Source organism: Schistocerca piceifrons, chromosome 3, assembly GCF_021461385.2.
Source record: "Schistocerca piceifrons isolate TAMUIC-IGC-003096 chromosome 3, iqSchPice1.1, whole genome shotgun sequence".
NCBI lineage: Eukaryota > Metazoa > Arthropoda > Insecta > Orthoptera > Acrididae > Schistocerca > Schistocerca piceifrons.
The window spans coordinates 656968401-657112579 of NC_060140.1; the positions used below are offsets into that span (position 1 = coordinate 656968401).

Below are 144179 nucleotides of genomic sequence, written 5' to 3' on the forward strand. Positions count from 1 at the left end.
CTGTATGTATTTTCTCATGCTACCTAACTTTGAGTTGTACATGGTAGGATTGAACATGTCTTGTCTAAGATGTTCTTGGGTCAAAGTTCTCCAGAATTTTGCTAAGAAAGTTTTCTTGAATTTTTGGAGTGTCTGACAGCTGTCCACAGTCTATTGTCCGCAGTGCACCTTCACCTATAATATGTGAAGTCACAAACTGTATGTTTTGTGTCACTCCATCCAAACCTTGTGCAGAACATATCTAAAAGTTTAATGAAAATGATCAGATGCATGGTCATTTTCTCTGCAGAAAATGTTTGAAAGAGCCTTTGTTTTATTAGGCTTTCTTGCAGTTTAATTTCAGCATAGCTCAGCTTTTGTTCATCAACTGCTGCTGGTATCCTGCCTGGAGCAAGGTTGTAAACATTTTGTTCAGGGAAAGTTGTTGATTGCTGACGACTTTTGTTTCCATAAAGCCTACAATTTTGAATCATATTTCGCTTGGTATCTTGCACACTAGACTCACTACGTTCCAGCAGTGCAATTCTGTCCTTTATTTCTCTTTGCCATTGTGAAAGTTCCTCTGCTAAGGTGTGCTGTATCTGGCTTAGTTTGTTTTGCAATTCATTTGCGGATTCACCACTATCTAATGCAGCTTCATTTGTGACTTCTTGTACCACATTTTGTAACTCAGTGCACATGTTCCTTAATCTCTACATCCTTTTGCTCCAACCACTGAGTTATTTCAGTTTCAGTCTTTTCCAAATGAGCCTTGAAGGACTCTTTGACCTGATCAGTTAATTCTAAAGAGAGTTGGTCTAATTTGTTTGTCACTTCTGTTACTTTAGTGTCCAGGGCATTTTGTGCATCCCAGCACTTCTTAACATCATTAATAACCTTAGATACTGCTTCAAGTAAGCCTCTATATATTTCCCTCACAGCGGTGATTTCGGTTTTAATAGACCCTAGCTGCTCGTCTAGATTTGTTAACAGAGCTTTGTCATGCTTTGTTAGAATTTCATTTAACTGACAGGTGATGTTCTCATCCCATACTTTCTCTGTGCTTCTTGCCTCTCTTAAAGTTCTAGTCTCTCCTCCCGTTCTTTCTCTTTGAGAGCTAACTGTTCTTCATGTTATCTTTCTTTTCGAGCTAACTGTTACTCGCATTCTCTTTCGTTGGTCTCAAGTACTTCATTAAACTGTTTGAGCATACCTTTATCTCTTTCTTTCTCTTTTTCTTGTAATCTCCCAAAGAAAATTGCAAAAAAAAAAAAAAAAAAAAAAATAATCACCAGGCGTTCCTGTCAGTGATAGTTTCATTACTGTAGCATTTGACCTTGCATCTGCAGAGGTCGATGTTGCCGATTTATTACCGTCAACCATGATATTCACATTGGATTCACTGTGTATCAGCCTCTCTGATTCTGATCCTATCATAGTTTATTATGATGGGGGTTCAGTTAACTCACTACTTTCACCTGGTAGTTCTTGTATTATATTATCCAGAGATTCAGAACTGGAGTATTCTGATTCCTTTCTTGATTGCTGTCTAGTTCTAGCACAATGGTTGGTTGGTTGGTTGGTTGGTTTGTGAGATTGAAGGGACCAGATTGCGATGATCATTGGTCCCTTTTTCCAGAACTGCAAACACCCACACTGAATAAAAACGAAGAATGGAGATGACAACAGACGACACATGACAAGAAAGACGCAGACAGAGATCAGACAAAACGAATTAAAATCACACAGTGTGTGACAGTGGTTGGCCAACCATACAGACACACACTAAAACTCAGTCTAAAATTGTAGGCCAAAGGTCAGACTAAAAAAAACAACAACAACAACTCAGATTAAGTGATAAAAAACTCCTGCCCGAGTAAAACACAAAACTAAGCCTGCCATAGCAGTGTCATCTTTTAAAAGGACAGGGAGCGTATCAGGCAGCGCAAACGTCTGCCTGAGCACAGTTAAAAGTGGACAGGCCAACAAAATGAGGACCACTGTCAAAGCCGACCCGCAGCGACAGAGGTATGTCAAACACAGTCTTTTTCTTGCTAGGTATGGCTGGCAACTCAACAGCCAACTGTTGTGTCAGCTGTTATTTCAGCTGAGAGTATTACTTGCTACTAAATGTAATAAAATCTTAACTAAATCTTCACACAAATACAGCCTCTTGCTGTAATATACACAATACATATACAAAATTACCTAACTCACAATAAGAAAATGTATCATGGGGTATCAAAGTACTTTCCTGATCCATCAGCACAGAAAACCAAAGGAAGCACATTATGTAACCTTATCCAGGAATATAATTCCTTGTTGTTACAATTTTCTCTCAATGCAAGGAAGATTTTGGGATTTTAATTATTCAGTTAATCACAAGTGATCAACATGTGGAAAGAAACATTCATCAATTAATTACAAATACAATAAAAATGGAAATCAATACAATAAAATAATGGTTTCTATTAAATTTTGTATTTTGCTTAGAACTGAGCCCCTATAACAGCAGGCACTGCTTATATTCTCTCTCTCCCTCTCTCTTCTTTGGTATTAGAGTGTTTTGATTTTAATTTCAGATATGGTTCGGATTGTTTGGAAAAAGGTAAAAATATTTAATACACTGTTGGCGTCGCGTATATTCTGTGCGCTTGTACATGTGGCTTACATATATGCCAACAATAATCAAAGTTGCCATGCAGGCAAAAAAAAAAAATTAGTAAAACGGGTACAGTTTTGCCTGTAATGTTTTAATTACATTGTCCAAACTCATGGCTACTCCAAATATAGTCAGAAGTAGTATTAAACTATTACTGTTATTGCCCGATAAATTAATTTCTACAAGAGAGAGATGATGTAACCGCCTACGTAGTGTAAGGATTTGTACTCATGACAAATAATTTCATTTATCTCACACTGGTTTCAGTTTGGTTAGGCATTTACTTGACAGAAATAAATTTAATTGCAAACGCACAGATATTGTAAGGCAAACCTAAGCCTTGTTGATATTGCAGTTAAATTTATCTATGCAATTCTGTAAAAATTCTGATAAAATGAGCTTTGCAAATATTAATGTTTGAACATTATCATCAATATTCAAAATATTTGTTATGTTAACTTGAGAGTGAAGCTCAATATTTAATATTTTAATTACATGCCACATAATGGCCGCCTGTGCACCATTATGACAAAAGAAAGCCAGATGAGCAATCTTCGACAAAACTCACTCTAAATAATTATTTTCGCTTAAATATTTCCATAGGGATGGAGAGGTTTTGAATAAGAACAGGAAAATTTCACTTTTCACCATATATTGTAACAGAAAATACTTAGTGTGTCACAACAGCTAAGTGACTTAATTCTTCAACACCAGAGGCAAAAGTAGGGTTAGATATTTGAACAATCTTTTTAACATTAATGAGATACAAACTCAATGGTTACAAAAAATGTCTTTACATTGTATACTTATTTTCTGATACGAAAATATATATTTTATTAACATTTTTAACACAAAAATATCGTATTAACAAGTTGTAGGTTTTAAAATGATCTGTCGTATTAGCTATGGTTTTTATTGACAGAAATACACTCAATTTTGTAATTTCTTTACAATTCACATCATTTCACTAATGTAGTTATGATAGGAAAGGAACTAGAAGCTATAGAGAGATACCCTCATGTATGTTTTTAGACAACACTGAAATCCACTTTTAATTGTAAAATGAATGCTTTGTTGTATAAAATTGGTGAGAAATTGTAAATTGTTTACTTGATTTAATTGTCCCATTCATTACCAACATAACATGGCTGTAAGAGACATTCTCACATGATAATTAAAGAAATTTAATTTTTTTTCCTTGTGTATTAGTCCCCCAACTCATTTTCAACCTTCGGCTCTGTTTTTATGCTAACATGATTCACTGAAATGGATCAACTCGGCACCAGTGGATGACCAGTTTACAAACAGACCTATTCTTACAGTCCATCAGAGGAGAAAATAATGGGCATATTACACAGCTTCATGGAGAATGATATGTATAAATGTTTTGAGCAGTGGAAGAAATGAATGTAGACACATGTAGACTCAAAATACATCCTACTTTGTAGGTGAGCACCTCTAATCGAACATATTTGGTATGTTCACAATTTTGCAGCATAATTCTTGTTTCTTTTACATAACATTTTTCTGGTAGGACATATGACATTTCTGTAGTAAATAGCTCATTTTCTGACAGCATGCTGATCACTTTTGATGAAACTTTCCACAACATAAGGACACAGTTTAAGGCTGAAAATCATTGTCACAGCAGACAGATCTTTAGTAATGCAAGTAGTCTTAATTCTTTTGTATGGAGGTAATACATGGTATTCGTTTATAGTATAACTTTCTCAACATAATAGTGATGAAAAATGCTGCAGCAAAACAATATGACTTACAGGTCTGATGAGCAAATATGTAGAACAAGATGGTTCTCATTTTTCAAGTTTGATTTTTTTCCCATGTGCTACCTCTTTCAAGAAACCTCTTGAGTGCAAGGTCACAAAAGGTCAATGACGTTATGGAATTTGATGTCCCACATACTGTCCATGATACAACCACAATATTGGCTGCTAATGGCAACAGGGGGCAGGACTGAAGACACCCAATAGTGAACACAGCATGAAGCTATGGAGCATAGTTTAACTGTTTATTTGACGAGTAACTCCCAACAATGCTACAGTGCCAGTGGCGCTCATACAAAGCAGAGCAACGGCAATCATAAACGAAGCAAACATTGTGACTTCTGAAATTTTCCCGGCGTATTTCTTCTTCTAATAATTTCCGGGTATGCAGCCGGATCCCATCGACATTCTGCCACGATATTTCGGCCCAGAGACGTCCGGCCATCATCAGGTGAGTACACAACTACTGAAGAGCCCAGGTGCAGTCGCGGTATTTATGCCGAATCTCGCGCATGTGAAATGTACTGGCATCCTACAGCGCATGCGTCAGGTGTTGACATGCGCAGCATAGCCGAGTTGTACGTGCTGCCTTCGGTGGTGGAAATAAAGGTTCATCTAGTCATTGAGTATCGAATGACACTGTCGGTTCCGCTGTGATTGTATAATTTTAATAACAGGATTCCAATTTTTATCCAGCTGAAAGCCATTGTCACGATTTATAAGATTATTGGCAAGACGTATTTCCACTGATTCCTTGATTACGGAATCCCAAAAACCGGAAACCGGGGATAAAATTTTTGTTACATTGTATTCCATTGAATGTCCCAAAGAAATACAGTGCTCTGCTACTGCCGATTTTGACGGTTGCCGCAGACGGGTGTATCTTTCATGTTCTATACATCGTTCATGGACAGTTCTTGTCGTCTGGCCAATATATGCAGAGCCACATTCACAGGGAATTTTGTAGATGCCTGCCTTCTTCAGTTGTAAATCGTCTTTAACGGATCCAACCAGGGCCCGGTTCTTTGCTGGTGGACGGAAGATAACCTTGATTTTATTTTTCTTCAGTAATCGGCCTATTTTCGACGACACATTCCCGGCGTATGGAAGGAACGCAGTTGATTTAAAGTCATCATCTGTGTCCTCAGTGCGTTGCTTCTTGTTATGATAGTTGCGCATGGCCTTCCTTATTTGGCGAGAAGTGTAGCCATTCTCTTTGAAAACCTTCTCCAAGTGTTCTAATTCTGCGTGGAGGTTTTCATCATCCGATATTATATGCGCTCGATGTATTAAGGTACTGAGAACACCGGCTGTTTGTGCTGGGTGATGGCAGCTTGACGCCTGGAGATACAGATCTGTGTGAGTCGCTTTCCTGTACACAGAATGTCCTAATGACCCATCATTTTTACAGCCTACTAGCACGTCTAGAAATGGTAAAGTGCCCTCTTTTTCAATCTCCATCGTAAATTTGATGTTCTCATGTAATGAGTTTAAGTGATGAAGGAATTTCTCCAGTTCCTGTCTGCCATGAGGCCATACAGCAAAAGTATCATCTACGTACGGCCAGAAGACCGTAGGCTTTAAAACAGCAGACTCAAGTGCTTTCTCCTCAAAGTCCTCCATAAAGAGATTAGCTACCACAGGCGACAAAGGGTTCCCCATGGCGACGCCGTCTGTTTGTTCAAAGAATTCGTCATTGAATAAAAAGTACGTTGAGGAGAGTATATGTTCAAACAAGGCCGTCATTTCTGCACTGAATAAGTTACCAATAAGATGTAATGATTCCATTAAAGGCACTTTGGTAAAAAGTGAGACCACATCAAAGCTGACTAATAAATTCAAGCTGCTAAGCTTAACTACCTTCAAGCGACTGACAAAATCCTCGGAATTACGTATATGGTGGCAACACTTACCCACATACGGCTTTAGTAATGAGGCCAGATATTTTGCTGTAGAATAGGTCGCAGCACCAATATTACTCACTATTAATCGTAGTGGGGCACCATCCTTGTGTATCTTCGGAAGACCATAGAGTCTTGGTGGTACTGCATTGTGTGGTCTCAATCTCTTGATAACTTCTTCAGGTAGAGAACAGTCGTTCAAAAGGGTAGTAGTTTTCCTTGATATTCGGCTTGTTGAGTCCTTTTCAATTCTACGGTACGTAGAATCATTTAGCTGACAATACATCTTCTCGTTGTAGGCTTCTCTTGTCAGAAGAACTGTGGCGTTACCCTTATCCGCAGGCAGTACGACTGTGCTAGTATCTTCTCTCAGGCTGCGGAGAGCAGCTCTTTCAGCTGGCGAGATGTTACTCCGTTGTGGCGCACATTTCAACAACGTTCGGCAAGATTCACGTCGAATTTCGTCTGCAGAATCCACAGGGAGACGTCTAATGGCTTCCTCAATGGAACTGATGAAAACCATTAAAGGCAGTGAGGCAGGTGTTGGAGCGAAGTTTAAACCTTTCGCAAGCACTGACATCATCGCATCGTCAAAAGATTTCTCTGTGAGGTTCACCATGGATCGTCCAGAGATAGCTTCTTGCGGTTTTCGTGTTACGAGTTGGCTAAACTTCGCACTTTGCCTGTTCGTACTGTCCCTGTGAGCCCAGTCTGCCTTGGCCCAGGATACGCCGTCAATCCAGTCCAAACTAAGGGAAGAACATCTTGCTGAAATCTTCAGATGTAAATAATATAAATTCCTGGCGACAGCGTCTAACTCACAACGCGTAAAACGGTTTCGTTCTCTTACTAAAGCCAGACTCGCCTTGCGTTTTATATTGTTGGCGGCCACACTATTAATAAAATGAACAACTCTGGCGACAGTTGGAATCAAGTTATTGTCTCTACATTTCAGTAAAAAATTTAGTGAACACAGCAACCTGGCTCTTTTCTCACGTAATTTATTCAATACGTGGATATCCTGAACCATCTTCTCCCCGTAAAGGTATTTGATGTGACTTCTGAAATTTTCCCGGTGTATTTCTTCTTCTAATAATTTCCGGGTATGCAGCCGGATCCCGTCGCCATGGGGAGCCCTTTGCCGCCTGTGGTAGCTAATCTCTTTATGGAGGACTTTGAGGAGAAAGCACTTGAGTCTGCTGTTTTAAAGCCTACGGTCTTCTGGCGGTACGTAGATGATACTTTTGCTGTATGGCCTCGTGGCAGACAGGAACTGGAGAAATTCCTTCATCACTTAAACTCATTACATGAGAACATCAAATTTACGATGGAGATTGAAAAAGAGGGCACTTTACCATTTCTAGACGTGCTAGTACGCCATAAAAATGATGAGTCATTAGGACATTCTGTGTACAGGAAAGCGACTCACACAGATCTGTATATCCAGGCGTCAAGCTGCCATCACCCAGCACAAACAGCCGGTGTTCTCAGTACCTTAATACATCGAGCGCATATAATATCGGATGATGAAAACCTCCACGCAGAATTAGAACACTTGGAGAAGGTTTTCAAAGAGAATGGCTACACTTCTCGCCAAATAAGGAAGGCCATGCGCAACTATCATAACAAGAAGCAACGCACTGAGGACACAGATGATGACTTTAAATCAACTGCGTTCCTTCCATACGCCGGGAATGTGTCGTCGAAAATAGGCCGATTACTGAAGAAAAATAAAATCAAGGTTATCTTCCGTCCACCAGCAAAGAACCGGGCCCTGGTTGGATCCGTTAAAGACGATTTACAACTGAAGAAGGCAGGCGTCTACAAAATTCCCTGTGAATGTGGCTCTGCATATATTGGCCAGACGACAAGAACTGTCCATGAACGATGTATAGAACATGAAAGATACACCCGTCTGCGGCAACCGTCAAAATCGGCAGTAGCAGAGCACTGTATTTCTTTGGGACATTCAATGGAATACAAAGTAACAAAAATTTTATCCTCGGTTTCCGGTTTTTGGGATTCCGTAATCAAGGAATCAGTGGAAATACTTCTTGCCAATAATCTTATAAATCATGACAATGGCTTTCAGCTGGATAAAAATTGGAATCCTGTTATTAAAATTATACAATCACAGCGGAACCGACAGTGTCATTCGATACTCAATGACTAGATGAACCTTTATTTCCACCACCGAGGGCAGCACGTACAACTCGGCTATGCTGTGCATGTCAACACCTGACGCATGCGCTGTAGGATGCCAGTACATTTCACATGCGCGAGATTCGGCATAAATACCGCGACTGCACCTGGGCTCTTCAGTAGTTGTGTACTCACCTGATGATGGCCGGACGTCTCTGGGCCGAAATATCGTGGCAGAATGTCGACGGGATCCGGCTGCATACCCGGAAATTATTAGAAGAAGCAAACATTGCAGTATATCTGTAGCAACAGTTGCCAAAGATGACATTTCGTCAGGAGAGAACCCTGCACAGTTTGCAAGTCCCAAGAAGTTCATCTTCGTCTTGATGGTGTGAACCTTTGTGCTCACTGTATCATGCCATATTTTCATTCAGTGTTCATGGTACAAGTTAATGGTTTGTTTTAAACATTTCTTGAATGTCAACCATGTCCATTTTGTGAAGTGTAATACATACATCTGATAGAAGATTGATCTCTGCACCTCCTGGACATTTATTTACTGTCACACTCCTAATGCACATGGTGAGTCATTAGCAGCTAATATTTTCCCTGTCATAATAATTAACACAACACTTTAAAATGAGCCGTATTGTAACAGTTGTGTCACTAAATGTAACACTTCTGCTACTAAATGTAACTGAGTTTTCTCTTTTTATGCTAGTCAGTTGACAGGATGAGCATTACTGCAATGGGCATTTAATTCTAAAGCATTATGTCAGGGTGAAAATCCTAAAATTACTTTTTCTCTCTTAACAACATGTGGGCAGGGTGGGTTCTTCCTTGGCTCGGGTATGAGGTAGAATGAAACAGCATTTTTACATAAGATAACTTTTATTGAAGATTTGTACAACTGTTTCCTTACTCGATGTTCTGGCTCGGAGAGCGGCAGCTGTGTCGTTTGCGAAGCCTTCTGCTGCGGCAGCGTCTGATTACGCGTGGCAGTGTGTATCTCGTGTCACCGTCTCGCCCAGCTGACTGGAGACGCGCAGCGCAAGGTGGCCCGTTTAATTATTGCGAGCGAAGTCATGCATCGGATAGTGATACCTTAGATGTGGCGTCCCAGTGTTTCCCTTCTCTAAGCGGCCGCATGTGTTGTGCATTGGCCAGCGGAGCAGTGCGGCGGGGGAAGGCCAGTGTCCCGGACTTGAACAATGGACTCCCGCTTGCCAGTCTTCGGCTGTCAGATCTTCATCTCAGCTCACAGGTGACTGCTGATGTGAGGCCGTCTCCTTCCCATCCTCACGAGTCACCTGGGTACGTAAAAATCAGACTTCAAATACCTTTTAACATCTGTCTTCTGGCGCCGAGGCTGTTGCTTGCGATTCCATTACAGCGGCGGACTTGGTGCGTCTGTGTATGATGTAGTCTCTTCTTGCATGACGGTCTTCAGCACCAAAACTGACTGAAAACAACTGCTACTCTTCTCTTCTTCCTTCGTCTCTCGGACCCACTGCATCTTGCGTATTTATTCACTTCAGTTTACTGGTGGAGGTGAACAACTTCACGGTCATTGCCTCTTCTGTCACGTTGAAAAGCTTCTCGAAGAATCTTCTTAACGTCGGTCATTGGCTCTTGGAATGTAGGCGAGGGCCTTTGCTCACATGTGACAACTAAGAATCACGTGAGCCGGTCGGGCGATGCCCTGACGGTTGAATCGACAGCGTCCGCTTATGTGGAACTTGATGACTTCATGGTCATTGTCTCTTCTGCTCTGCTGTTCTGCCCGCTGTTTGCCAGTGTGTAATTCTAAACTAAACTAAGTTTTTCATTTATAATCTAATTTCTACTTCACTTTGATTTCACTAATTTATTTACTTAAGTACCACTCAACATTCCTCCACCCTTCGGAGAAATTCACCCTCGAATTTACCACTCAACATTCCTCCACTCTTCACATGGCAAAAGCACTAACACAAGCAATGAAAACTCTCGACTTGGACGATTACACGCGCTTCATATTAAGTATGTTGAAAATACTTTATCACTTTACTAAAGCACTGTACGCTCATGAATCACATAGTTCACACATAAATGGTTATAATAAGTGTAACAAATCTTGATGACAATGAATAAACAAAAATAGGTTTTTCACTTAGAAAATTACATAGCAACACCTGTTTAACCTACCCTATATTAATGCAAGAACATCTATTCTACAGTATTGTTTATTGTAACATGAGACTGTTTAATAAGGACTGAAGTACATAAACAAAATTAATACACTAATGCTCAAAAGTAACCACTGAAGGACACCAGTTAAGAGTGTGGTATCCAGGTAACAGGGATGGCTTATTTTTTCATCTTAAATAAAAGAAAACTGTACAAAGCAGAAACACCAACACAAAGGTTCCAGATATACCTGTTCCTAGCATTATAATTTCAGTTGTGTGTTCACTTTTTAATTTTAAGACATGTTGCATCATAACATTGGCATCAATTTTGCCTTGCTGCGAGTTTATGAACATATCTAATGACTTCAGAAGGGCACTGCCAAGAGAGTCATTGAGGTAGGATAGGTTTTGTGTAGGAAATACTTGCACGGCGTTTTCTGAAAAGAGCAAACAACATGGTTATGAACCTACCAACCTAGTAAAAACAAAAATAATGAAAAGAAGGAATACATTGTTAACTACAAGATCTACCTGTTTCTATGTTCACTTGTTTTCTTAAAAAAAAATAAACCATTATCATTTATTAATTATTTACATTTGTACATTATCCACAGTCTACTAAGATTCAACTAGGAGATTCGCACTCTTGGTCAAAGATTGTATGGTGCCATGTCTGTATGTTGTGCTGGCGTGGCCACTCTTTTTCCTTTTCAGGTACTTCCTCCACCCTTCGGAAAAGCAGACACTATTGTTGAAGGAATTACATCTGGAGCGCCCTTAAAAGGTTTTAAATGACTTGCATGGACAATAGTAGTTCGGGTGGGCAGTTGCAGTTTAACGTTGACTGGTGACGTGATCTCAATAATTTGATAAGGACCTCTGTAGTTTGTTACAAATTTCTTCGTTTTTCCTTTCACAATGTATGGGTTTGACAGCATCACCCACTGACCGATTTTGTAATTTGGATATTTAGCTTGGGCATTACCTTACCTTTCCTGTCGTTCCAAAGCCTTTGTATTAGATTTTTGAACCTTTTTCCATACATCTTTCATCATTCGACTGAAATCTCTTACTGTTTCTCCGACTTTTCCGTTTTTCTGCCTGATTACATCAAAAGGGGGCGGCATTTTTCTCCCATAGACCACTTCATAAGGTGACATGCCAGTTGCTTCATACGTTTTGGCGTTGTATACCAACACGATTATTGGTAAATACATATCCCAATTAGAATGTTGTTTGTTAATATAATAACTAAGCATCTTGCCAATTGTCCGATGAACTCTTTCTGTGCGCTCGTTGCACTGAGGGTATAACGGAGTTGTGCGTAATTTACGTATTTTTAGTAAGTGGCATAGCTGTTTCATTAATTCAGACATAAAATTAGATCCCTGATCTGTGATAATAGCTTCAGGTACGCCAAATTTAAGTATCCAGTTGTTAACTAAAGCTTGGGAAACTGTATTTGCTTGCTGATCTGGGAGACTCACCATAGCTAGATAGCTTGAAAAGTGATCTATAATCGTAAGAACATACTTATTACCAGCAGGTGTTTTATGAAATTGCCCGTAGAGATCCAGTCCACAGATTTGAAATGGACATGAAGCCTCGGGGAGCCTCTGTAAGAGTATTTTTAAACGAGAAAGTTCAGCTCGTTGTGTGCACGCAATGCAATTACGAACGTACTGCACAACATCCTGCTTTCTGGTTTGCCACCAAAATCGCTCTGCTACGCGTCTTTCCGTTGTCCGCTGTCCACCGTGTCCTGCAAGTATATGATCGTGGGCCTTTGCCATTATTTCTTGTCTAAGGTGTTGGGGAACAACAATTCGTGGTCCAAGTTTTGTTTTATGGCATAATACACCATCTTCAAAGCAAAATTGTTTTTGAGTTGCGTATTTTTTGCATTCTGTATCCTCATCTTGTGCCTTTCTCCAGTTCTCAATATCTCGGCCTGTTGCTTCCAAAAGTGCTATTTTCCGACTTAGACAATCTGCATTCGTGTGTTTTTTGCCTGGTTTATGGATAACTTCGAAATCCATTTCGGAAAGACATAGGGCCCAACGGGTGAGACGACTAGATGGATCCTTTAACCCAAGCAACCATTTTAAAGCTGCGTGGTCTGTAATAATCTCGAATTTTCTACCATACAAGTAGCATTTAAAGTATTTGATGCCATAAATAACACTTAACAATTCTTTCTCCGTTGTGGAATAATTTCTTTCTGCCGCTGTTAGTTGTCTCGAAGCGTGAACTATGGGGTGTTCCGCGCCATTAATATTCTGACTCAAAACAACTCCTACTGAATGACCACTTGCGTCACAGGATAAAATAAATTCTTTATTATAATCTGGGTAGGCTAATACTGGACTGTGTGTTAACTTATCTTTAAGGGTTTGAAATGCTGATTCACAATCTTCAGACCAATTAAATTTTGCACCCTTTTTCAATAAATTGGGATAAGGGTCGGGCAATTTCAGCAAAATTTTGAACATATTTTCGGTAATACGATGAGAGACCAATGAAACTTGGTACCACTTTAACGCGTTGTGGTGTTGGGAAGTCCTTAACTGCCGAAATTAATCGAGGATCTGTTTTAATTCCTTTTTCACTAATGACGTGCCCTAGGTATGTAACCTCTGTCAATGCAAAACTACATTTTTCCACATTTAATGTTAATTTAGCTTTTCTAAGTCTCTGAAAAACATTACTCAGATGCACAGCATGTTCATTAATGTCTTTGGAGAATATAATAATATTGTCTAGATATACACAACATTGCTGAGTTTTGAGTCCTCGCAATACTCCGTCGAGTAGTCTTTGAAAAGTTGCTGGTGCATTTTTCAAACCGAAAGGCATTCTTTTAAATTGCCAGTGGCCTCCAGGGGTAGAAAATGCTGTTTTATGCCTATCTTCAGGTGCAACTTCCAATTGACGATATCCGCTACGTAAATCGATTGTTGAAAAGTATTTACTGTTACCCAAACTGTCAATGATATCTGTAATGTTTGGAAAAGGATAAACATCTGAGATAGTTTGTTTGTTAAGGTGTCTGTAGTCACAACAGAATCTATATCGTTTCGTACCGTCGGGAGACTTCTTTGGAATAATTACAATATTTGAATTATAAGGCGAATCAGAATATTCTATAATTCCATCTTTTAGATGCTGTTCTAAAAATTCATCCAGTACTGGCTGTAAGTTATGCGGAACTCTATAAGGCTTCCTATAAACTGGGGGGCTATTTCCTGTTGGGATCCTATGCTGTGTGATATCTGTTGCTGGCAGTGGACCTTCTGCATTAAATAAATCTTGGAACTCAACTAAAACTGCTTCTATCATGTCCCTCTCATTTCCTTTCAAATGCTCAATCTTCTGGCGTAATGCGGTTTTATAGGCATCTGATCTCTGACCATCATCAATATCTGACCAAATGAAATCTTCTTCTTCAAACGTATTGACTGTAGCTACTAATATTCCCTTATGCAACTCTTTGTCCTCCACTCTGAAGTTGTCAATATGTACTGGTACTTTTCTTTCTCCCTCAAAGTCTTGAACCCGTACAACACTTCTACGTACAAAACAATGTGATACATCTAATACCTCATTTTCCTCTAGGGGCTCTATTAGACACACTGTATCTGTAGGTACTTCGGAGTCAACGGTCATCCAGAAAAGTTTTCCTGAGCCAAATGGTATCTTATCCCGCGAATCAACCTTCAAGGACATTGCACGCAGTGTAGTTGATTTCGCCTTCCGGTTAGGGAAATCTTGCAGCAGCGGGCCCTTTCAGCGATGTCACCTAGCTGAAACACTACTCCGCTAAGTTCTACAATTTGCTGTCTGAGGTCGATTTTAGCGTGATGTTTATTCAGGAAATCCAATCCTAGGATCGCGTCGTACCCATCAGTTACCTTTGTTACCACTACTACATCTCCTTGAAATTGTACACCATGAATATAGAAAATCAATGATGTACATCCTAATGACTTCACTCTACCTCCTCCTACTCCACTCAATCTTTACCTTGGAGGGTCATATTTCTTTTCTCCAATACATTCATTACTCACTATTGATACGTTTGCGCCTGTATCCACCAGTATCCTTGCCTCTTTATCCTGTATGGTTGCAGATAACCAGCATTCCGCCTTCACATTTGCCTTAATGGCACGAAATTTTATTGGGAATGCCTGGCGGCGGCTCCGACATTCCCGTTTGAGTTTAACTGATTTCTATTTCCAAAAACTTTCTTAGACCTGCATTCCTTGAATGTATGACCTATTCTTTGACAATTAGTGCATCGAGGTTGTCTGCAGTTTTTTGCTATATGTCCCTGTCGATCGCACCTAAAACATCGTACTCCTGCTGAAAATACATTTCGCTTTTCCTTGTATCTGGTGGCAATGTCTATTGCTTCTAAAGCCGTCGCCACAGATACAGCTTCCGCTAAATTTTTAGGAAACTCTGCTCTGACACGACGGGACTTTTCAGGAAGTAACCCACGTAAAAATGTATCCAGAGCTCTATTTTCTGCCTCTTATAAAATAACTTGATTTGCTTCATCACTAGTTGTCAACTGATAGGTGTTAATATTAACTTTTCTAATCCTATCTACAAAACTTTCTAACAACTCGTTTTGCCTCTGAGTGATAGTGTTTAACTGTTCCCTATAAAATCTACAGCTGTTCTGTTTTTGAAAACGTTTTAAGTAATCCTTTCTTCAATTCCTCAAATGTTGTAGCATTCCGTAATTTTTCATGATATAATACGTGTGCTTTAGCCTCTCCTAGCAATCTTAACTTTGTCATTTGTAAGAGCTGTTCATCTGACCATGATCCTAACTTTGCAGCTGCTACTAAATCATCAAAAAAGGCTGTTATGTCTTCTCCAGGTTTACCTGAAATAGGAGTTACAAAGGCTGCTGCTGAGGAATCTAGGGTGGGAGGGATTGAACTGGTTTGCCTAACCTCACTCAACTGTTTAAATAATGCATTATTATCACTTCTAAGCTGAGCTATCTGATTAACTAAGCTCTGAATAGCTTCCTCAGTAGAAACCACTTGTGGTGCTGACTCTGACTTTGTACGATTTCATGTCATCAATTTACAAACTGTTAGTTACACAATCTTACTACACTGAATGAAAAAGATGTTTAAATATTTTTGACAAACTCTTAAAATCATGAGAGAAAATACACTTCTAAATAAAGAAAATATTACGACTGCTATGCAAACCTCTATCCTTTCACACATTAAACAATACTAACTGTGGACCTCTGGTGACTGTCATTCACACCTCACATTGAGCCAAGGGTTTTTTCTCTGCCACCAAATATAACAATTCTGATACTAATTGTAACTGAGTTTTCTCTTTTGATGCTAGTCAGTTGTCAGGATGAGCATTACTGCAATGGGCATTTAATTCTAAAGCATTATGTCAGGGTGAAAATCCTAAAATTACTTTTTCTCTCTTAACAACATGTGGGCAGGGTGGGTTCTTCCTTGGCTCGGGTATGAGGTAGAATGAAACAGCATTTTTACATAAGATAACTTTTATTGAAGATTTGTACAACTGTTTCCTTACTCGATGTTCTGGTTTGGAGAGCGGCAGCTGTGTCGTTTGCGAAGCCTTCTGCTGCGGCAGCGGCGGCGTCTGATTACGCGTGGCAGTGTGTATCTCGTGTCACCGTCTCGCCCAGTTGACTGGAGACGCGCAGCGCAAGGTGGCCCGTTTAATTATTGCGAGCGAAGTCATGCATCGGATAGTGATACCTTAGATGTGGCGTCCCAGTGTTTCCCTTCTCTAAGCGGCCGCATGTGTTGTGCGTTGGCCAGCGGAGCGGTGCGGCGGGGGAAGGCCAGTGTCCCGGACTTGAACAATGGACTCCCGCTTGCCAGTCTTCGGCTGTCAGATCTTCATCTCAGCTCACAGGTGACTGCTGATGTCAGGCCGTCTCCTTCCCGTCCTCACGAGTCACCCGGGTACGTAAAAATCAGACTTCAAATACCTTTTAACATCTGTCTTCTGGCGCCGAGGCTGTTGCTTGCGATTCCATTACAGCGGCGGATTTGGTGCGTCTGTGTATGATGTAGTCTCTTCTTGCATGACGGTCTTCAGCACCGAAACTGACTGAAAACAACTGCTACTCTTCTCTTCTTCCTTCGTCTCTCGGGCCCACTGCATCTTGTGTATTTATTCACTTCAGTTTACTGGAGGTGAACGACTTCACGGTCATTGCCTCTTCTGTCACGTTGAAAAGCTTCTCGAAGAATCTTCTTAACGTCGGTCATTGGCTCTTGGAATGCAGGCGAGGGCCTTTGCTCACATGTGACAACTAAAAAACATGTGAGCCAGTCGGGCGATGCCCTGACGGCTGAATCGACAGTGTCCACTTATGTAGAACTTGCTGACTTCATGGTCATTGTCCCTTCTGCTCTGCTGTTCTGCCCACTGTTTGCCAGTGTGTAATTCTTCTAAACTAAACTAAGTTTTTCATTTATATTCTAATTTCTACTTCACTTTGATTTCACTAATTTATTTACTTACGTACCACTCAACAGTATTAAAGATCAAACTTAAGACTTCAAACTCAATGGATTTCTTGTTAGTTTGGTTCCACTGAACAAAAAAAACTATTTGTAAGTATATTTGCTCCATGGGGAAGGGGGAGGGGCTACCCTAGGCCCTTACACTTGAAACAGAAATGAAAAATCACAGTAAAATCTTACTCAACTTTTAAAAAAAATTCTAAACCTACTGCTTAGAATTAGTTGATTACCCAGTAACTTTATGACTTTAAATTTAATAATAAAAGTTACTGTTTTAACAATACAATCAACAAAGCTACAATGTACAATATTACGAAAAGGATAGACTGCTACTCACCGTATTTTATATATGAGATGCTGAGTCACAGACAGGCGCAATGAAAAGACTTATAACATTTTTGTGTTTGGGCAAAAGGCTGGCTACCTTCACTGGTAGGTTGATTTTGGGGGAGGGGGCCGAACAGTGAGGTTATCGGTCCCATTGGATTAGGGAAGGATAGTGAAGGAAGTCGGCCATGCCCTTTTGAAGGAACCATCCCAGCATTTGCATGAGGTGATTTAGGGAAAAACACACACACACACACACACACACACACACACACACACACACACACACCTGGTCACTGTCTCTGGCCACTGTGGGCAGACAGGGCCATAACTGCACCTGATGGGAGTAGCAGTCTGGTGGTGGGGTTAAGGAGGTGGCATGGGGCAGGTAGGGGATAGCAGGGTAGCATGGGGTAAGGTTAGTGCTTCTTGTGGGAGCATGCAGTGATGTGGTGGGGACGAGGTAGGACTGCTAGGAGCTGTTGGAAGGTTTCACAGGGGCGGGGCGTAGGAGCTGAAAGAGTGAGAAGTGCAGAAGGGAAAGAGGACTAGTGGGTGCTTTGGTGGAATAGAAGGCTGTGTTGTGCAGGAGTGGGAGCAGGCAAGGAGATAGATAAGTGGAGGACAGAGACTAGTAAAGACTGAGGTGGGGGTGGGGGTGGGGAGGGGGGAGAGGGGGGGGGGGGGTCTGGGGGAATGTAAGATATACTGCAGGGAGAGTTTCCAGCTGTGCAATTCAGAAAAACTGGTGTTAGTAGGCAGGATCCTGATGGTTCAAGTTGTGAAGCAGTCACTGCAGTGAAGCATATTGTTTTTAGTAGCAAGTTCAGCAACTGTGTGATCCAGCTGCTTCTTGGTCAGAGTTTGCCACTGCCCATTCATGTGACAAGAGAGATCGTTACCCCACGTAGAAAGCAGCTCAGTGGGCAAAGATTACTCTGTAGATCACAACTGATGTCACAGGTAGCCCTGCCTTTGAAAGAATAGGAGATGTCAGTAACTGGAATGGAGTACGTGGTGGTGGGAGGACGTATGAAACAGGTCTTGCATCTGGGTCTACTGCAGAGATACAAGTGTGAGGTTTGGGGGCATGGGTGGAGTAGGGATGAACAAGGATATTGCATGGGTTTGTTGGGTGGTGGAATACCAACATGGGAGGGTTGGGAAGAGTATTTTCTTTCTGAGTCATTAGTCTTCCCACTGGTTTGATGTGTCGACCTTTCCATCTGAGAGTAGCACAAATTACATCCTTAGTTATTTGCTGGACATATTCCAATCCCTGTTTTTATCCTCTCTTGCTTCCTCTAGTGCAGGATGTCTTAACAGATGTCCTACCATCCTGTCCCTTCTTCTTGTCAATGTATTCCATATATTCCTTTCCTCACCGAGTTCCAGAGAACTTCCTCATTCTTTACCTTGTAAGACCACCTAATTTTCAACATTCTTCTGTAGCGCCACACCTCAAATCCTTTGATTTTCTTCTTTTCTGGTTTTCCCACAGTCCTTGCTTACTATCATGTAATGTTGTGCTCCAAATATAAATTCTCAGAAATTTCTCCCTCAAATTAATGCCTATGTTTGATACTAGTAGACATCTCTTGGCCAGGAATGCACTTTTTGCCAATGCTAGTCTGCTTTTTATGTCCTCCTTGCTAAATCCTTCATGGGAGTTTTTTGCTGCTTAGGTACGAAAATTCCTTAATTTTGTCTATTTCAGTTTTTCAAACCTGATGTTAAGTGTGAGATCCCGCCCACTCATCTATTATGGGCTGCCTAGGAAGCTGTTTTCTCAGACAGATAGACAACATACACGCAAATCACATTAATGGATTTTATTATAGTAATTGAACTGACAATACTTGTGTTTCTACAATGAAGTGTCAGAAGCAATTGTCAACGTGTAATAATCAATGTCCTTTGTTATATAAAATTTCCATTCAAGCAATTAATATAAGGCACAAGTCTAGGCTAAACAGTTAGGATGATGGCTCATCTTCTAGTGCAGCTTTTCTAGTGTGCCATGGGTATGCAGCATGTCACTTTTCTTCTGTGCATGTAGGGGCCACTCCTGCTGTGGTGACGCCATAGTCAGTATGATATTGGGTGACGTCTCACAGCCCTCTCTGCTGTATCGTTCTTGATCTTCATGCCTGCACTTGTCGTTACACTGGAACATTAGGTTTTTCACTGTTCTCATTTCTGTTACTTCTCAGTACTTTCACCTATCTTCAGTTTACTCTCAATCCATATCCTGAACTAATTAGACTGTTCATTCCATTCACCAGATCCTGTAATTCTTTTTCAGTTTCACTGAGGATACCAATGCCATCAGTGAATTTATGATTGATATCCTTTCACCTTGAATTTTAATTCCATTCTTGAACCTTTCTTTTATTCTGCCACTGCCTGTTCGATGTATAGATTAAACATTAGGTGCAAAAGATTACATCCCTAAAGTGCATCCTTTTTAATACAAGCACTTTTAATACAAGAACAAGCACTGTTGTTGGTCTTCCACTCACATTGCTCCCTCTTGGTTTTTGTACTTATTGTATATTACTCATCTTTCCCTAAGCTTAACACTATTTTTCTCATAATTTTCAACATTTTGCCCCATTTCGCATTGTCGAACACTTTTTAGTCTTGCTTCCATTATCAACCACAATGTCGGAATTGCCTCTCTAGTGCCTCTACTTTTCCTAATTTCAAACTGATCATCATCTAACACGTTCCCAATTTTGTTTTCCATTCTTCTGTACATTATTCTTGACAGAAACTTGGATGCATAAACTATTAAGCTGATCGTGTGATAATTCTTGCACTTGCCAGTTATTGCAATCTTCAGGCTTGTGTGAATGATGTTTTTCCAAAAGTCAGATGGTATTCTATATTCCAACATGAATAGTCATTTTGTTGCCACTTTCCCCAATGCTTTTAGAAATTCTGATGGAATGTTATCTCTCTCTTCTATCTTAAGTCTTATAAAGCTCTTTTAAATTCTGATACTAATACTAGATGCCTTATCTGTTCTATACTGGCTCCTGTCTCTTCTTCTATAATGTCACCAGACAGGTCTCCCCATAATAGAGGCCTTCAATGTACTCTTTCCACTTATCCACTCTCACCTATGCATTTAACAGTGGAATCCCGCTGTACTCTTAATTTCACCCAAGGTTTTTGACTTTTCCGTATACTGAGTCAGTCTTTCTCACAATAATTTCTTTTTCAGTTTCTTAACATTTTTCCTGCAGCCATTTTTCCTTAGCTTCCTATTTATTTTCTTCCTAAGTCACTTGTATTTCTATATTCCTGAATTTCCTAAGTCCTCAATATTTGTTGGCCTGTTGTCGTGCACTTTCGATTTCTGAATAAATCAGGTGAACAGGATGGTCAGTGGGAAACAAGATACTCTGGAACCACAACAACTTACCGATCTGATGTTATAGTGGCAGTCGGTCTTAATCATTCTCAAGAAGGTACGGCCCAATAACACTTCATGTGTCACTCCATGAGCAACTTTTGAGCTATGATGTGGTCTTTTACACATTTGATGAGGATTGGTCAGCATCTAATACAAATTTTGTTTGTTTATATAGCCCTACAAAAGGAAATGGGCCTTGTCAGATGTCATGAAATTGTTAAGAAGATTTGGTTGACTGTTGATCATCTTCAGACACTGTATACAGAATGTGGGACATTTATTTTTATTTATCGCACACAGCTAGTTCCGCATGGCCAAATTGAATAGTGAAACCTCCAATGTCATGGAATATGTCAGTACATGAAATAACAACAAAAAAGTAACAACATATAAAATACAATGTTTATGAACCCAAAAAAAGACAAGCTATAAGTTTATGTAAATCCAAATCAATCAACAATATAACAGAGGAATCAGCTTAATCTTCCAAGGGACCCCTCTACAGAATAGGAGTGACCCATGAGAAAACATTAGTTTTGATATGAAAGCACATTGATTACTGCTAAGATCTTTGAATTCTTGTGGTAGCTTATTGGAAATGGATGCAGTAGTATACTGCACACCTTTCTGCATGAGAGTCAAGGAGGTGTGATCCAAATCCAGATTGGATTTTCGCCTCGTATTAAGTGAGTCAAAGCTGCTAATTCTTGGGAATAAGCTGTTATTGTTAACATGGACTTTCCATGACAGCTTACTATCTATCTGAACACCTAGAAATTTGAACAGTTCAGTTTCACTAGACATATGCTCACTCTGTGAAATTAAAACATCAGGTTCTGTTGAATTGTGTGTTAAAAACTAAAAACTCAGTCTTACTATGATTAGCATTAGTTTATTCTCTACAAGCGATGAACTTATGTCATGAACTGCACAGTTTGAAACAGTGCCAGTGTTGCACACAACCTTTACTACCAACCTAGTATCATCAGCAAACAGAAATATTTTAGAATCACCTATAATACTAGAGGGCCTGTCATTTATATAAGTAAGGAACAGGAGTGGCCCCAGCACTGATCCCTGGGACACCCCCCATTTGACTGTGCCCCACATCATAGCCATTTTCAACACCTTTTGCTGTCTGCTGTTAAAGTAAGATGTGAGCTACTTCCCGTATTCCATGACGGTCCAGCTTCTGGAACAATATTATGTGATCAACACTATCAAAAGTTATTGTGATCATTTCTTAGCTTTAGTTGCTGAAATAACTTGACACTAGTGCCTACGAGTTTAATTTGTACACCACAGCACTGAAGATGATCACTATGTGATCGAAAATCGATTTTGCTGTCAATAAGCCGTCAATATTACAGCCAACACTGACCTTCCTTCTAATCTACTATCAAAAGCCTTAGTTAAATAAAAAAATATGCCTAGCATTTGAAACCTTTTGTTTAATACATCCAGTACTTCACAGAGAATTTTCAGTTGTTAAACCACTTCTAAAACTGAACTGTGCATTTGACAGCAAATTATTTGAAATAAAATGACCAATTATCCTTACAGACACAGCCTTTTCAAGAACTTCAGCAAATTCTGATGGCATAGAAATAGGTGGAGGACATTAGTGTTCAACGTCCCATCAACAACAAGGTCATTAGAGACGGAGTGCAACCTTGGATTAGGGAAGGAAATCAGCCGTGCCCTTTCAAAGAAACCATCCCGGCATTAGCCTGAAGCAATTTAGGGAAACCATGGAAAACCTAAATCAGGATGGCCAGACACAGGTTTGAGGCATCGTCCTTTCAAATGCGAGTCCAGTGTGCTAACCAATGCGCCATATTGCTTGATTCTAGAAATAGGTCTACAATTGTCTGTGTTATCCCCTTCTTCCTTTTTATAAAGTCACTTTACTACTGAGTACTTTAATTGTTCAGGAAACTGACCCTTCTTAAAGGAAAAATTACAAATATGGCAAAATACAGGGATAAAATGTGCAGTGCAGTACTTTAATGTTCTGCTAGGCACTCCATCATATCCACGAGTCCTTATTTCTCAGTGATTTAATTATTGACTCAATCTCTCCCTTGTCAGTATCAGAGGAGTATTTCAGACATCAATCTCGGAAAGGCATTTTCCAAGACAATTGTACGATTCCCTGTAGAAAGTAAGTTTTTATTTAATTCACCAGCAATGCTCAGAAAGTGATTGTTACATACTGTACATATATCTGACTTATCAGTATCAAAAATGTTTTTATGACGAACTGACTTTATATTGTCGACCCTGTGCTAAGTCCCTAATGGACTTCCTTTTCAACTGACCATACAGTTTTAATTTTATCCAGTGAATTGGTTATTCTATTTGTGTACTGCATACTCTTTGCCTTCCTAACAACATCGTCAAGCACCTTAAAATACTATTTGTAATGGACTATTGTAGCTTGATTGTGACTACTTCTAATATTTTGATATAATGCCCACTTTGTCCTACATTATATCCTTATCCCAATATCAGCCACCCAGGCTGCCTTTTACTGCTAGTGCCCTGTTTAGAATGTTCTAATCGAAAGCAGCTTTCAAAAAGCATGAGAAATGTGTGAAGGAAAGCATTATATTTGTCATCTGTGTTATCGGCAGCGTAAACATCCTGCCACTCGTTCTTTAACGAGATTTAAAGAACACACTATTGCCATTGGTTTAGCTTTTCTACTTAGTCTGTAATTATATGGAACATTTGTTTGAGAAAAAAAACTTTTACAGTTAAAATTTGTGCAGCATGGTCTGAAAGTCCATTCACACTTTTACAAATGGAATGCCCATCTAGTAATGAAGAATGAATAAAAATATTGTCTATGGCTGTGCTACTGTTCACCTGCAACCTGACTGGAAAAAAAACACAATCTGAATCACATCATATGAATTTAGGAAATCTTCCAACATCCTGTTTCTTGCACAATCACATACAAAATTAATATTGAAGTCACCATATATAACTAATTTTTGGTACTTCCTATAAAGTGAACCAAGAACCCTCTCTAGCTTGGGGCAGAAATTCTCTAAGTCAGAGTTAGGGGACCTTTATACAACAATTAGAAGTTTAGTTTGGTTACACACAAAGTACAATTGTCTGAATATCTCTTCCTCCTAGCTGTCTTCTTACAACTGCCACTTCCCATTCCCCAGTGCCCTTCACACATCTCGACCTATCTAGTTCCTCCTGTGTGTCTTGTAACTGCACCTGAAGGGCGAAGATCTTACACCCTGCTCCTCTATCAACTTATTTCTGCTACAAATTCTGCATTTGCAGGATAGGATCTCACTGGAATGCCCACTGGCTCCCCCCCCCCCCTCCCCCCCAATGAAAACACTTCGAACAAATCTCACACCATTAACTTGCTACTCACAAACCTGATCTATGGGCACTGGAACTTTATGATTGTGACCTGTGTCAAAATGTTGCTGAAATAAATACCGTGTTGATACAACACTATCAACGTATTTGAAAAATGTTTCAACTGGGAAAGCACGATGTTCATTTGACCAATGACTCTTACTGACTGATGATGTTTGAACCACACTATGCACTGATACCAACATCAACTTTCTGAGAAGCCTTATTCAGCAATGGCGCACAATTTGAAACAGGCCATTGTCTCTGAAACATCCTGTACAAAAGAGTTCTTTCGAAAATGTTTTCAGACAAAACACACACACTCTAAAAGTGTTTGTATTTGATGCTGGTGTGTCAAAAACTAATGTTTTAACTTAGGGCTGAAAATCCCAATCAGCAAGAGTTTCTTAGCCAACTTTTGCCTTCTCTTTTCTGTGCCTAAGATTATCAATATTTAATGTGTAGTTAATTTTAATTTTCCATTTTTTTTTCAAATATATTTATGTGTAAAATTTGTATCATAAGTACCTAAATTACTGCATTGTTGAATTTCATCACATAGTCACTTTACTCTTACCTCTTCATAGCTGTCTCTGCTCACTCTCACACAGTTCAAGGGGCCTTTGATGCACAGTTAATTTACATACTCACAAACTGTAGAAAGAAACCACTGACAGTGCTCTGACAAATAGCTGTTTAATTTCAGTCACTTCACTTACGTAACATCGAAATAAATATACTGCCTCCTGCAAACAAATTTTAGACTAAAATATTGTACATTACAACTGCTACCTTCCTTCAAAAATGAAAGTCTACAGCAGTAGACTCCACTGGGCCATAAAATGGAAAGGCATGGTTCACTCTTCCCTTCACCTACAAATCTCGGGTTAACTGATTTTTAATGTCATTCAGCCAATGAGGACACTTTCAGATAAGGACAATGAAGTAAGCAAGTAACCGACACTAAGTAATGAATCTACTTAGTGTAGAAGTGATATTTCTTGAAGTTGATGGTTATCTTTTTTTCTGGATTTTCAATTTTGATGACCTAGGGGCATTCTTTCGCCTTGTCCTACAGAGCCCAAATTTCACAAGGCTCATTTTTACACAGGGTGGAATGAAACGGGCATGGAAGGAGATGGTGGTGGTGGCAGTGATGGTGGTGCAGTCCAGAAAAACCGTAAAAAGTGTCTTATAAAAGCAACCCCAATGTACAAAACACCTTACATATTACTTCTGTATTATTATATGGAAGGACAAAGGCTCCAGGTATTTTGTGGTTTTCTTACACCAATTTCATCAATACACATGATGCACATTTCCAAAAAAGTGCAACTAATAACTGAAGATTTTACTATAAATTTTACTTCACTGACTGAAGCTTTTCATTTACAAATCTAAGTTCTACAAAACGATCCAATAAGATTCAACAGTTACAGTCAATACAATCATCAAGAAAACGTCATTTTTACAATATATCTGGTATAAAAATGGTGTCATTATTTTTAGTCTTGCAAGTGAAATTCTGACTCAAATAAACAAGTCTACGTCTCTTAAAAATACAGTATTGCTTTGTTTTTGTGTTGTACAAAAACTAACAAAGTCAGAAGTTCTAATTACTTATTTTACCTTATCTATAGGTATTTCCCACAAAATTAGGTACACCTTAAAAAAACTATGTTGTTTCTTATTGAAGGTGTGTACATTACTTAATAATGAGAAATACCAAACTGTCTCTTCATGTGAGATAACTATTCGATATATACCTAAGAGTCCTTTTGAAGTAAATAAATAAATTATCAAAAGAAACCACTAGGCACTTGTATGAAGTTTTCTTCTATTGGGTAATGGAATCTCACATGAAAAGAAAGTGTTATACACAGGTTTACAAACAAAAATACAATGCAATTAACTATAGAAAAATGATAAAATAATTTCAATAAATAAGGTATAATACATTCAACCAATAATTGGGCTGTGTCATAGTTGAAAGAAATAGGAATGTGAAATTCTTTCCATGTGTCTCAACATTCTTAACAGTATTTACTTAATTCTCATGTGTACTCTTGTTCATAAGCTTTTCAGAGACATGTTAGATCACAACTTTCATTAAGAACTATGAATAAAAGTGTTTGTCCTTTAACAAGTGCATATAACTCAGAATAATTTAGAATTTCTGTTGCCAGTAAACACTCGCAATGTTACATGGGAAATTTATCATGGTTTTTCACAAGTTGTGTAATCTAACCATCTTTGTTAATTAATGTAATGAAAAATTATTTGTTCTTTATTCAATGGCAGATGAAATTTTGGTTGATAATAAAAGATTCATGCTTAACTATGGTGTTGACTGTGAATGCTTGTAATTCTTAACAACACGTTGGCCCCACCAAGCCTCCAGATCAAAAGGTTCAAAATCTGAAACAATAAAAACAACTTTTATGCAAGAATGGAAAGCATCAGATTTTTTTTACCTTTAAAAAAGGATCAACTAATAAAAATACATCTCAAGGTTTACTACATGATAGTTTGATCGCAATGTTGTTCACAGCAGCGAAGGTGGTGGTGATTAGTGTTTATCATCACACCGACAGCAAGGTCATTAGACACAGAGCACAAGTTCAGATTAGGGAAGGACAGAGAAGGAAAGCAGTCATGCCCTTTCAAATGAACCATCCTGGAATTTGTCTTAAGGAACTGACAGAAATCACGGAAAACCTAGATCAGGATGGCCAGAAGCGGGTTTGAACTGCTGTCGTCTTGAATAAAGCAGTGAAGGAATACTGAGTATACTATGCACAAGTATTATGTAACATTACCAAGATACACTTGGAACATATTATTCAGAAATGTTTGAAACTAAAGAGAGGAGTGTGGGTTGGTGGTAGGAGGATAGAATGTATTTGATTTGCAGATAATATGGTGTTATTTGGCAGACAGTGAAAGAACTACACTTCAATGTTAAAAGAATTAAATAAGAACTGTGAGGAATAACAGGAATTCAGAATGAGAATTAATAAGAAAAAGACAAAAGTAGGACCAACAATAAAGTTACAACAGGAAGATACAGAACACATTAGTGCTTTAAATGGGAAGCATAATTACACAAGACATGAGATGCAATAAAGATGATGAAAATGCTTATAGCAATTGCCAAAGAGGCATTTAATGAGAGGTGGCATTTCTATGTGGGTGCATGGACAGATACCTGAGGAAGAGGCTGGCAATGTGCTTTATAAGGAGTGGGGCGTTGTACAGAGCTGAGATGTGAACAATTAGGAAAGACAACGAAAGAAGAATCGGAGATGTGAATTTGGAGGAGGATGGTAGGTATAAATAAGTAGACAAACTGAGGAAATGTGAGAAGAATGAGGGAAAGAGAGAGATAATTTTTAAAGCAAGTCAGGAAGAGGAAACACTATTGGCTTGGACATTGGATAAGAAGAAATTGTTTGCCGATGGATGCTATGGAAGGAATGGTGAATGGAAGAAGGAGGAGAGAATGCAGAAGATACCAGATGGTGGATAGTATAGGAATAGAAAACAATTATGAGAAAATGAAGAGGGAAGCAAATGAGAGGACTGCATGGAGAGCTGCATGTGAAGACCTGCTCTAGGACAGAACACTGATGATAATGACCAAGATTTCACTTAATTCAAAAGGGCTGCATTCTATGTCTCCACGAGGATGGGTAGTCGAGGTCGTAACATTCTATTACATCTACTGAGCATTCCAGTGTCATACAATTCAGTGTTGAACACATTAGATACATGAAGTTATGCTCCCTAAAGTCACAAAGACTGACGTCAACTACACCAGAAGAGTGGTAATGGAGGATGATTGTACTGTTTACCACCAAGTATGTAACTTACACCTTTGTTTTGTAACAGGAAGCAACTATTCCACAATATAACTACAAAGTCTTCCAAGATTTGTTGTTAAAATGTCCTCGATAAACATGTTGCATCAAACTGGTACAATATTTAAAGCTATTGACAATAGCTTCCCTTGTCTTTATGAGGAAAGTAACTGGCTGTCAAAGAAATCATAGGAATCTGCAGATTTAAATGATGTGCAGTAGAAATCATGATATGTCATATGTAATGTCATCTTCCCCTTCACAAGGTAGCTTTCGTGACACAACTCTGAACTACTTTGGTATCAAGTTCTCACTTCAATTAACTGCTGAGTGCATGGCCCATATCTCTATTAAAGTAGTTCGTAATGACAATATTATCAAAATGATATTTGCTAGTCACCATACAGCAGAGATGCTGAGTCACAGATAGGCCTGTTTGGCTGAAAGGTTTGCTTGACAGCCTTTCTGCTGTGCCTGTCTGTGACTCAGCATACCCACTATATGGTGAGTAGCAACTTTTCATAATATTATCACTATTCCATCCTGGATTTTCCAAAGTAGTCAGTACACATTCTAACTTCCATGACCTGTTTGGTGGTTGAGTCTTAGTAATTTGTAGTGTCACATAGAATCTGCATCTGCTCAAACAAGATCTTGTGGTTACTGACACGTTCTGCCATGTTGATTTTCAGTTTAATACTGGGAAACTAAACAATGTGACCCAATACTGCTACTATCACATTCCCAAGGAATAGTAAATATATGTGAAACTTCCAAATCATCTTTATTGAGTACAGCATCTCTGATATTTTCTTAGGCATCTGAAAAATGAATGAATTTCTTGCCTGTTTAAAATTCACTCAGTTTTACTCACCATTCTTTCAAAGAATGGAAGAAATGTAATACACTGATCCTTTTCTGCTAATTAAGTGGCTGTGCATCTTCATTTTCCAAAGGATGTTGACCTGAGCATGTCTTGTGACTGTTGTCTGAATGTACCACATTAAATGGTTATTTTGGCACCAAAGCTCTATGTTGTAGGATGGAAGTGTCCTAAACTTCATGTAGTTATTTCATCCCAGATTTTCCACTGTTTGATTCTGTCCAGTTCCTTCTCTTCCATCCTACAACTCAGAGTTATTTCCCATTACATTACTCAGTACCCACATTTGTCTCTCTCTCTCTCTCTCTCTCTTTCTCTCTCTCCCCCCCCCCCCCCCTTTTTCCTTCCCCTCCTGCTCACCTTCAGAAGGCTTTCCACCTTGAGATGTGCAGTATCATGTCATCTCACTGTGCAAACTTATTTCAGAATTAGTAAGTTTGTGGATTAAAATAATGATTAAGAGAAGGAACTGCCAAAACTACACGTAAGAGGTACCATAAACCTCTACAGGCAGCAGAATGTGTCCTGAAAGTGGGGAAAGAAATTTCTCGAGAGACATCCAGAATAACTAAAAGGCAGAAGTCTGTCTCCCACACACTACGATGTATATGCAGAAGTGACTGGATATGTGGCGTAGAAAATCATAGGCATGGGGATTGAAGTAGGGAATCAGTGTATGTAGACACTTTCTATGCTGATGAGCAGGTCATTGCAACAAACGATGAAGATATATTTTACAAGCTTAGGAAGCTGTTGGTGGAGTATAACAAGTGGGGTTTGAAAATTAATTCCTAGAAGATGGAATATCTATGTTGCAGAGTGAAGTAACATCGACACTGATGGACATCTTATTAAAGTGTGTAAAGAGTTTAAGTATCTTGATAGTATCCTATCATGTGATGGAACATGTGAGAGGTATCCAAAACAAATCAGACAGGAAAGGGCTGCTATCTCAAAACGAGTTCAAAGGTTAAAATTCATTTATACAAATCCAGTGTGGAACCAACAACAAGCTATGGCAGTGAATGCTGAGAACGCTCAGAAAGAAATAAAAAGAGGCTTAGAGCTTTGGAAATGAACCACCCAAGAAGAGCTCATAAAATTTCCCAACTTGACCATGTAAGAAATGAGGAAATAAGAGAAAGTACACAGAGTCACTATAGTATGGATAAAAAAAAAAAGAAGAAAGCCATTGAAGATGGTCTGGGCCTATTGAAAGAATGGACGAAGACAGATGGCCCAAGAGAGTACTTTCATGGCAACCTCCTCAAAGGAAAAGAATAGGAATACCATGGAACATGTGGCTAAGTGGTATCCAACAAGTGATGGATAGAAGAGGAATGGAAAAGAATGAGAAAGATGAGGCATTTGGTGACAGAAGTCTGGGATGCGGTGACAACTGTAGGACCACCGCAACAAGGAAGAAATGAGAAGGAAGCAGATGAAAACCTGCGTAGAATTATGTGAGTTTCTATTATAGTGAGACTTGTGAAAACCACATCATGTTTTGAGCTTCGGATCAGAAGATATTTGAATTTCAGTTGTGCTGAATTGGCATTACATGGGAACAGCTACACGAAGCCATTGTTATGCAGGAAGGAAAAGGCACACACAAAAAGCAGAAGTCATTGTGGTGGGAGTTCAGAGTGCAGCATTGGGAAGTCCAGAATGCTGGAGTAAGAATACCAACAGGGCTAAAAATTAAATATACAGGATTGGACACTCCCCTCAGTTACAACCGGGTGGAACAGTCCAACACGGAAAGGAAAGGATAAATAGTTCATCATATCACTGCATGTTTTCAGAGTTAGGAGTAATTATTTCATGTATCATTCCAAGAATGACTCCTCTGGAGCCAACGAGTTAGGCCATTATATTATGAGGAGGATGAATATTCCCAAAGAGGACTGTCCGACATCACAGCGGCCGAGAAATATTAGCAGTGGGGAGGACAAGTCATCGTTCAAGGAGGAGGCACCAGGTGCTGGAAGAGCCAGCCATGCAATGAATGGCAGCTCCACCTCTATGGCACAATAAGCTTTGTTTTTGCTCATGCCAAGGTAGCAACGCACAATCAAGTACAGTCATGTATACAGCGAATTTGATTGGATTGATAAAGTAAATTTTGATTTCTGACAATCTACTAAGATATAGATGACTACAGATGATGAACAAAGCTTACACCATGCTAAATGCCATCAAACCAATTCTTGTCAGTAAGTGGGACAATGTGGGCTAACACATTTTTTACAGTCTCTGTGTTGTGACTATATATTTGTTGATGACCTCTTGGTCTTGATGGCAAGTTTAGATTATTTTTGTGTCTTGGAGAATATCGTGTATCTTATTGCCAGCAGATCCTAAACTATCCTGGCATTGTGGTCTTAAGTCCCATGTGGCAGGCAGCATAAATCATATGTCACATTGTATAGCGGTGTTGTAGCAGCTTAGACTGTAAATTCAAATGTGAGAAACTGTTGCGTTCAGGACAGTAATGTCCTGTTAGTCGGAAGTAGTTAGTAATAGTCGTGCGAGTTTCATGAATTCTGATAAATGCATTTCTAACTTGCACAACTGATGTAACAAATCTACACCTACCAAAATGGAGGATACTTGGCCTCAACAACATACTAAAATTTTACCAGATTTCTTTGCTCTTCATTTACCAATGTACCGACTTACCCCAGGATGTTGCTGTGTTACAGTAATTCATCATCACAGTTCACCTGCTGGAATGCAGTGTGCTAGCAACTGCACTGCAAGTAAGGGCAGATAAATTTGACACATTAAGGATGTGCAGGTGCACTTTGGAGATGCAGTAGCAGTAGGTAGGTGGGCACTGCACTACACTTTTTGGTACAGGCTGGTTGTCCCACAGCGTGTTGTTGGTTAGGGTTTGGGCAGTTACTTTCTCTCAATGTCAATCAAATCATTTTGTTGCAATTAGCACTAAAAATGCTAAACCCAATTAATTTATAATATGAGGGGAGTAAATGATGTCAGAAAATGGTGCTCCATAGAGCCAGGAAACAGCATGGTATATTGAAATGTAATTAATAACAGTTGGTCAAATATTCTCCAGAGTACGTTTCAGGTTTTCAAACAACACTGAACAGTACTGGCTGGATGTTGAACAGCATCCTGCTTCCAGCAGAGAGTGTGTTGTAATGGGCCCAACACTTTGGTGGACACTAATAACATTGCCCAAGTCAGTCGTAAAGTGAGTCATAATGAGGTTCTACGGTAGCCAGCAGGAGATGGACTGGTGCCAGAAGCACACAGGGTCAAATAGAGAGATGGCCATTCACCTCAATAGCAGTGGCAGCTGAAGTAGTAACAAACAACATGCTGCAGAATTCTTCAAAAGCCAAGTTCTCAAATTCTTTATCAGCTTTTGTAACACCAAACCAGAACAGTTGATAGTGACAAAGATCCAGAAGATTCCACTTCAAGAGTGAAGAACTGGGTGCAACTGACGTGGATAGAAATGAGTGGCAACTGAGCAGTACTGAAGTTTTCAGTCCTGACACGTAATCCACGTGAGTATTGTATGGAGATTAGGATCTCCCAGTATTGTGTCAACTGAACACATGAATGCTAAACCACTGGTCATCAATATGAGCAATTCAACCACATTAGTATTGATGACACTCAAGCAATGATAGATTCACTAAACTTTACATCATTAGGGAATTTTTGTGTACGCAGCATGCCAAAGATAAAGATTGTTGTGAGATGTCTGTATAAGTGCATAGTGCTCAGAGTATTTTGTTCTGCACCCTTTCTTTAATCGGTGATTTCTGGGGAGAAGAATGGAAAGAAATGGCTTCTACTGTTAGATTAGTTATGATTAAGTTGCATTAGAAACTCTATTTAGACAACTGACTGAAATGGTGTGCATCTGCACTGAAGGGAGCATTGGCCAGTCTCGCTTAATTATAAATCTGGTGTCTGTTCTTTTGGAAATGTCTGAATGAACAGACACCACATATATAAATAAGGTGAGACTAGCCAATGACCCCTTCAGTGAAAATGCACACCACACTTGAACACTTATTGGAATCAGCGAAATGCCGCAATGGCTTAGCAGTCAGAGCATCGTAGCAAGCAAGAGACCCAAGTTTGAGTCTGGTCAGGCACAAATTTTCAACTTTCCCAATGATGTAAATCGATGACCACTACTCAGCTAAATGTCATTCATTCTTTTGCGTCTTGACTGGAAATAGTTGCAAGACAATGAAATGTTGTCCAGATTGTGGACTAGTCTTTGAGTTAATTACTAAAGTGATGCATGACAGTAACAATTGTATTTCTAAGGAAATAAAAGGTCAAGGTGAGCTAAAACTTACAATGAATCTTTGCAAGATTTTTTTCATCCTTACTGAAAAGAATACCTACCTCACAGTTCAGAAGAATTGTTTCTAAGTGGTCTGGCAACTTAAGAGCCTGCACTTGAGATCCTGGTTTGGGGAAATTCTCTTTCAATTCAAATTACAATATGATGGTTGCAGACATTAGCCATTGCCTTGTACTATGTGTGTTGTCCTTCCAAGCCATAATTACATAATATCTGTGCACAGACGTCTGAGTTCAATATTCATACAGACTCTCAGTTTGACAGAATTATTTGACTGATTTACAAATCAAAAAATTCAGTCCACGGAATAGCACTTTAGATATTGTATGCCGAACTTAACTCAGTATCGCAAAAGAAAGTAAAGCAACATTACATACAGTCATCTTAATCTCAATAATAATTTTAACAGTATGTAGTAATCGTAGAGAGGTTCAACAATAATAGTCAGATTACTATATAATATATAGCATCGAAATTATTACTTTTCAACTTTTTTACAGTACAGAGAGTAGAGAAACAATCTCAAGGGGTCAAGTCAAAGTGGTAAAATGTTTTACTGTTGTTGCTAATTGCAACATTAGGTAATCTCAGTTTGGAATTAACAACCTGCAACAAACCACAATCAGACAAAACTGATAGAATGAATCATATGATCCCAGTTTCATGCTCGATTTCAAGTGACAAACACAATACATGAAGCTGAATTTAAATTTAAGTAAATTTCATGTTTGTTTATAAAGTTTGACAACCAAATATAACATCACAAGATGATAACCATCCTATTAACTATACATTAAAGTAGTTCAAGAACATAATTTTAAAGAACATTAACATGGCAAAAACATGTATTTAAATTTCAGTTTAATATTGTTTCATTTTCATAGAAAACCAGGTGTAATTACAAATTTCCAAATCTGCTCCATTAAGTATCCAACAATACTTTATTATTCACTACTTAACAGTTGATTACCTGGCCGTAAAAATGTGTATTAACTTCACTCAAAATTTTGTCACATGCATAAAAAATGCAGTTTTGTAAAGCATTAACAACTTTTCCAAGTCAAATATTGTGGACACTTTTGTTGTTATTCTAGTGTTATTTAAACTTTTTATCTCCAAGCTTCAAGACTTTGCAACTAAAATTCTAAGAAGCCGGCCTTGCCGAGGGATAGTGAACATTCCACCAGATATGGTGAACAGCTGTAAATACAGAATAAGCATGATGATGATGATGATGATGATGATTTGGGTTGAGGGGGTGCTCGACATCATGGTCATCAGCGCCCTGACAAAAAGGCAACACGAAATCTCATGGGTGGGGACGAAGACTGTCCCGACATGTTGAGCTGTTTATAATGTAGTAAAGTCTGCTGCCCTTCTCCACCAGTTTAGGGATGAGGCCTGACAGTTCACAAAATTTCACTGCTCTGTGAACACTGGTATTGGTATCTGCGAGGATGGTGGGCAGATCTCCAGCGAGACCGAGGGCTGCCTAATATCACTATACAAGACACACTTAACCACAATATACTGAACTGAAAGCATCATGCCACAAACTGCACAGAATGGTGGATCCTCCTGCCGGAGGAGGAAGCCATGTGTGAAAGGGCTACACCCAATGCGCAGTCTGGTAAGCAAAACCTCCTTCCAGCGACGAGGCTGACACGAAGTCCGCCAAGCCTTTGTGGTCGATTTGAGTGACCACAGTCTGTTGTCTGACACCTGCAACCATTTAGTCTCCCACTAACGGCCAACATGCTTCCTTGGCAGCTTTGTCAGCCTTGTCGTTACCCTGTATCCCAAAGTGGCCAGGTACCCAGCAAAAGATCACCTCCTTGCCACGGCGTTGGAGTCGCTGTAAGGAGTCATGGACGAGCTCAGTCAGCGGGTCTACTGGATAAATTTGGTAAAGTGCTTGTAGTGCATAAAGAGAGTCGGAACAGACAAGAAAATTCGTACAGTGATGTCTGTGAACCCTTTCCAGTGCCATCAGAATGCCATATAACACCGCATCATAATTTGTAAATTTTTCTGCAAGACGCACTTTAAAAATCCTATCAGGGAAAACCACAGAAAAACCGAGAGGTTTCTCCTGCAGGGATCCATCTGTATAAAATAACGATAAAACTATGGTACATAATTAAAATAGACAAAAACAAAGTTGTAAAAACCATATCTGGAATACAGCTTTTCGTGTACTGTGTCAAGCTTAAAATCACTTTGGGCCTCTGAAGACACCAAGGCGGCAGTGAGTTCCATCCCTGTGTGTGTATTTTGATGCCCGAGAGATTCAGATCCTTGAGACAGTCTGTAGCACATATACCAAATGGCTGGGTCGCTTGGGGCCGATTCCTGAACAGTCATTCGAAGGTGGGTTGGATCACTGAACTAAATGCCAATGACTGAGGTGACACTGAGATTTTCAGCACCTGTCGACCCAAAAGGATATGTCGTCGAATCTGGAATGGTGGCTCACCAGCCTCTGCACAGACTCTGAACTGGGCTGGTCCGAAAGGCTCCAGTCGATATCCGAATGCCCTCATGGTGGACAGCATCTAACATCTGGAGGTAGGAAGGATGAGCCGATCCATAGACAATGCTCCAATAGTCTAAGTGTGATTGAACAAATGCCCTATAAAACTACAGGAGTCAGGACCTGTCAGCTCCCCATGTTCCTCCGCCACGGCATTTCAAAGTTTTCAACGACCGGAAGCCCTCTGTTTGTATGTCTTTCAAGTGTGGAAGCCATGTTAATTTTGAGTCAAATAATAAACCCAAAAAGATCACAGTGTCTTGAAAACATAAAATACAGTCCCCCATTGTAAGCTCTGGTTGGTTAAAACTCTGACGAGCACGATTAAAATTGACACACATCATCTTCTCAGGTGAGTACCGAAAACCAGTTGTCTGGGCCCAGGTTTCCAGCCTCCTAATGGTCAGCTGTAGCCTCGTCGTCATCGTAAAATCAGAGGAAGAGTAGAAGATTGCAAAGTCATCCACAAACAAAGAGCATTTGACAGGGCTCCTGACTGCGGAGGAAATGCCGTTGATAGCGATGGCAAACAATGCGACACTGACGACACTGCCCTGGTGCACACCATCCTCCTGAACAAACCAATAAGACATGGCATCGCCAATGCGATAACAAAAATGCCAGTCCTCGAGAAAGGATTGGATCAGAAGCGGCAGACGTCCACGTTGTTCCCATTCAAGACGTCGGCAAAAAATATTGTACCTCCACGTAGTGTCATATGCTTTTTTGAGGTCAAAAACACACAAACTAAATGGTTTCGACATAAGAAGGGCTCCTGTATTGCCCTCTCCAGTGGAATTAAGTTGTCAAGAGTGGAACGGTAGTGCCTGAATCCACACTGGGAGCGGCTCAGGTGACCTCAGGACTCGAGCAGCCAGACAAGGTGGCGGTTGACCATGCGTTCAAGAGTCTTACCTATACAACTGGTAAGGGTGACACTGATAAGCTGACCTGTCGTTTCAGGGCACAGATGACGAAGCATGGTATAATGGATCTCATCAGGTCCTGGAGCAGTGTCTCTGGCTGCAGATAAAGTTGATTCCAGTTCCCACATGGAGAATGGAAGGTTACAGACTTCATCAGTATGCGAGAAGAAATTGAGCTTCCTCATCTCTGCAGTCCGACAAAATACCTGAACAGCAGGTTCATTCTGGAAACATCCCCCAGGCTGTGGCTAAGCCATGTCTCCGCAATATCCTTTCTTTCAGGAGTGCTAGTTCTGCAAGGTTCGCAGGAGAGCTTCCGTAAAGTTTGGAAAGTAGGAGGCGAGGTACTGGCAGAAGTAAAGCTGTGAGGATGGGGCGTGAGTCGTTCTTGGGTAGCTCAGTTGGTAGAGCACTTGCCCGCGAAAGGCAAAGGTCCTGAGTTCAAGTCTCGGTCCGGCACACAGTTTTAATCTGCCAGGAAGTTTCATATCAGCGCACACTCCGCTGCAGAGTGAAAATCTCATTCTGGAAGCAGGACTTAGTAACAGTACAGAAGTGTTCAGCTAAAACGTGAGCCATGTCTTCTGGTGTGTCCACCAAGACCCCATTATTTGACAATGCCGTAAGGGGATGTGGACTACCCTAGCCTGAGATCCGTCTTATTGATTCCCAAACATGCGCAGCGGAAGTGGACCAATTAATGGAAGTCGTGTGAATTCCCTCCAGGAAGCCCTCTTCCGTTCTTTGATCACTCGCCTTGCATGTGCTCTCGCAAAACCTGAAGACATGAAGATTGTCTGTAGTTGGACACTGTTTGAAGTCATCTGAGGTGGTTACTAGACCTGGGATGGACTCTGCTGCAGCCCTTTGGATCTCATGAGTGATATGGTCCACCATCTCCTGTGCACAATCCTTTCGTTCAAAAATAGCCTGTCGACTGTACTGTAACCAATTTGCCCTTTGTATCAGCCACCTGCGTGGTCTCCTGCTGGCAGATGAATCCACACTGGAAAGTCATCACTAGAATGTATATCTAGAGCCACTTTCCACTGAACTGAGTCTGCAATAGCTGGGGAACAAAAACAAAGATCAATAGCTGAAAAAGACCCTGCAGCTGTGGAAAAGTGAGTCATCTGACCCGTATTCAGAAGACAGAAATTCTCAGAATGGACGAGTTGCTCAATCATCTGATCCCTGAAGCAAGTAGTAGTCAAACACCACAGCACATTGTGGGCATTGAAGTCCCCCACAAGGAGGAAAGGACGTGGGAGTGCCTGGAAGAGGTCTGCCAGTGCGTCTGCATCCAAAGCGTCATTGGGGGCCAGGTACAAAGAACACACTGTGATAGTAAAGGGTGCAAGAACTTTCACAGCAATTGCTTGCATGGTCGTGGTAAGAGGGACAGGAGAGGAGTGGCATCTGTCATCAAGGAAAATAGCCACTCCACCTTTAGCCCTGTCTCCAGCAGTATCCTCCTCCTTGTATATGTGGTAGCCCCGTAATGCAGGTGTGTCTGTGGCTTCAAGATGCGTATCTTGTAAGTAGATGCAGAAAGGTTTATCCTGGACCAGCAGCTGCAATTCTTCCAAATGTGAGTGATATCCATTCAAATTCCACTGCAACACAGAAGTCCCTGTGGAAGCCAGTGGTTAGCGATGGTGGTTCTTTTCTTTCTCCCTCGGAGGCGGCGATTTACCGGGGAGGTCAGGGGGAATGTTAGCCGGTTCCGTGCTCTCTGGTTCCTCCGATTGGAAGTCCATGTCCTCAAGAGCATAGTCACCATCATAAAGTGAGAGGGCTCGTCGATCTGAAGGTTTACCTACAGCATTCTTGGACTTAGAACTGCTTTTCGAAGGACGTTTTTCTTTACTGACAGGAGGCGGCGGCTGCCTGGGTTGCGGGGATGGCTTAGTTGGCTTCTGATGTTGGAGAGTGGTATGTGGCTTAGGTGGTAAGCCTACTGCTGATAGCTTCCAAACGACATCAGTTGCAAGTGGAGTGTTTCCCCCACAGGTACACTGCCAAGTGTGTGTGCTCGTACTGGAATTTGTGGTCTGAGTTTGTGTGGAGGCATCACACTTAGCTATTGGTGTCTTAAGGGTTGATGCAAAAGAAGTAGCAAAGACTGGTGGTTGCATGGCTTTGTAGGCCTTTTTAGCTTCACCATCTTGTATGCGTGTCTCTACTTTCAACTCTTGAATTTTCTTTTCCTTGTTGTAAACCCCACACTTTCTGCTCCACACTGGGTGATCCCCAGAGCAGTTAACACATTTCGGAGGAAGTGTACAAGAAGTCCCCAACTCGTGAGCGGAGTCTCCACAAGTGCCACACATAGCCTTCCCGTTACATCCCATAGTGGTCTTGCCAAATCTTTGACATTTATAGTATTGCATGGGGTTAGGAACAAACGGGCGAACCTTGAGGTGGATATAGCTTGGAAGGATATGTTCCAGTAGCTCAGGAGTACTAAACATTAGAATAAACGTTGCCGATTTTTCCAATTTGCATTGACTCTCCTCATATAATTCTGCACCTCCTTGACACCCACATTCTCCCACTCTTCTCATAACTCTGTGGGGTCCACCTCCATTATATCGGAGTAGGTAACCATGCCCTTACTATAGTTAAGGGTGTTTTGCAATTCAGCCTCAACTGGGTAGTCACCTAAGGCCTTACATCCCAGAAGCTTAGGTATTTGGTTGGAAGTAGCAGTTTCAACTAAAAGCGTTCCATTACGAAGTCGTTTGACACTTTTCAGAGACCCAGCAATACCTTTCAATGCCTTGTGAATATAGAAAGGGGATATCTTCTCACAGCTTCCCCCATTTTGCTGGATTACAATGAAATTGTTATGGCACACTAATGTCCTGTTACTATTACTCTGAGGCTCATTTTTGAGAGGACTGACCAACCGAGCTCTCTTTGAGGAGTGGGTGTACGTGCTGCCTGACGGTACACCCATCCCGTCAGTACAAGTAGTTTCATGAGACAGTTCCACAGGGATCCCACGAGACACTAGGGAAACAACCGTGGACCCAGGCAGAGTCCTGCATGCCTGAGCAAGCCTGATACAACTGGGGGGCGGCAGGTGCCCCAGAGGTTGCCCACTAAAGACTGTTTTACCTCAACAGCCGTTCACCTCCTCAGCACGTAGCACACCTTGAGGTTGAGGTTTTTTTTTTTTATTAAGGTGTGTACCTTCGTTGTGGTCCAGGCGGTGAAGCTAAGACCCCCATTCTCCGAAACGCACAACATTCCACCGCTGCGCCGCATGGTGGTTGTTGAAGTATGACCAGAGCTTACGGTGACAAGAGGACTGATTGTGCTTACCAGTCCCCAGCTCAGAAACACCGGGATCGCCAAGCCTGTACTCAGCAAATGAATGCTGAGCCCCTAAGGGGCAGAATAAGCAATCCCGGACTAAGGTAAAATAAAACCAAATCCACTTTGCATCTGTCTTGTAGCAAGTGGCAAAGTGGCCAGTGTCTGTTCACCAGTGGTGCAGCTGAAATTTATATTCTGGAACCAACCCATCCAGTCTTAACACTCCGAATTCACTCAATGAGTTACTCAACCCCACCTGATTCCACATACAATCATCAAGGAGCATTTTGATAATCACAATATTACCCCAGGTGGTCAACCCACCGCCAGTATTACTGGCACAGCTGGTCTTTCGGATTCTGGGGTGGCCAGGTTAAAATTAAGTGTGATTCAACAGAGAAAGTCTGAGTCCTCTGGCCAACTTAAAACCAAAACAAATACATTTTTTGCAACAGTCAACATACAAACACTTTTACAACCAGGTAAACTTCATAAATAGGGAGATACATTAAAACAACAGAAGATTCTAATTTTGGCGCTTCAAGAAACACAAATGATGGACAATAACACCATGGATTTCAGTAGTTATTGTCTTTTTAAAAGAAAAATTGATAAATGAATACTTAACAATACACCACATCTGGGAGTTGTTTTTGCAGTCTCCAAAAATATTTAAAATTCAATAACAGAGGTAAAACAAATCAATAATAGACTAATGACAATTTCTCTTAAATGCGCAAATAAGACATACACTTTAATTAATGCTCATATGCCAGTCAAAGAGGATAACCATAAAAAAATGAGGAAGTTAATGAAGCTTGGGAAATATTAGAAAGCATCATCTTGAAAATTCCCTCGAACCTTGTTAAAATGTTAACGGATGATTTTAATGTTCAGTTAGATAAAGAGAAAAAATATAAGCAAATGTTGGGTGGATTTACTGTGCACAAATGGACAAACCAAAATGGCCAGAAACTTGTTGAAACATGCAAAAATTTTAACCTTAAAATTGATGTTAACACGTTTTTAAAAGAACCCTTCTAAACAAAATACTTGGTGGGCACCCAATACATTTATGGGGAATGTCAAATCGATCATGTAGCAATTTCATATCCTAACTATAAAGAAATTTTAAATTTCTACATTAGGAAAGGGGCTAATATGGATTCTGACCATTATTTAATTCAAAAATAAAAGTAAAACTTGAACCTCAAAAACTCTTCCAAACAAAAAAATGTTATCCCAAAATCTGACATTGCTAAAATATCTCCAACAAGCAAACTTGACAAAAACAATCCAACAATTGGCAAAGCCTAAAAGAAACATTCATCACAACAGCACAAAATTTAATTCTGCTTCAAAAGAAACAAAAACACCCCTGGTGGAAAGTGGATTGTGAAACAGGAATTAAGTCCACGCACGAGTCATTCAAAAATTGGAATAGTAACGAAACTGAAAATACACACAACACCTTTCTAACTGTATCAAAAGAAACGTCTAAATTAATTTGACAGACTAAAAGAAACTACGAAAATGCCCAAGTTTTAGAAATTGAAAAAGACTTCCAAAACAACAATACAAGATATGTTTATAAAACATTCAAAACGAAAATAACTGGTCATTGCTTAAAAAATGACAATAGCTGCTTGGCTCTTAACAATCAGGAAAATTGTAAGGCACTTGATAATTATTTTGAAAAACTGTTAAATTGTCGAGAATCAGCAACCTAATAACACCAACCCTGACAAAAATTGAAAGAATTAAACAAATTAAGAGGCTAAAAACAATAAAGCATCTAGAGAAGCTGGTGTGATTGCAGAACTACTAAAAGCAGCTGGCCCTAACTTTGTAAAAGGGATCACTCAACTAATAGGACATATCTGGCAAACTGAGAAAATACCTGAGGACTGGAAAACTGCCCTAATTCATCAATTGCATAAAAAAGGGGATAGAACTGATGTTAATAATTTACGAGGACTCTCTCTTCTTCCGGTCACATACAAAATTCTTTAACATTCAGAATGAGATTTTCACTCTGCAGCAGAGTGTGCACTGTTATGAAACTTCCTGGCAGATTGAAACTGTGTGCCATGTCTCCGCAATATCCTTTCTTCCAGGAGCGCTAGTTCTGCATGGTTCGCAGAAGAGCTCCTGTGAAGTTTGGAAGGTAGGAGACAAGGTACTGGCAGAATAGAAGCTGTGAGGGCGGGTCGTGAGTCGTGCTTGGGTAGCTCAGATGGTAGAGCACTTGCTCGTGAAAGGCAAAGGTCTCAAGTTCAAGCCTCGGTCCGGCACACAGTTGGCACACAGTTTTAATCTGCCAGGGAGTTTCTCTCACATTGTTTGCTTGATCGAGCCCAAGAACAGTTAGAACCTAAAATTGGTGAATACCAAGCAGTTTTTAGACCAAATTCTTAATTTAAAACTAATCTTTAGGCACCAAAGAATTTCTGGTAACAATATTGTATGTACATAGGTGGATTTTAAAAAAGTCTACGACTCAGTTGATCGTGAATCTCTTTTCCAAATTTTAAAGGAGCAAGGGCTAGATAATAAAACTCTAACAATGATTAAGGTAACATTAACTGACACTTGCTCTAAAATTAAATTCATGGGAGAAATTTCTGAACCATTTGAGATAAATACTGGTGTTTGACAGGGAGACGGACTCTCCCCATTACTGTTCAATTGTCTCTTGGAAAAGGTGATTACAGAATGGCAAGAGCTAAGTTGAGTCAAAATTCAGATGAATCAGTCAAGTTAGGCAGAAGTAATATTAGAGTAGATTGCCTTGCCTTTGCCGATGATCTGCAAATTTTAACTACAGATATTTCCACAGCTCAAAAACAAATTGAATTTCTTAAAGGAGTTGCAGAAAAAGTAGGACTACAAATAATAATAATAATAATAATAATAATAACATAAAAAAACAAAAAACAAAATATATAATTTGAAATGAACGAGTAGCAAAGTTTTTGAACACAAAATATGCAAAAACAAAAGATTTTCTCACTTTAAATACTTGGGGTAAATCATATGAGAAAACAGTCTGGAAAAAGGTGCAAATGAAGATCGCTGTCAAAAGATAGCAGCTGCATTCAGATTAACATAAAATAGAATGAGACTTTCACTCTGCAGTGGAGTGTGCGCTGATATGAAACTTCCTGGCAGGTTAAAACTGTGTGCCGGGCCAAGACTCGAACTCGGGACCTTTGCCTTTCGTGGGCAAGTGCTCTACCATCTGAGCTACCCAAGCATGACTCACGACCCATCCTCACAGCATCAGTTCTGCCATACCTTGGTCTGCTACCTTCCAAACTTCACAGAAGCTCTTCTGCAAAATGTTGTTTAATCTGCCAGGAAGTTTTATTTAACACAAAATATTTATTATGAACAATCACTTTCTAAATTCAGTAAACTTAGGCTTTACAGCACTGCAATCAAACCTGAATGTCTTTATGGAGCACAAACTTTAATTTTAAGTAGAAAGAGGGATACTGAGGAAATTCAAAAGAAAGAAAGATTATTAGGAAAATATTAGGCCCCAAAATTACTGATGGTGTAACTTACAGGCTAAGAAGTAATAAGGAAATAGAAGAATACACAGACACACATGGTGACATGTTGAGAAAGATAGCTGTAGAGCAGAAACTTGAGTGGACTGTAGCAGTAATGAGGAAGGAGGTGACATCACAGAGACGTGGCGCATAGCAGTAAGTTTCAGTACCATAACTATTGTTAGATCTCAATTAAGATAATCAGATTCACTCCCCCGTTGTATTCGCAGTCACCATCTTAACACTAGTGTGTGAAGCCATGTGGCAAAGCAGGGAGTGAAGTGTTATATAGTATGAAAGAGTATCATGCATACCACATAAAAAGTGTGTCTTAATGTAACTTGTGAGTTAGAATTAAGTTTGTGGTTTAGATCTAGTACTGATAATTATAAGTTGATGTTATTCTTGCAATCAGTAGCATTAAATATTGATGTAACTTACCAGAAACTGGTAGTGCATATAAAGGTAATGAACCAGCATGAATCAAGAGCTATGAACTACAGAAAAATTCTAAGTTAGGCGAAATCGTTTAAGTAATAACAAAAAACAGTGTGTAGGATACAGTTACTCAAAACTTCTGGAAGTTTTAAATCAATGGGGCAGGGTGAGATGTGGCGATGTTACATCATCTCATTGTACACACTTCTTTCAGAGTTTATAAGTTTGTAGATTAAAATATTGATTAAGAGAAGGAAGCAGATGGAAACATATGTAGAAGGATGTGAATATTTACTGCACTGAGATGGTGACAACCACATTGTGATTCAAGTTTGTGATAATGAGATATTTGAATTTTGCTTGAGGCTAATAGTCAGAATTGCTGGTAGCTATGTGAAGCCATTGTAGTGCAGGAGAAAGAAAACGCACACAATAAGTGTGAGTTCTCATGGTGAAAATCCAGAATACAGCATCATTAAGTCTGGTTTAAGAATAACAGAATAATTAGGTATTATCAGAGTTGTGGGACATTATTTAATATATCATTCTGAGAGTGTCTTCCCAGGAGCCATCAAGTTAAGCCTTCTTCAATGAGATGTTTCTCTCCTTGCAAAGAACAGTGGTTGCTGCACGATCTGAAAAGACCTGCTACACCTCATGAAATGTCCTCCTCTTTGTGATTTGTAACCACAGTGCTCTCCAGCTCTGGTGCACTATTCTCAGAGTTTGTTTGGAAAAATGGTTCAAAATGGTTCAAATGGCTCTGAGCACTATGGGACTTAACATCTGTGGTCATCAGTCCCCTATAACTTAGAACCAATTAAACCTAACTAAACTAAGGACATCACACACATCCATGCCCGAGGCAGGATTCGAACCTGCAACCGTAGCAGTTGGAAAAATGGATGCATAAAATAGTTGCTTTAACTCCAATAGTGACTGTGGAAAATGGCAGAGAAAATCACAAAGAAGGTTCTGGACTCATGAATGGTATGAACAGTGCATTGTTGGTAGAGGAACGCTATCAGGTGAAGAAGTATGAAACCGGAATTTCCCTGTAGATGGTACTAGCCATCAGTGTAGGGACCATGAAACACCATCTGCGGCATCATCTGCTTCCTGTAACGGCTGATGACGAATGTCAACACACAGTAACCCACGTTCCATACATCGGTATCTGTTTCAAACCCATAAACATTCTAAGTTTTGTGCCTATGAACTATAATTTGCGGACAGCATTGGTTTTCTGTATCATTTGAAAAACACTGCTGCAGAATCGCATCAAATGCTTGTCAAAGCTTTCAGTGAACATGCTCTTGCGAAAACGCAGTGTTTTGGGTGGTTAAAAAATTCGAAAGTGATGATTTTGATGTGAGAAACGATCAGCGCGGCAAACCACCGAAGAAGTTCGAAGAGAACAAATTGCAGGCCTTATTGAATGAAGATAATACTCAAGCTCAACAGAAACTCGTGGAATAATTTAATGTGATGCAGAAAGCCATTTCTCTACAGTTGAAAACTATGGGGAAGGTGCAGAAAATGGGAAAATGGGTTCTATGTGAACTGAATGAATAACAATATGCAATCTAAAGAGCACTTGTGAAATACAGCTAGCCAGATCCAAAAGAAAGTTGTTTTTCCATCAAGTAGTGGCAGGTGATGAAAAATGGACATATTTTGAGAATCCTATACATCGTAAATCATGGGTGAATCCAGGTAAACCATCAAAATCCACTGCAAGACGAAATCGCTTTGGAAAAGAGACAATGCTCTGTGTTTGGTGGTATCAGAAGGGTGACAGCTGCTGTGAGCTGCTAAAATCTGTTGTTTGAAAGTGATAAACAATAATTTGAGCCATTTTCATATGTTTTCATATGAATTAAAGCATTGTTCAGACATGTATTATTGCAACCAAATTCAGGTTTCATACTTCTACACCTGGTACATATGCTGCACAACATTCTGAAATATGTATAAGTAGATTTTATTTGTTAACTCAATTTGACACACTGTCACATTTTTGGGTTTAAAACTGAAAATGGTTTAAGTATACTGATGTCTATTGTCAGTTTCCACATGCATAATAAGCACATTATCGATGTTTTATTGACTATTACTCTGAAGTCAGGCACTTAATCAAGCTCGAGATTCATATCATAATTTCATTTAAATGGAAGAGGAGATTTTTCTGAAGCTACTAATCATCATTTCATAAGATATTTACTGGCAAGATACAAATGTGTGTCAGTCCATAAAACCTAGAGATAAGTATATACCTTCTACACAAAGTTTCATTATAGCAAAAACTTGATGTGTGTAACTTGCATTTACTTTCTGACAGACTGGCAGGCACCTTAAGATTTTTGGCCACTGGGGTAACATTCTAGTAGTTGGTGTATGCAACAAGAATTGTTGCAAATACATTATCTGTAATAAATAACATTGAGTATTGCAGATGACTCTTCTATTAAATTAATGAGAAAGTCCTAGAAGCTTTCAGAAAATGTAAGTAAAGAAAAAAAAGTTGCTGGAATGAAGACCAAATCTCCTACCCCACTCTTCATAGTTCATGGAGCTACCATTTATGCTACGGCATCACCGTGACAGCAGTATTTTTCCAAATTTCTAATGGCTGTAACCACAGATGTCATTATTTGATATTAAACTGTAACAAACTGTATAGAAAATGATGCGCTTCTGATTAATCATCAATGCGCTGTAGCACTAAAATAACATACTGCCACAGCATGCAAGTTATGATACAAAAAACATCAAATATCAGGAGCTTTAACTACCAATATGTAATTTCCGTCATTTTATTATAAAAAATTGTACCAAAAAATGCAATTTTGAGAAAGTCTCAATATGCTGTTGGTTTGAAGTGATTGATATTAATACCGAATACAATACAAAAACCACCAAATATGGAATACAAAGCCATTTGACTTAATATCTTATCGTTTCTCCTAAGTTCTGCCTGTGATGTAAAACTGACGCTGCACCATGTTCCTCTCCACAAGGCAGATTTTCCCTTTAACACTACACAATGTAGTGGAATGTGGAATTTTACGCTGTGACATCACCAGCTCCTTGTTCATTAACACTTTCATGTCCCGTAAGAGGACTCCTTTATGTCATTATATTATATGGACGACGAATATTGCTAAGGTGTATTTTCTGACATCACTGCTGCCCAGAAATGTTATTGTGGTGGTGGTGGTGGTGGTGGTGGTGGTGGTGGTGGTGGTGGTGGTGGTGGGAGGGGGGGGGAATGCAAGCTATCAGACACCGTTCAGGGAGAATGTGACGGGTGTTGGAAGACATCAGACATGGGACCAATGGCAGCTCCACCTCTATGGCATAATGAGCTCCGTTTTTGCCCATGTCAAGTTAACAACATATAATCAAGTGCAGATGCACACACAGTGTCTTTCATTGCTGTCAATAAAGTAAATTTTCATTTGTCACAATCCATACAAACTTAGATGACAGACAGTGAGCACACCAACACTTCAATGCAGGTCAGAGTGGGACAATGTGGCCAACTAGTTGTTTACCGTTTCAGTGGCTTTGCTGACAACCTCTTGGGTGTGAAGGCAGGTTTAAATTATTTTTGTGTCTTGGAGAATAACATGCTACTTACTGCCGACAGATCTACATCTACATCTACATTGATACTCCGCAAGCCACCCAACGGTGTGTGGCGGAGGGCACTTTACGTGCCACTGTCATTACCTCCCTTTCCTGTTCCAGTCGCGTATGGTTCGCGGGAAGAACGACTGTCTGAAAGCCTCCGTGCGCGCTCTAATCTCTCTAATTTTACATTCGTGATCTCCTCGGGAGGTATAAGTAGGGGGAAGCAATATATTCGACACCTCATCCACAAACGCACCCTCTCGAAACCTGGCAAGCAAGCTACACCGCGATGCAGAGCGCCTCTCTTGCAGAGTCTGCCACTTGAGTTTATTAAACATCTCCGTAACGCTATCACGGTTACCAAATAACCCTGTGACGAAACGCGCCGCTCTTCTTTGGATCTTCTCTATCTCCTCCGTCAGACCGATCTGGTACGGATCCCACACTGATGAGCAATACTCAAGTATAGGTCGAACGAGTGTTTTGTAAGCCACCTCCTTTGTTGATGGACTACATTTTCTAAGCACTCTCCCAATGAATCTCAACCTGGTACCCGCCTTACCAACAATTAATTTTATATGATCATTCCACTTCAAATCGTTCCGCACGCATACTCCCAGATATTTTACGGAAGTAACTGCTACCAGTGTTTGTTCCGCTATCATATAATCATACAATAAAGGATCCTTCTTTCTATGTATTCGCAATACATTACATTTGTCTATGTTAAGGGTCAGTTGCCACTCCCTGCACCAAGTGCCTATCCGCTGCAGATCTTCCTGCATTTCGCTACAATTTTCTAATGCTGCAACTTCTCTGTATATTACAGCATCATCCGCGAAAAGCCGCATGGAACTTCCGACATTATCTACTAGGTCATTTATATATATTGTGAAAAGCAATGGTCCCATAACACTCCCCTGTGGCACGCCAGAGGTTACTTTAACGTCTGTAGACGTCTCTCCATTGATAACAACATGCTGTGTTCTGTTTGCTAAAAACTCTTCAATCCAGCCACACAGCTGGTCTGATATTCCGTAGGCTCTTACTTTGTTTATCAGGCGACAGTGCGGAACTGTATCGAACGCCTTCCGGAAGTCAAGAAAAATAGCATCTACCTGGGAGCCTGTATCTAATATTTTCTGGGTCTCATGAACAAATAAAACGAGTTGGGTCTCACACGATTGCTGTTTCCGGAATCCATGTTGATTCCTACATAGTAGATTCTGGGTTTCCAGAAATGACATGATACGCGAGCAAAAAACATGTTCTAAAATTCTACAAGAGATCGACGTCAGAGATATAGGTCTATAGTTTTGCGCATCTGCTCGACGACCCTTCTTGAAGACTGGGACTATCTGTGCTCTTTTCCAATCATTTGGAACCCTCCGTTCCTCTAGAGACTTGCGGTACACGGCTGTTAGAAGGGGGGCAAGTTCTTTCACGTACTCTGTGTAGAATCGAATTGGTATCCCATCAGGTCCAGTGGACTTTCCTCTATTGAGTGATTCCAGTTGCTTTTCTATTCCTTGGACACTTATTTCGATGTCAGCCATTTTTTCGTTTGTGCGAGGATTTAGAGAAGGAACTGCAGTGCAGTCTTCCTCTGTGAAACAGCTTTGGAAAAAGGTGTTTAGTATTTCAGCTTTACGCGTGTCATCCTCTGTTTCAATGCCATCATCATCCCGTAGTGTCTGGATATGCTGTTTCGAGCCACTTACTGATTTAACGTAAGACCAGAACTTCCTAGGATTTTCTGTCAAGTCGGTACATAGAATTTCACTTTCGAATTCAATGAACGCTTCACGCATAGCCCTCCTTACGCTAACTTTGACATCGTTTAGCTTCTGTTTGTCTGAGAGGTTTTGGCTGCGTTTAAACTTGGAGTGGAGCTAAACTATCCTGACAAGGTCATACATTCCAAACAGTGACAGCATATGTCATGTGCCACATAGTATAGCAGGTTGTGGCAGCTCAAAACTGTAAATACAAATGTAAGAAAATGTTTCGCGCAGGGTAGTAGTGCTGTATTGATCACAAGTAGTCAGTCATAGTCACATGAGTTCCAAGAATTATGATACTCACACTAAATAACTTTTACAATTGATGTAACAAATGTACACCTACGAAACTTGAGGACACTGGGCCTCAATAATATATTAAAATTTTACTGTATTTGTTTGTGCTTCATTTACCAGTGTATCAGCTTCTTCCAGAGTGTTTTGTTACACTAACTCATCAGAGTTCATATAATGGAGTTGCATGTAATGGCAACAGCACTGCAGGGATGTTTAATAGGCCAAGGATGTGCATATGGACTTCAGAGATGCAGCAGCAATAGTTAGGTTTGCATTGCAACCAAATTACACACCCCTATTAGGCTTCTGCTTCCTGGTGCAGGCAGTATGCCCCAGAGTGCATTATTGGTTAGGGTTTGGGCAGTTACTTTCTCTCAATGTAAGACAATGCATTTTGTTACAATTAGCACCGAGAAAGCTAAATCCAATTAATTTCCAATTCAAGAGGACTTAACAATGTTTCAACCTGCTTACCACGCACCTTGTGATGTGCCAACTTCCCTGCCACCCTTTAACAACTGTGTCACCACATACAATACACAGTAACAATAGTTTGTTAATAAATATCTGGAATTAGAAAAGGCAAGGATCATTCAATAAAAACTAACAGTGGACACTGGCAGCTGGACGTTTCTGTTCCGTTTTTACTTTCTGTACCGAAGAGAGAAGTGACACATTTTAATCATTAGCTGAAAAAAAAAAAAAAAAGGACATATGCACCAAACAACTCTTACTAGAGAGTTTTGAACAACTTTTCGCTTGTTCGAATACAGTATAGTTTCAAATCTCTCACTACTTGAACATTTTACTAAAACTGTTGATGGTGACAAATTACAGTTTCTCCTGCTGGACCTTAAAACAGTGTCATGAGTGACGAACTTTCCATTGAACGGACAAACACAATGGTGGGGGCACATATCTAAAAGTGGTGATCAGATATATGCCTCTTTCATGGTTCTGCTGCACGAAGGAAGATGCCAATGACAGTCATGAGTAAGACAAGGAGCAGCAAAACTGCAACCTGCATTTACCCAATTGGAGATATTACGAGAAGTGAAACTGAAGTATTCACAGAACCAATATGCACACAATCGTCCTGTCCTGTCCTGTCCTTTTGCCTCCATTGTTAATTAACTTGAGAACATGGTAAAACTACCAGAGAATAGAATGGCCGAGCAGTACTTACATTCCGATGGAAAAATTCCAGATACAGCCAAGACATATTAAAAAATAAATTACCTAACTTTCTGAATCATTAGTACCTTCATAAACGAGGTAAGATAGATAGATTGGGATAGGTAGGAAAAAAGTGCAAGTTAACTCAGACCCCAATTTGAGTGGTGCCTCCAACCTTTGTGAGGGTAATGAGAGAAAAGGATGAAGGACAAAACTGTTAGGATTTGTGTCACCACTTGTTGACACACTGGCTGTTGGATTTTGTCTCCAGCTCTTCAGCCAACATCTGTTTCACAATTTTTCTGACATTTTGCCAGTACCAGTGGCTGGCACTGACAAAGCTTCACCTCCATTTCACAGTGTGCCACATGTAATGGATGGTGCAGCTTTGACAATGCCAGCCCCTCACGCAGAATGTAGGCCGAACAATCTGAGACAAAAGCCAATAGGCAATTTGTAAAGGATGAAGGAGGTAGCACATTGGCCACAATCTACCATATAATATACAACAAGCAAAATTAGTTCTTTCTGCAGATGACACTAATATTGTAATCAATCCAACCACACATACAACGGAAGAAGTGGTACACAATGTTCTTAAAAGTATCACTGAACCCATTGATATGTGTAACAAACGGCTTGGAAATAGCAAATAGGTTGGAGACTTCAAATTTCTTACATGTCCATACTGATAAGAATTTAAAGTGGGAAAAACACATTTTGAAACTCCTAAAACAACTGAGTTCAGCTTGTTTTGCACTTAGAATCTTTGGAAATCTTAGGAAGAGACAAATCAATCAGTTGATGTATTCTGCACATGTTCATTCATGAATTTTGTATGGAGTAACAGTCTGGGGTAACTTATCTTTAAGAAAGAAAGTCTTTATTGTCAAAAACATGCTGTAAGAACAACATATGGTGCTCATTCACAATCATCTTGTGCACATCTGTTTCAGGAGGTAGGCATTTTGACTGCAGCTCCCCATTATGTTTATGCCCTCTTGAAGTTTGTTGGAAATAATCCACTGCAGTTCAATGGGAACAATGTTGTACCTAATTACAATATCAGAAGAAAAAATGGCATTCATTACTCCACATTAAGGTTGTCTTTAGCACAAAATGTGGTGCACAATACTGCAACCAAAATTTTTGATCTGTCTGACAGACAGCAACATAAAATTTGAAAAAGAAACTGAAAAAGTTCCTCCTTGACAACTCCTATTCTGTAAAAGAATTTCTATTACTGTAATCTGTAAAAGCTGGTAGTTGGGAATTACTAACTCACATCGGCACATTAAAAAAAGCTTACATATGGTCAGAATGTAGTCATTTTTACACAATAATTTGTGATGTGAATATAAAATGACGTGTTCCACATCATTACAATTTATCATGCAAATGTTCCGCAGAACATGAGACTAACAAACTAATCCAAATACAGTTTTACCTCATACACTAAGGCCTATTGGCAATACTCGGAATTTCACTTTTTGAATGTAAATACCAGCCATCCATTATGTCTCCCTGTCACATGACACCATTCTCATAAATACATTAGACGGTTCTACATCAGCCAATTTCTCATTTTGCTGTATTTCTAGCCACACATATATCTCAGATCTACAGACCTTCCTTAACAGTCCTTGCTGAAAAAGTCACAAATACTTTTCACCCCTCTTAATTTTATCCTGTGTTTCTTTCCAGTGCAAACTTATGACACTGTTAAAGTTACACGTGTCCATGGTACGACTTTACCTCTTAATGTAGAGGATACCATTTCAACCCATAATATGTCTTAGCCTCCATGCTGAGTGACCACTCTGCATGACTGCCATGTAGAGGTCAGTTCTCAGTGTTGCCAGGGATTGGAACAGGAAGCATTCAGCATTGTGAGGCCAACTGAGGACTACTTTCCCATCTCTAAAAGAATTACCACGTAATTAACAAACTTCACAGTTTTTATTTCTGCTCTCTGAACTCGATTCCCTTTCCAAATTTTTCTTTGGTGTCCTTTATGTCCACTCTATGTAAAGGTCACATAATATCTGAGATATGCTACAACTGCCCTTCAATCCCTTCTGAGCTATTGCTTCCCTTTCATGTCCTTTGACAGCTGTAACTGCAGTCTGGTTTCTGTACAAATCGCAGATAACTTTTCACTTCCTGTATTCTATCTCTTCTACCTTCAAAATTTCAAAGAGTGTATTTCAGTCAACACTGTAAAAAAGTATTTCAAAATATTCTTGTTCCATGTTTCTTTTCTTTGCTTTCTATTACCATCCATTCATCCCTATAACTAATGACTATTTCTTAATTTGTATAGGAATTGTTCATTTTCTTCAGATCTGTCTGGAGTCATTTCTCCAACAACAAATTGCATAACAAACAACAAATTTCCTGGCATTCCCCAAGATAGCCATTCAGTCTTTTTGTATATATTTTGATGATTAGGCTAGTCTTATTCACCTGTGTTGAAACTGATGACATCCACCAGATGGTGAAACTGATGGCACCAAGTGTGTAGTCTGGATGTTAACAGGATCATGAAGTATTGCTGATTATGTGCTGCAGAAGCAGTCTCTTTTAATCCTTGGGTGCCTCTTCCTTCTTGGCAGTAGACCTGGCACTCTGTCCTACGTTTGTGTCCCATTACCATGCTTGGCTCACAGTTCTCTGTCCAGGAAATCCACTTTTCCTATGGCCATGTTACTGCTTGTTCATTGGTTTTCTATTCTTTTATTATGGTCTATATCTTTGCTGTTTTTAATCAGACAGAGGATGCGACCTCACGCTTCATTGAGGCAGTACCCTAGGACACGATTTACAAGGATTTCAATATACTGATATTTTGTGCAACATTATTCCATGGTTCAGAATATTTTACCTTGTGCTGAATCTGGTAAACTTCCAGCTTGCAGAGGAGAAAATCGTCTTTCAATTGGGCCAGAAGTGATCTAATTTTGGGAGGTGGGCAGAATATGCATTGCACTGAGACTTCTCCATAATGTGGTTGACCCTTCTTGACAGTGCACCAAGGCAGTCTTTCTCAACTTCTCTGGCTCTCCCAGGTCTTGTTCCAACAACTGAACAGGACAGAGTAGAGAATTTGCACAGCTGCTGTTCAGTATAATCACAGCTGCAGAATTTTGTTGTCAGATGTTCTAGTCCAGTTGTTAAGCTTTCAGTGACATTCACTAATGTCCTTCTTCAGGGCTCCAAAAATATGGAGATCACATGGGGAGAGATCAGGAGCATGAAAGGGCTTTCCAGCAAATCTTCTGCAGCCCATTCAAAGTAACTTTGGCAACATGTGGGCCCTTACACATACTCCATACAGTCCCAATATCTCCCCATGTGATTTCCATATTTATGCAGCAATGAAGAAAGACATTCATAACCTTTGATTTACTTTGCATGAAGAGGTGCATGTCTGGGTACAATCATAGTTCCAGATGCAACTGCAGAAATTTTTCCACAAAGGCACTGAATGTCTTGTCTCTCAGTGGGATACATGTATTGACAGTTATGGGAATTACTTTTGAAATAATAAACAGTTTAATTACCTTTTTCCTTCTGTCTAAGTTTCATTTGATTGCCCCCTTATAGGTTAGTAACAACAGAGGAGATAGTGGCTTCCCATGGCTGCCCCCCTTTTCAGCTCACAATAGTCACTACCAAACAGAAACTACATAGAGGTGGGTGTTCATTCTCTTCCATGAAGTCTCCTTCTAATAGCAATATGGTTGCATTGCCTTTGCTGAAAGGATTATGGTGTTCTAATCTTCCCTCAGATGCCACAAGGCTGACCTTCCTTTTCTTGATTTTCTATTTCTGCAGTCAGGCACATGTGATGAAACCACATGTCTCATCTGATGTCCTCAGGCACTTCAGAAAAGAAACATAGCAGCAGCTTGTTACACTGCATTTATGAAACAGCAGATGGTCATTGCATTCAATACAACGGCAAAACTGAGACCGTTTTTTAAGACTTACTGAATAGAGATCTGTCACTCTCAAGTGGCAAAGTTCAGCATTTTACTCCTCCGTTTCCTTAACTATATGATCTCCAGTAATCGAGATAATGTTACTGCGGCCTCCTTATTGGTTACTCAGCTTTGAATAATGTGATGCTGTCCCATCAATTCCCACGAGATAGGACTGACTCTACTGGCCAGGTAAAGATGCATTTTGAGCAGTTCCCTGAATTTCCCTCTCTACCCAATGCCAATTTCACTCCAAGCTTAATCCCCATTGCTGCTGGTGTGCTGTTTTTTCAAAGGTCACCACAACTTGTTCATTATGATAGTAACTGTGAATCACAATAGACAAAACTATTTTTGTGTAGACTTTGCCCCCTTGTATAGGGTTCAGAGTGGAGCTGTGTATTTCGGTGCAAAGCATTCATGTTGTGGATATGAACAGATATTAGTAAAAGGGAGTTATCAGGAGAAAGAAAACTAGCATTCTATGGATCGGAGTGTGGAATGTCAGATCCCTTAATCGGGCAGGTAGGTTAGAAAATTTAAAAAGGGAGTTAGATAGGTTAAAGTTAGATATAGTGGGAATTAGTGAAGTTCGGTGGCAGGAAGAGCAAGACTTTTGGTCATGTGAATACAGGGTTATAAATATAAAATCAAATAGGGGTAATGCAGGAGTAGGTTTAATAATGAATAAAAAAATAGGAGTGCGGGTAAGTTACTACGAACAGCATAGTGAACACATTATTGTGGCCAAGATAGACACGAAGCCCATGCCTACTTTCATAGTACAGTTTATATGCCAACTAGCTCTGCAGAAGATGAAGAAATTGATGAAATGTATGATGAGATAAAAGAAATTACTCAGGTAGTGAAGGGAGACGAAAATTTAATAGTCATGGGTGACTGGAATTCGAGAGTAGGAAAAGGGAGAGAAGGAAACATAGTAGGTAAATATGGATTGGGGGTAAGAAATGAAAGAGGAAGCCGTTGGTAGAATTTTGCACAGAGAATAACTTAATCATAGCTAACACTTGGTTCAAGAATCATAAAAGAAGGCTGTATACATGGAAGAGTCCTGGAGATACTAGAAGATATAAGATAGATTATATAATGGTAAGACAGAGAGTTAGGAACCAGGTTTTAAATTGTAAGACATTTCAAGGGGCAGATGTGGACTCTGACCACAATCTATTGGTTATGAAATGTAGATTAGAACTGAAGAAACTGCAAAAAGGTGGGAATTTAAGGAGATGGGACCTGGATAAACTGACTAAACCAGAGGTTGTACAGAGTTTCAGGGAGAGCATAAGGGAACAATTGTCACAAATGGGGGAAAGAAATACAGTAGAAGAAGAATGGGTAGCTCTGAGTGATGAAGTAGTGAAGGCAGCAGAGGATCAAGTAGGTAAAAAGACGAGGGCTAGTAGAAATCCTTGGGTAACAGAAGAAATACTGAATTTAACTGATGAAAGGAGAAAATATAAAAATGCAGTAAATGAAGCAGGCAAAAAGGAATACAAATGTCTCAAAAATGAGATCAACAGGAAGTCCAAAATGGCTAAGCAGGGATGGCTAGAGGACAAATGTAAAGATGTAGAGGCTTATCTCACTAGGAGTAAGATAGATACTGCCTACAGGAAAATTAAAGAGACCTTGGAGAAAAGAGAACCACTTGTATGAATATCCAGAGCTCAGATGGAAATCCAGTTCTAAGCAAAGAAGGGAAAGCAGAAAGGTGGAAGGAGTATATAGAGGGACTATACAAGGGTGAAGTTCTTGAGGACAGTATTACAGAAATGGAAGAGAATGACGATTTAATAGGAGATATGACACTGCGTGAAGAGTATGACAGAGCACTGAAAGACCTAAGTCGAAACAAGGCCCCGAGAGTAGACAACATTCCTTTAGAACTACTGACAGCCTTGGGAGAGCTAGGCCTAACAAAACTACCATCTAGTGAGCACAATGTATGACACAGGTGAAATACCCTCAGACTTGAGAAGAATATAATAATTCCAATCCCAAATAAGTCTGGTGTTGACAGATGTGAAAATTACCGAACAATCAGTTTAATAAGCCATGGCTGCAAAATACTAATGCGAATTCTTACAGACGAATGGAAAAACTTGTAGAAGCCGACCTAGGGGAAGATCAGTTTGGATTCCATGGAAATATTGGAACACGTGAGGCAATACTGAGTCTATGACTTATCTTAGAAGAAAGATTAAGGAAAGGCAAACCTACGTTTCTAGCATTTGTACACTTAGAGAAAGCTTTTGACAATGTTGACTGGAATACTCTCTTTCAAATTCTGAAGGTGGCAGGGGTAAAATACAGGGAGCGAAAGGCTATTTACAATTTGTATAGAAACCACATGGCAGTTAGAAGAGTTGAGGGACATGAAAGGGAAGCAGGGGTTGGGAAGGGAGTGAGACAGGGCTGTAGCCTCTCCCCGATGTTATTCAATCTGTATATTGAGCAAGCAGTAAAGGGAACAAAAGAAAAATTCAGAGTAGGTATTAAAATCCATGGAGAAGAAACAAAAACTTTGAGGTTCGCTGATGACATTGTAATTCTGTCAGAGACAGCAAAGGACTTGGAAGAGCAGTTGAATGGAATGGACAGTGTCTTGAAAGGAGGATATAAGATGAACATCAACAAAAGCAAAATGAGGGTAATGGAATGTAGTCGAATTAAGTCGGGTGATGCTGAGGGAATTAGATTAGGAAATGAGACACTTAAAGTAGTAAAGGGGTTTTGCTCTTTTGGGAGCAAAATAACTGATGATGGTCGAAGTAGAGAGGATATAAAATGTAGACTGGCAATGCCAAGGAGAGCGTTTCTGAAGAAGAGAAGTTTGTTAACATTGAGTATAGATTTAAGTGTCAGGAAGTCGTTTCTGAAAGTATTTGTATGGAGTGTAGTCATGTATGGAAGTGAAACATGGACGATAAACAGTTTGGACAAGATGAGAATAGAAGCTTTCAAAATGTGGTTCTACAGAAGAATGCTGACGATTAGATGGGTAGATCACATAACTAATAAGGAGGTATTGAATAGAATTGGGGAGAAGAGGGGTTTGTGGCACAACTTGACAAGAAGAAGGGACTGGTTGGTAGGACATGTTCTGAGGCATCAAGGGATCACAAATTTAGCATTGGAGGGCAGCGTGGAGGGTAAAAATCGTAGAGGGAGACCAAGAGATGAATACACTAAGCAGATTCAGAAGGATGTAGGTTGCAGTAAGTACTGGGAGATGAAGAAGCTTGCACAGGATAGAGTAGCATGGAGAGCTGCATCAAACCAGTCTCAGGCCTAAAGACCACAACAACAACAACAACAACAACAGTAGAAAGGATGGGAACTGCACAATAGCATTCCCAAAATTTACTGGATTGCAACACACAAAAAAGGAACCCTTACCAAATCCAAAAAAAATTATGAACATACATCATTAGACACCCATGAAAGTCATCTACTTATCTAGATTCAAGGATAAAATTTCTCTTGGCACCATCAAAGTAGGAATGAGCATTGTAAAGGTGTGTGACAAAAACTAGTGTACTGGGGAGAGGTTTCTGCTGTTACAGATGTAGGTATCTGCTAACAATACACAATGAAGCACCAAAGAAACTGGTATACGCATGGATATTCAAATACAGAGATATGTAAACAGACAGAATACAGTTCAAACAAATTTCGGGCTTGCAGCCAGTCGTCGTTCAATACTTCACACGATATTTCAACTTGGCACCTGAAGATGACTGGCAGGTGCCCAGTTGAAATATTGTGCGAAGTATTGAACGACGACCGGCTGCAAGCCCAAAATTTGTTTGAACAGTCAATTCGCCGGGAAAATTTTAAAATTCACATCAGACAGAATACAGCACTGCAGTTGGCAACACCTATATAAGACAAGTGTCTGGTGCAGTTGTTAGATTGGTTACTGCTTCTACAATGGCAGGTTATCAAGATTTAAGTGAGTTTGAACATTGTGTTATAGTTTGCACACGAGCTATGGGACACAGCATCTCCAAGGTAGCGATGAAGCGGGGATTTTCTCATATGACCATTTCACAAATGTACTGTGAAAATCAGGAATCTGCTAAAATATCAAATTTCTGACACTGATGTGGTCAAAAAAATATCCTGCAAGAACGGGACTAATGATGACTGAAGAGAATCTTTCAGTGTGACACAAGGGCAACCCTTCCGCAAATTGCTGCAGATTTCAATGCTGGGCCATCAACAAGTGTCAGCATATGAACCATTCAATGAGCCCATCACGGTCCACTTGTGTACCGTTGATGACTGCACAACGACAAAGCTTTATGCCTCACCTGGGCCCACCAACACCGACATTGGACTGCTGAGGACTCGAAACATGTTACATGGTCGGACGAGTCTCATTTCAAATTGTATCGAACAGACAGACAAGTACGGGTATGGAGATAACCTCATGAAACCATGGACCCTGCATATCAGCAGGGGACTTTTCAAGCTTATGGAGACTGTGTGAAGGTGTGTGTGTGTGTGTGTGTGGGGGGGGGGGGGGGGGTGCAGTTGGAGTGATCTGTGACCCTGATATGTCTAGATACAACTCTGACAGGTGACAAGTACATAAGCATCCATTCATGTCCATTGTGCATTCCGATAGACTTGGGCAATTCCAGCAAGACACTGCAAAACCCCACGTGTCCAGAATTGCTACAGAGTGACTCCAGGAACATTCTCCCGAGTTTAAACACTTCCGTTGGCCACCAAACTTCCCAGACATGAACATTATTGAGCATATCTGGGATGCTTTGCAACATGCTGTTCAGAAGAAATCTCCACCCCCCTCATACTCTTACAGATTTAGGACAGCCCTGCAGCATTCATAGTGTCAATTCCCTCCAGCACTACTTCACACATTAGGTGAGTCCATGCCACGTCATGTTACGGAACTTCTGCATGCTCAGGGTGTACCAGTTTCTTTGGCTCTTCAGTGTATGTTTATAAAAAATTAATCTGTAACAGAAGATACATAACAGGTTTCTTCAAAGCTGTAGTTTTCCTTTTTATTTATTAGCTACATTTATCATACCTTTCAACTGAGGATTTGTATCTTGTTCTGCATAATAAAGAACACAAGGACCTCCTAAAACATAAAACATCAAAAGCTGTAAGAAAAGTAGCTCTCACACAGTTATGTAAACACCAATTCAGAATTCAGTTACCTTTCCCATTTTCAGATCCATTTTGACTAAAGTTTTCTAGTTCTCTTGTGACTTTGTTCCACGCTACAACAGAAATGTAAAATCGGGTGAAACTGACACGATGTACAATAAACTATAAGTAATTCTGAATCATAAACAGACTTACAGTCACATATGTATTTAATTAAATCATCGTGTTGTGGAGTAGTTATATCTGGCTGCATTCGCTGACTATTTGGTCTCTTCCCATTCAGTGACTGCATCTGAGGTCTTGGTAAACTGGAAAGCAGTTTTATATTACTTAATACTATGTACAGAAAGCATTACAGCAAAGAACAATAAATAAATGTGAGTCAGTGAGGGTGGGGGAGGTATCACACACTATAATCTGTGTCTACTGAAAGAGGCAATTTCATAAGCTCAAAAAGCTCAGAAGTAGCATTTGACTTCGGATTAAACAGTATGTATACTTCATTTCTTCAATAAGATAACTACTTATGTTTTCTCGTACCACTGTTTGTATTTCATTAGGATTTTACTTAATCATATTAATAAACATTTACTTTACCTATTCTAATATTCTGCATGACCTGCATAACCAGAAAAGTTTCAGGAAGAAGAAGATTCTAATGTTCATAAAAAGTCTACCAATCCGAACACACTGAGGCACAAAAAGTTATCCTATATCCCACTAATGACTCACAGTATTACAAAAATAAGTTTGGTCGGAGAAATGCAGAGCGTTGAGATGTAAATTGTCTAGAACAGATATGCATATCTATAATAACTATAGGCCTAAAACTAGACAACACGAGGTACTAAAGGTTACAAATGATGTTAAAAGACTCTCAAAATTAGAAATCAGCTATCACGACACTAGCTACAGTGACCACATGGCTTTACGATTCATTTTCATTTCCTGTACTATAATGATTTAAGAATGCTAGGAGAAGAACATGTGACTATCTTCTCATACTATAAGGCAAACCAATATGTAAGATTACGATTTTAATCAAAACATGATTAAAAACAGTTATTTCTTGAAAACACACAAATCATCATAAAAGGCACTGAGAATGGCAAAACTGATTTGTATCTTTCCTATGTGCCCCCCCCCCCCCCCCTTTCTTTTTTTTTGTAATATTTTTGAAATTTATTTACTTTCCAACAACTTGTGGTAAAACATTATTCCTTTCAATTCAGTGAAATATTTTTGAAATTTGTTTACCTTCTATCACCTTGTTATAAAATATGAGTGTGTTCGGTTCAATAAAATGTTACCAAAATCGCTTAGTTTAAATCACTGTTCAGCTGTTTCATTTGCAAAACTGACACCAGTCATAAAAAACAGAGTTTGACAACAGTGAATACAAATAAATAGCACATTACAGTAAATGGCTCTAAAATACTTCGAGAACTCCAGTACACAATGGAAAGACTGAGTCGTAAAAAATTTTCATTCAAGTTTGAAAATATGAGGTTTAGAATTCAGATTTTTCAGTTCTGCTAGAAGTCTACTGAAAATTAAACCTGCAGGATAGTGTACACATTCCCGTTCAGTTGTTAAAGTAGTGCTGTCGATAATAGTTCCCTGCTGAGTGTGTACAGAGTGAGTATTGCAGTTCCTCCTTAATGAATTCATATTATTAACCATAAATACCTAATGGGTATATGTGTACAGGAATGGCTGAGTTAGCATTTCGAGGCACTTCAAAATCAATTTGCATGAACTTCACAAACTGACACCAAGAATCATTTGGGTATAATAGAGTGAAAGTAAATAATATAAACAAGCTTCTACACTTCTGTGAAAGTGGAGACTATTTCTTTAGTGAAAATATCAACATTAAGCTTCTGTACCAGATGCTGAATGTGATACTTTCAGGAATTCCATCTGTCCTCGGTCATACAAATTTAAACATTTGGCTTTAGTGGTTATTTGATTACTGGCATTGTACAGGGTGTACATAAAGTCCAGGAACACTTTCAATTATTTATTGCACAAGAACTAAACATTGTACAGATGTCAAACACATAGCATTTTGAAGAGAAACTCTGAAAGCTTTGCATGGCTTTGTCAACTGTGGCAGTCTCTTCCCGTATTCTCCCCCTGAGCTCTGCCACATCACGTGGTAGAGGTGGTACATACACCAGATCTTTAATGTGTCCCCACAGAAAAAAGTCACACAGAATGAGATCTGATGATGGGAGACGCCATTTCATGAAATAGCTGTCCCCTTCTGTAGCACCACCGATGAGACAGCTCTGTGTTCAGGTACCCATGAACTTCACGTTGTAAATGGGGTGGAGCCCAATCCTGCTGAAAGATGAATGGAGAGTCCCATTGCATTTGCGGCATCAGCCATTGCTGCAACATGTCCAAGTAGGAACATCCAGTGACTGAGCTCTCGGCGAAGAAGAATGGCCCGTACAGTTTTCGACATGACAAGGCACAAAAAACATTCACCTTTTGGGATCACACTCATATTAAATGCATTCGTGTGGATGCTTTGTACCTCATATTCGACAATTATGCCTGTTCACTTTCCCATTAGTGTGAAAAGTGGCTTTGTTGCTAAAAATTAAGTGATCAACAATGCCATCCCCATTCTCATTCAATTGTTGCAACTGCGAACAAAACTCAAAACGCCTGTCTTTGTCATCATGTTGCCAGTGCTAAATGGCCTTCCTTGTTGGTAGCTTCTTACTGTACTTGGTTCTAAACATCCGTTGAACAGCTGTAGTACACTTGTTTTTGCCGAACTCCAACACATAGAAAGCTCGCTCCGCACCTGAATTGCCATGTTTGCGACTAGTCCTGACTATTGACAAATTATCAAATTACAATGTGGCGGTATGCATGAAAAAAATTTTTTTTTAAATAAATAAATAAACCATTTCAGGGTTTCTCTTCAAATGACTTATGTATGATATCTGTACAATGTTTGGTTCTTGTACAATAAATAATTGAAAGTGTTCCCAGACTTTATGTACACCCATATTCACCAGTGAATTGGGTGTGAACAATGCATCTTTTAGTTTGATGTGACTTACTTGAAGTTAACAAGGGTTCTTTGGTTTCTCTTCTTCTTTGTATAGGTTGTCTTTCTAGTAAGATGTCCTGTGCTAAGAACTAAAACATCCAACTTGTCTTTCCGTTTCAATACTCCAACATCTACACTGCTTTCTTCCGTCACATCCTTCTCAAGTTTCTTGTTCAGCACACTGGAGGGATTTAACTTTAATTTAGCTCACAATGTTTCATTTAAGAGAGAGAGAGAGAGAGAGAGAGAGAGGGGGGGGGGGGGGGGGAGGGGGGGAGGGAAAGGGGGGAGCGTGCGTGTGTGTGTGTGTGTGTGTGTGTGTGTGTGTGTGTGTGTGTGTGTGTGTGTGTGTAGAGGGAGAGATATTTTTCTTAGCTGAAGTAAATATGTAAAATTTGTGTGTATTCCTCAACATCACAAAATTACAAGATTTCACTCTCAAAGCTGTGACACTTGGTCAAAATATTGTCTGGTCCATCTTTTCTAGAGCACAATAGTTTCACCAATATTTTTTTCACTATTCCTTATTATAAATGAAGTGCATAGTTTGGGGAAAAAAGAATTGTCACGTCCCTGTCATTTTTAAGAGGGAAAATTGATTTAGTTAGTAACATGATTCAGTCAAATCAAACTGAATTCCTGGTAAATCTTCTGAGTGTACTGGCCCTTGCAAATGTATTCATCTCTTCGTAACTTATTTTGAATTGACATATCACCTCTTTAATTATTTTTTCAATTATTTCTGATTTAATAGCTGTATGTGCACCAAAATCAAACATACAACATACACATTCGTCTCCTTAAGATAGCTTATGGTAACATCCAATTTAAAGCAGATCAATCACCAAATTCAGTAACAGTTTTTGGTAGTTATGTGGTGCTGTCATAGTTTTACAATATCCATCATAAGGATCAAGTTCAAAATCACGGGCCAAAACTCTTCTACTGGGCTGTCATTGTACTTCACTGAAATGTGAAAATTTAATTTCCTTTGCTTACTAAAATTTGAAATGACATATCTATATAAATTTTTAATTGGTCATTTCATCCTATGGTAACTCTCCTAAGAATCGTTTTCCTTCCCATGCACTGTAATCTCCAACATCTTATCAATGTTTTCTTCTTTGCTGACTTATACTTCATATACGCACCTGAAATTACTTGAAATCTGCTCCCCAGATCACTAACACTGATTAAAACAGTGATTAAAATCATTAGTCACTTACTTCATACCACCCTCTTAATTCTTCTTTTACAATGAGCACATCATGTGACAAGAGAAAAGTGTACAGAGGCATGACTTTCACTACAAAAGGAACACAGTTCACTTGCGGCGGCACAAAGATGTCACAATGCATATGTAGATAAAGAGGAGTTACCTATACCAGTCTTATGTAGCTACATCTATACTCTGAAAACAACTATGACGAGCATGGCAGAGTAAATATCCTGGTGTATCGTGCAATGGTTTTAAGGTTATTGCTGTACAGCCCTCCAAAAAGTAGTTGCATGTGTTCAGATCTGGAGAATATGGGAGCCAATCAAGGGCCATATGAATGGCCTCTGGGTGCCCCAGAGCCAGAATGCCGTCCACAAAGTGCTCCTCCTGGAAATCAAACATTCTCCCGCTTCAATGGGATCGAGCTTCATCTTGCATGAACCACATATTGTCGAAATCAGTCACTTTGGATAATGGGGATGAAATCATCTTCCAAAACCTTCATGTACCATTTGATAGTCACCATGCCATCAAGGTATGTCACACTGACTATTCCATGACTGGACACTGCACAGCACACAGTCACTCATTGAGGGTGAAGATTTCAATAGCAAAATGCGGATTCTCAGTCCACCAAATGCACCAATTTTGCTTATTGATGAATCCGTCCAAATGAAAGAGGGCTTCGTCACTAAACCAAAAAATCATATCCACATCAAAGTCATGGTCAATTCAGTGGACAACAGTGTTGGCGAAACATAACCACTGTTCCATGGCCCCATAACCACTGTTCCATGGCCCTGGGGCTTAATGGCTGATGGGTTTGAATTTTGTATGGGAAGAGATGCAGGTCTTCAACAACAGGGACTCCTGGTTGATTTCCACCTGCTGTGCAGCTTGTCTGATTGATTTCCTGGGGCTGGTTTGAAACCTAACTTGTCTTCGATGTTTTCAGGTGTTTTCATCCTTTTTGGACAATCAACATTGCCATCACTGTCATCATCAACACTATCCGTTCTCTCAAACTTTAAAATCAAATTCTTGATTGCTAACACACTTGCGTCCGGTTGTCTTCAGCTTGAACTCAGATGCAAACTTCCTTTGAGCCACAGTTGGGCTGTTATGGCTCACATAATAGGCCTTCACAAGCGTTGTACACTCAGGCACACTGTACTGTGACCTTTCAGATGCAAATGGTTGACAACAACAGGATGCGTGCACACACGCATAATAATTCCTATCACACCCCGCGGCCAACCATACAGTTTGAACATCCTAACTCAAACTGTTCAGAAGTTATGATGATTTTATTTAATAGGGTTCAATAATTGCCACCTTGTATGAACAGCAAGGATCCCAATGCATTTCTATGGTGTTTTTCTACAGCTGTCAATAAGTCTCCATCGAAGATAATATGAGTAGTTTTCTCTACATTTAATTCCTCCATCCAGTCAAAAATTTTGATATCCTTTATGGTTGTACTTCCATTAATAAGCACTGATTTCTTGGACCGGTGGCTCTGAGGATGTCATGTGAGAAGAGCGCAAGTTGGGTTTTGCACAGTGATTTATTCAGTTATTTTTACTGATGAGTAATACTTTGGATTTGATGTCCTTATCATAACAGTTGCAGGATATTACGCCTGTTGTAAAGAATGGCACACAAAGAATTATATAACTTCAATAAAGTATCTGATACCAAAGATGATGCCTTTCCACTTCTGCCTACAGTGCTCAAAACAAGAGAGTACGTTTTTTAACCAGGGAATAGGTCAAATTCAACCAAAGCAACAATAATTACTGTTCATTAATTTGTAATGTGGCCAACTTTAACAGTCAACAAATGTTTAAACCTGTCTGGCATGAAATAAGAACACCCACCGTTTATTGCAACAACAAGTGAACTGTGTCTTATTGTTATGTTGGCCAGGTCGATAAGTAGCCAGGCACGGGGCCTGTTTCAGCATAGTCTTCAATTTCTGGAAAGCCGCATCACATGACGCGGACCAGTGAAAAGGCATGTTTTTATGCAACAGGCGATGCAACGTCTGAGCCACCGAAGCAGCAAACGGTAAAAACTTGTGATAGTATGCTATTTTCCCCAAGAAGGCCTGCAGTTCCTTAACAGATGTAGGGCAAGGAAGGGCATTGATCGCAGCGATCGGACGAATACTATCCCGAGAGAGTTGAAACACCAAGTATGTGATAGATGCCTGAAAAAATTTTGACTTCTGAAGATTACACTTAAGACTGGCAGTCTGTAAGACACGAAAAAGTGTGTGGAGATTTTGAAGATGTTCGTCAGTGGTGGAGCCAGTGACAACGTCATCCTGGTAATTTATACACTCAGGGACAGTGAGCAAATAATTGTTCCAAGAAGCGCTGAAAGAGAGCAGGGGCGCTGGCAACCTCGAATGGCAATCGTTGGTATTGACAGAGGCCGAAAGGCATGTTAAGAACCAGAAACTGTCGGGAAGCAGCGTCGAGAGGAAGTTGATGATAAGCTTCTGACAGGTCAAGTTTAGAAAAATACTGGCCTCCAGCAAGTTTAGTGAACAATTCTTCAGGTCGAGGCATAGGGTAAATGTCGATAAGGCATTGAGCATTTAAAGTGGCTTTGAAATCGCCACAGAGACGAATATCACCATTTGGCTTAGCAATGACGACGACAGGACAGGACCACTTACTGGAAGTGACAGGAAGCAAGACCCCTGAAGCAGTGAGACAATCCAGCTCCCGTTTGACCTGATCACGAAGGGCCACAGGAATGGGCTGAGTCCGAAAAAACTTAGGCCGAGCAGTGGGTTTGAGTGTGATATGAGCTTCAAAGTCATTTGCACGGCCTAACCCAGGAGAAAAAAAGGGACAAAAATGTCATCGACAAGGAATCCAATTGAGCATAAGGAAGAGCATCAGAGACGATATTGACAGAGTCATCTATGGAGAACCCAAAAACGTGGAAGGCATCGAAACCAAAAAGATTCTCCGCGTTACTATGGTCGACCACAAATATGGGAACAGTGCAAATGACAGATTTGTAAGATACCTCAGCATCAAATTGTCCCAAGAGAGAAATCTGCTGTTTATTGTAAGTCTGTAATTGCCTAGTGACAGGTGACAGGATTGGAGAACCCAACTGAAGATATGTCTGAGAATTGATGATAGTGGCAGCAGAACCAGTATCCACCTGCATGCGAACATCTCGACCAAGTATTTGGACAGTGAGGAATAACTTCCCTGAAAGGGAAGAAGTACAATTGAAAGACAACACAGAATCAGAATCAGCGTAATGTTCATGAACATCATGTATGCGGTCGGATTTGCAAACAGATGACACATGACCCTTTTTTTTTGCATTTGTGACACACGGCCCAATGTTGTGGACAATCTTCTCATGAATGTTTCGTAAAACACCGCGGACATGAAGGAAGTTGCCGTGGGTTTTGCTGCAGTTTCTTAGAGGTTTGTTTACGGTTAGGCTGAGGCTGCGCTTGGGAGCATACTGCAGCCACACCGGCCAGTGGGGACATGCAAGACGCTTCATCAACATTGCACAGAGGTTGTATTTTCCCGACGTCGCCCCATGCCTCTCTTTGCGCTTCAGCGGCGCGACAAATTTCAAAAGACTAAGCAATGGATAGGACTTCATCCAGAGTCGGATTTGCCAACTGAAGGGCACGTTGCCTAACTTCTTTGTCGGGCGCCAATCGGATAATAGCATCCCGTACCATGGAATAGGCGTAGGATTCTTTGTGAACTTCAGTAACAAATTGACACTTTCTACTGAGGCCAAGAAGTTCAGCAGCCCAAGCGCGATAGGATTGATTCGGTTGTTTTTGACAACGATAAAAGGCAACACGAGAGGCTACCACATGCGTTTGCTTTTGAAAATAGATGGACAGAAGTGAGCACATTTCAGCAAAGGACAAAGACGCAGGATCTTTCAAAGGAGCCAATTGCGACAACAACCGATACATTTGAGGTGAAATCCATGAAAGGAACAAAGACATACATGTTTGTTCGTCCGCGACATGAAATGCCAAGAAGTGCTGTCGAAGACGTTTTTCGTAATCAGACCAGCCTTCCGCCGTCTCGTCGTAAGGAGGAAAAGGAGGTAGAGACAACGACGAGAGACGCCCCGCATTTGACACTGCGACGAAATCACGAATTGCATTTGTGAGAAGCATTTGCTGTTTGATGAGACCTTGCAGTAGTTGTTCTAAAGTAGCCATGGAAACATGTGGGTCAACGATGGAAAAGAAAAATCACTACCTCGTCACCAATTGTTATAACTTCAAGTTGAATAAATATATTTCAAGGAAGACGCAATACATGAAAGTCACAGACCAAGTAAACAGAGTAAGACGTGTGTACACTTTAACAGTCAAATCATAACTGAGTCCAAGTCTAGCAGCCGCTGGCCGGCTGGCCGCTTAGGTGGCACTGCTGCTGCATGGCCGGCAGACAGCGCCGCATGTAGAGGACGCGCGTAACTGTGTGGCGGCACTTTGAAAGATCGGCGAGCCACAACACTTATATCACTGCTAATGTAGCAGAAAAAAGGAGTACAAACGCAGTGAAATACTTTAATGAAGTTATGTGTCAGTGTTGATTTCATTTCATGATGGAATATGTGGAACTCAGTACTGCAAAAACTTGTTATTAAAGCTGTTTTGTACATTAAATGTAGGGCTGTTTATCATTGTTACACAAAAGCTTACAAATAATCTGACTTTCTCGAAAATGTAAACGAGTAGTAGGCCAAACATGTAACAATAAATATGGAGTTATCTCGACATTACTAGGTGAGATTTAACTTCTGGAACATGAATATGATGTGTTCTTGGGAACAAGTGAACCTGCAATATGTGACACAAATAGTCTTCATTCCAATTTAAAACAAAGTGGAATAACCAGCAGACCTACTGGGTACAATTTGAAACCAGCAATTGTTAGTGCCAATATTCTGTAAAACAATAATACTGCTGCCTCCATCCCCCCCCCCCCCCCCCCCCCTCTCTCTCTCTCTCTCTCTCTCTCTCTCTCTCTCTCTCTCTCTCTCTCTCTCTCTCTCTCTTTGCCACACAGGAGAAAAGACTGGAAAAATCTTCAGCTGCACAAAAATGGTTAGTGACATTGATCTGATGAAATTACGTTTTCTTGGAAACATACAAGTCTCAACTTTATCTTCGATAAGAATAGAAGCTGAAGCAGGGGATTATAATTTGTGTCACAGCTGGGACTTGAACCTGGGTCTCCTGCTTACTAGGAACATGTGCTAACCACAACACCAATGCAGCACTGTGGCTACCGTAGCTCTACAGACTACACTTGTTTAATGCCCTCCCTAATACAAACTTCAACTCACACCTTCAGCCCATTTTCCCTTTTTTTAGATCATTAGTAATGCCAAGGCTCTCTGACATTGGAAGAGCACCCCAGTTTTGTATGCAATATGTTATTATCTGACAGTCATGAGCATGGAAGTGCATCATTCTTAAAAGCTACATCTGCTAACTACAGCACATCAGCAGGAGTTAAACCAACTGTATGGTTTGAGAATTTTATCAGGGAAATAATTGAACTCTCCAGGGACTTGACTTTGAATGACTTAATGGTAGTTATTGCAGGTTTCAATGACATAACAGAAACAAAACATATTTCAAAATGAGTGTACAGGGATTAACTTCAAGAATGAGTCATAAGAGTGTTACAGTGTACAATACCTTACAGACATGACAAGTCAGGAACAAACTACATGATTCCAGAATGAGATTTTCACTCTACAGTGGAGTGTGCGCTGATATGAAACTTGCTGGCAGATTAAAACTGTTCGAGTCTCAGTCGGGCACACAGTTTTAATCTGCCTGCAAGTTTCAAACTACATGATATTTAGGCTTAATTATATCATAATCGATCTAGTCCATGCATGTGCTAATATCACTGTAAGCAACATGAACCACCATTTACAAAGAGAAGACTACAGAAAAGATTGGATGCACCTTAACATAAGAGGAAAACAGAAAACATATAGAAGTATTGCTACTTCTGCAAGGTGCACATGACAAGGCGTATACTGGTAAAGACAGCTACCTCCCCAGTAAATTGCAAACATATGATGAAAACAGTTTTGGGGCATGCTGTTCAGATGATAACGAGAAGTGAAACCATTACCAAATCCACTTCACCACAGCAAAATAGAAAGAAATCAAAAACAGCCCTGCACATATAAATTGTAAGTTGGCATCTACAGCCCATGTTCATCTGTTAAAAGTAAGTACCCAGTAAGTGAGTAAAAACAGCCAAGCTGTAAAGGTACTAAAAGCAAGTGCTCAGTCAGTGTATGAAAACCATCAAACTGTAAAATTAAAAAGAACAAGCACCCAGTGCACGTGTGAAGGCAAACAAGCTGCTGTACATGTGTCTTCTAAAAAAAAAAGAGAAGTTCCAGAGTGAAGCAATGGTTTTTATGGCTGGCACCATGGAAATCACTTTGTCATCACCATCTGCATCCAACATGATCAAGAAACTAGCCATAAATGTAAGAACACAATCTGCAGGTGACAGAAGACTACTAGCAAAGTGACCAAATAGGTGTGCTACTGTGCACAAATCCAGACCTACCACTTTGTGATGACAACTTATTATTTACAATGACAAACATCAAGTCTTTAAAAAATAAAACTGATGATGTCAGTGTTCTATTAGGGATGAGCAAGCATATTACTTTATTTATTAATGAACACTTGTTAAGTACTGCCAGGTTTTCACTTAGTACTGGATTATTGCAGATGAACACAGAACTATGGGAGGAGGAGGGAGGGGTGGGGATGCTCAATATATGTTAGTAGTGGGATAGACATTCATTACAGTGCCCTTTAGTGTCAATAATTACTGTATAGGTAATGCACTGGAGATGGCAGCAATGTTACAGCCCATGTTAAACTTGTACTTGTGCCAGTATACTGCACACCAGATAGTAATATTTAAGAATTTGCACAGGCTTTAAAGAAACCGATTGCACACTTTGAGAAATTTCAATTTTTGGTGACATTCAGTACATATTTCTGTACAGCGAAGGAGACCCTCCTAAACAACTAACAGTGGAAGGCCATGATTTTGGGATCACGGATTTACTTCAAACTTTGTACACCTTTGGTAGGCCATTAAAACAACATAATCTGCAAGTTGTAAGGTGCATTACTCTGGCAGTTCCAAGAATATCACAAGAGAAGTTTTAGGTATCTATTATGAAATGAATGCAGCTGTGCGTAGGTGACCGGACATTGGAGTTCATGGTGGTCAAATGCTTAGCTTTTGAGCTTTATAACGCAAACGTATATGAGGTACAATTCGACTCCTGCTCAACCTTAACTTTTAATCCATTTTTTTCTGTCAGTGGTCATATTATTTAATTTATATGACATTTGAGAGGTAATATGATTAAAGAAAACCATGTGTATTTGCATGAAGTTTTAGTGAAGTTCATGTTATTTGACTATTTACTATTTTCAATTAAGTTTAATTATTGGAACTAAGATATTTATAACTATTGACAAGTAAATGAAGAAACGTAAAGAGTTTTCCTGAGCATGTAAGCCTGTCATGATTTGCAAAACCCCTTACAAATGCAATCTGATAAGGTATCCAGAACTACTTTGCACCTCGATGCTTTGAGCTGCAAACACAGAGGCTCGTTGTGATCAGATGTTGTTGCTCATGTAGCATGAATGAATAGTGTAGGGGCAATTTTTTTTGAATACCACAAAATTTACACTCATGCTACAAAAATTAAGGTTTGAACAGGATTTGAACCATCGCCTCATATACTTTCATCTTATGACGCTCGAACACTAACCAGCTGCCCACCATGAACTCCAACGTCCAGCACCTATGTACAGATACATAAACCACATTATGAATGCATAAAACTTCTCTTCCAATTTTCTTGGAATTGCCAGAGTAGTGCACCTTACTACTTGCGCATTACATTGTTTTAATGGCCTACTATAGGTGAACAAAGTTTGAAGTAAATCCATGACCCCAACATCATGGCCCCCCTTGTTAGTCTGCTCAATATACTACAGTCACATGATCTGTGCTCTATTAAGGATATCGCAAAAAGACAATCTACAGGCCCTGATAACGTAACTGCTAATTCTGAGACAAATCAAAACAAGAGGACCACCCTGTAGCTGAGCACACTGCCCAACACGACTTCCTCCATTTCAATGACTGCTTCACAGCTTGTGCCACATGGATCCTTCCCACCAACACCAGCTTTTCTGAACTGCACATATGGGAACGCTCCCTGCAATATATCCTACATTCCTGTAACTGTCCTGGCCTCAACCTCCGTTAGTCATTTTTCTCGTTCATTCTACCCTTTCCCTGTTCCCATTCCAGGACTAAACAGCCCTCATTCCACCAATGCACCCAGTCGTTTTACTTCTCTCCTTCTCCACTCCCCCCCCCATCCCCCCACTTCTCCCCTGCCCTCTGTCTCACCTCCTGACTGCACCAAACTACCCAACCCTCTCTCCACCTTGTACTTGCTTGCTCCCCAGCAGCACTTCACCCACCCCCTAACCTGTTATCCCTCCTCCTCCCCGCCCCAGCCTCCTCCTTACCTCCACCCAGTTGCGACTCCCACCATGCACTGCTGCTGTTGCTCGCAGTGTGGCTTCAGCTGCCAGAGGCTGCAGTCGCGCGTGTGTGTGTGTGTGTGTGTGTGTGTGTGTGTGTGTGTGTGTGTGTGTGTGTGTGTGTGTGTGTGTTTGTCTATTTTCATTGTTGGTCGAAAGCTTATACTGTGACAGTATTTTCATTGCACCTATCTGCTACTCAGTATCTCCATTGTATGGCGAGTAGCAACTTTCCTTTTCGTAACAGTGTTATCCATAGAATTCTGCTAGAAAAACACTACTGCTACAGTTTTACAGGTTTACAGCTATTTTGATCAGATACTACCTGAATGATAGAAAACAAATTGTAAAGTTCAATAATATGTCATCAAATGTCTTGGATATAATGAAGGCATGCCACAGGGTTCTGCATCTGGACCTTTACTCTTGATAATACATGTAAATGATTTCCCCACCACTGTGCTGTGTAAATCTACACTCTATGCTGATAATACCACTTCTGTTACAGTTGGGGAAAGACTTAGGAGCACTAAAGCAGGAAAGTACGGATCATCTTGGAGCAGCCAGTAAGTGGTTCCAAATCAATGAAATGCCTATTAATCATGAAAAGTGTTGGAAATACGGAAGCGTCCGATCTCGCCCATCTGCTTTGACCCATGACGTCACAAATATGGTGGAAACGACCATAAACCACAATTCCAATATGGCGCATATAAAGTCGGTACGTACACATTATGAGGACGAAAATACATCGAAAAACAAACACACACACTTTCTACAAAAAGTCAAATGACACTAACGGGACAAGCGCGGGAAATTGGGTGTTTTTGGGTGGGGGCAAACTAAATATAAACAAATTTAGATACCCACCCCCATACAAAACCACAGAAAACAACGAAAAAAACCGACATCACAAAACTCCCCAAATACCACTAAACACAATATCATCTGGAATCGGACACTTCCCGTCACCTATATAGCTCAACAGCAGCTCACAATCCCATAAGTTAGGATCAAACACTTCCCTTGGCCTATATAGCTCAAAAACATCTCCCGATACCAATATCAACATACACAGCCACACATTGGGACCGAACACTTCCCGTGACCTGCGCACTGTTAATTTTATCCATCATATCCATTCATGAACAAAACCAACAACCGATTAATTTCAGTAAAATTACCACACGATGTGCAGCAAACAACACTAAATTAACCTTCACGCAAAATCGTTAACTCACTGAAACGAACTCCACTACAAACACAGCCGACATTCGAACAATTCTGGATAATGACCAAAAGCAAACTGAGCCCATTACACCACACAAACGAATACCCTGAATATACCACCTGAGAGCACAACAAACCACAACATGACAACATCTACAAACACGCCACACTCACAAACCAAACTCTGCGCCGTCATGACGTCACACACAACACCCTTACGTCATGGGTCAAAGCCGACACGTGGGATCGGACACTTCTGTCGACCCAAAGTGTTCGCTTCAGCTTATGTATTAAAGATAATGGCAATGACTGTACTTCAACTAAACTTCTTGGGATCCATCTTGACTCAAAGTTAACATGGAAGAGTCATACCGATTTTACCTGTACTAAGTTAGCATGTGTTACATGTTCGTTAGGTAAAATAAAGTCTGATGTTAGTGATAAGCTACTGCTCAATGCATACTACACCATTTTCCACATCCACTTGACATGTGCCATTTTGTTATATGGGAATACCACTGGAGCGAAAAAAGTTCTCATCTGGCAACAGAAGGCAATTATGTGCATCCACGGAGTCAGGAACAATGAGCCTTGTAGACTGTATTTCAGAAAACTGAAAGTGTCAACAGTTATGTCTCTCTCTATACAAATTGCCTAATACAAACAAATGAGAACAAACACAGTCACAAGCTGCGACCATCTTCCCATCAACTTAACACATGTCTAAAACAGCAGATTGATGTCACAGTTGCTTGACATTAGAAAATTCAATATAGTTACACATAATAGGGTTGCAACTACACTCCTGGAAATGGAAAAAAGAACACATTGACACCGGTGTGTCAGACCCACCATACTTGCTCCGGACACTGCGAGAGGGCTGTACAAGCAATGATCACACGCACGGCACAGCGGACACACCAGGATCCGCGGTGTTGGCCGTCGAATGGCGCTAGCTGCGCAGCATTTGTGCACCGCCGCCGTCAGTGTCAGCCAGTTTGCCGTGGCATACGGAGCTCCATCGCAGTCTTTAACACTGGTAGCATGCCGCGGCAGCAAGGACGTGAACCGTATGTGCAGTTGACGGACTTTGAGCGAGGGCGTATAGTGGGCATGCGGGAGGCCGGGTGGATGTACCGCCGAATTGCTCAACACGTGGGGCGTGAGGTCTCCACAGTACATCGATGTTGTCGCCAGTGGTCGGCGGAAGGTGCACGTGCCCGTCGACCTGGGACCGGACCGCAGCGACGCACGGATGCACGCCAAGACCGTAGGATCCTACGCAGTGCCGTAGGGGACTGCACCGCCACTTCCCAGCAAATTAGGGACACTGTTGCTCCTGGGGTATCAGCGAGGACCATTCGCAACCGTCTCCATGAAGCTGGGCTACGGTCCCACACACCGTTAGGCCGTCTTCCGCTCACGCCCCAACATCGTGCAGCCCGCCTCCAGTGGTGTCGCGACAGGCGTGAATGGAGGGACGAATGGAGATGAGTCGTCTTCAGCGATGAGAGTCGCTTCTGCCTTGGTGCCAATGATGGTCGTATGCATGTTTGGCGCCGTGCAGGTGAGCGCCACAATCAGGACTGCATACGACCGAGGCACACAGGGCCAACACCCGGCATCATGGTGTGGGGAGCGATCTCCTACACTGGCCGTACACCACTGGTGATCGTCGAGGGGACACTGAACAGTGCACGGTACATCCAAACCGTCATCGAACCCTTCGTTCTACCATTCCTAGACCGGCAAGGGAACTTGCTGTTCCAACAGGACAATGCATGTCCGCATGTATGCCGTGCCACCCAACATGCTCTAGAAGGTGTACGTCAACTACCCTGGCCAGCAAGATCTCCAGATCTGTCCCCCATTGAGCACATTTGGGACTGGATGAAGCGTCGTCTCACGCGGTCTGCACGTCCAGCACGAACGCTGGTCCAACTGAGGCGCCAGGTGGAAATGGCATGGCAAGCCATTCCACAGGACTACATCCAGCATCTCTACGATCGTCTCCATGAGAGAATAGCAGCCTGCATTGCTGCGAAAGGTGGATATACACTGTACTAGTGCCGACATTGTGCATGCTCTGTTGCCTGTGTCTATGTGCCTGTGGTTCTGTCAGTGTGATCATGTGATATATCTGACCCCAGGAAGGTGTCAATAAAGTTTCCCCTTCCTGGGACAATGAATTCACGGTGTTCTTATTTCAATTTCCAGGAGTGTATTTAACATGTTGCCAGTACAGGCACACTTTGTGTCACCGAGTTTGTTAAAAATACCTCACAGAAATGGCTTGCACAAAAGCATTTACACAATAGGAGAGTTTAAAATGTGCTCTAAAGATGACCTTAATTACTAATATAGGCTAGTTTCACTTGATTATATAAGTGAATATGTTTAATATATCATGTACTTTATAATGGACAATTTTGTTTATTGATAACCAAAATGAACTAAAATATCTTTTACACCATGTATGTGTACCCCACAAAATAGAAAACTGATTGCATTTTTAATGCTTCACGATGAATAATAAATGAATAAAAATTTCCGATATGTTTCTGAACAACATTCTGCACTCCTCAAGAACAGTAATCTCCATCTTTGTTAACAACAACTGGGGTGGAAGTGAGGATTGGGGAGGGAGCCAAGATGCAACACATGAACATATTGCTTAACAAAACCAAACATTATTTAGATTATTATTTAATTTGCTCCATTTACTATTTTACTAATACACTCTAAAATAATACTTCATGGAGTTTTTACAAGACTTGCTGTTTTTACTGTGTACACCATTGCTTCAACTATACTGATCCATTAGTGTCATAAAATACCTAATAATCTTCTGCACTCTACAACTCCGCCATATTTGTAATGCACAACAATTATGTTACTCCGATGGGTGCATAAAATCTGTTACAGTCAATAGGCTGCATTATGAAGTAAACTAGGTACTACCACACAGATGAAAGAATTTGTTGGTTATTTTATAAATATGAAATTTTTAAGTTTTATAGTTCTGTGGTAAGTGAGCAAAAAGTAGATAGTTAATTCCACAGCACAGTGAAACGAACTCTTCGACTCCTTCAAGATCAAAAGACAATTATTACTGCAATTTCTAGATCACCCTTATTTAGAGACACTTAGCAGTTTGTCAAGAACTGGTTATTTTATGTAATCCAAGCATTTATAGGAATACCTTAAAATCTTGTGGCAATGAAGAAGGGCACTAGTATGATATTTTGAAATTAAATTAGGGTAACATCAAAATGTGGCAGTATATTACTGCTTGGTCACACAGCAATGTAAAAGTAAAATTTCCCCATCAGATCATTTGACAAATACATCTATATCACGTGGAACTAAATCCCTGTTTGAGTTTGCATGTGGGCTAGGAAACCCATTTATTTACAGTTTCAACGTTATGGAAATAAAAAACTAGAACACTTAAATGCAGTGACCTAATTCGATGTAACTATCTACTTCTTCGAAGAACGTGTTACATTGAAATTAAAATCCACTCAAAACATCACACTCGATCCTAATATTTCAGTAGGTGTGTAGAAAAAAAGAAAGAAATGAAGGGCTGAAGACAGATTTACCTCATGTCTGAAGAGGATAACGAATTATTTTTTATCCATCTGTGTCTGGACGCTTTGGTAGAAATCACGTTGCAGAGCAACAAATCACCACGCTTCCTCTGTTTCCTTTAGGCACAAAACAATGGCACTTTCTTGAACTGCGAGGCTTTGTTTATATTTACGAAGCTAGTTTGACATGAAGATCTACCCCTCCCACTCCTTCATCCTTCCTCTGTCACTCCCGCTCTGACTCAGTCACTACTATTCACACGCTGCCAAGAGGGCGGGAAGAAACATATTTAACTCTTCAAATGTTCTTGTTGGGGAAATTGAATTTCAAGTAATAAATTACGTCTTAATAAATCGAAAATAAGCATACAAGTTTTTTAGTGTTTTTGCAACAGCGATAAATAATGAGTGCATTCGCATTATAAAATATTTATCTCTGATGCTACCTTAGGTCATCCTTGGTTATTCGCAATAAACCTAACATCTTTTTCTGTAGCCAAAGTGACCGGTTGCGGGGGGTGAAGAATTGAGTTTGAGGATGGCTGCAGCGGTGCAGAGTAGTAGGGGAGGTATAAACACCATCATATGTTTCGTGAATTTTTGCATTTTTTAAAATTATTCCAAATTTAATGGTATTGAAGAAGTCAGTGTTAACAAGTGCGAAATATTATTAGAGCCCTTCTACTAATTTTGTCTCGTGCAACTGCGTAATACCTTCTTATCAGCAACAAAAATCCGCTGTTTGTTGATTTGTAGCAGGCTTTTGGAAAATGAGGTGTCAAAATTACTTGAAGAATACGTACAATTGCTGTTGTAACTCGAAAACTCACATCTACTGTTACCCCCACCTTCTTTGCGTGCCAGCTGCCGACTTCCAGGTTTAGTTGCGGTTCATGTAGAGACTAACAACGTTAATTAGCACTGAGTTGCCAGCGTTGATGTAATTTACCCCAACCCAAATGACATGCTGTTTTTTTTAATAAATATTTAAAAACATGAAACACTATAATATTTAACTATGGAGATAATAGAGCCATCATATTTGTTGAATGCAACCATTTACTGTCTCAAAAATCTATATCATTATTACTGGGTTCTAACGTTCCTTGCACTCTAAGAAACACAACTAAATAACATTTGCACTTCCAGAGAAAAACTTTAAATTGATGTAGTTGCAATGAACGTAAAGTACAATTTACTACTCTTCTGAAGCATACAGAAATGTATAGATCTTCCTCAAATTCTTGGGCTCTTTTCTCTCTCAAATTATTTCTTAATGTTGACCAAACAAATCCAAAGGTGAAGATTCACTGAATGAATGCAGTGCTGGCAGGACAAGAAAAGAGGCCCGCAGATATTCGAGGAATGGGTTAGTGTTTTGAATAAATTAATCATAGTAATATAAACTGAAGTATTAAATTCTCAATATGAAAAAACTCACAAAACCAAGTTTACTCACTATTTGGGATTTTTAAAAAAATATCCAGGTTTTTCTCAACTCTGATAGTTATTTAAAAACAGGATTACCCTTATGGCAGTAAATTTAAATTTTTCTCATCTGTTTCTGTGGGAAGGAGCGCATGGGGAGAGAGATAGTTAATTGTGAAACAACTGGTTAGAGAAAACCATGCAATATTGAAGGTTGTGTCTGTTTATCTGCAAAAGTCATAATTTGCTTCCTGCGTTTGGAATCAAGGAACTTAAGACCTCTAGAATAAATATTTATTCTGCAGTGGAGTGTATATGATTGAAACTTCCTGGATGATTAGAGCTGTATGCAGGTGACCATCTGAAGGTATTTGGGGATAGTTGTAGCAAAAATTTTGGATTGAAAGGATTTTCCTTCATTCTGATAATGAGTTGTCTGCTAGAGATGTTCCCACAGCTTGTTGCTCAGTACAGGCCCATATTGCTGATCTGGCAAAGTTCTAATAGTGGAGGACTTCTGACAGACGCCTAGAAAATGTTCTCTCACATCCCTCGACCAGTTGAAGTGTGGAAGGAAGATCACATGCTGCCTTGGTAGATGGGAGCAGAGTACTGTGCCCAGGCAAGCTCGATCTCTCTGCAACAGGATCCCAAACTACCAGTAGGGCCTACATAAGAACTTACTTCCACTGGGTGTCCTCCTCCCCCCCCCCCCCCCCCCCCCTCTTTCCAGTACGACCGTGTGCCAGACCAGGACACGAACCCAGGACCTTTGCCTCTTGTGGGCAAGTGCTCTACTGACTGAGCCATCCAAGCATGACTATCACCCTCCCTCAGAGAAGAGGTAGCTGTGAATGCGAGTCTAAAGTTGTGCATGGATAACTCAGTTGGTAGAGCACTTCCTCCGCATAAAAGAAGGGTCTGTGTGAGGGTTGCATTAGAGAGAGAGTCACCTTTTTTTGAGGAAGGCCATACTGGCCAAAAGCTTATTTGTGACAGTCTCTTTGCTTTGTCGATCTGTGACTTAGCATCTCTGCCATATGGTGAGTAGCAACTTTCCTTTTCATTATACTGTTACAGTGGAGTAATTTCAGACCACTTATACCAGTAATCCACAAGTCACTTTTGGTATATTGTTGTGGGTAACCAGATGTATCCATCCACCTGCTGCAGTCTGTATCCTCCAGTGAAATTTTTTCTGGAAAAAAAAATTGCTTTTTACTCTTGTTTGTGTCTTAATCTTCGCTCAGTGTATAGAGAACAGTAATAGGTTTATTGTATCGTGTTAATATCAAATAGTTCCATGCTCAATCAAATGAATAATTTTAAAAAAATAGCAGCAGCACTTCTATTAACTTACATTTCTTTAACCATAAACTGTGATGTAGATTCCGTCAGACTACGCATGTCTTGTAAATTGCTTATTTTGTACTTGTTTATTGCTAACACTATGCCCAAGCATTGGTGAGAAATTTTGTCTGATTGCTGCATTTCACTAGCATTTGTATGCAGTCCACCATAAGTTGTGAATATAATTTCTCCATATAGACCCATATTCGGTTCTTATCATGCATTTTGATAATCAAGAAACACAACAACAACAGCTTGATCATCTTCCCTATTGTCATACTGTTCCCACAAAAGAAATGTATTTTCACCCCATTGGATTTCCATGCAGAGTTTATAGGATAGTCAACATTTTTGTGATGCTCTCAAGTTGAACGTATGTCACTGTTACCCTTCTTGTATTGCTTGCAACTCTCCTCTCAGTCAAATCTCATGTGTCCCACACACTCAAGCTGTATTCAGATATGTTATGAAAGTATGTGTAGACAGTGTATAAACAAGTGAATTCACTATTTTTTTTTTTTTTTTTTTTTTTCCCACTGGACGCACTTCACTCATGATTGAACCACATTTGTTCTCATCTCCTTGCATTTTTATTACAAACAGTAAAAGTTTCTTTAGTGCTGTTGTATCTCATTTTTACAATCTTATTGAGACTGATTTCGGTAGTTGTTTTGATAAGCTTTCTTATTTCATAAATATCAGAACTATATTGAAATATTTCTTTCTGCTTGCACTGTTTTGTTAGGCCCACTATTCTTTGAAATAGTGCCAGTCAAGATATTCCTAAGCAGAAATGTGTTTTTGTTCAATTGTACTTCTATGTGAATGACACAAGGTCATAACATGGCATAACATGTTTCCCTTTATTATTATTATTATTATTATTATTATTATTGTAATAATGGAATACTAAACTATGAAAGTCCAGCATGAACATGTGCCTCAGGTGAAGTTTTCAGCCCACTCAGTGACATACGACAACATTTCTCAGTATTCCAGGGACAAGAAAAGTAAATATGACTGAAATAAACATAGTACCAATGGCTTTGTTTATGACAATACACTAATGATTAGGGTTAGAGAATTGTGTATGATTTCACTTAAAAATTTGCATCATGTGAAGCCCCGATGTGCTGCAATCAGAACCTCTAATATCCTGGTATGGTAGCAAAGAGCGTTATACTGTCTATGTGCATGTCCAAAGAGCATCAACTTTGGTTTCTGGAGGACTGAAACAGAACTGGATACAAACCAATTCAGTCATGTCTGACAGGTGGCATGACAGGTAAATTTGCAGACAGCAAAAGCATGAGGAATTCATCACTTTAAGCCAAGCAGTATGTTGTTGAAATGTGTCATTGACAGTTGTCAGAAAGACAAGCTCTATCTGTGGCTCTAAAGTTTCCCTGATGTCTGATTGCTGTAGGTGTTACTGTTCGTATTATCTTCAATATAAAAAAAGTCCATAATGTGTGTTGTAAACACTGGTGTACCAAACATCAGATTTGGTATTTGCCCAGTGTACCACTCAATAATTCATGCTGTGAGATAAATCACCACAATAGCATCTAACATTTAAGTAGGAACAAATGTCAGTACAATCCAGAAACATTAGATTTCATCACTCAGCATTCTAGTGATGCTGTTCAAACGTCTTTTGCATTGTGATGTGTTCATTGATTCATTAGCTTTCAGTTATATAGTAGAGGAACTCCATTTCTTCAATAGACATTGTGGCCATATGCCTTTGGCCATATGCCAACAGCGAGTCTGTTCAGTCAAAACCCCTTGTTGCTTTTTCTAAGTGTTTAGTCCATATTCAGCTAACCAGTTTTGGTTTATTTTTAGGCTTTGATTCCAAGATTTATGATTTTTTAAATATATGATGATCACAGTTATAAATACTGCAAAATACTAACAGCTTTTGACCATTCCAGTTTTTTTCTCTCTAAGTGTATGAAATTGTCCATTAAAAAAAAAAAATAGATTTAAGTGCAACTGCAAAATGATTGGAGCTACATAATTGTGCTTTTATTTGATTTGCAAGAGAACACGACTGCGAGATTACTTTAATCTTCCCAAAAATATTATTTTCAAATTTTTTCTTTGAAAAATACACATTTCTTACATATTTGTTTGCAAAAAATGGAAAATCCATGATGAAATAACAATAATATTAAGATAGATTGCTACTCCCCGCTTACAGGAGGCACTGAACAGCAGACAGGCACATTAATAGTAGACGGTTAGGTTTTAGCTATTGGACAAAGTGGTTAAAGAAGACAGAGAAAACACACAGACTCACACTCTATGATCTTCCCCCAATCTCGTGATGTCGCTAAATTGGTCACTACTTGGGGATCTCATGACTTTGACCACTTTCTAGTAATCCTGCTGCTGCCTTCCACCATGAGATAGACCAACTACCACACTGAGTGCTTCAAATAGTCAGCTGGCAGTTGTGTGCCTCTGTGGATACCTTTTCCCCACTTTCTCAGATTGCATCGATAAGGCTGTACTAGACTTGCCAAATGCATTACTGATGCTACTGGAACTGCTGTTCCTCGTGCTACAGGTCCTGTCCATTGCCAGCCAGTGCATGGTGAGCCAGAGACATTGCAATAATTGTTCAGGATCACCAAGGAGCTTCGTAACATTTAAGCGACATCCTTCACAGGCCAACCTTATTACTTTTAAGTGACTTTGTGCTAAAACTAGCTATTCATTACTCAACATTAAGGTTGTCTTTAGCACAGAAAGGGGACACACAATGCTGCAACAAAAAAAATTTTGACCACGTACAAGTGATATAAAATGTCTAACAGACAGCAAGGTAAAATTTGAAAATAAATTGACAACTCCTTCTATTCTGTAGAAGAATTCTTATGTTTGTAATGTGCACAAAGTGGTGGGTAGGAACTGCTAACTCAATCTGTATATCTTGTTTTCATTTCGGGGGAAAAATAATACGGTGATGTTTAAAGTACAAATAGATGTACAAATTAATTTGCAATATGAATGTAAAAGACTTGTTCCACATCATGACGCTTTATTGTGCAAAATGATCCATGGAACATGAAAGTAACTAACTATAACTGAACACTGTAAGAAGGAAAGCTGGGAATGCTTCGCCTCAACCCAGGGGACATATATCCCAGAGATAGGCTAAGCTCTTTAGTCTACTGAGCTGCAAAGATCCACAGTTGTAATGAGTATCTTTGTTAAGGATGACCTCTATATTGACAAATTTGCCTACTTTGCAATGGCATTGGTCTCCTTTTTCCACAGCTGCCTCTCGGACATGTTAGTGACGAACTGAAGTCACCTACACTCCTGTGCCTCTTGTCCTTCTGAATTACATAATAAATTGTTTTCCCCACTCCCCATCTCCCCCCTATCCCCCTCCTCCCCCCTTTTGATGTTATTAAATGGTCAGAAACATTCTCCTACTACAAATATTCTTTCATATCCAATCCTTCTGCTATTTCCATCATTTCTACTGTCCAAAGCTTCCCTTTTTATAATAGTAATTATTTAATACTATTTCATGTTTGTCTTTAAAAATCAGAACCACAATAAAGGCACATGGCGCTTTCTTTATATATATCACATTCACGCTTCTTGTCACAGTCGGACGTTACACCATAATACAGAATAAAGTTATCAAACCCTGACTTCAATCTTTTCATCAACATTTCTTCAACATTATTAGGAACATCTCTTCAACATCTCACAAAGATTACTTTGATATGTATCATATCAACATTTTCTTGAAACTATCAACTTCATATAATAGATAATTCTGTACACTCTGTATTCGCAGTTAAACTACAGTCAGTTTCAATATACACAGGCTCCAACTATTCTTTCAGAAAATGTTACTGTTTCTATCAAGGTTCTTCTCACTTTTGTATTCTGTAAATAAGTTTCTTTGCTTACATAGCATTTATTACATGGTGTCATTAGGATAATAATTTCAGAATTGTTTTCATACATGAAATTTCATCGAAAAGCTTTACTTCATTATAAGATTACGGGTCTTCAATCATAATGCAGTTACTGAGTGAATGACAGTGTACAAAGTCTGACCTATCTCTTTAAATTGCTGTAAAATATTTCCAGTGTTTTCACACATAAGTTTAATTATCTAGATATGTTTAACAAAATAGGATAAAATATATTTAGCTATTGCATTTTGTTAAATGGTGGATTTGACATCACTCATAAAATATAGTTTTACTTTCAAAGAAAATATCGACTATCTCTAAGTAATCACATAACTTTACAATGAATTAAATAGAAGAAACATAACACCCACTGGCAAAGAAAATGGGAGATAAGTATAGTTTAGACAGTGCAACAAGGAAAATATGATCCCTCAAAATATGTGAATGGAAAGAAAGACAGAAGTTTAGTTGAAATTATCATTCATCAGTGCAAGAAGAAAGAAAAGATAGCAACAGTGATAAGGCAGTAGGGTAAGAATACGAAAGTGGAGGGCTCAAGAACTCAGCTGAGTCGCATCCAGTGACAACCACCCACAAATATTGAATCACAAAACAGATTGGCAGAATTAATGATTGTGGTTATTTCCCAAATAAAGCATAAGAAACCTTATCACTGAAAAATTTGTCAAAAACTGTAATGAACGTTGAAGCAATATGCAACATGTTGCAAACACTTGAATTACTGATAATAAAATACTTTGCAAGACAAAAACTGTAGATACGTGTATCAAAATCATTGTTCATTCAAATGGAAGAGAAGAAGTGTAGCTAGAGATAGAGTAATTTTTAGATACGAAGTGGTAACTGGAAAAAAAAAATATTTTCTGTAAAGGAAACTTATGTTTAAGTGGCGTGTTCCACTTTATTACGAAATGTCATATTCATGACGCATGGAACAAGTATTTAGGTACGTATGTATCTGTGTGTGTATTGATAGATTTAAAAGCTAGAGAAGGAAGATGTAGCCCAGGAAGAGATGAGAAAACAGTGCTGCAACAACTGGAGGCCCTATGTGTGCTAAGCTCATAATATGCAAATAAGTGTACATTCCTCTGGAGGAATTATTTGGACTATAATGCAAAAATAACATATGGCAAACAAAATAATGAAAATAGTAGTAGTAATTACATATATAGAGTAATTCTGAATTCCTAGTCCAGGCTTCTAGGGGTTTTAGAGGGGACTTAGTAGATGAAGTTTTGATAGGGAATCAATGTCCAGAAATATACCGTTTGGATATAAAATGTGTCTGAAAATGCTGTCACTCCACAGTACACACATAAGCTGAGAAGAGGGCACCATCATCAGTCCCCGTTGTGCATATAACATCATCCTTGCAGATTAAAACTGTGTATTGGACTGAGACTCGAACTTGAGACCTTGCCTTTCGCAGGCAAGCACACTACCGACTGAGCACAATTTTAATCTGTCAGGAAGTTCCGTATCAGTACACACTCTACTGCAGAGTGAAAATTTAATTGCAGATCACATGACATCTACATCAGACTACAACAACGGTTATGAGAAATTGATACGTTCAAAACTAGTAAAGCTGGCTGTGATGCTCCACTGACATGCTGCATTTTTTACTTTGAACGGGACATGCTTCGTCACATAGATGAAAACCCTAGGACAAGTACTGGAAACATTGCCCATGCCATGTGCTCCTGCAGCACACAGGTTAGAGCTCATGGTCTCTGCTGTATTCGTACTGTGAATTGGGAGATTTGAAAGTGATCCGATCACGTGCTTTTATCTCCAAAATCATTTAATGTCATTAGTGTTTTTCTCTTAGTTATCAGATGCACAGTAAGTACATTCTAAACCTTCAGGTTATTCCCTGGTGTAGAGGCATACTTAATTTTTACAACTGACAGTACTACACTATTAACTTTAATTTCATCTTCCCACGTCATACATTCCTTATCACTTCCATTACATTATCTCTACTTCAGCATAATCATTTAATTTCTTAAAATATCTTACAACAATAGTCTCCTCCATAATGCAAAATAAAAATATTCTGACCATAGCAAATGTATTATTAAAAATATAATCATTTGGTACCTGTTCATAGCTTTCCTGACTTCCATCTTATTACATTTATCACGTTGTATCTATGCAGTCTGAAAAACAGTCCTTTCTCTCAAAACAACTTTCTCCTCAAAAATATGACTGGCATGGGATAAAAAATTACTTAAGGTGAGCTCAGGTTAACATACCACATACGTAATGTTACATAATCTTCGTTGATTTACTTTTTCGTAACCATTCTGTTCAAGCATTGACGGCAAATAGTAAGAGAACAAGTACAATGTCTGACGTTTGCAAAATAAAACTTTACCTAAATGTGTTACAACAATCCCAAATGTATCCGAAAGTATGACAAACATCTCTGTTAAATCAAAAAGCAAAGAAACTGAACTGACATTAAATGGTATTACTTCCCAAAAATATTTTCAATATAGATACTGTAATAATGTTCCAAATAAGCTCAGATTTCGTCTATTGGTATTTTTCTTTCACAAAAAACATGACAGTTTAGAGAACGTTTAATGGAAAATTCTCCAGTAATATTTCCCATCAAAACAGTAAATAGCATATTCTAGTGTATGATCAGCACAGTACTGCTTTTAAGTAATGGCAGATGTTTATCCTTCAAAGCTTTCTACAATACAAACTGAATAAAAAGACAGAGCACAATGTGACTAATTACTTCATACAAATAATAAAAATCATGGTATGTTTCCAGAACAAAAAATTAGTCTTTACTCCAGATTAAGGTTGTCTTTAGCACAAAAAGGAATGCACAATGCTGCAACAAAAACATTCGATAACTTACCTAGTGATATAAAATGTGAGAGACAGCAAAGTGAAATTTGAAAACAAACTAAACTAACCCTCAACATCTGTATACTCTTTCTTTTTGGAAAAAAGTCTAGAAATTTTCAGGATGGAACCATATGTACAAATTAATTTGCGATGTGAATGTAAAATGGGTTATTCCATTTCATTACGCTGTATTGTTCAAAATTATCCACAGAACATGTAACTAACTCATTTTGTAATATTAATTGTCCTACAACATAGTTCAACTCATAAACAATAAGCATAACAAGGGCAAAAACATCAGATAATCACCATAAAATACCAATCCTACCATCATATGGGTTCCAGTATTAAATGTTCTTTTGAACCATTAGTTCATTCATAAAATATAGCGTGACATGACAAGAAAATGTTCATAACCAAAAACATATGTCTTTTGCATTATCCGTGATAGACAAATTTTATTATTATGTTTTTCATTTTTTATATATTTACTTCGATGTTGCTTCTTTGAAGTATGACTATCAGAGGGCTTCTTCGGCTTTTTAATTAACACAACTGCAGTACTTTAATTTTTTGCACTACTAGTAACCTCTTTATATTTGTTCTTACACAGACGCCACATAACTTTTGAGTATATATTGGTACAGGTTTACTATCAACTATTGCAGTTATTCTTTTCCCATTACAATTTTCTGTTCAAATTTATGATCATTTTGGTCAGAATCAGTCAAGCATTCATGTAAATTAGTTACATCGTTAGCTATGCTACAATGTTGCTCAGAATTATTACTGCATAATATTTAATTGGACAATGAAATTTGCGAGTTGGAGTTATAAATTAGGGCTGGCTTTTTTGACTATTACATTGTCTGCCTTACTACCACCAATTTTTGGACTACTGTTTGCAAATTGACAACAAAGATAAATTGTGCACCAATTAAGCTGCAAGCAGTTGAAAAATTTTGATAGCTTTTTGGAAAAGGATAAATTTTTGGATATTTCAGACACTTCTGTCCCCACAGGTTGTTTGCAAATGATAGTCCAAATAATCTTTAGCAGCTAAGTTTGAAACTGCACCATTGTAAAGTTCAGTGAGAGTTTCATCTTTAATGTTGGCACACATTTCATTTCATCATCAGTGTATTTTACTTAACCCACTAAATCAGATTATGATCAAGTTAGATCGTTATTTTTCAGCGTGCACACTCTCGTTAATTTTAACATCTGTTCCAAATATTTCCATTATTTCTGTAGTCTTACTGTGTCCTGCTTTTCTTGAATTGATTCACAAAAAACCTTAATTGATTGTTCCAAATGTAAACTATTGGTTATGAGCATTAGTTATCTTTATTTTATTTATTATTTTATTTTATTTATTATTTTATTTTATTTATCCATCCGTTGACAATAAATATTGTATGGATGTTGTCAAGGGTACACGTAAGCCATTTCAAAGAAATGGGACACACACAATATATACGTAAAAAAGTACAAAACAAAATAATACAATGAAGTTAATAATAATACAATGCAATTAATATAGCCTATATACATCCCTGCTTGTTATTTTAAATGCAAGGTCTGTTTTTCATAAGGCTTTAGTTTTGTCCTCCCTAAACGGCAAGTCCTTATATACACAACACTGCTTAAGTATATATTTACATCACACAACAGCTGTCCTTTAAGTATGTAAATGTAATGAATGATTAGCTACAGATAGAGTATTTTCCATTTTGCCTTTATAAATATCATCAGAAAAAATTTATTTACCTACATAGTCATTTACAGAATAAAAACATTGTTCTACTAGAAATTTTTTATATGCTGTTTTAAATTTATCATCTTCTAACTGCCTGATGTTGACTGGCAGTGCGTTGTACAGTTTTGCACCGATATGGCTCACATGCCTTTGTGTATTCGTTCTTTTTGTTCGCTGAGTATGGAGTGCTGCGCTATTACGGGTATGGAGGGGGGCAGTGCACAAATGGTTTAATTCATACTTAACTAGAAGAATGCAGAAAGTTGAAATAAGTGGTTCATGTAATGTTAAAACAACAGCTGATTCCTCAGACTGGGGGGGCTATCAGGTACGGGGTCCCGCAGGGTTCGGTCTTAGGTCCTTTACTGTTCTTGATATACATTAATGACTTACCATTCCACATTGATGAAGATGCAAAGTTAGTTCTTTTTGCTGATGATACAAGTATAGCAATAACATCCAAAAACCAAGAACTAAGTGATGTAATTGTAAGTGATGTTTTTCACAAAATTATTAAGTGGTTCTCAGCAAACGGACTCTCTTTAAATTTTGATAAAACACAGTATATACAGTTCCGTACAGTAAATGGCACAACTCCAGTAATAAATATAGACTTTGAACAGAGGTCTGTAGCTAAGGTAGAATTTTCAGAATTTTTAGGTGTGTCCATTGATGAGAGGTTAAACTGGAAGCAACACATTGATGGTCTGCTGAAACGTCTGAGTTCAGCTACATATGCAATTAGGGTTATTGCAAATTTTAGTGATAAGAATCTCAGTAAATTAGCTTACTATGCCTACTTTCATCCACTGCTTTCGTATGGCATCATATTCTGGGGTAATTCATCGTTGAGTAGAAAAGTATTCATTGCTGAAAAACGTGTAATCAGAATAATTGCTGGTGCCCACCCATGGTCATCCAGCAGACATCTATTTAAGGATCTAGGGATCCTCACAGTATATATATTCACTTATGAAATTTGTTGTTAATAATCCAACCCAGTTCAAAAGTAATAGCAGTGTGCATAGCTATAACATCAGGAGAAAGGATGATCTTCACTGTGCAGGGTTAAATCTGACTTTGGCACAGAAAGGGGTAAATTATGCTGCCACAAAAGTCTTTGGTCACCTACCAAACAGCATCAAAGGCCTGACAGATAGCCAACCAACATTTAAAAATAAATTAAAAGAATTTCTAGATGACAACTCCTTCTACTCATTGGCTGAATTTTTAGATATAAATTAAGGGAGGGGAAAAAAGCCTACTTAAACATTAGTGTCATGCAATATTTTGTGTAATGTAATATCTTGTACAGTCATCTTTTATTAACCTGACACATTCCACATCATTACGAAGTGTCGTATTCATGATCTATGGAACAAGTATTAATCTAATCTAATCTAAAGTCGGCATTTGTCTGAAAATCTGCAGTGTGGGTCCTGACATACAATACACATTTGTATATGTATAATGATGGTATAGTAAGTATACTAAGCTTTTTGAATATGGGTTTGCAGTGTGTCTGTGGATGACTGAGTTATTATTCGGATGGCCCTCTTCTGCAACAGAAAAATTTGTTTTAGGCGCCCTGTTGTGGAACCCCAAAATATTATTCCGTATGTGGCAAGAGATTGAAAATAGCCGAAATATGCCATTCTGGCACCCTCTGAGGTACAAACATTTGCAATAATTCTGAGGGCAAAACAGGCTGAATTAAGTTTCTGTGCAAGTTTTATTACATGGTCATTAAAATTTAAGTGTTCATTCACATGAATCCCCGGCAATTTTGTGGATGTCACTCTGTCTAAGGCTTTGTCACCTCACACCAGAACGAGATTTACATTTTGACATCTTTTCCCAAGCTGCGTATAATTTGTTTTATTTACATTCAATGTCAACCTGTTTGCATTGAGCCAAGAGTGGATGTAATTTAGTACTTTATCAGCAGTTGTTGGTAGCAATTGCTTTGGTGCACTTATCACACTAGTATTAATTGCAAATATTATTGCTTTGGCTGCATCGTCTGAGGTGTGAAAATCATTTATATAGACAAGAAACAATATGGGCCCTAGGATGTTGCCTTGTGGTACTCCTATTTCTACATTTTTTGCCTCTGATACTGAATTTATTTTGTGGTTGGAGTAAGTTGATGTCAGTCCTACAACCTGTGTTCTGTTTTTTAGGTATGATTCAAACCATTTTTTTCCTATCCCATGTATACCCAACGCCTCCAATTTTTCTAAAAGAATGTCCTAGTTCACAGTGTCAAAAGTTTTGGAGAGGTCTAGATTTACTCCTACTACACTATAATCTTTTTCTAGATTTTTGATTATTTGTTCGTTGTAGCACATTACTGCTGTTTCGGTATTTTTACGTGTTTGGAAGCCATGCTGATTTCTGTTAAGTAAATTATGGTCATTTAGGTATTTGTTGATTTGGTGCTTCATCGGTTTTTCTAATATTTTTTGAAAATGCTGGGAGGAGAGATATTGGGCGATAGTTTTCTACCTTATACTTGTCGCCGTTTTTAAATAATGGCTTCAGTTATGAAATTTTCAGCCTTTCTGGAAAAGCTCCTTCATTGAATGATAAATTGGCTATGTGTGCAAAGGGCTTTGCGATTTGTGGTGCTGTCCTTGTTATGATTGACACAGGCACCTCATCTATGCCAGCCGACATTTTGGGTTTCAAGCTTTGTATCACTTTCAACACTTCACCCTCATTTGTTGGCTCTACCCTCATACTACAAGCTGTTTTTGGATATTCAGGTTTTGCTTCGTTTGTAAATTTTAAGCTTAAGGAAGTTGCTGCATTTATGAAATAATTGTTAATATAGTTTGGCAAATCTTGTTTATTAATATTGACATTTTTTAAATTTTTGAGGCTAATGTCCTGGTTTTCACAACTCTTCCCCGTTTCAGTCTTCACAATACCCCATATGGCTTTTGATTTGTTTTCAGACTGTCTTATAAAACTATCATTACTCATGAATTTGCTTTAGCAATTACTTTTCCGTATAGCCTCTTGTAATTCCTGACATATTCTATGAATTGTGGGTCTGTGGATGTTTTCATTTTAGAAATTGGTCTCTCTAGAGTTCCACAGGAAGTTTTGATGCCAGCTGTGATCCAAGAACTTGGCTTTGTATATTGCCATGTGACCTGATTTTCGACAGCCTTTTTGGAAAACATATTTCAAAATATCCCGTGAAAATGGAAGAAAATGTGTTATATGCATCATTTGTATTTGTTAGGGATAGTACTTCTACCCAAGCCTCATTAGTTAGCATATTTATGAATTCTACACAGTTCTCTGTAGAAAAATTTCTTTTATACATGAAGTGTGTTTTTTTTTTTCTCTTTCAGTGGCCTTGAAGGAATTTTGAGGAAAGGAGCATTGTGGTCTGATAATCCCAAATCAGTATTTGTTACTTCAACTTCTGTGCATCCTACATTTGAAAATATATTATCAATAAGACTGACTGTATTATTTGTTATTCTTGTGGGTGTGTGTATGTGTGGAAGCAGGTTGAAACTACATAACAGATTTAGGAACTGGTCTTTTAGCCTACTTTCACTCATAAGATTAATACTGAAGTCGCCACACACAACTACAGTGGCTCTATCGGCGAACAGAGTGTTAAGCAATATTTCTAATTGGTTAAAGAATATGTCTGCATCACCAGTAGGTGGTCTGTATATTGCTATGACTATGACTATGACTTTTTCCTGTATTTCATTCAACTGCACAACTGCTGCTTCAAAATGATTTTCCACACTCAATGATTCAGTTTCGCACCTTCTTTTATAGCTGATACTTGGTTTGGTAAATATACATACACCTCCATTTTTGGTATTTTTTCTGCAATATTCGCTTGCCAACTTTAACGGATGAACATTAATGCTACTTAGTTCAAAACTTCTGCACCAATGCTCCACAATGCACATGCAGTCAATATTTGCACTGTTCATAGCTACCTCAAGTTCTAATGATTTATTTCTAAGACACTGAATCTTTAAGCTTAGAATCTGCAGGTGATGAGGATGAGAACTGGTTACATTTGTATTTACATTTTGTGGTGTCATACTCCGTTCCTTGCCCTGGCGAGGTACCAAAAATCCTCCAGAAGGACAGGTTTTCTGCACCTTGGTCGTTCACTGGGATATGGTGAGTTGCTTGCTGCTGCTGCTGGTGTAGCTCCCGGTGTCATTGATGCTGTCATTTCTGTTGTTGTTGTTGCTGTTGACGATGGTGGTGGTGGTGTAGCTGTTTCTGATACTTCTGGTGTTGGTTCTTTTATTGATATGCTTCCTTGTGGACTGCTAGCTCTTGGGGTGTTTTCTCTTTGATCCAACATTAGTATAAATCTTTTTAATTCTGAATATCTGTGTTCCTTAGTCATTTTTGATGACTTTAATCACACTCACACCACCACTTAACTTCAGCTGCTGTTGTTGGTTAGATCACTTCCTGTCATAATTACACTGCAAAACAGTGAAAATTTAAATTGAATGAAAATGGCCAATTCGTATCAGTTATAATGTGCTGATCACGAATATCATAAATACAATTCAAAATTAGCTCTAGTTTTCATTTTACACTGTCTTATTACAGTGACATAATTATATACAGATTTTTGTGTTAAGTTTAAAATCAAATATTATAATGCTTTGTCAAAATCATAATAACTAGTAACAATGGATTATATTATTGTCCCTGGTCTTACTTGTGTGCAGTATTTTGGATATAAACATTTTGATGCCAATTTTAGTGATCTTTTTGTCTCCCTCCTCTTCAACTTCAGTGACTTTATTAATGCATGTAATAATTTTTGCACATTTGTTTTCGGACTGCTGTTGAAGTGAACAAAAATGCCATGAGTTTGTGTTAACAGTGCTGACTCATTTTGCTATGTGTGTGGAGAAGTGACATTTGTTTCACAAAAACAAAAAATAACTCCACTGATTAAAAAAGCTTACAGTCATTACTTGCACTGCTATTAGGTATGCAGTTAGTGTATACTAAATATTGCTGCTGCCTCTGTGAATGGGATAGCCGAGCTTGTAAATCTCATTACAGTAAACACCAGAAAATCTCTTCAACCAGGTATAAAGAACATTAAGAGTGAACCTGTAGTAGACACTAAAGATTCTGCTCCCACCCTTTCACATCAAGTTGGGTCTCATGAAAAGCTTTGTTAAGGGAATGAACAAAGATGGTGACGCCTTTAAGTACTTAAGGCAAAAATTCCCTTACTTAAGCGACGCCAAAGTAAAGGAGGGCATCTTTGTAGGCCCACAGATTAGAGCGCATTTTGGAAACCACACTTTTGATGGAATCAATACAAGGTGATGAGAAGCATGCATGGGAATGGCTTAAGACAGTCTGTTTAGAGTTCTTAGGGAACAAATGAGCAATAAATTAGGAGGAGATTGTAGATAACATGTTGTCATCTTATGAAAAACTTGGTTGCAACATGTCATTGAAAATGCATTTCTTACATAGTGATCTTGACTTCTTCCCCAAAGATTGTGGTGCAGTAAGTGATGAACATAGGGAGTGATTTCATCAAGATATTGCCCTTATTTGAGAAGAGGTATGCCGGAAAGTGGAGCCCTACTATTTTAGCAGATTACTGCTGGACTGTCATAGGGGTGTTCCTGAATGTGTGTATAAACGTTAAGCCAAGCAAAAACGGTCATCTTCTGAGTTTACCTCTGAACAAAATATGTAATTGTGTATACTGTTCACATGGACATTGAACATTTGTAACCCTTTATATACATTTGTGACCAATTAATTTATATATTTTCTATTGTACTTTACATAGTTCTGGTACAAAGTAGACTTACAAAGTATATTCAATCATGTAATATTATCTTCATTTTTTCTTAATATTTTACTTTTGTACTTTCAGAATGGCACTGAAATTTATCAATGCACAACACATAACATAACTCAAGTTATTATTCACTTAAAATTTGTTATGCTGTATCTTGGAACTTGAATGCATATTTAGTTAGTGAGTTATTTATACAAAAATGTAGATTACTTTAAAAAAAACTAGAGCTGAATGTTTATGAAGATGATGATTTTGTATCATTTTATACTGAAATAAACGTAACTAACTCAAAATCATGCAGTTTACACACTTGCACTTCAAATATGTTGTTCAGTGTTATCATCCTTTGGAAAAAGAACTTACTCTTTACTTCAGTTAATAGTGTATCTATTTGCCTGGATTTTCTGCAACATACATATTATTTCAGTACACATCTATGTATATATCTATCCCAGGTGTAGACATCCCAAATTCTAAACTGCCCATATACCACAAGACTCCAATAATTGTAGTATTAAGGAAATCAACAAACTTGGTAAACTACTGATTGCATGTGTTTGCATTATAAATACATATTGGTGTGAGTAAGTGCATGTAGAAGACTCAAAGTATATTCTTTCTATGTAACTTTGTGCTAGTTGATGTTTAAATTGTTGTTTGGCTGTTTATCTAGATCAGGGGCGGGCAAACATTGCAGCGGCTCATGAGCACACAGCGCTGCACGTGTGCTGCTCACGTGCAATCGTCGACAGGGGCAGTGGCGACAGCCAGCAGGTTGCGGCAGTGTAGTACCAGGCTAAGATGCGGACGTTGAAGCGAAGCGACCACTACATAGTGAACGTCATATTTCAATAACCGGAAAATGCAGAGTGAATCAAGGAAACTGAGAATTGGAGATTTGCTATCTTTTAAAAAGGAATGGGAGAATCATTTTTTTCTCTGTGCAAAAACGTGAAAATTGGAAATGTATAATATGTGACAGTATTCTGGCTGGTCAGTGGAAGTTTAATATTGAACGCCATTATAATAAATTTCAGTATGTTGCCCTTCTTGGTGCAATAAAAGAGGAATTTCTCAAGCGATTTGGGGATATATCTTACTTATCCCAAGGTTTTGAATAGTTCTCGAGACAATCTGCTGTTTTTATAGATGATATTCATCCCAGTTTGCAAATGGAATTAATAGATCTAGAGCGTAATTCTCGTCTGAGAGACAAGTTCCTTTTGGCAAGACGTGTAATAGATTTTTGTCACGACTTTCCACAGCAAGAGTTTCCTCGTCTCCATCGTGAAGCCATGAAGGTAATGTCAATGTTTGGCTCGACATACGTTTGTGAGAGATTTTTTTCTGTTATGAAAGTCTCGGTTAAGAACAAACATCAGTAATGAAAATATACGTAACTGTTTGCGTTTGTCTGTATGTAGAAATTTTGTTGCAGACATTAAACGTATTGTAAACCCCACCTGTGATAATTAAATAAAACGTATCGTAGGTAATGGGTACTGTTTCAGACCACGATTACTTTCAAGCACTCCTACTAATCTTATTCCTTCATTCAATAAAGCAAGCGAGGAAACAAGACGCATTACAAAGGAAGAAGCGGTGAGACGGTATGGCGGGGAGGGGAGAGAAGCGGGTGGCCAGCTTGCCCCTGTGTGCGCGCAGAACACCTGTTAACTGCACACATGCATGTGCACCGCACATGTGCTGAATTCCTGCCCGCCCCTGATCTAGATGGTAGATTCTCCTTCCTGCAACATATAGTTGTGTTCTTACTTAGAGAAATGTACGTTAAAATATAATATTACGATACAGATTACTTGCTTCTCATCAGCTGTTTAATGACTGTTAAATTAGTTTTAACACAAGGTAACACACACCGTAGTTTTACACCTCAGTTTACAGACTAAATGTTCTAGCTCCGTAGAGCAACCATGACAGGCAGACACAGTATTACGTGTTATTCCATAGCTGCATGAGAGACAAAATCTAATTACTTGCTGACAAATACAAAGATGTATGTAAAGTGGATATAATTGATGTTTCTTATCCAAAGAGATATAGTCAGTTAATGTTTCATAAATAAAAGCATTTTTCTATCAATTTTAAATTTTTGCACAATGGAAATCATTAAATACAATTATAATATTGAATTTAAATATTCATGATTTAAACTACAGTGTATCAGTTACTTCGATACTGCACGTAAGAGGTGTGTTGAGCAGGTTCATTACATGGGAAGGTCCCAAGTGGCAAGGGCTGTGAACAGCCATTGAAGTCCAGCACACAGAGTTGTGTAGCATGCTCAGCAACTGCACTGGTCTAGCTGTCTCTTTACCACAGTTCGGTAGTGGCCTTCCATGCCGACAGATGCTCGGTAGTCATCTTGTCTGTGTAGAATGCTGTAAAGTGATTGCATCTAGTTGCTATATTATGTGGCTGCTTCTGCAGGTACCATTGCCTCTGAGAAGGACGGAAACGCCCGTAACAGGACTGGAGTAGGTGGTATAGGGAGGACGTATGGGACATTAGGGATGGACAAGAATATTGTGTAGGTTGGGTGGGCAGTAGATTAACAGTGTGTGAGGGATGGGGGAAGATTTTTGTCATTCTAGGTGATGACAAGAGGAAGTTCAAATCATGGTAGAGAATATGATTCAGTTCTTCCAGTCCTAGTGCAGGTGTTCCTCTGTGGCAACTCAGTAGCTATGTGATGGGTGGTAGCCATTGCGGGCTGTTACTGAAGGTACAAGCATATGAAATAAGCTCACAGATATGCAAGTGGCTAAAAAACTTCTTCAATAATAGAAACTAGTATGTTGTCCTCAATGGCGAGTGTTAATCAGATACAAGAGTGTCATCAGGAGTGCCCCAGGGAAGTGATAGGACTGCTGCTGTTCTCTATATACGTAAATGATTTGGCTGACAGGATGGGCAGCAGTCTGCATTTGTTGGCTGATGATGCCATGGTGTACAGTAAGGTGTTGGAAGTTGAGTGACTGGAGGAAGATAAAAGACGACTTGCACAAAATTTCCAGTTGGTTTGATGAATGGCAGCTAGATCTAAATGTGGAAAAATGTAAGTTAATATGGATGCATAGGAAGATCAAACCTGTAATATTCAGATACAGTATTACCAGTGTCCTGCTTGACATAGTCAAGTCTTTTAAATATCTGGGCATAACATATTAAAACGATAAGAGGTGGAATGAGCATGTGAGAACTGTGGTAAGGAAGGTGAATGGTTGACTTTGGTTTATTGGGAGAATTTTAGGAAAGAATAGTTCACCTATAAGGGAAACAGCTGGTGCGGCCTATTCTTGAATACTGCTCCATACAAAGTCGGAGTGAAGGAAGACATTGGAGCAATTCAGAGGTGGGCTGCTAGATTTGTTACCAGTAGGTTTGAACAAAGCGTAAGTGTTACAGAGAAACTTAGGGAACTCAAATGTGAATCCCTGGAGGGAAAGCAATGTTCTTTTCAAGAAACACTATTGAGAAAGTTAGAGAATTTACGTTTGTAGCTGACTGACAGAACAATTCTATTGCCGCCAACATACATTGCACATCAGGGCCGTGAAGGTAACATACAGAAATAAAGGCTCACACGGAGGCATACAGACAGTCATTTTTGCCTCACTCTATTTGCAAGTGGAATAGGAAAGGAAATGAGGAGTAGTGGTACAGTGGTTTGCTGAGTATCTATGAAGATGTAGACAGGGGAGAGAACGTGTGGGGTACCTGTTACTGAACAAAATGTGGCGGATAATTTGCTTGAAAAATCATCAGCAAATTACTCAGTATATTTGTGGAGACAGATTGCTCGTCACTGCAGATGTGACAGTTGTGGATGACTTGGCTGTTTAGAAGTGGCTTCTTGGTGTGGAACAAGTGGCAGCTGTCAAAAGAAGAGTATTGCTGGTGGTTGGTGGGTTTGCTGTGGATGGAGGTACTGTGATGAGGCCTTTTGTGAAGTGGCAGTTGATACCAAGGAATTCGGCTTGTTGGGCTGAGGAAAACCAGGGGAAGTAAATGGAGGTTGTTTAGTTTCTGGAGGAATGTGAACAGGACATTCTCACTCTTGGTCTAGATCATGATGATAGGAATCTATATATAGGGTGTCTTCACTCTTGGACCAGATCATGAAGACTTCATCAGTGCATCTGAACCAAGTCAGACACTTGCAGTTATGAGCAGCTGGGAAGTATTTCTCTAGATGGCCCATCAATAGGTTAGCATATGATGATATCATGGCAGTACTGCAGATTTGTTAGTAGGTGATGCCCCTTCAAAGGAGTAGTAATTTTGGATAAGGGTATTACTGGTCATGATGACCAGGAAGGAGGTTTAGAGACAGTCTGGCATTGGGAAAGGTAATTTTCAATAGCAGCAGGCTGTGGACATTGAGGATGTTGTAGAGGGAGGTAGCATTGACAGTGATGAGCAGGATGCTGGGTGGTAAAAGGACTGTGGAGTGTCGGTAGAGCAAATGATTAGTGTCTTTTATGTAGGTAGGTAGAAAACGGGCAGTAGGTTGGAGGTCTGGTTCAACAAGGGCAGAGATGCTCTCTCTGGGAGCACATTAGCCAGCCACAGTTAGGCATTCAAGGTGCTTGGGTTTATGTATTTTAGGAAACATGTAGAAGATCACAGTCTATAGGCAGGGAGATACTCATGGGAGCAGCCCTGGGATGGAGCTACAGATTTGAGAGGAGGGAATTGAAATCTCCTGAACTTCCGTCATGGCTCATGGTGGCAGGACTTATTGGTGGATGTATCCGATTGCTGGCAGAGGGGCTCTCAGCCAGGTTATTCCTGGCAACTTTGTTAATAGATGAGATTTTGAGGCTGGGATCACTATTAGGTTGTGGATCGTGGTTCTTTGTGTGAACATGAGGGTAGCTTACATGTTGAGGGATTTTATGATGAAATTGAAGCAATTTTTTAGGTTAGGAAATTCTGGAAAGTCATCAGGGGATGATTAGGAGGGGGGGTTGGGAGACAATGGTTAGATGGAGGAGTAAATTGAGGGAGGTAGGGTTCAGTGTTGGTTTTGGGTTGAGTCTCATTTTTAGGGTTGATAACAAAAAGTGATACCAATGTAGAGACTGGGAGGTCTTTAATAGGCCTAACATGATAGAATTTTGGGAGTGGACAAAAGGTGAGGCCTTTGGAAAGGACTGATAATTCTGCAGTACTGGGCTTTTGGAGGACAGGTTCAAAACTGTGTGGTGGATGTGTTTAGGCATTTGGTTGTGTACCGTTTGGAAGGTTGTGGTAGCTGTAGTAGGTATGCAAGGTGGGGTTTGACAATGGTAATGGCATATGGAGATGGTTTGAAAATAAAACACATAAAAATCATAAATATTCATAAAAGATTAAACAAGTAAGGAGAAAAGAGTTAAAATGAAATAAGATCAATGTAAAAATGGGATGAGATCAAAGTTCACCCCAACCTCAACAAAGATCTCCCGATACTACGTCTAGCAGCCCACCATCCTGTACAGTTAACACCATTGATTGCATAAGCATTGAAAATTTTGTTTCAAAGAAGAGTGAACATGTTAAGTGTTTGGTAGGAATGAACAATATTAAGCAACATGGAAGTTTGGTGATTGTTGTACATAGTTGGAGGCATAGATGACAACAGTTAAGTTTATGCTTGTGCTGTGCACCTGACATCACACACTCTCAAACAGTCAGTGATTGTTCTGAAGTGTTCAGAGCACTCTGCTGAGACAACATAGCCAGTGTGAACATCAAATGTGATTGTAGGGTGTTACTTACTGAATCTTTAGCAAGTAAGCAAAAATATTTTACATAAGCAAGCAAGGCACTTTATTTGCAGGATACGTGCTTTCTCCAATTGCAGAGCCCCTCTATGCGCATTTCACATCGGTTGCTTGGACCAGCAACACTGCAATCTGCATCATATTTTCATCTGTGTGGACCACCATCATTTGTTAACCAGAAGATATTGTAAATACTTACATAAGTAGCTGCATTTTGCTTAAAAGAAAAGATACGCCAGTGACAATGTGTAACATTCTCAGAGAGAACCCTCTACAGGTCATTATGAACCAAAAGAATTATTTTTTTCAAGTAAGCTTCCAGCAAATTACATCCCACCGGATCATTGAGTATATGTTCTGGAGTTAAGTTGAATGTGTGCAGAAAAGAAATAAAAGTGCTAATTTCTTACCAGTGATAGGCACAATGTTTCTCCAAATCACTGATTTTCAGAACCAAATGTTCATTTCTCCTCTTGCACACTCCCATTCCTTGATGGTTGACAGAGTCCTGAGTTACCTTTTTAATTAACTCTTCATCTTGGTCCATTCTATTTTGCCAGACAAAGGAAGCACCAATTCAGAAAACTAACTAATTTCATACTGCATGCTTTTGTTTTTTTCAGCTCCTGAATGTGTGTTGAAACATTTCGGTTGTTTCATTTTGTTGACCATTTTCCATGTAGGTAGACACATTAAATTGTCATCTGGAACTCAAAATGTGCAATGAAGCTCTATGGATAATACAGTATGAGAGTTTTTACTCACAACAGCCTTTCTTTTCAGTGGTCGCATTGTTTAAGAGGGGATGGAATGAGATACCAGAAGTAATAGGATCTTCGTTTATGGCATTGATTGGATTTGGATTAGCAGGTGTTGGCTTATACAATTACTATTCTCATGATGGCAACAATCGTAGGTACAAGGAGTTGTACACAGGTAACAAAAGCTGCTTTTATTTAGTAATAAATATTTGAATTAGTTAACACCAGATTAATTTATGTAGTTTGGCAACCCATCTGTAATTACTAAAATGACATGTAAAAGTAATGCAGAGTTAAGCAGAAAGAGAATTTTGGGCTTCTGGAATAAAGTGACTCCTTCCTATGGTAAGGAAAAAGGATGAACAGTAAAAATCTACGAACAAGTTCTAAAGGCCAAATACTGTCATTCGCAATGCTATATATGGGAGTTATGCTGTATGTTGATCCATCACATACCCCTTGTTCTCTTCATTATGACTGCAGTTACAGGAGGAAAACTCTTTGACTGTCAAAGATTAAAATTTGCTTTCATGTTCTCCTACATCTTGAATTTATTAAAATGAGAGGCCATTGCTGTAACCAGTGCACTTCATTATATTATTGCTGAAATTTCCAATTAGTGTGTGTTTGTAACTTGTGTGATGACCAACATCAGCAGTCTGAACAGCATGATCCTTTTTTTTGCTAGCAATGACTGCTTATCAGAGGCAGCCCTCGACCAGTGCCAAGTTTCCCGACAGAGACTAATGCTTAAAGTGTAAGAAGTGGTTAAGGAAACACACAATTAAACTGCCAAATTCAACATAACACACTGCAATGATTAACCAGCACACATACTGCAGTAGCTGGCAACCTAAGCTTGAGCAACCCACCATGGTTTCAATAGACGCTAATCTCCATTTTGAATCTTACTTCAAGGCATAAATCTACCTCACTTTCTAATATGATAAAATCAAACAATGGAAAACATTGGGTAGTGGAGATGTTGAGCCAGGCTGGCCTCGCAGCCAGAGACAGTGAGCATGTGGGTGCGAGTTGCATTTGTGTGTGTGTGTGTGTGTGTGTGTGTGTGTGTGTGTGTTTGTTTTCATGTCTTCTTCAAAAGAAGGCCTTTTGGTCGAAAGCTTACTTGTTTAGCTGCCTTTTTGTTGTGCCTGTCTGAGACTCAACATCTCAACACTATGGTGATTAGCAATCTATCCTTTTCATAATTTTATAACATGATAAATTCTCCTTCTTTTGGAAAGCAGAACAGCTCAAGAAAACCGTTTAGTACAAGCCAACACTGAAAGTATGCTGCCTGATAACATCATGACAGTAAGGAAACCATTGTAAGATGTAAATCGACTGACACAAGCTGTAAAGTGCTACATCAACCCATCCAATGAAATCTATTGTAACTGAAGATGCTGACTTCCAGCTGTGTGAATGCACCCTATACAGTTTGTGTTTCATAATTAATTTTAAGTTTTAATGCCTCTCAAGTGATGTACATATATTACAATGATTCTGATAAGATTAACCAGAAAAAATATGTCTTTTGCTGTTAAACAAGAATAATGTTACACAAGAATCATACTGCCTTATCTGGCATACAGTCTGGAACCAGGTGACCGCTACGGTCGCAGGTTCGAATCCTGCCTCGGGCATGCATTTGTGTGATGTCCTTAGGTTAGTTAGGTTTAATTAGTTCTAAGTTCTAGGCGACTAATGACCTCAGAAGTTAAGTCGCATAGTGCTCAGAGCCATTTGAACCTTATCTGGCCCCTAATCTGCCAGATGGAAATAGTCACATGGATCTAGTCATCCAGATTTTGGTTTTCTGTAGTTTCACTAAATGTCACAAGGCAATGGTTCCCCTGAAAAGAACAGGGCCGATTTTTCTCCTACCATCCTCAATCTGTTATCTTCTGCTTTGTCTGTAACAACACCATGGGCATGATGCCTGGCCTACTTCATTTTCTCATGCTCATGTCTCGTGAAACGAGCTCAGTATTTAAAGTACCACTGTTCCTTCCCCAGTTCCATGCTGCAATTGTGAAATAGTGCACAATAAGGACGATCGGTGGTAAACTTTAGTTGGAGGCCTGTCTAATTTCACCTTCATGATGTTTTTGAGAGATGTATGTGGGTGGGAAGAAGTACGTTAGTTGATCCTTGTTGAAACACAAATTCTCAAAATTTTAACAGCAAACCGTCAGACTTATGGCAGGAGGTACAGACGCACAAAGTACTTTTGAACACAGTTTTCTAAAAACTTTCTTGAGCAGCTAGTTCGGCAGTCCGCTTGCTTTGAAAATGTTTCAGACTATGTAGCTACAAACACCTTATCAACATCAGTATAGAGATGGGGCTATAACAGCAGATAAGTAGTTGCTAGCATTTCACTTAGACAGGGAATTGACAGCGTTTAGTTCCAATATGATGGACCCACAGAAATTACGGACAAAAGTTTGAACAGATTGTAAATGATGCTGTGGAGAAGTATGTGCCTAGTCAGTGAAATAAGGATAGTAAAGACCACCATGGTTCAATAGTAACATTTGGAAAATGCCAAGGAAGCAAAGACAGTTGCATTCTCAGTTCAAAAGAGAGAGCACAAATAAAGACAGGCAAAGAATAGTAGAAAAAATCTGTGTGTGAAGTGTACAACTGCCACCACTGTCATGCCCTAGTAAAAGATCTGGCCAAGAACCTGAGAAAATTTTGGTCCTGTGTAAAATCACGAAGCAACTCTAAACCTTCCTTCAAATCACTCAACCAGTCAGGTGTGGTAGTGGAAGATAGCAAAATGAAAGCCGAAGTTTTAAATTTTGTGTTTAAGAAATTATTCACACAGGAGAATTGTACAAACATACCATCATTTGACTGTCGCAGTGAGTCCCGTATATGTGACACAGTAACAAACACTCCTGGTGTAGAGAAACAACTAAAAGAGCTAGAAACAAGTAAGTGCCAGATCCAGATGGAATCTCTTTTCAGTTTTACAGTGTGTTCCATACCATTGGCTCCTTACTTAGTTTGCATTTATCATGAATCACTCATTTATTGTGAAGCAGAGTTCTTGAACACATTCTGAGTTTGAATATCATAAATTTCCTTGAGATTGTAAAACTTATGTCCTTGAACGAGTGTGCTTTTAGAAAGCACCACTCATGCAAAACTCAACTTGCCCTTTCCTCCCATGGTACTTCGTGAACCATGGATGAAGGGTAACAGGCAGATTTCTGAAGAGCCTTTGACATGGTGCCACACTGCAGACTGTTAATGAAGGTGCAAGCATATAGAATAGAGTCCCAGATATATGAGTGGCTTGGAAGTAGAACCCAGTATGTTGTCCTCGACAGTGAGTGTTCATCAGAGGAAAGGGAAGTTTAATAGGATTGCTGCTGTTTTCTATGCACATAAAGGATCTTGCAGACAGGGTGAGCAGCAGTTAGTGTCTGTAGGCATGAACAAGGTGATTAAATCCTTTATTTGGATTCAGCATTAGTAATGTCCTGCTTGACTCACCTACATTATTTGAATATCTGAACATAACATTCTAAAGTGATAAATGGAACAAGCATGTGCCAGTTGTGGTAAGGAAGGCAAATGGTAAACTTCAGTTTATTTGGAGAATTTTGGGAAAGTGTGGTTCATCTGTAATGGAGATCACATATAGGAATTTAGTGTGACCTATTCTTGAGAACTGCTAGAGTGTTTGGGGTCCGCACCAGGTCAGATTAAAGGAAGACATCGAAGCAATTCAGAGGTAGGCTGCTAGATTTATTACCTGTAGGTTGGAACAACCTGCAAGTATTACAGAGATGTCTTGGGAACACACATGGGAATCTCTGGAGGGAAAGCGGCTTTCTTTTCGAGGAACACTACTTAAAAAGTTTAGAGAACCCGCATTTGAAATTCTACTGCCACCAACATAATTTCGTGTATGGGACAGTTGTGGAAAGGAAGTGTCTAGAAGTTGCTTAGGGTACAGTCGGCCAAGAATCGTACAATGACTTGCAGAGCATGTATGTTGATGTAGATTAGGTGTATAATGCCTCTCTTGTAGCACTGGACACTGAAATTGGATGAGTTGTACCTTCTCACTTCCCAAATAAGCCCTTGACAAAACACACTGCTCTTCCCTATTTCCTGTGTCAATCCTACCTGAATCAGTTTTATGTGATTGTTCTATGCTTAATAGCTCCATATCTGTACTTTTAAGATATTTAATTTCTGTGGGTGCTTGCATTGACTATTCACTGATAATGTAACAAAACAATTACCTACTTGGTCTTTTCCCATATTTATGCACATCTGTTTACATTGAGGTAAAATACCAATTCGTGTGTCAGAGTTGACCATCTGCAGATGTTCCACATTTACTACAATTTTGTATCCACACAAAAGTGCACCATCTATGAACAGCCTCAACAAACTTTGGATGTTGTGCATCATGTTGCTTATGTAGATTGTAAATGTTATTCAACTCCATTAACCACATAATTGCATGAAGATGGCAATAAGATCAGAGGAGTCATCACAGGAAATGTAAGGAATGTAAAAAAGATGGAATGACTTAGTCACTTTTCAGCCTATCAGTTCGCTAGAGTCTATAGCCAAGAACACAGGCACCCAGTACAATAGTGAGAGTGAAATCCACAGTAGATATTGATTTGGAAGTCTGAGAAGTTATAAATGGTAGTTCATGAAAAACTAGGTAAAGAATAAACTAAGACAAGGAGTGAAGGATAAAGAAAGGTGATAAACTACAACCAGATTCTAGTAAGTAAAGAGAAATGTCATTGGTTACACCTAGTGCTAGAAGTAGTTATCACAATGTGGAAATACCTGTATATTTTGATATATTATGTGATAAATCACATTTAGTTATTTTACCATGATATTATGATCAGTTGATTGCCTACAATTCCATTAATTGTTGTTCATTTAATCAACTACACATAAACTAATGGCTTCAATGATACAGCTTATTCAAGACAACTACAGTGAAACCCTTATTGTATGTTTTCATGTGGTTCAGACTTAAAAAACTCAAAATTGAGGAAAATGCAGAATTGGGGAAAATGTTAAAACCCCCAAAATATGAGCAAAAACACATTGCAATTGGCATGTACTTCGAAGCGCCAAAGAAACTGGTATAGGCATGCGTGTTCAAATACAGAGATATGTAAACAGGCAGAATATGGCACTGTGGCCAGCAAAGCCAACAAGTACCTGGTGCAGTTGTCAGATCAGTTACTGCTGCTACAATGGCAGATTATCAAGATTTAAGTGTGTTTGAACTTGGTGTTATAGTCAGCACACGAGCAATGGGACACAGCATCTCTGAGGTAGTGATGAAATGGGGATTTTCCCCTATGACCATTTCACAAGTGTACCATGAATATCAGGCACATGGTAGATCATCAAATCTCCAACATCACTGCGGTCGGAAAAGGATCCTGCAAGAACAGGACCAACAATGACTGAAGAGACTCTTTCAACATGACAGAAGTGCAACCCTTCTACAAATTGCCACAGATTTTGTTTCTGAGCCATAATTTGTGGCAGTAGTGTATTTGGAAATGGCTCAATGACCTCATTCATCATTAGCAGAAGTGATAGTCTTTCCAATTACATACCCAACAGTATTAATAGTGGCAAAACCCACTTTTTTCTAATAAGTCTGTTGTATGACACAAAATTCTGAAATTTCTTTTTTATCTATTTATTTACGCTTCAAGTTCCGTAGGACCAAATTGAGGAGCAAATCTCCAAGGTCATGGAGCATGTCAGTACATGAAATTACAACATAAAAGTAACAACAGATAAAAATAAATGTTCATGAACCTGAAAAAAAGTCAGTCCAAAAGTTTAAGTAAACGCTATCAGCAATAGAATAAGAATCGGCTTAATTTTCCAAGGAACTCCTCGACAGCATAGGAGTGACCCATGAGGAAACTCTTCAGCTTCGATTTGAAAGCACGTGGATTACTGCTAAGATTTTTGAATTTGAGTGGCAGCTTATTGAAAATGGATGCAGCAGTATACTGCACACCTTTTTGCACAAGAGTTAAGGAAGTCCGATTCAAATGCAGGTTTGATTTCTGCCGCATATTAACTGAGTGAAAGCTGCTTATTCTTGGGAATAAACTAATATTGGTAACAAGAAATGACAATAAGGAATATACATATTGAGAGGCCAATGTTAAAATACCCAGATTCGTGAACAGAGGTTGACAAGAGGTTCGTGAACTCACACCACTTACTGCCCAAACCACCCGTTTCTGAGCCAAAAATGTCCTTGTAGAATGGGAAGCGTTACCACAAAATATAATACCACACAACATAAGTGAATGAAAATAAGCAAAGTAGACTAATTTTTGTGTCGAAGTATCATTCACTTTTGATACCGTTCGAATAGTTAAACTGGCAGTATTAAGTCTTTGAACAAGATCCTGAACATGGGCTTTCCACGACAGCTTACTATCTATCTGAAAACCTAGAAATTTGAACTGTTCAATTTCACTAATCATATGCCCGTTCTGTGAAATTAAAATGTCAGGTTTTGTTGAATTGTGTGTTAGAAACTGTAAAAACTGAGTCTTACTGTGATTTAATGTTAGTTAAAGCCATGAACTGAGTTCATGTGCTGCACTATTTGAAACCGAGTCAATGTTGCACACAACATCCTTTAGTACCAAGCTAGTATCATCAGAAAACGGAAATATTTTAGAGTTAACCGTAATACTAGAGGGCATATCATTTATATAAATAAGGAACAGGAGTGGCCCCAACACTAATCCCTGGGGTACCCCCCACTTGACAGTACCCCACTCAGATCCCACGTCACAGCCGTTATCAACATTGTGAATAATGACCTTTTGCTGCCTGTTGCTAAAGTAAGAGGTGAACCAATTGTGAGCTACTCCCCATATTCCATAATGGTCCAACTTCTGGAACAATATTTTGTGATCAACACAATCAAATGCCTTAGTTCAATAAAAAAATGTGCCAAGCGTTCGAAACTTTTTGCTTAGCCCATCCAGTACCTCACAGAGAAAAGAGAATATAGCATTTTCAGTTGTTAAACGACTTCTAAAGCCAAACTGTACATTTGATAGCAAATCGAATGATATAAAATGGTCAATTATCCTTACATACACAGCCTTTTCAGTAACTTTTGAAAACACTGATGGCATAGAAACAGATCTAAAATTGTGACTTCTGAAATTTTCCCGGCGTATTTCTTCTTCTAATAATTTCCGGGTATGCAGCCGGATCCCGTCGACATTCTGCCACGATATCTCGCGCATGTGAAATGTACTGAGATTCGGCATAAATACCGCGACTGCACCTGGGCTCTTCAGTAGTTGTGTACTCACCTGATGATGGCCGGACGTCTCTGGGCCGAAATATCGTGGCAGAATGTCGACGGGATCCGGCTGCATACCCGGAAATTATTAGAAGATCTAAAATTATCTACATTATCCCTTTCTCCCTTTTTATGAAGCAGCTTTACTACTGAGTACTTTAATCGCTCAGGGAATTGGCCGTTCCTAAAGGAAAAATTACAAATATGGCTCAATACAGGGCTTACATGTGCAGCACAGTACTTTAATATTCTGCTAGACACTCCATCATAACCATGAGAGTCCTTAGTCTTCAGCGATTTAATTATTGACTCAATCTCCCTCTTGTCTGTATCACAGAGGAGTATTTCAGACGTCAATCTCGAAAAGGCATCTGCCAAGAAAGTTATGATTTCCTTTAGAAATTAAATTTTTATTTAATTCACCAGCAATGCTCAGAAAATGATTGTTAAATACTGTACATATATCTGATTTATCAGTAACAGAAATATTTTTACTACAAACTGACTTATCATCGACCTTGTGCTGCTGACCAGACACTTCCTTCATAACTGACCATATGGTTTTAATTATATCCTGTGAATTAGCTATTCTATTTGCATACCACATACTCTTTGCTTTCCTAATAACATTTTAAGCACCTTACAATTTTGTTTGTAATGGGCTACTGTAGCTTGATTGTGACTACTTCTAACATTTTGATATAATTCCCGCTTTGTTTTACATGATATCCTTCTCACTAGTCAGCCACCCAGGCTGTCCATTACTGCTAGTACCCCATTTAGAATGTTCTAATGGAAAGCAACTCTCAAAGAGCATGAGAAATGTGTTACGGAAAGCATTGTATTTATCATCTATATTATCAGCACTATAAACATCCTGCCACTCTTGTTCCTTGACAAGTTTTAAAAAACTCTCTATTGCTGTTGGATTAACTTTCCTACATAGTTTATAATTAAATATGACATTGGTTTGAGTACAAAAGCCTTTTAGCGTTAAAATTTCTGCATCATGGTCTGAAAGGCCATTCACGCTTTCACTAACAGAATGCCCATCCAGTAATGAAGAATGAATAAAAATATTGTCTATGACTGTGCTACTGTTCCCCTTCACCCTAGTTTGAAAAAAACACAATTTGCATCAGATCATGTGAATTTAGGAGATCTACCAACATCCTTTTTCTTGCACAATCATATACAAAATTAATATTGAAGTCACCACATATAACTACTTCCTGGTACTTCCTACAAAGTGAATCAAGAACCCTCTCTGGCTTGAGCAAAAATGCTCTGAAGTCGGAGTTAGGGGACCTATAAACAACAACAATTAGAAGTTTAGTATCACTAAATTCAACTAACGCTGCACAGATTTCAAATATCTGTTCAGTGCAGTGTCGTGATAAGTCTATTGACTCAAATGGAATACTGTTTTCTATGTGCAGAGCCACTCCCCCACCCTGCAAGGAACTCCTTGAGAAACAGCTAGCTAATCTGTAGCCTGGTAAAGGAAGCCTCTGAATTGTTTGTTTATCGATTTGCGATTTGGTTGTGTCATTTGACTTTGAGTGTCAATAAAATTTCTACCTGGGAGGAGAAGAATGAGATTCTCACACTGACTTTGATTTATAGCTTCTGTGGCTGTTTATACTTTATAATCCTGTGCTTAAGGAATTTCTAATGTTTTGTAGGCTAAGGTCTGTAAACTTAGTACATAGTGAGCTAAACTAAGTGGTGAGCTCATTTTACATGTGTTATAGCTCATTTTACATGTGTTATTTGGTGTGGTAGCTGGGCTGGCTGTTGGGTGACGTAATAAGTTGCCTGGCAATAAGAGCTCACTACCCAGAAATGACAGACATTGCCTTGATTCTGACCAAGCATATTCTTCAAGACTCAGTATTTCAGTTGAAAAGGTTGATGGATATTCTTGCTGAATACAGTATATCAGATATACATACAAAAACACAAGACTTAATTTAAGTGGCACATGAAAAAGTGACTGCTTGGCCCCTTCATCACATATTGACTCGGTCCAGAACACTTCACGTCAACTGTCACATTTTTCCATTGCTGCCGCAACCTAGCAATAGTTGTATCAAAATTGCACGGTGTAGCTAAACGTTGTGAGTTGTGTTGGCAGTGCCTATTGTGGATTATGTCAGTATTTCCTCTTTCACATCTCCCCTCTCCACAACAGTCTAAAACATCCTCTTAACTCCACCACCTCTCATAACTTTTTTACTCACTTCAAATGGTACAAAGTCAAGTGAGGTACTGAGTAAGAATGTAGAATTGAGGCAAGCCTTACCAGAAAGAAATGTAAAATCGAGGAACTTTTAGCATTGATGTTATGGGTTTTTCCCTTTTTGAAAGCAGTTGATTTATCCACTACTGGCTTGCTAGGCCTATCGCAGCTTTCGATGATCTAACTTGGAATGAAGTGGAAGAAGCCATAAAGAGGATGAAAGGGGGCAAGGCACCAGGTTGGGACGAAGTAACAGTGGATATGATACGAGCAGCAGGAGAAGTAGGAACCCAGTGGCTATACAGAGTGCTGAGGGTGGTGTGGAAGGAGAACAGAATTCCTGAGGATTGGAAGAAAGGAATTATAGTCCCGATCTTCAAGAAAGGGGATAAAAGGAGATGTGAGAACTACAGAGGAATCACCCTGCTATGCCACTGTGGAAAAATCTATGAAAAGATGCTGGAGAAGAGAATAAGAAGCAGTATTGAAAGTAGACTGCAAGAGGAGCAGTACGGTTTCAGACCGGGAAGATCAACAACGGACCTCATATTTGCGGTAAGGCAACTGCAGGAAAGGCACTATGAGTACGGGAAGGACTTAATCATGGCCTTTTTGGATATTGAGAAGGCGTATGACAGTATCTGTAGGGACAAGCTCTGGGATGTGCTGAACGCAAAAGGGATAGATGAAGAGATTACACGAAAAGTCAGAAAAATGTATGAGGGAAGTGAGAGTTGTGTGAAAGTGGGGAGGGAACGTACTGCATGGTTCAAGCTGGAAAATGGGCTGCGACAGGGAAGTGCACTTTCGCCTTTATTGTTTATTATTGTTATGGATGAAATCCTACAGCAAGTATCAGATGCAATTGGAGATCATAAAATGAAAGCAGTGCTTTTTGCCGATGACCTGATGTTATGGGGAAATTGCGTGAAGGAGGTGCAAGAGCAGTTAGATGCATGGGAGGCAACGGCAGCACAATATGGAATGCATTTCTCTGCAAAGAAAAGTGAAATAATCGTCACAACAAGGAAGAAGAATAGGCCAAATGTGGATATAACTTGTGGAGGGGAAAAACTACAAGTGGTAGAGAACTTCAAGTACCTGGGAAGCGTGATTGAAAGTAAGGGGGGAAACGCAATGGAAATAAATGAAAGATGCAGAAAAGCAGGGCAGTTCTACAAATGCATTAGGGGGCTTATTTGGAGCAAGGAGGTGCCACAGAAATCCAAGGGAATTATATACCGAACCTACTTTGTCCCCATATTGACATACGGAAGTGAGACATGGGTAATGCACAAAAGCGACAAAAGTAGAATACAGGCTAGTGAAATGAAGTTCCAGAGGAGCAGGTTGGGTGTAACAAGACGAGACAGATTGCGAAATTTGTATGTGAGGGAAAGACTAAAGGAGGAACCAGTACAGGACAGGATAGAAAAATCAAGACTGCAGTGATATGGACACATGAAGAGAATGGATGAGGGAAGAATTCCAAAGAGGATGTTTGATCTGCAACTGGAGGGGAAGAGGCCCAGAGGAAGACCAAGAGATAGATGGGTGAAGGGAGTGAAGGAATGTGTGATGAGAAGAGGAGAGAACTGGACGAAGGTGGAAGAGGGGGAATGGTGGAAAGACAGAACACGGTGGAGAGGCTTGTGTTCCCGACAGACCCAGCCAGTGGCTGGAAACTGTCCAAGATGATGATGATGATGTTATGGGTTTTTCACAGGGGCTGTGAGTTTATTGTGTAGTATCATGAGAAGTATAAAATCAAAGAGCGTAAAATCAAAGTTCCACTCTTATCACTAACTTCGTATGTACAGCCATGTTATATTTAAAATTTTTAGTGAAGTACATTGTATTACACAATTCATGTAATGCCCTTAAATCTTCTGGTGTGGTTGTCTTTCCTTATTGACAAAAGCCTTTATCACATTATTTCTGGACTTTGTAACATACCCATAGTGCCCATGATAAAGTTTCCACTCTGCTACGGAGTGTGTGTGTTCATACAAAACTTACTGTCAGATTGAATCTGTGTGCCAAACCAAGACTCAAACTTAGGACCTTTGCCTTTTGCAGGCAAGTGGTCAGCCAACTGGTTGAGCACTTTCTCACAACAGACAAATGTACGGAGTTTCATACCTACAGGGACTGATCACTCCACATCTGAATTTCATACTTGTCACAGAGAAGTCTGTGAAAAGGGGCAGAATATATTGGCAATCTTCAGTTCCATTACCGTAATCACAGGAACAAGATGAAGAGTTTATGCCAAGTCACAAAGATTGCATTGGCAGCAATAAAAAGTTGTTCAGTATCATAAAGTATCAGGCTAATCTGCTGATTAGTTTTGTTTGTGTGGGTTTTTTAAGTAGTCATGTTGCATTATTTCATTCAGACAAACAAATTGGTATTCTACCTATGATAAAATTCTTTGTTTTGAATGATTTATCATCAGTAAAAATTTGTCCAAAACTGAAAAAGTCTCTTCCTCCATTTCAAACAGTTGAAGATAGGTAGCTGAGTTCAAAGATAGCTCTTACTCCCTTAAAGTTGATCCTTTTGAAGAACTACACCCACATATGAAAACATAAAAAAATACAGAGCATGTCATTTATACAGTTAATTTCTCATCAGTGTTTGGATGTTTGTAGAAAGATTCCATATTATTATACACTCCTGGAAATTGAAATAAGAACACCGTGAATTCATTGTCCCAGGAAGGGGAAACTTTATTGACACATTCCTGGGGTCAGATACATCACATGATCACACTGACAAAACCACAGGCACATAGACACAGGCAACAGAGCATGCACAATGTCGGCACTAGTACAGTGTATATCCACCTTTCACAGCAATGCAGGCTGCTATTCTCCCATGGAGACGATCGTAGAGATGCTGGATGTAGTCCTGTGGAACGGCTTGCCATGCCATTTCCACCTGGCGCCTCAGTTGGACCAGCGTTCGTGCTGGACGTGCAGACCGCGTGAGACGACGCTTCATCCAGTCCCAAACATGCTCAATGGGGGACAGATCCGGAGATCTTGCTGGCCAGGGTAGTTGACTTACACCTTCTAGAGCACGTTGGGTGGCACGGGATACATGCGGACGTGCATTGTCCTGTTGGAACAGCAAGTTCCCTTGCCGGTCTAGAAATGGTAGAACGATGGGTTCGATGACGGTTTGGATGTACCGTGCACTATTCAGTGTCCCCTCGACGATCACCAGTGGTGTACGGCCAGTGTAGGAGATCGTTCCCCACACCATGATGCCGGGTGTTGGCCCTGTGTGCCTCGGTCGTATGCAGTCCTGATTGTGGCGCTCACCTGCACGGCGCCAAACACGCATACGACCATCATTGGCACCAAGGCAGAAGCGACTCTCATCGCTGAAGACGACACGTCTCCATTCGTCCCTCCATTCACGCCTGTCGCGACACCACTGGAGGCGGGCTGCACGATGTTGGGGCGTGAGCGGAAGACGGCCTAACGGTGTGCGGGACCGTAGCCCAGCTTCATGGAGACGGTTGCGAATGGTCCTCGCCGATACCCCAGGAGCAACAGTGTCCCTAATTTGCTGGGAAGTGGCGGTGCGGTCCCGTACGGCACTGCGTAGGATCCTACGGTCTTGGCGTGCATCCGTGCGTCGCTGCGGTCCGGTCCCAGGTCGACGGGCACGTGCACCTTCTGCCGACCACTGGCGACAACATCGATGTACTGTGGAGACCTCACGCCCCACGTGTTGAGCAATTCGGCGGTACGTCCACCCAGCCTCCCGCATGCCCACTATACGCCCTCGCTCAAAGTCCGTCAACTGCACATACGGTTCACGTCCACGCTGTCGCGGCATGCTACCAGTGTTAAAGACTGCGATGGAGCTCCGTATGCCACGGCAAACTGGCTGACACTGACGGCGGCGGTGCACAAATGCTGCGCAGCTAGCGCCATTCGACGGCCAACACCGCGGTTCCTGGTGTGTCCGCTGTGCCGTGCGTGTGATCATTGCTTGTACAGCCCTCTCGCAGTGTCTGGAGCAAGTATGGTGGGTCTGACACACCGGTGTCAATGTGTTCTTTTTTCCATTTCCAGGAGTGTATGTGCTGCATTTTTACTGTGGGTAAAGTTATGATCTTCACTCAGGAAATGAAGCAGCAGTCCAACTAGTGACTCAGTTGCTAAAAAAGTTTTTACTGAATTATAAATGGGACAGATAATTTTGCAATTGGTAAAACCATGCAGTCTACTTGATTAAGAAGATGAAAAGCTATTGGAGAAGAGATGTGGATAGAAAAAGAAGGAAAAAATCCTTATTTTGTAGTACAAAGTGCTTGCCCACAAAGATGCTTTTGCAATAAGAAAAATTTTAAAAATTCTAGTATGATTTCTGGATACATGTAAAGAAAGTTATGGCTAGAAAATCTTGTGTGTGCAGTGAAGAGATCTGGCTGGCCTGGCAGTTATTGTCAAGTCTTTCAGAACCACCAAATCTATTCACTACAAAAATGTTAGACATGGAGCAGCTAACCTAGTATCCTTGTAGTTTGAAAATCTATTTAACTATGTTATTGTTTGTAGAAACTGTTACTGTTACTGAGTAGCAGAACTTCTGAAATTTTAGCAGTTTCCGATGTCATTTAATAATATAATTAACCTGTTAGTGCTTCAAGGAACATTTATTGTTGCTGAGGTAGCAGAAACCAATTGTATTTATTTTAGTCAGAGAAAAAATTAACATTTTTTATCTTTGTGTTAACATCTGCAGAAAACTGCTTTCCTGCCCTGTTTATGCCGCGGAACTCTGTATTAAGGCAGACATAAATTGTTGAAATTACCTGACTTCTGAGCTCTGTAACGTTGTCAGAAAGTACTAAAGGAAATGTTAAGATGTAGTATTGCTTTTAATTTTGAATTTCTGTATGAGGGTTAGTAATGAAGTTTGTTTTTATATTAAAAAAGTAGCCGTGTTATTTGTTTCTAGACAAGAAAGAAAAAGTGTGTATTAACAGTTCAATTTTCAAAAAGTTCTCAGTATTTTCCACACCACTGGTAAGGAAATAGTTCGTTCATGTGTTGTTTACCATTATTGATTTTTTAGTGTAAATTAGGTTTTTAGTGCAGATCTAATGCACTACACACATGGTTGCTATGTTCTGACAACTACAGAGTTGGCATTTGAGATAGTAATACATAATAATCTTATTGGGGAAGCAATTTATTTCTGCTCTGTCTTCACACCATACTACAATGTACCAGAAGGCTGTATCTTTAAAATTACTAATGGTTGCCTCAATGTGCTTCCTCCACATGGCTATTTAGTATCTAATCAAATATCTAATAACTTCAAAATTCAAGCATTGTTTGATTCTGGACCTTCATGTGACTGTTTGTTGTAATATTTTGGCTGTGGTGTGTGCTCATGACATAGCTATTTGTAAGAATTGTCTATGGTAGTAAATTTGTGGAAATTTGAGAGTTTGAAGTCTGACATTCACTTTCTACTTTTCAGTATACAGATCCGATGACCCAAGAGCAGCCAGAATCCGGAAGGACTAGTTCATATACTGAGGCACTTCAGATTCAGTGTAGATAAAGTTTCTAATGATTAAATCGGATATACAAATTTTTTGTTACTCAATGTGTTTTCTTTTGTAAATGATTTCCTCTCTGTGGAACAACTTAGCTCCAAATAACATTTAACAACAGATAACTGTAATGACATTAACACTGTTATAGCACAAAAAGCAACAACCTTTTCTGTAAACAGTAATATTTAGGCTACAGTTTTGCAGCAGTTTATTGGAGACTTCCCCACGAATGTTGTTTATTGAAGAAAATATTATTCCACTGCTAATAAAACCATGTAAAAAAATAGATGTAGTTCTGGAATTTACCTACCATTAAAAATTTAAGTTAAGAATTATAGCATTCCACACATATTTTACTATTTAAAATTATATCACAACTTTGGTAAACGAAGTAACAGCAAAGGAAAGCAACAATTTTCCATTCCAGCATTTGAATTTGTAACACCTCCGTTTTTATCCCGACCTGATCCGATCAAATAGCAGCCCAATATTTATTATTAACATGACCGTGAACCTAATGGGGCTGGTAATCGGAATTGACTGCTACGGAAGTTGTTACTTTCCAGTTCGTCCTGTTCAATACTATAATACTGAATGTATGGTAATAAGGAACACCAACACAGTTTTACTAATTACGAACTTATATTGTTCTCAAAACACAAAAAGGAGACAGCCACTGCCTTCGTCATACATATTTAATTACGGCTAATCTCAGCACAGGCTTTCTTCATTTGCCATCATCGTCACACGGTAATCCATCACTGCATCCAACACTGCAATCCATGGTTAGGCTAGCGCGGTAGACGCGAAACTAAATATCGGCACTAGTAACGTCACTGATCACTTTTATAAAGATACTTCATCACTTTCCCGGTATTTGTTTATTATTTAGGGGTCTAACCATGGCAATGGTGACACCCTTCTCGGTTTAAAAACCTGTATTCCAATAAAGGCCTACACACACACACACACACACACACACACACACACACACACACACACACACCATTCCTGCTGACCACTCTGGCGCATCTTGACACTCGCTCTCGCAACATGTCACAATCGATTGTTCGCCCTATCGACCTGTGCCGAGTGCAAAGTTATAGTAAGGGCCTACGGACCCCTTACAGTTGAAAATGTTCTTCTGAGAAGCAGTTAGATTTGGTTGGATATTGGTGTATGTTATTTGATGGTAAGATTGTCTTTGAAATCTTTAAACTTGTCTGTTTAGCATGAAGACTGAAGATTTGTTTTGACTGATGTTGCCATTATTTCAATGTCAAAATTTGTGTCCTGGAATGTTTTCAACAGAAGGAAAGGGAGCTGTACAGTAGGTCTCTTGAAGAATGGTTTTTTAATTTGTAACTGTAAAGCAAAAGTGACTTGCACACAAAGCTGTGTAACTTCATAAAGGCATACAGGGTTTGGGACCATTGGGTAGCAAGCATATCGTTCACATAAATTACACTTCAGAACTACTACAAATCTCCCAGATTATTGGTGTGCTAAATTGTTGTTTGTTTTATGAGATATATTTCTGGTCTTTGTAAGAGTTAAATCTTCAAGTTAGAAATCAAGTACACAATATACTGTTTCATTTTAGTATATATGAAACATGAACTGAGTTCGACGTGCAGTTGCATATAAATCTGAGCAACATAAAATTCCCTGTTGTTGTTGTTGTTGTTGTTGTTGTGGTGGTCTTCAGTCCTGAGACTGGTTTGATGCAGCTCTCCATGCTACTCTATCCTGTGCAAGCTTCATCATCTCCCAGTACCTACTGCAACCTACATCACTCTGAATCTGCTTAGTGTATTCATCTCTCGGTCTCCCTCTACAATTTTTGCCTTCCACACTACCCTCCAAATTGGTGATCCCTTGATGCCTCAGAACATGTCCTACCAACCGATCCCTTCTTCTAGTCAAGTTGTCCCACAGACTCCTCTTCTCCCCAGAACTATTCAATACCTGCTCATTAGTTATGTGATCTACCCATCTAATCTTCAGCATTCTTTTGTAGCACCACATCTCGAAAGCTTCTATTCTCTTCTTGTCCAAACTATTTATCGTCCATGTTTCACTTCCATACATGGCTACACTACATCCAAATACTTTCAGAAATGACTTCCTGACACTAAAATCTATACCCGATGTTAACAAATTTATCTTCTTTAGAAACGCTTTCCTTGCCATTGCCGGTCTACATTTTATATCCTCTCTACTTTGACCATCATCAGTTATTTTGCTCCCCAAGTAGCAAAACTCCTTTACTGGTTTAAGTGTCTCATTTCCTAATCTAATTCCCTCAGCATCATCCGACTTAATTCGACTACATTCCGTTATTCTCGTTTTGCTTTTGTTGATATTCATGTTCATCTTATATCCTCCTTTCAAGACAGTATCCATTCCGTTCAACTGCTCTTCCAAGTCCTTTGCTGTCTGACAGAATTACAATGTCATCGGCGAACCTCAAAGTTTTTATTTCTTCTCCATGGATTTTAATACCTACTCCGAATTTTTCTTTTGTTTAATTCACTGCTTGCTCAATACACAGATTGAATAACATAGGGGATAGGCTACAACCCTGTCTCACTCCCTTCCCAACTACTACTTCCCTTTCATGCCCCTCGACCCTTATAACTACCATCTGGTTTCTATACAAATCGTAAGTAGCCTTTCGCTCCCTGTATTTTACCCCTGCCACCTTCAGAATTTGAAACAGAGTATTCCACTCAACATTGTTAAAAGCTTTCTCTACGTCTACAAATGCTAGAAACATAGGTTTGCCTTTCCTCAATCCAGCTTCTAAGATAAGTCGTAGGGTCAGTATTGCCTCACGTGTTTCAATATTTCTACGGAATCCAAACTGATCTTCCCCGAGGTCGGCTTCTACTAGTTTTTCCATTCGTCTGTAAAGAATTCACATTAGTATTTTGCAGCTGTGACTTATTAAACTGATAGTTTGGTAATTTTCACATCTGTCAACACCTGATTTCTTTGGAATTGGAATTATTATATTCTTCTTGATGTCTGAGGGTATTTCGCCTGGCCCATACATCTTGCTCACCAGATGGTAGAGTTTTGTCAGGGCTTGCTCTCCCAAGGCTGTCAGCAGTTCTAATGTAATGTTGTCTACTCCCGGGGCCTTGTTTCGACTCAGATCTTTCAGTGCTCTGTCAAACTCTTCACGCAGTATCTTATCTCCCATTTCATCTTCATCTACATCCTCTTCCATTTCCATAACATTGTCCTCAAGTACATCGCCCTTGTATAGACCCTATTACTATATCTCAGAATGTTTAATTCTTCAACTAGTGGTAAGATTTCAGATTGTTTCTACATAAAACAATGGACACTGGTCAGGTTCTGCAATTGGCATACCTTTTCTGTACTTTGAAAATACTATTATAAAAGTAAGACCACCCTCCATTAATTAATTAATTATTTATTTATGTAGTGGATATTTTACAGTGATGGTGCTGTGGGAAAGCAGTGCAGTGTTATGGGGAATTTCCGTCTAGCTTACCACATAGTATTGCCAGTGAAAGGAGTACGATGGGTCTTTACAGTTTCTCGCCATACCCCAATAAAAGTTGCGAGTGACTGACAGTAGCTGGAAGATTTAATTTTTTCATATAATTGAAGGGGAAATATTTTCTTAAATTAGCAGATCTGCATATTGGTGTACATTGTTGTAATGCAAACCTCTTTTGCCACAGAAGTTTGGAAGATGTGTGTTTCACTTTGCAGTTGCAGCATTGCTCTAATACTATTAAATTAGAGGTTATCATATGCTACAGACACATTACTTCACTGGAGGTTCTCAGCATGTATTAAGAATATTTCTTGATTGCTCAGATATTAAAAGCAACTTGCATTTGTGTTCATTGGAGGTCAGATCCATATAATCTTGTTGACTGGGAGGGGGAGCTGTGTTCTGAATTATCTGGAAGGTAATTTGCCTAGGATTGTGGTCATTGTCAGTTGTTGGCAGATAGATATCACAACATGTCTGTGTTTAGAAACAGTTCCAGTTCTATGGCTTTAGCTGTTAAAAAGATGATGTATTCATATGAATGACAAGTTTCCTTCCCAAGAACAACATGACATCATCTTGTTCCTTATTGATGCCAACAATCAAACTGTAGTCTAATGGATGCAGTAGTGGTCACCATAAAAAAGTATTAGTTACTGGTTTTCTGTAACTAAATGAAAAACTGAATATACCATCGTAATCATAGTAAGTAAATAAGGACACCTTGGGATGGAATTGCTTTAATCCAGGTCACATCAGTACCAAAAGCTCTTGGCCTATTAATACTGCAAGTCAGACTGGGATTTGATACTGGAAACAGCCCCTTGGGGTTATGGCTGAGTCATTTTTTAAAAGAACACATCACTATTTGACTATTTAATGTTTATTTCGGTACAACACAGGTTTCTGGGAGGGAGAGGGGAGACGGCTGTGTGCGGAAGGATAGTAATCCATTGGGTTAGGTTGGTATAGTAGTGCTGGCAGGGGATGAGAGAATGGGGGAGAGACCAGAAGACACAGGGGGGGTGGGTCCAAAGTGGATAGAAAACTGCAGTCACAGTGCAGTATTTATAAAATATAATAAAAGTAGGAAAATATATAGTAATCACAATACGCTAATAGAAATGTAAAAATGGATTACACTACTGTAAAACAGTGTAGTTGCACCTTAGTAGGAAAATGCACCCAATGAAAGCCACTTCGGTGTTACATAGCATAAGTAGATTAGTGTATGTGTACAACTTGTCTTAAACACAGTAGATAAAGGTCTTATTTATTACAGGAATGTTACCTAAGCACAGGGAGATGGTAGAAATTCCAGCATATTCAGTTAACCTTGACATGACTTCGAGGCTATTAATATAAAACTTGTTGCATGTTTTGGTTGTGGACGTAAGAATAATAGTGAGCTGGAGAGGTAGGAAGCATAGTACTAGAAGTAGTTATTTGGGGGGGGGGGGGGGTAGGGGGTTGAAAAAAAGAATAGGTGCGGAGTAGGAAAGGCAGGGAGCAAAGGGGGTGCTGGTAGAGGGGGGGGGGGGGGGGGATAAATGGGACTAGAGAATAAGGGACTGCAACTGCACCACAACAGTGCAGCATCCAAGCATACATAAGTAACACAGTACATGAAAAAAAGTATGTAACAGCTGGGATATGCCCACAAAAATTTAACAATATCTTATAAATTCCATAGTCTGGAATAATTAGTAGGTAGTATATAAGTAGGTGTATATCTGTTGTTGTTGTTGTTTTGGTGGTGGTCTTCAGTCCAGAGACTGTTTTGATGCAGCTCTCCGTGTTACTCTATCCTGTGCAAGCTTATTCATCTCCCAGTACCTACTGCAACCTACATCATTCTGAATCTGTTTAGTGTATTAATCTCTTGGTCTCCCTCTACAATTTTCACCCTCCACACTGCCCTCCAGTAGTAAATTGGTGATCCCTTAATGCCTCAGAATACGCCCCACCAACCGATCCCTTCTTCTAGTCAAGTTTGTGCCACAAATTTGTCTTCTCTCCAATTCTGTTCAATACCTCCTCATTAATTATGTGATCTACCCATTTAATCTTAAGCATTCTTCTGTAGCACCACATTTCGAAAGCTTCTATTCTCTTCTTGTCCAAACTATTTATTGTCCATGTTGCACTTCCATACATGGCTACACTCCATACAAATACTTTCAGAAACGACTTCCTGACACTTAAATCTATACTCGATGTTAACAAACTTTTCTTCAGAAACGCTTTCCTTGCCATCGCCAGTCTACATTTTATATCCTCTCTACTTCGACCATCATCAGTTATTTTGCTCCCCAAATAGCAAAACTCCTTTACTAGTTTGTGTGTCTCATCTTCTAATCTAATTCCCACAGCATCACCCGATTTAATTCGACTACATTCCATTACCCTCGTTTTGCTTTTGTTGATGTTCAAATACTTCTAGGGGATCCAAACTGATCTTCCCCGAGGTCATCTTCTACCAGTTTTTCCATTTGTCTGTAAAGAATTCGTATTAGGAATTTGCAGCCGTGTCTTATTAAACTGATAATTCGGTAATTTTCACATCTGTCAACACCTGATTTCTTTGGGATTCTTCTCAAGTCTGAGGGTATTTCGCCTATGTCATACATTGTGCTCGCTAGATGGTAGAGTTTTGTTAGGCCTAGCTCTCCTAAAGCTGTCAGTAGTTCTAATGGAATGTTGTCTACTCTCGGGGCCTTGTTTCGACTTAGGTCTTTCAGTGCTCTGTCATACTCTTCACGCAGTGTCATATCTCCTATTTCATCTTCATCCTCTTCCATTTCTATAATACTGTCCTCAAGAACTTCGCCCTTGTATAGACCCTCTATATACTCCTTCCACCTTTCTGCTTTCCCTTCTTTGCTTAGAACTGGATTTCCATCTGAGCTCTTGATATTCATACAAGTGGTTCTCTTTTCGCCAAAGGTCTCTTTAATTTTCCAGTAGGTAGTATGTATCTTACCCCTAGTGAGATAAGCCTCCACATCCTTACATTTGTCCTCTAGCCATCCCTGCTTAGCCATTTTGCACTTCCTGTCGATCTCATTTTTGAGACGTTTGTATTCCTTTTTGCCTGCTTCATTTACTGCATTTTTATATTTTCTCCTTTCATCAATTAAATTCAATATTTCTTCTGTTACCCAAGGATTCCTACTAGCCCTCGTCATTTTACTTACTTGATCCTCTGCTGCCTTCACTACTTCATCCCTCAGAACTACCCATTCCTCTTCCACTGTATTTCTTTCCCCCATTTGTGACAATTGTTCCCTTATGCTCTCCCTGAAACTCTGTATGACCTCTGGTTTAGTCAGTTTATCCAGGTCCCATGTCCTTAAATTCCCACATTTTTGCAGTTTCTTCAGTTTTAATCTACAGTTCATAACCAATAGATTGTGATCAGAGTCCACATCTGCCTTGGAAATGTCTTACAATTTAAAACCTGGTTCCTAAATCTCTGTCTTACCATTATATAATCTGTCTGAGACCTTCTAGTATCTCGAGGCTTCTTCCATGTATACAGCCTTCTTTTATGATTCTTGAACCAATTGTTAGCTATGATTAAGTTATGCTCTGTGCAGAATTCTGCCAGGCAGCTTCGTCTTTCATTCCTTACCCCCATTCCATATTCATCTACTACGTTTCCTTCTCTTCGTTTTCCTACTGTCGAGTTCCAGTCACCTATGACTATTAAATTTTCATCTCCCTTCACTCTCTGAATAATCTCATCATACATTTCATCAACCTCTTCGTCATCTGCGGAGTTAGTTGACATATAAACTTGTACTACTGTGGTAAGCATGGGCTTCGTATCTATCTTGGCCACAGTAATGCGTTCACTATGCTGTTTGTAGTAGCTTACCCGCATTCCTATTTTCCTATTCATTATTAAACCTACTCCTGCATTACCCCTATTTAAGTTTGTATTTATAACCCTGTATTCACCTGACCAGAAGTATTGTTCCTCCTGCCACTGAACTTCACTAATTCACACTATATCTAACTTTAACCTATCCATTTCCCTTCTTAAATTTTCTGACCTAACTGCATGATTAAAGGAACTGACATTCCACGCTCCGATCTGTAGAATGCCAGTTTTCTTCCTCCTGATAACAACGCCCTGAGTAGTCCCTGTGCAGAGATCCGAATGGGGGACTATTTTACCCAAGAGGATGCCATCATCATTTAACCATACAGGAAAACTGCATGCCCTCAGGAAAAATTACGGCCGTAGTTTCCCTTTGTTTTCAGCCGTTCGCAGTACCAGCACACCAAGGCCGTTTCGGTTAGTGTTACAAGGCCAGATCAGTCAATCATCCAGACTGTTGCCCTGCAATTACTGAAAAGGCTGCTGCCCCCTGTTCAGGAACCACACGTTTGTCTGGCCTCTCAACAGATACCCCTCCATTGTGGTTGCACCTACGGTACTGCTATCTGTATCGCTGAGGCACGCAAGCCTCTCCACCAATGGCAAGGTCCATGGTTCGTGTGTGTGTGTGTGTGTGTCTAGCCATTAATATACATAGACAAATGTCCTTGTTGGGGCTTTACATGTGATGTTTGTTCTGTGCGCTGGTGAAGTTTTGAGCCATTCTGGCTGATGGCAGAGCCGTAGTACAGTGTCAAAATGGCGTCTACTTACAACTCGTGTTACAAGCAGTGTGCCGTTATTGAATTCTTGTGTGCAGAAAAAGAAACCATGCTGAACATCCATAAATGTTTGTGTTCAGTGTACAGCGATGCTGCTGTTGATAACAGTACAGTTGGGAAACAGGCAAAGAAATTTACATCCTCAGGAGATGCAGAAACAGAACTCCACGATCAGTCATGCTCGAGATGTACCTCAGGAAATGCAGAAACAGAGCTCCATGATCAGTCATGCTCGGTATGTCCTGTCTCAGCCACTGCTCCAGACATGCTGAATCGTGTGGATGCCATTATTCGTGCCTACCGGCGCATCACAACTCGACAATTAGCTGTACAGTTGTCGGTCAGCATTGGAACTGCATCTGCAGTGATAGAGACTCTCGGATATTCAAAGAGGTACTCACGATAGGTTCCACGAATGCTCGCAGTGGACCAGAAGATTCAAGGAAAGGCCATTTCATCTGAATTGTTGGAGCTTAAGGATTGTCTACGGGGAACAGACTGTGAAGATGATGAGAGTCAGTCGTGCAGTGAAAACATGGCTACACCTACAGGACAAGAGCTTTTACCAGCAGGGAATACATACTCTTCCACAATGTTAACATACAGCCATAGAATGTGTTGGAGACTACATAGAAAAATAGGATATGGACAAGACATGTTGATGTGTATTGTCACCAAATTCTGACTCTTTAACAGTAAATATGTTCTGAGGAAAAAAGATGTGGCACATTACTTATTGAACGGCCCTCTTAATTCTGGTTTAACTAAGTAGTAATACATCAGTATGCATATACATTGTATCATGTTAGTGATGAACATAAAAGCATTAAACATTGTAGATGTTATGTGACTTAAAGATGATTTAATGTTCATGTTGCTGTTCTTAATACTTTCGTCACACCTACCAATTTGGGGAAACTATGGGCAACATAGGATTAAAATGCCTCATACTGTTTCTTATTGTAACAAATAGCATAACAGTTAAATATTATGGGTATGGTGCAAGTCAACAGGCACAGTATATTAGAAACATATTACACTCCAACATTTGCTGAGAGTGAAAGAATTATTTGTATTTGGGATTTTGAGATGAAGAATTTTAGTAGAACATTTCTTTCTTTTTTATACCGTATGCATTCACATGTATGTTACAATGTAGTCACCATGTGAGCACCTGAGATATATTTCAAAATGGGTATGTATGGTAACTGTTATATTCATGCTGAAACATATATATGCATTGTAACTATATGACATGGGCTAAAAGAGCCTTAATGGCAAACCCCTATGAAAGTACTGTACTTTAATACAACAGTATATACCAGTAAATAATGTTCATCATAGCTTATTAACAATAGACGTGCACAGGAGTAACACAAAGAAGTTTGCTAGATGATGAAAAATGCCAGAACCTCTACTGGATACAATCAACATTAACAGCCATTATATAATTAAATTGTGTACAGCAGTTCCAGTATCTCCCCCCCCCCCCCCCCTCCTCCTCCTCCTCCTCCTCCTCCTCCTCAATGTACTGTACATAGAATATTCATTTGAAGGCATTGCCAAAAAGGTGGGGAAAAAAGGAAAGCCAGCAGTAATTTAATTACTAGCAGTAAGAGTCAAACTTACATTAACAACTAAAATACATAGTACAGAGAATATTTTATTTTATAGAAGCATTCACCAAATACATTAGGGTAAAAAGCCTTACCTACACATACTTGTGCTAAGAATGCACAATATGAAGTATTAGTAACATCAGGATTTTATATATAACACACACAGGGTGGTCGGAAATTCCCATTACAAACTTCTAGGACATGTAGAGGGTAGTGAGTAGAAAACATTTTGAATAGGGACCCATGTCCGGCATCGTATCGTTTCCGTTCTACAACAGTTTCCATTCAGATGTGTACTTCGTCAACGTCTGCTTAGGGCAAGAGAAACGTATCAGAGCTCCCTCTCCTGGTATGCAACAGGGTAGACACAATGACCTGTACTACGCCAAACAAACCCCAGATGTGACTTATTGTCCGCTTTGCTGTGTGACCAAGTCAATACCTGTGCATCACCAATAGAGGAAACATGGTGCAGTACACGTTTGCGGAATACACAGACATGCTCGTTGTGTATGGCGAAGATGGAGGTAATGGAAGAGCTGCTAGTCAGCTGTATCTCTCAAGTTTTTCACACCGTCACACTCCATCGCAGAAACTGTTTGCCCAAGTTACACAACGCCTATGAGAAACGGGTACCTTCAGCATGAGGAGGCAGCACTGTGGTGCTCCACAGCGACGCCGCAGTCCTGAATTTGAAGAAGGTGTACTGTGTCACATTGAAGATAGCCCGTCAACGAGTTCGTGAACAATTGCACCTGCAATGGCTGTTAGTCACAGTACCATCTCGGACATCCTGCATGAGCAACAATTACATCCGTACCACTTACAAAGGGTACATGCTATGGGTCCAGCAGACTTTCCACAATGCATTGCCTTCTGCACATGGTTCCTTCACTGTTGTATCGATGCGCCCGTTTCCACGTCGAGTTCTCTTCACAGATGAACGTAGGTTCACAAGGGATTGTGTTCTGAATGCTCAAAATAGCCATGTCTGGGTGGACGAAAACCTTCATGCCATGCATGTTCAGGGATTTCAAGACAGGTTTGGAATTAATGTGTGGGCAGGTATTCTGGACGGTCATGTGATTGGACCATACCTCCTTCCATCCAAGCTAACGGGTTCCGCAATCTTAGTCTTCCTACGACATGTAATGGACCTGTTCTTGGAAGCTGTGCCATTGAATGTCCATCAGGAAATGTAGTTTCAGCATGATGGAGCACCACCTCACTTTTCCCTGGCTATCCGGAGACATCTCAACAGACAGTATGGTGAAAGATGGATAGGCCGTGGTGGTCCAACCGCGTGGTCGCCACGATCACCAGATTTAACCCCTATGGACTACTACTTGTTGGGTTGTACGAAGAGCCTAATTTATGAGACACCTGTAGAGACAGAGGAAGATCTGCTGGCACGAGTTCTGACCACTGTACAAGACATTGAAGAGACACCAGGTGGGATGGAGAGAGTGTACCAGAACATGCTTTAGAGGTACAATGTGTGTAACAACGTTGCTGGTCGCCACATCGAGCCACTGTTGTAATGCACTGGTATGGAAATGGTAAAGTGCGGTGGCAGAAAAAACAAGACTTTGGTCAGGTCTGTACAGGGTTATTGGCAAAGAACTGGAGAAATGCAGGGGTTGAATAAAAAAAACATAAATGCAAATAAACTACTATGAACAGCATAGTGAATGTATTATTATAGCCAAAAATAGAAACAAAGCCAACACCCAAGACAGTAATACATCTTTACATGCCAATTGGCTCCTCAGACAATGAAGTGAGACAAAGATGTATGATGGTATAAAGTAATTATTCAGGCATGTAAGAGAAATGAAAATTCAACTGTGGTGGGAAACTGGAATTCAATAATAGGTAAAAATAAGAAAGGGAGAAGAAGGGGTGTGGTGGTGGTGGTGGTGGTGGTGGTGGTGGTGGTGGTGGAGGGGGGGGGGGGGGGGGAGCTATGAATGGAGAAGCACAGAACTAATATTTAATCTCAGAATCAGAAGATTTTGTATGTGGAAGAGATCTGGTTAGATTAGATTAGATTAATACTAGTTCCATGGATCATGAATACGATATTTCGTAATGATGTGGAAATGTCAGAGGGCCTCCTTTTCATTATGTAAAGATTTCAAAACCAGATTTTAAACTGCAAAACATTTTCAGGGGAAGATATGGATTCTAACAATAGTTTGTGAACTACAGATTAAAACTTTAAGGAATTGCATACAGGTAGGAAGTAAGTAGATGGGACTTGGATAAGTTAAAGGAACCAGAAATTGTTAAAGAGTGTCAAAGGGAGTGTTAGACAATGATTGATTGAAACAGTTAAGCACACGGGGGCAGAGAAACAGGAAGCCTTCAGGCGTGAAATAATGAAGCCAGGATCAAAAACGCAAAGCAAAGTAGAAATCCTTTGCTGACAAATGAAATATTGTATTCAATCTAAATGATGGAAGGAAAAATATAAAAAATGCAGTATACGAACTAGCAAGTGGGGATACAGGTAGATGTGTAAGAACTGAGATTGGCAGAAAATGCAAAAGGGTCAGAAGACAAATCTAAGGCTGTAGAAACATTTATGACTAGGGAAAGAAACATGCTGCCTATAAGAAAATTGAAGGGGCCTTCAAAGGAAACTGAAGCAACTATATTATATATAGTAGGCCGACACAAGGGAAACAAACTTCAAAATATTATAGAATTAGAAAAGAAAGTAAATGAAGTTGAAATGGAAGATATGATACTGTGAGAAAAATTTGACAGAAGTTGGCTTAGACAACACTGCCTCAGAAGTATTGAGATCCTTGGGAGAGTCAGCCATGGCAAAACTAATCCATTTACTTACAAGGGAACCTCCCCATCGCAACCCCCTCAGATTTAGCTATAAGTTGGCACAGTGGATAGGCCTTGAAAAACTGAACACAGATCAATCGAAAAAACAGGAAGTAGTTGTGTGGAACCATGAAAAAAATAAGCAAAATATACAAACTGAGTAGTCCATGCGCAAGATATGAAACATCAAGAATAGTGTGAGCTCAGTAGCGCCGTGGTCCCGTGGTTAGCGTGAGCAGCTGTGGAATGAGAGGTCCTCGGTTCAAGTCTTCGCTCGAGTGAAAAGTTTATTTTCTTTATTTTCACAAAGATATGATCTGTCCATTCGTTCACTGACGTCTCTGTTCACTGTAATAAGTTTAGTGTCTGTTTTGTGACCACACAGCAAAACCGTGCGATTAGTAGACGAAAGGACGTGCCTCTCCAATGTGAACCAAAAACATTTGATCGCAAGGTCATAGGTCAACCGATTCCTCCACAGGAAAACACGTCTGATATATTCTATACGACACTGGTGACGGCATGTGCGTCACATGACAGGAATATGTTGTCGACCCACCTAACTTGTACACTCGGTGAATGGGTAAAAAGATTCTTCTACCTTGCCCGATTTAGGTTTTCTTGTGGATGTGATAATCACTCCCAAAAAATTGATGAAAACATAAGAGTTTGTCACATAAACTGCAACAAATGAATGCAACAGTTTCACAGTCGCACAGTTTTCCCTGTGCTCTGTCAAAACATATGTTTTTAACGTTTTCAAATTTTTCCGAGTGTAGACCGTCAAATCCTGCATATGTCCAAGCAAATCTGAACATGTCCTGGAATTTTGGAAAGCGAAGTTGATTATGTGTGAGTGCTTGAACTTTGATAATTGGCACATGATCACGTAAACAATACTACTCTGTGTTCCTTTGCAGCTTCGCAAAATCATAGAATCTTTTCACAAAGTATTTCACTTGCCAAAAACCAAACACATCTAACGGTTGCACAAGAGGTGTACAACCTGGAGGAATGGTAATCATGTCTACTCCCACACTAAAATTGTACAATGCCTGGTCCTTCTGTCCTGTATAGCTGTCAAGGAGTAAGGCAAAATCTTTGTCAGCGTAAGGAGCACTCACACGTTCATTAAAGTCTTTCACTAGTCTTTTCTCCATTTCTCCTGACGCACTGCAATTCACAATGACATTCGGCGTTTGGCAAAGTACCCTATTCACCTGTTGCTGAACTTGCGGTCCAAATACACCATTTTTTCCTGCAAACATAAATAAAATGTAGGTTAAAGAAATCCTGCTTTGTTCAGAGCATATTGTATGGTATAACTATGTGAAGTGGCATGCAGCTGGTCTACAGTACATTCCGTGTCGCCTTCTCCAACTAACGATAACGTGCGGGTCGATTTCATTTCATAGTTAAAACCGGACTGATCTGTGTTGAAAATATATACGTCTTCATACTGTTGGAATCTGACGTTAGTTTCTGTAACAAACGTCTTGGAACACTCTTAAAAGTTCTTCCAGTTTATTCGCGTAGTTCTTGCTCACATTATTTCGTAATCTTCCTGCTCGTAATTTTGTAAATTTTTTTTTTTTTAACATGACAAGCCACTGATATGAAGCCTTGAAGTCCAGGCTGATTTGTTTAGCGTAATGCAATCCCCAAATCTGTAGGTCCGTATCATGCACTGCACTTAATTCATTTCTGGCTTTTATAAATTGTCGGTATACGTGGTTTTCTAGTTCACTGAACTTCTGTCTTTGGGTTCCACCTTGTTCCAAGACTTCTTTGCAATATTCAATTGTGCTTTTATCCTCCATCCCTTTAAATTTCTTAAATTTATTTGTTACTTAACTCCATAATCTATATTTGCGTCTTTTAATTGGTTTGGACAGTAACCTGTATTGGAGCATTTCGTTCACGTAACCCAAAGAAATACCATCAGATTGAAGTCACAGTATTTCCTCTTCGTGTTCTTCGTACAGATCGTCAACGATCTCATCATCTGCTACATAGAGCCCCGCAGCAATCAGCAGGGTATCATCACCACCACCACCACACGTACTGTTTATCAACAAATGTAGGAAATAATCATACAAATGTTCGACAATTGTTCGATTCCTTAAGGAACTTTCCGATTCCTTACAGTTCGGAAAATATTCATTGACCTTGTTATTGAAGTCGCGAGCTATATTTTCTGGATTCATATTGCCCACGGAATACATCTCACGTTTTTAATGCACTCTCGTCCAAAGTAGCGAACAGTCAACTGCCAGCCAGGGAGCCTTGTTAGACTCTCCCTTCCGTGCACTGTAGTCGACTGACGTCATGTGTTTCAATGTTTGTTTAGGTGTAGCATCCCCATACTATGGCTCAGTTACCTCGCATCGGACGGACGGACAGACAGATAATATTTGTCTGAAAATAAAAAATTAAATTTTCACTCGAGGGAAGACCTGAAACAAGGACTTCTCGTTCCGCAGCTGCTCACACTAACCACGGGATCATGGTGCTCCTGAGCTCACAATATCCTTGATGTTGCCTATCTTGCGCATGGACTACTCAGTTAGTATATTTTGCGTATTTTTTCATAGTTCCACACAACTTCTTCCTGTTTTCTCGATTGATCTGTTTTCAGTTTTTCAAAGCCTATCCTTTGTGCCAACTTATAACTAAATCTGAGGGGGGTGCTATGGGGAGGTTTCCTTGTTAGCAAGATAAATGAGATAGGCAAAATACACTCAGACAAAAAAAAATGCAATTATTTTTCATATACCAAAAAGGCAGGTGCTGACAGATGTGAATGTGGCAATTCCACCTGTTTAATAAGTTTTGGTTGCAAGATATTGACCAAATGTGTTTGCAGAAGAGTGGAAAACTGGTGGAAGTAGACATCAGTGATGGTAAGTTTCGGCACCAGAGAAATGTTGGACATGCAAGACAATACAGACTCTATGAAGGCAGTGTGAGGAAAGGCAAACATATATTTTTGAATTTGCAGAAAGTTTTTGAATATATCGACTGAAATAGACTCTTTTCAGAATTTTGAAGGTTGCAGGGATCAAGAAACTAGACTGCAGGTATGGGTAGGAAGACATCAAAGGGTAAGCAGTGGTTTACAAGGGACTGAGGTGGAGTTGTAGCCCATCCCTGATGTCACTTAGTCTGTACATTAATTAGAGAGAAAAAATAAAAACGTTGAAGTTTATAAGTTACAATATTGATTTTCTGAGTCAGAAAAGGACTTTGAAGAACAGTTGAAGTGAATGGATAGTGTCTTGAAAAGAGGTTATAAGTTGAACATCAACATAAGTAAAACAAAGGTAACGGAATGTAGATAAATTAAATCGGACACTGCTGGGGTAACCATAGGAAGTGAGAAACTGAAAGTAGTGCAAGTTTTGCTATTTGGAAAGTAAAATAAATGACAGTGGCTGAAATAGAAAGAACAAAAATGAAAACCGGCAATAGTAAGAAAAACATTTTAAAAGAAAAGAAATATTTTAAAACAATATAAATTGAAGTGTTGGGAAGTCTTTTCTGAAGATATTTGTTTGAAGTGGAAGTGGAACATGGGCATTAAGGACTGCAGACAAGGAAAGATCAGAAGCTTTTTAAATGTGATGCTACAGAAGACCAAAGATTTGATCCACTCCTGTAACAAATAATGAGGATGTATATACTGAATTGAATATGGGGAAAAAAGAAGTTGGTAGCACAACTTAAGGGGGGTAGGACATCAAACGGGCCGACTTGGAGCAGGAATTTTATGTGTGAATTTTCCAAATCTATTAAAAACTGTGGTAAAAATTGAGGTAATTAGCTATAAAATTTGTGTTTTTCCTAAACATGAAGTTTGAAATATAACAGCTCATTCATTTTTTCATAAATTAAATAAATTCTAGAGTTTCATACACCTGTAAGTATGGTATGTATGCTGTGCAAAATTCATCGAAGAATCTCTCTCTAACTTATGAAGAAAAGTGTACCTAAAGTAACAAATGCAGCCACTAGTAAGTGAAAAAAATAATGAAATTTCACATGTAAAAAAAATTACTTCATTATGTTTTCAAACTTCCACTGCTATGAGTGTGAATTCTGAATCCTTCCTTGTCATGCTGACAAAGTTTTATGAATTTATTTGTAAAAGTATAGACAGTGCAAATTAAAATGTCCTGTGGTGCCTCTCCTGCTCCAAGTAGGTCCGTTTGACGTCCTACCCCCCCCCCCCCCCCCCCCCCTTAACCAAAAGAAGAGTTAGGTTGATTGGATGTTCTCTGAACTATCAATAAATCATCAATTTGATTTAGGGGGTAGAAGGGCTGTGAGATATAAAAACTGTGGAAGAAGACAAGGTACTGAGTGATCGAGTTCAAATCGTAGTTACATAGAGATGAAGAGGCTTGTACAGTATACTAGCAAGTAGTGCTGCACTAAACCAGTCTCTGGACTGAAGACTACAATAACAACTGTGATAACAAGTGTGATTGAGTCTCTGTTTTCTGGTAGGAAAACTAAACCTAGAAAGAAAGATCGTGGTAGGTGCTTTGGTAAATATGTTAGTCAATTTGAACTTGTGAACAAAATTGAAATACGTGGAAACTTCATACAAGAATTCCTTTGCAGAAATGTACCTTATCTGATCATGTGATACTTCACTAGTTTAAATTATATGAAATGTTTGTATAATTGTTTACATAGAAAATTCTTTGTAGTTACTTACTTATGGTTTCTAACAAAGTGATGCTAACAGACCATTGCTTTTGAGATATGTTTCTGTTTCAGATATCTGAAATCTTTAGAACCCAATAATGTGTTCTCTCTTGCACTAAACTTAATGCTATTACATGAAGATATCATTAAAATCAGCTACAACAAAAAACAGAAGATTTGAATACTGCCAACCACAATCCAGCATCAGTTATGTTTGACCAAAGAGAGCGATTGCACTGAAATCCTACAATAAAGATTGGCAGAATTCATTAATTTTGATGCTACTGTAAGTGCAGCTTTAAAAAGATGGAGAGTTATGTCACAGCAGTTCTGTTTTGGTACTATGATCAGATAATTTCAGATGCGGATTTGTCTACAACCTGACAACAACTCCTCTGTCCATCAGCCTAACTTTCTTTTGCAGAGATAAATTGCTTCTGAACTCTACTGTTCATCTCTTTGTGGACTGATACATAAATGATCAAGAAATGTGCCAATTCTCATTCCCAAAAAATGGAAATCTATGGACAGTATTGTCACCATTGTATCACATCTGTTTCTTTATGTAGTGTAAAAGGGCAAACATCTTGATGTTATGTGTAACATGGTGTTACTTCCCATAAAATTCTTCTGAGTCGTGGATCACATTGTTGTTGTTGTTGTTGTTGTTGTATTCACACCAAAGACTTGTCTGACACAGCTCACCACACTACTATACCCTGTGCAAGCCTCTTTATCTCCAAATAACTTCTGCAACTTACATCCTTCTGAATCTGCTTTTTGTCTTCACCTCTTGATCTCCCTGTACAAATTTTACACTTCACGGTTCCCTCCAGTACTAAATGGTGATTCACTGATGCCTCTGAATGTGTCCTATCATTCAATCCCTTCTCTTATTCAAGTTATGCTACAAATTTCTTCCCTCCTCAATTTTGTTCTGTACATCCTTGTTAGTTACACAATTAATCTGTCCAATCTTCTGTAGCACAACACTTCAAAAGTGTCTATTCTCTTCTTGACTGAACTGCATATCATCCATGTTTCACTTCCCTTATTTTTCTTTCATGAATGACCATCTCATTTCTTCCTTTCAAAACACTATCAAATCTGTTCAACTGCACTTAAAAGTCCAACTCCTTCTTCAAATTTTTCTTTGCAATCCTTTACTGCTTGCTCATTGTGTCGTGTCGTATCCCACTGACGAGTCCTGAGAGGGAGTGGAAGGACCGCAAGAATGTGCGTCAAAGAACTTGCTTAGCAGGAGGTCTCGTGGTCGTGGGCTGCCTTCTGTGCACTTGCTCCACTGAAAAGAGGGCTGTAGGGTGAGTTAGAATACAGAACTTGGTTGGGATCGTACTCTGGATAATTGCATGAGGATATGTACACTGGAAGCACCCCTGGCACATCCGTTTTATAAACAGTTTTATATACAAAGTCTACTAACTGCCTTCTTAGTAGTGTAACTTCTCATAACTCCCTGAGTCTTAGTCCCTATACAGCAGAGGCAGGCACACCCGACTAAGTGTTGACTAGTTGACTACATGGAAATGAGTCACCTCGTGGTTATGCAGCACTGCCCTACGATCTCACAGCATCATAACTCCAGCTAAATCATATCTGACCGACTGACCAGCTGCTGCATCACTGCCATCACTCCCCAAACACTATGGCGGCTAGCCTTTTTATAAGTCGTAGTGCACCCGACACCACTTGTTCTAGAGGTTTCCAGTATTCTCGAGCATTGCATGTGTGTCACACGGCAGCACATGATGCCTACGTGACAAACAGGCTGTACTCCGCTATGTTTGCTGTGTCCATGGGTTGCGGCTTGTAACGGCTCTCAAGCCTTGTGATGCGGCGTAGTCCGCTCTTGTTAGCAGAATAAACATTACACATAAGCTACGTCCGCCTCGCTGGTAGCATGAATTTCCAAGCCAACATCTTACTTGATTTTTAACCCTGTTTTCTATCATTCCCGACAATTGTACAGACTGAATAATTGAGGGCAGGCTACAGTCCCATCTTACTTCCTTGTCAACCGCTAACTCTCATTCGTGCCTTTTGAGTTCTGTAACTGCTATCTGGTGTCTGTACAAGCTGTACTCATATGTAACCTTTCACTCCCTGTATTCTACCCCTGCTACTTTAAGAATTTCAAATGCCGTATTCCAGTCACCATTGACAAAAACTTTCACTCTACAAAAGCTATAAACATAATTTTGCCTTTCTTCAACCTATCTTCTGACATAAGTTGTGGAGTTCGTATTGCCTAGAATGTTCCAGCATTTCTCCAGAACCCAAACAGATCTTTCCCAGGGTCAGCTTCTACCAGTTTCTTCTTCTTCTGTAAATAATTAATGTTAGTATTTTGCAGCCATGTCTCATTAAACTGGTAGTACTTTAATACAGCTGTCAGCAAATGCTTTCTTCAGAATTGGTATTATTATGTTCTTCTTGAAGTCTGAGTGTACTTCATCTGTCTTGTATATCTTGCACACCAGGTGGAATAGTTTAGTTACTGTCTAATATGATCTTCATCTACTTCCTTTTCTCTTTCTGTAATAACTACCTTCAAGTTAATTTTCCTTGTGTACCCCCAGTATATATTCCTTCCATATTTGTTTCCCTTCTTTGCTTAGTACAGGTTTTCCATCTCAGCTCTTGATTCCCTATAGCTGCTTCTATTTCCTCCAAACTCCTCATCAGTTTACCCTGTAGTTGGTATCTGTGTTTTTCCTCTTTACACACTGAGGTGACAAAAGTCATGGGATAGCAATATGCAGATGGCAGAAGTATTGCTTACACAAGGTATAAAAGGGCAGTACATTGGCAGACCTGTCATTTGCACTCAGGTGATACATGTGAAAATGTATTACCCCAAAACTGGAGTTAACAGACTTTGAATGCAGGATGGTAGTTGGAGCTAGATGTATGGGACATTCCACTTCAGAAGGCGTTAGGTAATCCAATATTCCAAGATCAACAGTGTGCCAAGAATACATTTCAGTCATTACCTCTCAATGGAGAGAATCCTTCCAAAGTAAGAGTGATTTCAGGTGTGCCATAGGGGAGTGTCGTAGGACCATTGCTATTCACAATGTACATAAATGACCTTGTGGATGACATCGGAAGTTCACTGAGGCTTTTTGCGGATGATGCTGTGGTATATCGAGAGGTTGTAACAATGGAAAATTGTACTGAAATGCAGGAGGATCTGCAGCGAATTGACACATGGTGCAGGGAATGGCAATCGAATCTCAATGTAGACAAGTGTAATGTGCTGCGAATACATAGAAAGAAAGATCCCTTATCATTTAGCTACAATATAGCAGGTCAGCAACTGGAAGCAGTTAATTCCATAAATTATCTGGAAGTACGCATTAGGAGTGATTTAAAATGGAATGATCATATAAAGTTGATGGTCGGTAAAGCAGATGCCAGACTGAAATTCATTGGAAGAATCGCAAGGAAATGCAATCCGAAAACAAAGGAAGTACGTTACAGTACACTTGTTCGCCCACTGCTTGACTACTGCTCAGCAGTGTGGGATCCGTACCAGATAGGGTTGATAGAAGAGATAGAGAAGATCCAACGGAGAGCAGTGCGCTTCGTTACAGGATCATTTAGTAATCACGGAAGCGTTACGGAGATGATAGATAAACTCCCATGGAAGACTCTGCAGGAGAGACGCCCAGTATCTCTGTACGGGCTTTTGTTGAAGTTTCGAGAACATACCTTCACTGTGGAGTCAAGCAGTATATTGCTCCCTCCTACATATATCTCGCGAAGAGACCATGAGGATAAAATCAGAGAGATTAGAGCCCACACAGAGGCATACCGACAGTCATTCTTTCCATGAACAACACGAGACTGGAATAGAAGGGAGAACTGATAGAGGTACTCAAGGTACCCTCCGCCACACACCGTCAGGTGGCTTGCGGAGTATGGATGTAGATGTAGAACACAGTGACCAGTGGCCTTCACTTGACAACCAACAGCAGCGATGTTTGTGTAGAGTTGTCAGGGCTAACAGACAATCAACAATTCATAAATAACTGCAGAAATCAATGTAGGATGAACGACAAATTTATCTGTTAGGACAGTGTGGCAAAATTTGGCATTAACAGGCTATGGCAGCAGACGAGTGACACGAGTGCCTTTGCTAACAGCATGACATCACACAGTGCTTCTTCTGGACTCATGAACATATTGGCTGAACCCTATAAGGCTGGAAAACCATAGCCTGGTCATATGAGTCCCAATTTCAGTTGGTAAGAGCTGATGGTAGGGCTCGACTGTGGCACAGACCCCATGAAGCTGTGACCAAATTGTCAACAAGGTACTGTGCAAGCTCGTGGTGCCTCCATAATGGTGTGGGCTGTGTTTACATGGAATGGACAGGATCCTCTGATCCAATTGGACCAATCATTGACTGGAAATGGTTATGCTTAGCTAATTGGAGACTATTTGCTGCCAGTCATGCACTTAGATTCCCAAAATTATATCATGTCACCAGCCCACAGTTGTTCGCAATTGATTTGAAGAAAATACTGGACACTTCCAGCATTTGATTTGGTCATAGAGATCTCCCAAAATGAATCCCTTTGAAAATTTGTGAGACATGATTGAGAGGTCAGTTCATGCACAAAAACCTACATTGGCAATGCTCTCGCAGTAATGTACGATAGAGGCACCATGGCTCAGTATTTCTGCTATGGATTTCCAACCACTTGTTGAATACGTGCCACATCGAGTTGTTGCACTATACTAGCCAAAGGGAGGTCTGGAACAATATTAGGATTAATCTCATGAGTTTTGTCAGCTCATTGTACATGCTTCTCTGGTATAAGACTTACATTTGTCCTATAGCCATTTTGTACTTCATCAGTCTCATTTTCTTAGACATTTGTAATTCCATTCACCTCTTTCATTTGCTACATTTTTATATTTTGTCCTTTCAATAGTTAAATTCAATATCTCCTTTGACATCCAAGGATCTCAACTAGGCCTTGTCTTTTTACCTGTTTGATTCTCTGCTGCCTCCAGTATTTCATCTCTCAAAGCTACCTATTCATCTTTTACTGTATTCCTTTCTCCCATTTCAGTGAATCATTGTTTAGTGCTCCCTTTGAAACTCTCAACAACCTCTGCTTCTTTCAACTACCCAGGTCCCTTCTCCTTGAGTTCCTATCTTTCTACAAATTCTTCAGCTTTAATCAACAGTTCAAAACGAACAATTTTGGTCAGAGTCCACATCTTCCCCTGGACATGTCTCTAAATTTAAAACCTGGTTCTGAAATTTGTCTTAATGTTACACAACCAGTCTCCACGTGCGTTCCACATAGAAACCCTTTCATTATTTTTAAACTAAATTAGGGATGATTAAATTATGCTCTTTGTGCAATTACATCAAGCAACTTAAATTATAATTTGAGAATTTTGCCTTATGACATGGTCCACAAACCCAAAAGAATTTCATGGAAAATGACTCCAGCCACAAAAGCCTAAAAGCATAAGTGGCGTAATACTTCTCCTTAAAGGCATCAGAAGAGAAGTTAAAACAATCTGCTGCTGCAATAATCCCTATTTGCAAAGAGAGTGTTGTCAGTAATAAATGATGTAAAAACAATAAACCTGGCATACTTTGCTTTCTTTAATTCCACAATGTCATATGGGATTATTCTCTGGGGCAACTCATCACTCCAAGCTAAACTTTTTGTGTTAAAAAGAATTATATGCAGTGTAAACTGATAAACATCTTGCAGAGGTTTGTCTAGTGAATTAGACATATTAGCTACTGCTTCCCAATGTACATTCGCAGAAAAGAAATTGCAACACGAAGAGGCAGATGTGCGACATACACAGAAGATGGTAGGTGTGTTTCTACATCTGAAAGATGAAGTCTATTCAAATTTTGCACCATAGTAATTTCACTTTGAGGATGCAAATGAGTTTTGCTTTAAGTACACACTGTAACGGTTGTCAGCATTAATTACCTTTGAGACTGGACGTGGTGAGTTGATATTAGTTGAGAATCCCTTTGAGGCAATAAAGATGCCATTACCGTCACCTCACTGAGTTTAAATGGGGTTGTGTAGCTACAAGGAGATGGATGTTCCTTCTGTGATACTGCAGAAAGACTTGGCAGGAATATAGCCATTGTACTTGATTGCTGGCATCGATGGTCATGAGAGTGTACGGTTGCAAGAAGACCGGGCTCTTATCAACTCCATGGCACTACCAAGAGGAAAGACTATTGTGTTCAGTGTGTGACTCTGTCAAACATACTGTATCTCCAGAAGCAATTTGAGCAGCAGTTCGCACCACAGTGACACAACAAACTGTTACAAATCAGTCACTTCACAGGCTCCGACTCCAAACTACCACCATTTGTGGCTTCAGTGGTATCAAGTAAGAGATCATTGGAGGGTAGGCTGGAGAGCTTTTGTGTTTTCGCATGAAAGCTGGTTCTGCTTTGGTGCCAGTGATGACTGTGTTGATTAGGAGGAGGCCAGTTGCAGACATGTGCCCAACCTGTCTGTATCTTAGATGCACTGGGCCGACATCTGGAGTTGTGGTCTGGGCAGCAATTTCATATGACAGCAGGAGCACTCTTGTGGTTATCTCACACACGCTGATTACAAATCTGTAAGTCAATCTGATGATTCGACCTGTCGTGCTGTCATTTGTGAACAGCATTTCAGGGGGTGTTTTGTAACAGGACATAATCCACAACCAGCATTAACCAACCCTGTATTGACTGATCAAATGCAACAGGCCTGGAACTCATCCTACAAACTGAAATCTGCCACCTGTATAACACACCAGTTACACGAGTTGTTAAATGTACCGGCCTTTCGCATTCACAGTGGCTTTTCTTGCACTTACATTAGCTTGTGATCTTGCATGTTACCTAGACAAATGTATTCACACACACATAAATACTGACTGTACTAACTAAGAAAAAATCAGAGAGGCGTTGCTGAACCATGAGAAGAAGATCGAAGTGACAAAAGGGAGAGACTTCACTGAACCTTGCTGTATGGTTGACACCATTGGTGTGCAGTCAGATCACGAGGTATTCGCAGTCACCAAGCAGACGAAAGAGCGAGTTAAATCAGGTGACATTGCTGTGCTCTGTTAAAGATAGTAAACAGTTAACTTTATTACTGCATGATGGTGAATGCATATAGCAAGACACGGTAGCAAACTGTGGCAAGGTATGTGGTCTTCTCGGATGCTCTTAACAGAATGGGACTGATGTGTCAGCAGGCAGATCTTTCACAGGCTGGCTGGCACCACACTCCAGTAAGCTTCTGAATGACCCCATAAAATAGCACAGGTCCTGATCTCATGGGAAGGCAAGCAGCTGTAGCTTGCCTGTTGGGACACACAAACTGTCCACTTCCTTCCCCCCCCCCCCCCCCCCCCCCTGTACATCTCATGAGAAAAAGGATGCTCTTTTAAACTTGAACCATTTTTAACAGTTGCTGCCATGTAGAGTAAATCATTAACTCTTCTCAGAATGACTCCAGTCAATATTTTGTTCCAGGTTTTAGTTCCTCAGTATGTCAAAAACTATTATTATAGTGCTTCTTTTCTCCCTGATTTTTAATGCTTTAATCCACAACTGAACAATGGAAAATCCATGAAGGAATAATAACAGTATTATTGCAATCTATTCTTTTCATAGTATTAATTCACACTTAAATCTTTAAGCAACTTGAAATAAAAATGAAATTATGAGTAAATTATGAATAACCAGCAGATTGTTTCATAGTCAGTGTCCTGAATCTGTCCCTGGTTTAGTACTTAACGATTACTACTTGAATCATCCCCTGTTTTAAAATGATTGTGGCTGCACATACTTACATGTCGTGGCAGATGGAAGTCTTGGGATGGTTCATAACACATGGTGTTACCACTGCCCCTTCTAGAACTCTGAGATCAAGACAGGTATATTAACTATGGTTCAGTCATTGCTTCTCATATAAAAAATGCATTATCATTTGCAAATGTAGATAGCCTGAAACATGAATGAATGAATAGAAGGAATCAATACTGTTACTAAACTTACACAAAATAATAAATCAGTCAAACATATAAAAAATAAAGGAATTGGTAAAACATATTCAAAACAAGGGATTACCATAGTAATTAGGATTGTTTTCATTCAGACTCAGTGGCATGAATAAAAAAAGCACTTTGACAAAGTAATAAATGTCCATCAAGGCAGCCTTGGTGCAAGAACAAAAGACTTTTCTTCTATTAAAAAAAAATTACAACACGAATTAATACAAAGTATAATTAAGGAAAGCTCTCACACCTACAAATAAATGGAAAAGTGAGAGCAGTGAGTATGATACTCCTGTCAAAGCAGAGAGTCCTTCAAAATGAAATATCTTTTAGTTATAATGGAAACAAAAAAAATGGCACTTCACTGAATTACCACCCGTCATGTCACTGTAAATGTCACACACCAGATGCAAAGAGCTGCCTACCTTCTCCTACCCAGCCTAGGATAAAGTTGTGCTCAGGAGAATCTCCAAATCTGGTACTGGCAAAAGCTGTCATTCCTCTACAAACAACCAGTGTGTAGATTAAACCTGTTATATTGCAGCTGAAAGCAGCACAGATAATGGTAGCTCACTGGCTGATTCATTAACTTCAGACCAAGGACAGGAAATTTTTCAGTTCACAATTTATATACATGTAAAGATTCTTTGTTTCACACGTTAATATATGCTCACCACACTAATAAACAGTATCATGTAGTTTCCAAGGAAACTGAAACAGAGCTAACTGGAATCTCCATTTACTGTTATTGTGCTCTTGCTAATACAATATATTTTTTCCTTAATTTCCATTTAAATCTAGTCATACACATTGTATACATAGGGTGCATGCCGAACAAAATCTGTAAAAATGCAAATTAATTGTCAGTATGGTAGTTATACTAATGTATTTAGTTTTTCTAGAAACCATATTAATTAAAAATAATGAGTAACTGAAAATTTTACTACAGTACATAATGGTGAATTTCAAATGAGCTAATCAGTAATTTTAGAACCATTAACACATGCAATTAGAAAGACCGGAATCCAGACTTTTAATTTCCTTGAAAGTAATTAACATGGTAAAGAATTGTAATTAAAATTCGACACACCCAATGTGGCTATTGCTTTTTGTGCCATTATACATGTTTAATTCCCAAATTTACCACTACACTTTTGCTGCCATAATTTTTTCAGACTGAGTGACACCCTACACTAACCAGTTAAGTCCCTCATTAAGAATTTTCATAAATTATCACAATTTCAAAGATGGCAGCTGTACTCAAGTAGTTATGGTATTTCACAGCATAAGCATACAAAATAGCTCTGTAATTTTCTTTTTTACTACCATTATGAAAACTAAATTATTGCCTTGGTATATAGATCATCCACTTTACTAAATGTCAACCTATCCATTTTATAAACAAATACGTAGTTACCAAAATATCTGTACAGTAGTCCTTGTAGATCCCCCTCATCCCAAAAATCCTAAGTCTATAATAATAATAATAATAATAATAATAATAATAATAATAATAATAATAATAATAATAATTTTATTGTCGTTCAGCTGATTACAGCAATAGACAAAGTCAAGAGCATATATTTCTACATAAACTACTATATCGACGTAAATTGGTTTACATAAAATAGGTACACGTTAAAATACAGTATTTTCATCTTCAAAGAATTCATCAATGGCGTAAAACGAATTGTTCACAAGTAGCTTGTATAATTTAGCTTTAAAGATATTTACAGGCAGTTCTTTAAAGTCAGCACTTAGTCTAT

At 39.4% G+C, this 144179-nt stretch overlaps 2 protein-coding genes across 3 annotated transcripts; one reads left to right on the forward strand and one right to left on the reverse strand.

The window, feature by feature from the left end:
- Positions 1 to 24999: 24999 nt before the first annotated feature.
- Positions 25000 to 78370, reverse strand: LOC124788130 (MAPK regulated corepressor interacting protein 2-like). Its single transcript, XM_047255269.1, has 6 exons — positions 78011 to 78370; positions 63323 to 63493; positions 60435 to 60547; positions 60290 to 60352; positions 60157 to 60210; positions 25000 to 26740 (listed from the first exon to the last, which is right to left on the reverse strand). The coding sequence occupies exons 1-6, from the start codon at positions 78013 to 78015 to the stop codon at positions 26661 to 26663; spliced, it is 486 nt and encodes a 161-aa protein (XP_047111225.1). The 5' UTR covers positions 78016 to 78370; the 3' UTR covers positions 25000 to 26660.
- Positions 78371 to 78455: 85 nt separating this feature from the next.
- LOC124789662 lies at positions 78456 to 117006 on the forward strand. Of its 2 annotated transcripts, none has more exons than XM_047257097.1 (3): positions 78456 to 78567; positions 101792 to 101944; positions 116883 to 117006. In XM_047257097.1, exons 1-3 carry the CDS (start codon positions 78537 to 78539, stop codon positions 116927 to 116929), a joined length of 231 nt encoding a protein of 76 aa, XP_047113053.1. In that variant the 5' UTR covers positions 78456 to 78536; the 3' UTR covers positions 116930 to 117006. The 2 variants fall into 2 exon arrangements, with proteins under 2 accessions (XP_047113053.1, XP_047113052.1); XM_047257096.1 differs by lacking the exon at positions 78456 to 78567 and adding an exon at positions 79223 to 79367.
- The last annotated feature ends 27173 nt before the right edge of the window (positions 117007 to 144179 follow it).

Coding starts and splice junctions, on each gene's coding strand:
- LOC124789662 (XM_047257096.1), top strand. CDS start 79,313: ATGAATGCAGTGCTGGCAGGACAAGAAAAGAGGCCCGCAGATATTCGA. Junction 79,368..101,791: donor CGCAGATATTCGAGGAATGG/GTTAGTGTTTTG, acceptor CTTTCTTTTCAG/TGGTCGCATTGTTTAAGAGG. Junction 101,945..116,882: donor GTACAAGGAGTTGTACACAG/GTAACAAAAGCT, acceptor TCTACTTTTCAG/TATACAGATCCGATGACCCA.
- LOC124788130 (XM_047255269.1), bottom strand. Junction 60,353..60,434: donor AATTAAATACATATGTGACT/GTAAGTCTGTTT, acceptor TTTCTGTTGTAG/CGTGGAACAAAGTCACAAGA. Junction 26,741..60,156: donor TACAAATCCTCAGTTGAAAG/GTATGATAAATG, acceptor TTATTGTTTCAG/ATTTTGAACCTTTTGATCTG.